This window comes from Pollicipes pollicipes, unplaced genomic scaffold (assembly GCF_011947565.3).
Source record: "Pollicipes pollicipes isolate AB1234 unplaced genomic scaffold, Ppol_2.1 Scaffold_4881;HRSCAF=5763_pilon_pilon_pilon, whole genome shotgun sequence".
Lineage (NCBI taxonomy): Eukaryota > Metazoa > Arthropoda > Thecostraca > Pollicipedomorpha > Pollicipedidae > Pollicipes > Pollicipes pollicipes.
In genome coordinates, this window is record NW_023596576.1 from 14827516 (window position 1) to 14937742 (window position 110227).

Consider the following 110227-nt stretch of genomic DNA (forward strand, 5'->3'; position numbering starts at 1 on the left):
GGACCCAAGCGCCTTTTGCGGACGCAGGCGCCCGGCGGCCTCCAGACGCTGAAAGTTGCATTGCGACGATGGACGACGTGGTAGTTGCCGCGAACTGCGCGGCCGGGATTATGAATCGCTGCGGTTTAGATGGACAAGATGGGCATGGGCCGGCGACTTAAATGGATAATGGCATGGCTGCCGGAACTCAGACGGACCCGGCTGCGAAAGACTCTCGGTTCAATTAGACGAATGAGAAGCGTCGTGCTCCTGATAGTCGGATGGACAGATTGCGCGTTGGCGGCGGGGCGTAGACTAGATTCCTGTCTAGATAGGGACATACGCGGTTATCCGTGGCTGAAATGGCAATGCGTTCGTATAATTGTAGTGGTCGCTGGATTGCTGTCGTTTGCATACAAACACTATTTTAGCTGCACCGTAGCTGACAGTTTTCCCATGTGACGTGCTCACTCACCTTACTCCTTCAACAATTCTTTCAGAAAAATCTCGAAAGCGTTTTTTCACCTTTGCTCTTTATAGAAAATCACTACTGGGCTGCCATGGTGACAATTCAGTACCGGACATGCACCTTACATCTCCCGAGCCTTTATGTCTAGCGTTATACGCAGCACTGCATTACGCACTGCTCTGCTCGAGGCTTCTTCTCCGCGATTCATTGTGTTAGTTGGCCACTTCGACCGAGGCGTCTGCTGGTTTTTGTGAGGGATCTGTTTTCGGGATTGTGTGAGCTCGATGTGATCCAACGTAGCTTTCTTTACTGGTTGGAAAGACTTTCCCACGGCCGCTCACACGCCCTATTGCATGCGTGGTGGGGATCACAGGCGGGGCGGGCTCTCCCGAGTAGCGATACTTTCCCTGACACTGTGTCATGCAGCTAACGGACTTCCCGTTGTCCCGCGAGGGACCCCTGATCTGTGTCAGTGGGTGGATTATGTCTCCAATATGGCGGTGGCACACACCATTAACATCGTGCCATAGACAGAGCTCATCTCCATTGACAGGTGTCAGACGTTCTCGCACTGTATCAGACGTGGACGACCTCCAAAAGGCGCTGACATTCCGTCGACGCTGTCCCCGCCTTCTTCCGCCGGCACTGATTGCGGCTGGCGGCGTCTGCGACATGACAGCCCTTCCGCCGGTGCGCTGATTGCTGGGTGGGCACACGGGGTACGGTGCTCCTCTCGCTGGTATGCTGATTGCGGCGCGGGCACACGGGGTGCGGTGCTCCTCGTGCCGGTATACTGATTGCGAGACGCCGTCCAGCCGTGCGCTGGCACCGTGTCAGGTCGGGCCGGCCGGCGCCGCTCGTTTGTTCCAGATGGAAATCAGTGTTGCCCCGTCCAGATCTGCTCGTCTGTAAAATGACCTGTCTGGAAGTTATTACTCTTCCGCGCTGCCGGTGATATTGATACAGGGATAACCGAGCCGGGCGGCCGCGTGGCCGCGCTGCCCAGATTGTCTGTCCCCTTTGGGCGCGTGACATTGGTCGATGGTATTAGCATAGCGGCTCGGTGGGCCCGCGAGCGGCTCCGGCGGGATCCCGCTCGTCATGGCCCGCGCGGACGGTTATATGACCAAACGGCCGCGACCGGACAGCCGTGAGCGGGCGCACAGCGAGTGGGCGGCGGGCGGCCGCTGCGCAGAGCGGTGCCGCGAACACGCCGCCGACCGCAGCCCGCGGACGGCGGCGTGAATCGTGCTAGGTCGTTTGTCACGGTGACGTTAGCTTATTACATGCACACACGTGTATGTGCGTGAGCTTGCACGTCTGTGTGCACACCAGGACAAGCGCGTGGTTCCTCCGTCTGTGGATACTCAGTGCGCGTTTTTTTGCGGCACTTAAAAAATGTTTCGGAAATCTGGCGTGGGAACTATGTCTAAGAACTAATGTCCTAATCCACCTCGATTCAAATATCCTGCTGCATTTAACATACATAATTCATTTTGGTTCGCCAATATCTGGTTAATTGCCATCGGCAATCTTGAAATATGAGGCGTTTATTTAACTATTGAAATGCTCAAGACGTTACGCCTTCGTGGAAACGCCGAAAGATATCTGTTATTGTTACATGTGAAGTGGTGGCTGAATGCGGCGTAACCGACCATGATCGGCAGGCACAGACGGCCTACACAGGTATAAACACTGCCGCTATATTAAGCCGAACTTCGGTCCTCGCCACCAGTAGCCGCGTCGGCGTGCTGAAAGTGCCCACCACTCTCGGGGGCATGCGCTTCAGCTTAAGACCGGCTATCCCCCAGGGTGACTGACCTCGCCTGAAGCTGGAGTGGTGGCCCTTAAATTGGTGGCCCTTAAATTCAAACATCACAAAAATATCAAAGGCTCTGGGTAGTTTTGTTTTAAATAGTTTTTACCAAAGTGGTCAAAATGACTGCACCCAAACATAGCGAATGGCTTTTAACCCGGACATATCTAAACGATATTTATGTTGTAACTGTGAACTTTGTCATCATTTTCGGAGGTCATGTTTTTTGAAGGCGGTAATGGCACGCATCTCGCAGTTTTGACATACCTTTCCCATGTAGCTTTCTACATTGACTTTGTGTAGTTTGACTTTGTGTAGTTGTTAGTGCAAGCTGACGCGACAGCGCAGCAGTGGCCTTCACCCCCTGACCTGGTATGACATATCACTGACCACACCCGAAGGTGTCCGCTTGTACCAACTTGATGCAGTTTTCTAACAGTTATTGAACTCCGTTTCTTCTTGTTGTCGTGATTCGCTTAGTTGTTCATAGCATAGGAGAGTTTATGAAGTGCTAATTTGGCCTCTATGCCCCGATTGTCATGCACAAAGTCACACCACTGTTTTGTTACACCTATCTGATACCGTCTGAACAGAGCTTCCAGTGCCGTTTTCCCCCTGGTCCTAGTTTGCTTATGTTAGAGCTCTGGAGTGGCCTTTAAGCGTTCACTTCCACTCTAGCGACGAGGATGAAAAAAACGCCCGTGGCGCCAGGCGCCAGAGTGCTAATCAGCTCCAATGGAAGCACAGCATGCTGGTCACGACAATTGATGAATCTCGCATCGGCATGCCAATATTCAGTTCACATGCACCGTATGTATGCTGCTCGTCAGAAGAAAGTCACTGTTGACCTACGTTCTGTCCTATCGTAATGTTTGTCGACTGTCTCTTATGCATGGTGAAGGATGTTTACCAGCGGACTCTGTTTTGACGGGCATCGAACGACATCTTCAATAGACGAGTCCGTCTTCTATGAGGAGTTCTCAGTGTGGCACTCGTTTAAGGCCCCATATTGGCTGAACATTTAATGTGGCTAGTTCACGCACGTTTGCTGACGACATTTAGGAGGACCAGACAGCCATTGATTAAAAAAAAGATTAAATACCTACTCAGGCACACCGCATAAACGTGAAGGGAATGCAAATCCAGAATTATCTTGTTGATAAACTGTTGTGTGGGGATATCGTGAGACGGAGTTTCGGCGCCTCAGCGGAAATGAAGAAACCGGCTGTGTATACGCCTGATGTTCCTTGAGCGGTGGCGAACAGAGGCGCCCACCCTGCAGTAGATCAAGGCGACTGCCAGCCAGGGGGCCCGGCGGGATGCTTTGCTGAAAAGCCGCAAGGAGTACGATGAATCATCAATCCGGTCTCCCGGCTTCTGGCAGTCGGAAAGGAGGAGGGTAATGGGGGAAACGCTCCTTCTCTATCCACACACATATAGCAGAGCCCGGGGATAGAGAAATGCAGATGAAAACGAGCAGAGCCGAGAGAGAGAAAGAGAGAGAGAGAGAGATAGAGAGCAGAGAGAAGGAGAGAGAGAGAGAGAGGAGAGAGAGAGAGAGAGAGGAGAGAGAGGAGATATCGAGATACGAGAGAGAGAGAGGAGAGAGAAGGATAGAGAGATAGAGAAGAGAGAGAGATGAGAGAGAGATGAGACAGACAGACATACAGAGAGAGGAGTGAAGAGAGAGAGGGAGGGAGAGAAGGGATAGAGAGAGGGAGGGAGAGAGAGGAGCCAAAATCAAACTCGGGGGGGGGGGGCTCAACGGGGAGAAGTGATCGCAGGAGCGACGCGAACGGCAGCGTCCCATCAGTATGTTGGGGAAGACACGCCTTAGAATGGGAATACACCATGAAGGGAAGGCACGCCTGACAATGGGAAGACACCATGAGGTGAAGACACGTCTGAGAATGGGAAGACGCCATGAGGTGAAGACACGCCTGAGAATGGGAAGACACCATAAGCTGAAGACACGCCTGAGAATGGGGCGACACCCCGAGGCAAAGACACGCCTGAGGAGGGGGACACGTTCCTGGAAACCCCCCAGAAGTGTACTTAGCAGGCAGTGCTGGGAACACCCAAAAGTGTTTGCAGGGAGACCCGCCTGAACCCCACCACCCATTTCACATAATAAGACCGATGAGCACCAGATCAAACATCATTGATAAATTTATCAAATGAATATGGCCCTTGAAGGTGAAATAAGATTAAATGTAAGGTAATCGACAATTTATGACCTTTTCTCTTATCTCTAGAACTAAGGGTGCTACCATAATGCGACCGACGGCGTGCAATAGTTGTCGGGAAAATCTATTGGGTGGAAACTAGTGAATATGCCATATGATATGCAATGTTATGTCACGTTAAAGGTCAGAATGGTGTTGTTCACATGACACTTCCGCATGTAAGAAGAACTAAACAAGCAACATCAATAACAAAAAAGCAGCCAGCAAATTCTTTCGAGGCTGACAGATATGCGCCATTAGGATTTTAATCGCATGACCTCCACAGCGCCAAGGCTTAACTCAGCTTGACCTTGGATGACCTGACGTTACCTTAGTCAGAAGAACCAAAACAATGTACTCCATAGGGATATAGACAAGAAGAACAACTTAGAATATCTCTTTGAAGTTGATTTTCATCGGGGTAAATTTGGTAATTGTCACCTATGAGCAAATATCACCAACAAGACTTAGAGAAAACCTCATAAATCACGAACCGTGAGTTCAAAAACTTTTCAAACATGTGACGAACTTTTCTCAAAAACTCGAACTTTTCAACGAAACTCAAACTTTTCAAACAAAAAGTTTTCAAACATGTGACGAAATGAGGTAAGCTCAGCACCACCCACAAGGTCCACGGACATGGTCACTGGGAAGTTAACCCTGAAGAGCTTGTGGAGGGGGGGGGGATGAGGGCCTTTGAGGCCCCGTGGCCCGAGTGTTAAAGATTCAAACACTGCGACCCCCCAACGACACACCAGTCGCCCGTGGGGCCGGTCAGGGCGCGTCACTGCGTAACATGACGTACTTTCGTGAGTTGTGGTCTTGTAATTCTCTTACGAGTGTCCCGAAGTGAACTTCGCACCTGTCTTAAGCATGCTATATGCGGCACACCGTCCGGCTGGCCGACCGATCGAGTCAAAGGAATGTCCTCGTCCCAGGGCTGGACAGGAGGCTTTTGCGCGTGCTGCACGCTGTGCATTCGTTCACTTCGCTCTCCAAAAAATCCGAAAGAAGTAGTCCAAAAAGGAAGTGCAAAGGAAAAAGCCGGACGGAAATGGTTTAATTTGATTAAAGTTGACGGCGATAAAAGTGAAATCGGAGAGGATCGAGGAGCAAACGTCAAAAGGTATACAGGTGAATCGGAAAAGGCTGAGGTCACTGCTGCCTTTCATAGGTACGACCGCCAGATCGGCGCACAGTGCTTACACTGAATGCAGAATGTTTGGATGCAAATGATGATGCCATTTCATTTATGTTTTTGATGAAGCTATCGCTGCACCCAAATGGAAAGTAACGGCGTTATTCGTCCGCTCCATTCACCTTCGGACCTGTTGTGCCTCAACCTCAATCGATGAGTCCCAGTAATCTGGGCCTTCCTGGAACCTCTGCCGTCAGATGCGCAGAGGCGACGGGCCGCGCTGAGGCCCTGCGTAAACCACGATCCCACATTCCGTTGTGTCGTCTAATAGCTCTAAATTGGACTCAGCAACACCAATGACGCTCGCGGCCGGGAGCTCGTTTCGCATCGCCATCAATGGCCAAGAGGCGATTGCGCGCGACCAGTGAGCCCAACCACCATAGCCTGTCGGCCGGAGCTCCCCAGCGATCTCGAACGGACCAATCTACCGTGCCTTGCTCAGGTCCCCTTTGCCTTCTTTGATGCTTTAGTGTTCTTTAGGTTACCCGCGCTGGGTATTACCGCATGTCGCGTTGCCACGGTAGGGCTCTTGGCTGCTCTGCAATCACATGAGGAGGGCCTGCATGGCAGTTAATAAAAAAGTAAAAGTTTTCACGGACATGAATGTAAGCAATTGTTCGGATGTGTGGATGCTCGCATTGCGGATGTTTGTGATTACCGACGTTTGTTAATGCAAATGTTTACTTTAACGTTCATTTTCTGACAATCGCAATTGGCAGCGCTTGTAACTGCTAATCTTTATGTCCATGTGTCAGATGCTCATGACCGCTAACGCTCATGCAACGCATGTTTGTAAGTGCGAATGTCGACATTTCAGATATCAGTAACTTTGCCCGAAAAATTGATATTTAAGAAGTTAAGGTACTTTACTGTTCCCTCAGTTTCCATCAAACGCTCCGACACCGACTCCACGACACTTTCAAGGCGCGCTGACACCTCCCAGTCGCAGCCAGAGCTTAAATTGCATAGTATTGCTTTTTGCCTCTATTCTAGTATACTCTGCAGCATTCGCTCTGCAATGCAAAACACCCCAGTCTCTCCTGGTTTAGGAGCAGTACTGACTTACGAAGCCTTTATCCGATGAACGTGTTCGTCGGCAGCAGTGGCCAATGGAACCTGAAAACGCGAGTGTGTCACCTTATTCGTCCGGACGTCGAATTGAGCAGCGTCAGTTACCAGGGACCCAGCGATCCAGTGCGCTTCCGAGGCGGCCATTGCAGCGGGCCGAATAATCAACTGAATTAGTCCTGGATTACCTAGGGCCGACCTTGTCCATGACAAGCCAAGCTTGCCAAGTTTGCTTGAGCTTTCCAAGAGCGCCTACCGATGAAGTAGAACTCAGGCCCTTCAAGGTACCCTGAATAAAGACACTGCATGGCCATTTTCACAGGCTTGGCTGCGTAAAACTGGATTGTAGGCTGGTTATGGCCATGTCGTTTTCATGTGATTGCTAGACAACACCACGTGCCGATGGCACTCAGGTGCCCTTTTGGCTGTGATTGGCTTGTTTTTGTATCAGGAAGCTAATCGGCAGGAGCTTACCAGCTGCGCTAAGTAAGTGATCCAGAAGCAATTGCGGCATTGGACAATACGCAGTTCTTGGTAATGCCCACCAATCAGCATTAACGTATATAATATTTGTGCGAGCAGCTTCACTGCGGGCAAAGCCGCGGGCAGCGCGCCAGTTGAGCTCGTTTCCAAAGAAATCACTATCAGGGACTCGCTTGATCATTAACTCGGGCTCACGTCTGAACAGACGTTCGCTATGTTATATCCTACTGCGAAATATGTCATTCCAACGATCGTGATGCAGCGGCTTTCCAATCGGCTGTAAAGAAGCCGATTTTGACAAATGACAGTAACACCGTGTGTTTCATGCAACTGGTCTCTGCCTTGAACGGGCATTGCTGTGGCGTTATTGCAGGTCACGTGACACACGCCGCGCGCAGGAATATGCGGGATTGGCTCAAAATGTAAAACTCAATATTTGCAGTTGCGGAAAAATGATACACTGGTCAAAGCCAGGCTCAAATATCGGCCAACCACATCCATAGCAGCGAACTCTGTCTGCTCCACCCGAACTGCATGCGTTTTTGCCAATAGTTTTTCCACACTAACTTAAGGCGTCGATAACTGCAAGCCATTGATTTCACAGACACAAAAAGTCGTGTCCGTTCGCAGTTTCCCGCTAACCAGCTTAAGATGCTGAATTTGATGCATCGTACTGATCCACGATTGATGATAACCCGCTTCTAACTTACACATCGATCATGAAATCAGAAGTCGGCAAAACCATAATGCCATGCTAGACCGACAGCTGGTCTCATAGAAGTTGTAGTCAAAATATGAGACAATGCTACACAACAGCAGCCCGTGTGCCGTGCCATTGACGAACGTCACCGCAGTGCTCCATTCATCGCTAGCTGATGCCATGGCGAAGGGGACACTGAACAGCTGCAGTCTGCGCCCAAATTGCAGCTAATCGCTACAATCTGAGGCACAGAATACAGCGAAAATTCCCTGTATTCGCTAAGGCAGTCTGTTTACTCCACACAGTCGGCTTTGCAGTTGGCGGGCAAAGCCACATAGCTGGTGTCGAAGCTCCATGCAGCCGGCAAGCGGCACAGCATGGGTTAATATTTTGCTAAGCACCGTCTGTCGTAGTGGGATGGATGTGTAGCTAACTAACAATGCTGCACTTCTGCCGTTCGTGTTGGGCCCACACGCGCCGACAGCACACCTTGGGTCTGACTGTAGGACGGGACAGACCGTCACTGTCGCCACAGTGCGATTACGACAGACCGGGCAGCTCGTGTCCGTTGCACTCACTGGTTGCGACTGAACGACTATATGTCAAATTCGGTAGAATGGGCAGACGCGGCTGCACAAGCAGTAAGCAGTGGGCCGGCGCGAGTGCAACACTGCCTTCATTGATCATTGTACCCAGAGCCAGGACCTCACTGCATGACTACAATTCTTGCTCTGTGTAGTCAGCAAGAAAGCACCGCTGTTTCAAATACGTGTGCAGTCACATGCAGAACTGCACAACGAAATTTGCGTTCATTGCAGCTAGTTTATGGCAATACGCCACCCTAATAATTGCTAAGTACTGTAGTAAGGCGAGCCTACGCCGTAAAACTGCAGTCGGTGATCATTACAGAAGACAGCTTAGTATGCAATTCCAGTGCAGTAAATGACCAGCACAGTCCGCCGGCGCCGTAACAAATGTGCGGTACGATGGTCATTTTTCGCCATTCGTCTGGTGTCTAGCCAAGGTACATTGGTGACGTGTAACTCATCGGCGAAATCGGTCATGTGGCGCTGGTGACGGCGACGTCACCAATCACGTGACATCGGTGACGCGTGACTTCATCAGTCACGTGACAGTTGTCAAGTTTACGACTTGTGGGCAAGATTGACCAGGGCTAGTTATTGCTGCTTGATGTTTTCAGACCGAGAAAACTATATCTGGAGGCACCAGGCGGCTGGCTAAAGGCCACAGAAGATGGCGCCTCAAACTGTGTGCTACCATAACTTTGCTGGAAGCATTTATTAATAACCAACTAATCGTGAGCAAATGCATGCATGCTGCTATGATTGACTGTTACAGTAACTAATTTGTTGCAATCTGTTTAAACGATCTTCGTACCGATATACTTAATCCTCGACTAAACCTTTTTAGGTTGCAATGACGGACAGCAAATTATTGTCGGCACGACCTAAATAAATAAATAATATATATATATATATATATATATATATATATATATATATATATATATATATATGTGTGTGTGTGTGTGTGTGTGTGTGTGTACGTATATATATATATATTATATATATATATATATATATATATATATATATATATATATATATATATAAAGATAGACGCATACCTACATAGATAGACACACAGATATTGTGTGTGTGTGTGTGTGTGTGTACGTATATATATATATATATATATATATATATATAAAGATAGACGCATACCTACATAGATAGACACACAGATATATGCATATATGTATATTTATATTATAGATATATGTGTATATATAGGGCGCATTCACTCACCGTTTGTATACACAAGTACTTGACTTTTACTGATATGAGACGATGAATCCGCCCAAATTTCGTCCCACACTCAGTTTCCGTCCTGATCTGGAAGTCTATGCCGGCTTCGCAGCAAACGACGGCGGAGCTGCCTGAAAGCAGGAAGATTTTAAAAGGGACATGCTGTTGTTACGCTATTTGCGCTGTGCATGCTCGTGGGTGCGTAAGTTTGTACGCATGCACGGAAATGTATGTGGGTTGTCGATGAAAGTTTTTCGTCATGAAAGATTTCACTTCTAGGCGAGCGACTCAGATCGGCAGTCTGTGACTGTGGCGTCGGGTAGCTCGGAATGACTGTGGCGTCGGGTAGCTCGGAATGACTGTGCGTCAGGTAGCTCGGAAGGCTCCGGTGACCGGGACATGGAAGCTGAGAGGCCTGGACGAGCGGCGCGAGGCGGAAAGGCCCCCGAGAGCGGCAGCCCTCCAGATAATCTCAGCTCGCGCAGACGCCGCTAAAATTGCCTCCAAGCCGTCGACACAGCCGAGGCTTTCAATGCAGAAACTGCTGAAGTGGAATTCATCCCTCAGGCCGCACTTGGGACCTACGACGGCGTGGCGGGGATTGCGGACAGCGCACTCATACAGCCATCGACTATCTGCAGAGCGGCCTGAAAGGCCTCAAGTTCTTTTGTCTTCCCGAGCGTATTACCCTCAAGGCTTCTACGAGCTATTCACCCCGAGAATATGTACGTCCGGGTGTTTTGGTAATCGACGGTGCTTCAGTTTCGGAATCATTGTGAAAGGCTCAAGCTGTGGGGTTACTTCAAATACCAAGTCAACGTGAGCAAGCCAACGACATTTGTAAAACTTGAGACCGCCTTCCAACTTGAGACGGGACGCGCAGCCGTCGACAAGATCGACCGGACGGTCAGGCGGCTACAGCAGGTCCGACTGTCGTGCTTCTGTCGGACTGCCAGAGGGCTCATCTGGAGCGTCTTCCACAGAGTCTCGACTTGACGAATGCAAAATCACCGACTACCACTGTTGCTGGACGTGTTTTGAAATTGAACTAGCACTCTGATACCACAAACGCATCGGTTGTTCGACAAAACGCTTGCGAAAAACGCGTATCAATCTTAATTGGGCCATACCGTGTCTGAATATTTTTGGTTAAAAACGCACTTCGTTTCAACTGAAATAAAAATGGGTGAACTAGAGTCATAAGTGATGGCGGTTCAGGTACATCGAAACAGCCTTAAAGCTGAGTTCATGCATCGGATTTAAGAGGCTTGCATACATCAAACCACCGGTTTCAGTGCGGCCGGCCCTCCTCTCGCGGTCTGACCTGACCCGTGGTCATGCCGCGGCTCCTCGGCCCGTTGGGTCGACAGCCAGCCGTACTCGCCCGCACCCGCCCTCTGTTTACACGCGCCAATATTGACTCGCCGTGGGCGGAGCACTGCGGTGGGCAGGCTTTGGCTCCGCTTGGGACGGGCCGCCCCGTCGGCGCGGGGCCGGCAAGGCGACACCTGGGTACGTTGGCGCGTCGGGGCTTCGACGCTCCTCTTTCGGCCGCCACCCACCACAAGGGTCCCTGTTTTTCCTGTTTGTTTTGTTTCGTTTGTCCGGAGTTAAGCGTTGCGTTGCGACTTCATTATTCTTCGTTCACTGACACCTCTGCCCCCCCCCCCCCCATCCCCGCCCCAGGCTGGCTCTCAGCACGACTGGTACGTCCGCAGCCAGGTGCCCTCCAGCTGTGAGGCGCACACCGGAACCCTTCACCCCGGTACCTGGAGCCGGGAGAGAGGACGCCCTCGGTACCTGGAGCTGGACGAGAGGACGCCCTCGGTACCTGGAGCTGGACGAGAGGACGCCCTCGGTACCTGGAGCTGGACGAGAGGACGCCCTCGGTACCTAGAGCTGGACGGGAGGACGCCCTCGGTACCTGGAGCTGGACGAGAGGACGCCCTCGGTACCTAGAGCTGGACGAGAGGACGCGGCGCCCCAGCACGGCGGCTGCGGTGTGCGGCACTACACCCACAGCTCTGGATGCATATGGAGCACACAGAAACCATTGGCGTGGAATTGCTCTCAGGAGGATAATTGACCATGGTGTCGAACGAGCTGCTATTGTTTATAGGGCGAGGTGTGATCATTACGGCCTCTAAACGATGGGCTAATCACCCCCTCAGGCGCCACAACCGGCGTATCCTCATCTGCGTTGGTCCGGGTGCCGATCGCGAAATGTTTTACCTGTTGTTGGTAAAAAAGTGGAATACGAAATTTGTCTGGCAAACAGCCGAGTGAAAAGATCCAGGCATACAGAAGCACTGCATTCCTTAAAATCGCGATGGGCTACATGCAGCCTTCCTCAAGCACCTCCCGGTTCCAAAGTTCACCAGCGGTTGATCTATTTTTCGGTCTGGTGGGTGCTTAATGACAGATGCTTCCCATCTGGAAGTTCGCGTTCACAGCATATACACTTGGTGATGAGTTGCGCGATGCTAAATTAACCACGCGCGCCGTCAACCATGAAATGAAATGCGCTCCTATTTGCCAAACTACCAGCATGGTGATTAAGTGGGATGCGGCATATTGATATTCTCGGCAGCTCGCATAAAAAGGGGATGTTGAAACGGGGTCTGACATAACTAGGCAGAGGTCAAAGATAATGCGCTATACCACAATTTAAAAAACAGCGCCAAAACAAAGCAGACGTGTTAGACCTAGCCCGACCTAGCCAAACGATGTATTTTACACCATTTTAGCTCAACGGCCCAACAGCTGCCGTTTGCAACCCATCCGCGAGGTTTGTTGCTGGCGCGCTGAATTAAAGTCGACTAGAAAAATGCCTGTCTAATCGCAAGATGCAGAGTTCGCAAATGTATCCATGCTCAGCCAGGCTTTCGCTCGCTTAGCCCCAAATGAGTAGATATATTACATAAGTGAAAAGCGTGTTATGTTTTGGGCGCGAGCTGAGTCTACATTGTTGCTCGGGTTCCCTGTTTCCTGTAAGTTTCCTGCGGAATCTACAGGGCAAGTGGCACCATTTTCGACACCAAGTGAGAGTCAACACCGAGTCGGCACGTGCAGGGTATCAAAAGAGACAGCTGGGTAAGCGATTGAACGGGGAAATGGTTAAGAAGCAATCAGAAAAATGTCGTGCCGTATAAATACTGCAATAGCAAAATATCGTGTTGCGCGTGGGTAGTATGGACCTAAGTCCCATGACAATATTTTGATGAGATAAAGCTCATACAGGATCAAGGTTGCACGTGAGGAAATCAAGATCGCATGAGATAAAGAATGAAAGGATTACATCTGTTATGCCAAAACAAAGCAAAGGATAAAGGTCACGATGGCAGAAGCTCGCACATAAAAAAGAACTCCAACGGTGGGCAACCTCGCTCTTAAGCATGACATCGCACGAATACACAGCACATATACATGCCGAGCCCCAAACAACAGAGCTTTCACCCCGACTAGGATGTAGAGCTGAACGTGTGTCTGACCGGAGCTCGGAACTGGTAGGAGCTACAGCTGCAGTGGAGCCCCAAACAACAGAGTTTTCACCCCGATTAGGATGTAGAGCTGAACGTGTGTCTGACCGGAGCTCTGAACTGGTAGGAAATACAGCTGCAGTGGAGCCTCAAACAACAGAGCTTTCACCCCGACTAGGATGTAGAGCTGAACGTGTGTCTGACCGGGGCTCGGAACTGGTAGGAAATACAGCTGCAGTGGAGCCCCAAACAACAGAGCTTTCACCCCGACTAGGATGTAGAGCTGAACGTGTGTCTGGCCGAAGCTCGGAACTGGTAGGAGCTACAGCTGCAGTGTCCCTGGCACGTGACTGCGGAGCCTAGCTGAGGAGCCTAGCACTGACTGCGGAGCCTAGCATTTCGATCTTCACGTTCGGAGCCTTCGCGATGGGAACAGCATGACAGTGGTGCTACCCTCCAAAAAAATGTGACATACGTACTGGCTGGCATCGATAGATGCGTGAGATATGCACCAGCACAACATTTTCTTGACAAGGGATAAGGGGTTGATGGAATTCGCGGTGCTCACGAATACACCGAATCGTCAGATTTTGACCTTGAATTTAGCTCGACAGAGATTGATACAATAGGATCCGTCATTCCTTGTGAGTAGTTTCGCAAAGCCAGTGCTGCGGATGCAGATTTCGGTCACTATCTTGAAAAAGGCGAGGGAGATCTTAAGCCAGTACAACTGAATACGTAACTTCATTCAGAACGGCTGCTGCATTTTCTTAACGATCCTTTGGAACGACATCGTCCTGATTTCTCAGCGATCCGTCATCATGATCCTTTGCAGAAAGTACGTGTTTGGTGATTTTTGAGCATATGTTTGAGCTGGTCATAATTTCTGATGATATATTCTCAACAAGCCATGCGCCATTCGATGTCTTGCTTAGCGTATCCCGCACGCGGCTCTCTTCTAACAATTTTCTGCAAACGACTTTTGCCAATGACGACCCATTTACAGTAACCTTTTTCCAACACGGCACTTATAACACGAATAACTTCCGAACGGTCCGGCGTAGGCGAGCCAAACTTTGTGTAGCTGTAGGCAGTTAGATTGGTGATCTTCTGAAATAAGGAATGAGACATATGTTGCAAGGCTGCTGGCCTACGGCAGGTGAAAGTCATTTCATGGCTTCAGCGAATTTAATTCCTAGGGAATCGTTCAATGTGATGTGACGACGGAGTGACGTCATAAAGGTCAGGGCAGGTCTCTGACCTAAAATGACCCTGCCAGCCCTTTTCTCTTAGGAGCAAACAGCGTAACGTAGTTCCTGACGCTGATAATAAATTCAAATATTAAAACAGCCTCGAGGACCTTTAGTTCATTACCTTCGGAGTGTCCGTGTCCTCCCAATACAAATAGCCCGTCATGTCACTAGGTCAATCAGTTACGATCAGCGAACAAAAATATTTAGGACACAACACACCCTTAAGCTGGCGACTTACGAATGCGTCAAGGGGATTCTTGTCGCCGTAATCAAGACGCCATTGGCCTTCATCTAGTCAGCACACTCTTCCCCGGGTGAACCTTTAAAAATGCTTGCACTAAACGCACATTCTTCCTATGTTTGGCTTTCGTGACAAAATCAGTATTGGTGATATAAGGCCACCGACCTTGTTTGACCTATTAAAGGCCAGTCGACCAGAATCATACAAGACTGTTTTGGTTCGTGCGTTTGAATAAATATCAAGGATTACCCTAGGTGGCATGTTCCCAAAAAACAGATTTTGGTCTGAGTCATTTTAGGTCAGTGACCTATACTGGTCTTTAAGAAGTCCATGGCAGATGCATACCACGATTTTTGTTGTCAATATATTTAAAATGAGCACCAGAAGCTACCCCATACAGTACAAAAATACAGTACAGACAACCCCATACACTACCCCATACAGTACAGCCCCAGAGCACAAAAAAACAGACTCATTGGGCCTTGCTCTGACTTTCATACCTGACCCTGGGTAAATGCCATCTTTTAATTCAATTGTTGTGTTGTCTAAGAAACCGCCTCTGAGTTGCATAGAAATGTATGATTATGTATGCTCATGAGATGTATGCATCAAGATGCATGATGGATATCTTAACCTTCGTTGTCGCACCAGATTGAACACTTTCCCAGAAATTGTCTTCGCTGAACCCATGGCCTAATTTTGACTTACTATAGATCACTGACATCACAAAGAAAATATAGATTTTTGACCATAAGATCGTTAATATACTTTTTCAATTGCCTACATCCATGCAAAATTTAGCGAGGCTGCGCCGCGCCGTTCGGAAATAATGTCGGAAACATCTTTGGACGTCATATTGACCTCCCACCCGGGCGCGAGTTAATGCTATGTGGTGGCTAGATCACTTTGAATTAACACAAGCTTTCACCTGTCAGTGAAGTGTTATTCTGTGGGCGACGAAGTAAATAAACAAAAATACATGCTCGGAGTGCCAATCGTACATAAGGGCAATCCTACCAGGGCAGCGAGATCACGGAACTGGACGAGATCTACGAAACAGAATAACTTGCTTCGCATGGCACTGTCCCAACAACTGCAAGACAAGCAACGCTTTAGACACACACGCAAACTTAGCACTCTTGATGGTTGATCGGCTGAAAGACAAACAGTGGTAAGTGGTAGCTATTGCATTCCAATAGTCTGTACAGCGCGCAGGGAGAAGGAATTTTGTTCAGCACACGTGAATCATGAAGTATGCGTGCATGAACAGGTATGAACATGAAGCAGGTGCACCCGTGCTTTTGGAACAACCACTCGTCTCTGAAATCTCTCCCTGTAAACAGCAAGAGAGTCTTCTAGATGTAAGCGTCCACGCTTTTATGCTGGCCCGGGCGGAAATGCCGGACCTTGCGCGCATGGTTCCTGACAACCATGTACTCAAGGTAATGACGTCAACAGCAATACGAACGCCGCGCCTGGATCTGCCTGCATCTCAGCGCCATGGCGAGTACGATGCGGGAAGCCGTCCAGTGTTCGCTGGTGCCATGGCAGGCCAAGTAAGAGAACATCAGCTGCAAGGTCCTCGTGCTGTGCTGGTCAGCCCTTCGGGATTTCGTCATCCCGTTCCCGGAGCGTCTGCAGTTCGGTTTTATGTTGTTTTTTTGTGCCGGGATGCCGAAACGGACAGAGATTGGCCAGTCACACACAGACGTTCCAATCAGCCCGTTTGGTTAAATGCTTCGTGATATATTCAGGAGAGGAACGTTCAGTCAGTCGATGCAAGGTGGTAAATTAACCAGCAAATATTGGGCTAAGTCACTCCAGACTGCATTTCAGTGGCACTTCTTCAAGTCATGGCACGTCTACACTCCAGTATCACGCTCAAGTCATTCATCCACCACACATCGGGGGCTCTTGACCATAGTAGGCCAGTGGAATGCCACACCTTAACGGCGTTTTGTGGATAAAAAGCTACAAACCGGTGCATGACAACGGCCTACAGCCCCCACCTCTCCACACCAGTTAAGATAGGCTTATAGCATCCTAAAATGAAAAGGAGGAAAAGGAAGAATTGTCCATGGCAAACTTGTTTGGTTTAGGAGATTCATAAATAAGATGTTTAAGCTGTATCCAACTAATGAACACACAATGAGAACACAATGCTGGGTCACAATGCCTAAAGATGGCCAGGTAGTGCAGCGGAGGGCCATATTGTTTTTTTTCTACTGCTCATAAGAATGAAAGAATGAAGTTTAACCCTGACTCAAACTCATTAGCTGATCCAATAGGAACAAACTTGTTATCAGTTGACTTTTTGGAGACCAAACTATCCGCTGTCTTTTTTTTCGTCCTCCGGGTTCTGGCTAGCTCCTGCTCAGGGATGGTTGATCATCAGCAGATGTAAAGGTTCGGATACGACGCTTTAGAAACCGACCATATTTATCCACGAGCGAGAAAAGGCGACTTCAAAAGCCTCAGTGCCCTTCAGCACGCAATGCATGATTGGATCCGTTTACAGACCACAAAGAAAAGAATTGTAATGCTTCCAGCCTTTCAGCCACTACGGTTCGTTTATTTTCACAGGAACTTCAGACTTACATCCGGGTTTTGGAACTGATGGCAAAGAACGCCACCTCAGCGTATGTGCGATAGTGTGCTTGCCGTGCTGCCACTCAATCACAGACCTGTGTAAGCAAGCTAACCTTATACGGTTGACTCAGTCCCGATATTGCGAACATAATTTCACGTGTTTATGATATCGGCATTTAACACACACCCGGGGGTGATCGTTTGAATACCCTTCGCTCGGGAGGGGGGGGGGGGCACTTTGACCCCCTGAGGTCACAAAAACTAAGAAAGCTAGGGGCACCAAATTCGCGGGGCAGGCTGGTCTCCATGTTGCTTGCATGCACTACCTTGTATCAACATTTGAGATCCATAGGTCGTGAAATTCGTGTCAAATAAGGTCAAACTCTGTCGAACTCAATATTCTTTTCCTAAGTATCCTACGATTTCCTCATGCAGCCGCCTTGAATCTTAACATCTGTTCTTAGTAAAGGTCAGTAACGTTCAGATCCGATCAGTGACCTTGTTTGACCATTATAATATTATAATGACCAAAAACCTATGAAAATGTTTTTTATGTTTAAATTTTGATTAGCGCTAAGAATTACGCTAATCGCTACGTTCCTAAAAACAAAGCGTTGATGTTGGTTATTTATGGTCAGTGACCTACTCTGACCTTTACAAAGTCCATTGAAGATGTCTATTGCGGTCCCTGTTATCAAGAAATCCGAAACATGCATCAGAAACTGTCTCCGCTGACAGTCACGGTCCGCATTAGACGTGCCATAGGTCAGCGACCTTACAAGGCACATTTGATTGTTTGTGTAAAGATGCTTGCAACTTAATTACATACCGCTGCGCAAAATTTTACGCTGCTACATCGCGCCGTTTGAAACTTATTTTGTAAAAACCATCGGGACGGGGTCAAAGTTCCCCGACCCGGTTGCTTGGTGACCTGGTAACACAACAAAGGAACAGCATTATGTGTGAATAAACAATGCATTTGTCAGCCTAACTAGCTTTGTGCCAAATCATTTGAGTCATTTCTAACCAAAACTGCGAAAATATGCCCATTTACGTATAAGCATACATTGTATGTGCTAACGTTTTTCATTTTGCATTTTTTGCGTTCTTTCCAAAAACTTTTAAGCTCATGAGAACTTTTTCCGTGAAATGCTGATTTCAAAAGCTCATGTATTCGTATCACAAGACAATGTTTATTGATATAATGTTGCCTTATGACGTCATTTGTGGAAATGTTAGCTAGGTTGGTGCGGTAGGTCCGAAGATACGACCTCTTGCGACGCGATAAACCACGATAGCAGGGTAGCTCCGTTCGTGAGTAGGCCCGCCGCACAAGCTCAGTTGGTTAGAGCGCCTGCCTTCTGGTCCGCCTACCCGCGGCGGAGTGGCTTCGTGTCGCTATAGGCGCTTGCTATTAGTCCTTGACAGGGATGTCGTGCTTTTGGTGGCAATGGCTGGGCTGAACGTTAGTTTAACGACGTCAAACGTGGTTAAACGTAGTCTAAACGAAGTCAAAGAGTGGGACAAACCATGTCAAGCAGTGCGGGGCGGCATTTTGCCACATGATTCTACCGTTGGACTGGTGTTGCACGATCGGGCGGTAGGTGTCAAGGCTCACACAACAAGCGCTTTGTCGGCTCTTCGTCGAACGACGTCCTCATTTGCTTGCAGTTCCTCTGCAGCTTTCAGCAGGGCTGGGTCCAGGGACGGTCTACAAGGTCTGCTTCTGCTCTTCCCGATACCGGCTTTAAGTTGCTCTTTGATATCGGGGCTTACTTTTTTCTTCTCCTTTGAATGAAGTGACGGTGACTTTCATCTTCCCCTGTGACTGAAGTTACTGTGACTGTTATCCTCTCCTGAGACTGAAGTGAATGTAGCTATGATCTGTTCCTGTGAGTGACTATGGCTATTATCCTCTCCTGTGATCACAAAACGTCGCCCCCCCAAACACACACACACACACACACACACACACACACACACACACACACACACACACACACACACACACACACACACACACACACACACACACACACACACACGCACACACACACACACACACGCACACACACACCACACACACACACACACACACACACACACACACACACACACACACACACACACACACACACACACACACACACACACACACACACACACACACACACACACACACACACACACACACGCACACACGCACACACACACACATAACACAAAATCCACCTGACTCGCCAAATGCTCAACAGGTGCAACGCCGCTGGCGCCTGCTGTTTCTATGCTACCCGAACCGAGGCTTTGGTGTCGCCCGATCATATGCCCTGATGCCTGCAATTCACTACATTCAGGCGCGCTTTGGGAGCATCTGCTGCTGTTGAGACGGCCGGTGTGACGATGAAGACTTCGGCGCTCCAACCGATTCATATAGTTTGGGTTTATGATTATACACCCGACATCCTATTGTTTTCATGTCCCGCAACGCCTGTACCCGACGTGCAAAAGCTTTTTTAAGGGTGAATGGCTTCTTCTGGAGGTGAGAAAAGGCCTGGAAAACGCCCTGAGGGCTTGCTGCCTCATCATCGCCGTGCTGCTGCATGTCCCCTGCTTAATGGTGTTTGTCATACCAGGAGCTGAACGACTACCTGGGGTCAGCGATAGAACACTGAACCGGGAAGATATCGACGGGCTTCTTGGTGAGGGGCGGTGCGCGGGGATAGCGCAGTAACTATTGTAACAAGTGACGCGGTCATGAGCATCCACTGAAGCGTTACTTGAGCGTGATTTACCTATGCTCAGCCGCTGTCTTACACTGTTTTGCCTGTAGTGCCTGCCTGCTTGCCTGCAACTGTGTTGGTCTAGCTGTCTTTCGGCTTACACTGTTTCCTAGACAGCAGACAGTCTCGCTTCAGATGAAGTCCCTGTAATGAGACAAGAAATTTTGGGAATCACAACATGAGCCCGCAAAAACTTTCGTGTTTTATTGTTTCCGCTCCTCGATATCTAGCTGCAGTAACATAATTTATGAGCAAAGATACCCCGTCCTGGCAGAGTTGCGTGCCACACATAGCGTTCCGCTCTGCAGCGGCGAACTTCTGAACGGACATTATAGTTCTTCCGAGAGAACATGTCTATGTATGCATCATAGTCTCCTTTAGACATACGTCGCGTATTCAACGCATTATTTTAAATCCGTCTGATTTAAAACACATCAAGCTGCTACGAGTTGTAGCCTCACAATGAATACGAGCCGAAAACAAACGGCACATATCGATCTAAAAAGCTGCAACAGCATGGTTGGTAATGCATGGTGGCGCAAGTTTGGTGGTTAATAAGCAAGCTTGAACTGTGACTTTCGATTTGACCTTGATGTCGTACATTAAAGTACATACAGTAAAAATAACTGTAGGAATTGGCTTCCTGTCATTGAAAAAGCCCATGAAACGATATGACACGATCGTCCAAGTCGTCTATGTAATACTTTTTAAACTTACCAAAATTGAAGATGACGGAAGCCGCCATTTTCAATTCTGAGAAATGTGCAAAGTTGCACAAGAAGCAGCCAACGCTCTTAGCTACGTAAAACTAATTAAATAAACAAAATCATCAAAATTTCACGATGGCGTACCTGGCATGGTCTCATATAACAAGCGTGAAAATGGCATCTCGACTGCATGTACCCATCCAAGTGAAAAGCGTCTTCTAAAGTGCATGCGTTGCGTATGTGGCACATGGTTATATCATTGCACGCATGCAATAGTATGCAAAACATGCAGCTTTTGTGAGTGGTACCCCTACAATGAATTAGGGAAGCTACCAGACACATTTGAGTATTCCAACAATAACAAGGATTCATCTGTGGGTTTGAATGGACCGGATCAGAAATTTTCACCTAGACATTGATTTTGACTGGATCGGATATTTGTATTTGCCAGTTAAGAACGGAATGACATCCAAGAGCCATAAATTGCCATGAAATGATGCCTGAAATGCCCAATAGAGATATCCACAAAGAAAAGAACATTTCAACTAATAAAATATAGCAGTTTCTGTTCAAAGCAATGCAAACCAGGCTACAACGTACCTAACTTAACCACATATTAAAGAAGAAAAATCTTCGGATGAACAGATGACATTGACAACTTAATATGCATGAGTGATAATGATATATGGTGTTCTGGAAAACTAAACTAACTTGAATGTAAGATAATCTACTAAAGAAACTTATATCATGGCTATTATTCCTCTTGTCTTGACAACAATCCCATTTAACCCAAATGAGTGGCATTGCATTTCAGAGTTGAAAAAATGGAAATGTGCATGCTTTGCTGGCAAAAAGCACACAGCAATGTTTTGGCATCCAAGCCCCCCGTCCGAGAAAATAAAAAAAAGATTAACTCCATCGCAACACCGCAGTTTTGGTGCACTAGCCAGTAAACCAATTGGATGATTTTAGCACCAGCTTCGAAAGAATCATGCTGCTTGAACCCATCCATTTCCCAGTGTCCGCTAGCACGAAATTGATTCATCCTCACAGGCTATCTTTTTATCTACTCCTTCCAGTTAATGTAAAGAGCGAGCGGTTCTTGATGAGCTTATTGATGACTATGATTACTCTCAAAGAATGGGCATGTTATCCTGTACAGCCAGGCACCAACTGTAACTTTATCACCCAGGAGTTAGCTGCTTGATGTAAGCTGGATTTTCTTTGCACCAGCAAAAAATTTCAGCATGAGGTAGGCACTTATTGGTTTGTGTTAAGTCTATTCTGCACCCACGTACCTAGCCCATACAGAAATTTGAGATCCACAATGCATTTGCATACATCGGATTATCCTGTGATGACTTAGAAGGCACAATATTTTACATAGAAATCCAGGAAATGCACGTGGGTGAACATGCCAACCAAGATCGTCCATTCATACCTCAACTAAAGATTTGGTAAGAATTGGAATAGCATGTGCAATCGTCATAGCCCTAGAAAGTGACTAGTATCTATATGAAGTGTCAAACCGCCAGCGGTGATGACAGATGTCAGATATGTCAGATAACAGGCGACATGCAACCAAGTCTTGTACCATTTTTTTGTGAATATGGGAAGACTCTATACAAGACTAATGGGATTTCTACTTATTCAGGAAAGGGTCTCAGTAACCTAAAACAGGGCCTTCTGGTGTAAAAAGGAGCCTGCTGGTCTAGAACTGGATTCTTCCGATTCAGAAATGGACTCCAAATCCAGCCAAAGGCCCCCGTTATCGCAAACCAGGGAGTCCTGCTGCGAAACCACGGCTACAGTGTCTTCTAGTGTCTGAAACTCATTTCCACTTGGATAGGGGGCGGAACGCTGATATCACTATTCAAATGGACGCGAATACAGTTACGTTGTTGCCGACAACTTTCGTGGCGTAGTTTGAACATGCACACTCGCAAATCTCAGCAACAAAAACCTTAATGTCAGGCGTTGCAGTCTCCATAGGCCGCCCGGTTAGGTTAGCGGTTCATGCTGAGCTGTGGCGAACGGGTAGACGAAAATGATGACGCATCTTAAAGAAACACATTCGCACGCTTTAGGGCATCAGATCTTACATTTAGAAGATAGTCCGAGCGTATATTTCACTTGTGCGATTAATGTATTAATAAAAAAAAAAACGGATTGGCCTTTACATCACCGCTAAGCGGTGCCGGAATCTGGTTGTGGAACTGGAAGGGTAAAGGTAGAAGCTCCATTTTTCATATTGCTGTTACTGCTTATCTGTCGAGAGGACAGCCTCAGAGTTGTAAAAGGCTATGCCCAGTCTGAGCTTTGAATGACACGAATCTATATAGAAGGACGTTCGTAACCATCATTTCAGGACGATGGTTTTCGCGCGCACGGTGTCACCTGTAGTAGCCAACACCGTTCGATTTCACGAAAGCTGCAACTCAGGCTATCGCTCTCTCTGCTCCCGAGATTGCGGGCGCGCAAACTCAAACCTTTTGATGTAATTTGCTTCACTAGTCGATTCTGCAAAAGAATGAATGTGCTCAGGCAAACATGGCATGAGCTTGTTTGTTTTTAAACTCATTTCGGCCCACTCTTTTCGATACTAATGAGACCACTTATTTCTTTCTGGGCAAGGGACCCACTTGAGTAGAGCACAAGGAGCACACAACTGCTCCCGGTAAAGGGCTGAAGTGTCAATCCGTCCAACCGCGAGGTGCTTTCCGGCTGCTATTCTGGCGACGCGGGCGGAGTCCTTTGGTCGATCCCGAGGCCCTTAGAGGGATAGATCATATCATATTGTTCCCTTTCCTGACGCGGGAGGCCTTCTGACCCTTGCAGTTGGCCTTGGATATAGGAACCCTAACTGACGCAACATCATCCCTGATTCCCGCATGTGGTCCGGTAGTTGTCACATAGACTCCAGTGCTAAAATTGGGTTGAAAGGCCCACAATTTGGCACTGTGGGCCCTGACTCACAGAACCCTTTCATGATCTTAATGTGAATACTCATCGAAGTTCTCAGGTTACCTGTCATTGTCAGAGGACCCGACCAGCGCGAGACGCCCCCTGTCATTCGGGACTCCATCCTCGTCCCTGCTGAGCAAATGTTTCCCTGACTGACTCGAGGCCCCTTGTTGACACATATGCCGTCAGCGACTGTGGGCCACTGACCGATGCAGGAGCCCCGCCTTTTGTAGGGGTCCCGAACAACATAAGTGGCAGCCCGGACGTGTCCTTATTTGGGAAATGGGTGCCCCAGGGCTCAGACCGACACGGAGCCGGCTGTTGGTGTTGGCGATCTCTGGCCGAAACAAAGAAACGTTCTGTTTCAGGTGTTCCCGATCGGAGGAAAAGGCCGTCTGGCTGGCATTTAAGATCATCGTCCTACGGCGGATATTCTTAATGTGTCCCACAGCCCTTTGGGCCCTTCAGCCATCTAATAAGGCCTTCGATCTTTGGTCCCGAGAGACACGTCGGTCCCTCTTCGGGCCCCTCCAAACACCGCTCCTGGTCGACTCGGGCCACCGGCGGCCACCAAAACCCCGTTCGGCACTGTGGCCCCAAACCGACACAGGAACTCCTCATCATTGTGTCAGGGACCCCGAACATTTCAAATCGCGGGACCCGGCCTCGTTCCTAATTGGGAAATGGGCCTCAGGGTTCAGACTGACAGGGAGGCAACTGTTTGGTGTTCGTTGTCTGACCGACCCAGATACCCACATTGTTTCAGGGTGTCTACCAGCGGTCTAAGAGAACCTCTGGCTGATATCTCAGGTTACGACCCTACGAAACTGGATTCTTTAGGTAGCCTGCAGCCAGTTTTTCGGTCCCTATGCCCTCCAAACGTCCCTCGATCGTCGGTTCCGTTAGGCCTCCCGGGCCGCTTTTCGGGCCTTTTCGAACATAGCCTTTGGTAGGCTCAGGGCCCCTTCGAGCAGGGCCCTCTGTTAGGCGCTATAAGCCCTTGAAATATGCAGAGGACCCGATTAGTGCAAAGCACTGGCCACCATTTTGTAGCTGATTGGAAAGTGGGTCCTCAGGCCCATACCGGGACGGAGCCGACTATGCGTTGCTGGTGGTACTTGACCGGCATATAGACCCATATGGTCTCAGAGTGTCCCCGATCGGCGCAAAGGGCCCTTCGGCAGGTATTTGAGGACCCGTTCCGAAAGACCGGGGTTCCCGAAAAAGACTCCGACCAGCCCTTCATGCCCTCAGACCACCCAATCGCGCCCTTGATCGTCGGACCCAGTGGAACCTCCAGGCTCTTCGGGCCTCCTCGAAAACTGCCTCCGGCCGAATCGGTGCCGTTTGCCAATAGGGGCCTGCATAATGCGCTGTGGGGCCCTGATAGACCCTGGGGGCCCGACCAATGTAAATCGCTGGCTCTGGCTCTGTCGCTGCTTGCGAAATGGGCCCTCAAGTCCATTCTGCCACCGTGCCGGCCGTGAGTTACTGCCGCTTCCTGACCAACATTTAAACCCATATCGGCTCAGGGCGGGGGGGGGGGGCTGATCAGCCTGCATGGCCCTCTGGTTGACATGAGAGCGCAGGTCCTGAGGGTCGGCGCCCCGAATACGACATTCGGCCGTCCTTTTCGGCAGTTTAAAGAATATCAAAGCGGGCCCTTAATCGTAGGCCCCGGGGGGGGGGAAGGGGGCCGGAGGGCCCCTCGGAACCTACGGCGGAGGGGAACGTGCTTCTTGTGACCCCTCCCCTCTGCCTGGGCTTCTGATTGGTGTACTAGATTCTTGGTACCCAAACACATGACTATTAATATCTTGCATATTTGCATCAAATAGTATCCTTTAGGTACCTGATGTTTCTGTCATGCTTATTCCTTCATATGTTGAACCAGTCAATTGTTTACAAGTTCTGCAAAGGATATCGCCTGGATTCGAAAAAAGAACGATTGACTGCGATACGTGGAAGCTTTTAAAAGTATAGGATGGCCGTGATAAAAGATGATGCATGTTTTCACCCAATAGTAACAAGCATGTTTGTGGCATAATCATGGCTGTGGTAGCTATGTAACATGATCAGCGACAGCGGTAGTCATCAGTGATGCCTTGCTAGGGTTTACTAATGTGTTGTTCGGTGAATGACGTCCCTCTTCTAAGCTTTTCACAAAAAGGTAACTCATGAACTTAGCAGGGAAGGTCATTTCTCCGCAGAAAAACAACTTTTTTAGCATTCATTTTAGCATTCACATAGCATAGCATTGTTTTAGCATTCAACATCGAGGAAGCTTATTCAAGAGGCCGAAATCCGGGGAGAAATGTTTTACGGGTAGGCGAGATCAATATTTTTCGGCTGGTGCCTCCTCTCCCTAGCCGATTTTAGAAAACAACACTTCTGGTTGGAGCAAACAGCATTTGGTTGCTTTCTCTTCTTAAAGCCTTGATCATTGCCCCAGTAGAACCATTTCCCACTTCCAGGCTAACTCACCGCCCTCTGTCTACTGAAGAACCATGTTCAAAGTATGATAGTCGTGATAGTTAAGGAATCTTTGTTTTGCATAGATAAGACAGAACCAATAACCTTATTCTTCGGTGAAAAGCCAGGCGAATGGAGAAAAACCAGGAGATGGGTTGATATTTCGATAACATGCCTGTATCGAAACAATAGCAGAAGACACCCTGATGCACACTTGTGCCATTGATTCGATAAAGGCATGTTGCCGAAATATCAACCCATTTGTATCTCCATTCTCCTGGTTTTTCTCCGAGGAATAACTCTTTTCATGCTGCTCTTTTACGCGAAAAATGTTCCTTGCAAATGCACAACGTTATGTTTGTTCTATCTTAATTGGATTGTATGAAAAGTGTGGAAGTAGACAATGCGCCTCAGGTACCAACTGGCCTTTAGGAGCTTCTCTCAGCCTAGCTGTAAAGAGTACACCACACACCAACGAAACCACGTTGCTACGATTTTTTATCAAGGGAACTCCCAATTCTTTTGGGGGAAAAGGGCAAAAGCATATTCTTGCCCCTTTAGTCTACGATCGGTGACAAAAGCAAACACTTTTGCGAGCCGATTGGTGACAAAATTTCGAGACTTGAAACAAATGACAACAGGCCAAACCATGTTAAAACAGATCCTCCCCAGTAAGACGAAACCCAAAATTCAGCACTGGTTTGTACCCGCTAACGCTTGCAGCGTGAGCTTGCGTAAAGCGGACGTAGAAACGTGACCTTTTGCTTTATGAGCAGCTTGAGCCACAAGATACTGCCAAACGTGATAGCTTTAATCGGGATAGCTTTTAGCGGGTGATGTAAATATCTTGCAAACTATACTTTATCAGTGCTGACGTCACAGATCAGTGGTGGCACATTGTTTTTTCCAACATTAATCAGATCAGTGCATTTCGCAGAATTTTTCAACCGATATTCACTTCACGTAGTACAGAGCGGAAAGTACCAAATAGCTAGGTGTATTACTAGTCGTAAAAGTCGTGGCGGGCCACAGCATCTTGCGACAAACGTGATCAGATTACTATGCGGCGTTTTAAAGCGGCGCGCCATCTGAGACAGATAGCCTCGAACGCTCGCCACGCGGCAATAAATTGGGCTCAGTGCAAGGTTGTGGATTGCCGTTGAGCATGATCATGTCGTGAGAAGCTGATTAGCTTGAAGAACGCAGCCAATCGTTAGGTTTTTAATGCGCTGTGCGGCTTTTCTAAGAATGTACCGTGGAGGGCGTCCCTGGTAATAGCGTTAAAAACTTAGCGTTTTGGCCGGCGGACAGGCGGAAGATGAAAGGTTTGTTTTTAACTGCCGTTTTAATGTATATAGAGCTCAATGAGTGCGCTAGAGGTGTTCAAAAATTTGCTTGCATCTGCCGACACCATTATTACGTGGGGTTTGTGCCACTTAATTGGGGTCATGTTAGGCAGCACAAGGGCTGTAGCAGTGATACTAGTGAATGCGACGATAGCGAAGGTCGCCAACGCCTCTAGCTAATGAATGAGAGGCGAGTCGGAAACTGCGTTTTTGGTCAGGGGGCATAGTCAACCCCAAAATGAATAGAGTTCCATGCCTATAGGCTGGTTATGTTAAGTATGCCTTTCTCTGATCACTTTATCAGGTAAATCTTAGCACGCGCCCGGATGGCCGGCTAGACACCCTTCGCCCCAGTGGGGGTTCAATTTGACCCCCTTCCCTGAGATCTCGGCAAATAAAAAAGCTAGAAACACCAAATTTACAGGGTGTTTTGATCTGTACGTGAACTCACTTAGGCCAAAGTTTGAGCTTCCTAGGTTATGACCTTCAGGTCAAATAAGGTCAAACAAGGTCAAATTACATGTTGGTCTCTAAAGCGCCCCCAGAAGCTAAGCAGTTGATTCTAAGCAAAAGGTTACAAGCCTTTTTTAGGTCAGTGACTTGTTTGACCTCTTGAAGGTCATGGTGACTAAAATCATACAAGACTGCTCTGAGTTTTCCATTCGAATAAGCGACAAAGATTACGTTAGGCAGTAAGTTCCTAAAAAAAAATGTCGACCTGGGTCATCTTATGTTAATGACTTGTTCCGACCTTTAAGAAGTCAATGAAAGATGTATAATGCGGTTTCTGCTGTCAATAAATTCGAAATGAGCACCACAAACTATCCCTAACAGCAAGTCCTAGAGAATTAAGTCAGGTTAGTTTGACCTTGGTCTGACCTTCATACCTGACCTTAGGTCAACGTAATTTGCTCATTCAATATTCGTGGCGCCTAAGAAAGCATATCAGAGATGTATGGCTTCGTCAAACACTCCGTTATTGTACCAGATTGGACGATTCCCTACAAATTGCCTTCGCTGAAACCATGGCCTGACTTTGACCTGTCATAGGTCAGCGACCTTACAAGTCGCACAAAATTTCTTGTGTCGGATGATTTGCTTTTCAATTGCCTACATCTATGTAAAATTTGGCGGGGCTACGCCGGGCCGTTCGGAAGCCATTCTGGAAAAACCTTCGGGCGGGTCAATTTTGACCCAAGCGCGTGTTAGCCATCATTAAGTGTTCGATCACCAGCAAATGATACTTTAATGCAAATGGGCTATCGAAGCGAAGATGTTTGATGGATTTGCCGCATTGCATTTCATTTGTAGTTGTGTGGTTTGGACGACAGTAAGACGGTTTCAAATCCCGCCGGTGCCAGAAAAAGCACTTTTTCACCGCTGGGTGATCTGGTCGTCTTATCTATTCAGGAGGCGTACAAGGTGAGCGTCGTTCTGTGCTTGTGATCTTGGACATGTATATATGTTGCGCCAGACCTGGAGTCTAAAGGCATCAGATAAAGCGCTCAGGTTTTTAGGTTTTTGCAATCAGAAGCGATGTTTGCCCCTAAGATGTGACGGTGCTTATGAATTGTCCAACATGATAGTGACGTGATTCATGATGTGATGAGCCTTCTTTGTTTTGGGCTCATGCAAAATTTATTCCAGCCGGCAACAAGCTGTTTTAAGTATCTCAGCACCCACTGGCTAGGGTAAATTACCACACACTTTTCCCCACTGAAATCAAGAACTACCAAAAACTTCAGATATTCACTTCAACGCAATCTGCCGTTGAAACTTAAAAACCTTTATATGGGAGAAGATTGGCACGGATTCGTTCCATATTTTGCTCCTAGGTCGGATTGGATCCGGTCGGACTAAGAAATTTGGGAAAAGCGGATTGGTGGGCAGACTGCATCCGGACTAGCTGGACTGGACTTCACCGGATCCTGATAAACCAATCCGTGAAGAGCCTGAGAAACCAATCTGTGAAGAGCCTGAGCAACCAATCCGTGAAGAGCTCTGTCGCTAAGTGTTGGATCTTACGGTAAACTTGGATATATGGTGCTGATGTTTCAACTACCACTCTATTTCATAGGGATAACAATGCTTGCTGAGGTTTTGAAGGCTTATTTTATTCCTTAACAACATTTTGCGATAGCTGAAAATTACGGCATACAAGGTAGAGTTTCAGTTATGTTGGAAATTACAATATCGCCATATACGCCATATCGAGTCATGCCTGCGGCTAACCATATCTAAACAATACGCACAAAAGCGGTAGGAAAGTGCGTATTTTGGGGAATAAAAAGGTCACACAAACGTGTTGGGGTATGATAGTTGCCGGTGTATGAAGTGCATCGATGTACTGGCAGTTGATTCCATTTCCACAAAAGTACCTGAGATCAGATCTTAGAGGATACGAGACCTCGGAAACAATTTCAGGTATATTTGGTCGTGTCGCCCATTGCCAAACACCGCCCCCCAGTTTGAAGCATGCCGTCGTGGAACGTCGTTAACGAACGTGACACAGGTGACCCAATAGGCCACTCATCTTATCATTCATTTAGTGGAAGTGCACATTTGACAACGTAGAACCCCGGATAGCGCGTGCATGCACCACGAACACGAGATACATCTATAGAAGTGCAATCTCCTTGTCTGCAGTCGGATATATGCGAGAGTGCTTATACTAAGTGTGTTTAGGCTGGGGTTCAAGCTTTGCGTCGAGGACTAGGCAGGAGTATGAAACGGGTGCCCGTGAGTGCAACCTGCGCAATTTGAGGGAGGGTTCTTGGTTGTTGCTGTGTGCTGCCTGTGACGTAAGATGTAAGCACGATTCAAGAGTTCCTGCGCTTTAGAGTATTTCTTTGTGTCTTACGCAGTTAATGCGATATCATATGACGAGCCTTTCTTTGCACGCTGTGACGACTCGGCAGAAATACAGATCATGCGAGGATCCGAATAAGGAAATTGGCAACTCTGGTGATGCTCATGTTTCCAGAGATAGAGAGAGAGAGAGAGAGAGAGAGAGAGAGAGAGAGAGAGAGAGAGAGAGAGAGAGAGGCGCACACATTGCACTTTGAAAACCAGCTTAGTGGCACCGGGTGACATACTTTTGATACATTATCGTTGAAAAGCATCACTTAGTGAAACCATTGTTTCATAGCAAACAAAGCCAAATTCAATATGTGCGCTGAAATCATTACATAAATCTTATTTTCCGCATTCACTGCCACCAGCGCTCACATTTTACGCGCATTGCCCAATATCAGCACAAGCGTCTACACTCCCGCTGTTCAGCGTGGTCTGGTATGGAAGTCGAGGCGATTCGTGTTTTTGAGCGGGGGACGCTGCTGATCGGAAATCTGTTGGCCATCGAAACCGACTAGCACTGGACGCTGTGGTACAAAAAAGCCTGTCGGATAGCTAAACTGACCAGAACTGGACGCTGCAGTAAGAAAAAACCTATGGGCCAGCTAAACTGACCAGCACTGGACGCTGTGGTATGAAAAAAACCTGTCGAACAGCTAAACCGAACAGCACTGGAAGCTGTGGTACAAAAGACCTGTCGGACAGCTAAGCTGACCAGCACTGGATGCTGTGGTATGAAAACCTGTGGACCGACTAAACTGACCAGCACTGAATGCTGTGGTGGGAAAAACAGTCGGGCAGCTTAACTGGCCAGCGCTGGACGCGGCTTTGTGACGACATGAACAAATGCAAAATAAAATAAAACGACAAAAATGCTCCTGATGCTTAAAGCAAGTATGAATAGCAGGAGCTAACACTTGGTATGCGGCATCCATTCAGTTCTTTTTTCATCAAAGCTGGAACTGCCTGCTTGAATAAATAGTCAATAGATTATTACAAATAACATCAGGCAGCAAGTCCCATCGATCCTCCCAAACCAAATGCACTAAGATCCTTCTGCAGCTATTTCCAGATCATTCACGTTTTACGAGAATGACCGTTTAGACTATCTTAACTAGATATGTCCGATTGGCGCAAGTATTTTGGCTCTCGTGTCACAGATTTTGTGCTTCGCTAGTCGCACAAACCAATAATTTAATAGCGTTCTATTGCAGATCGCAAAGAAACAACACCAGGTTTGTCATACAAGTAAAGTCATACGAAACGTCGTCACAGCGTGCACGCTGTCTGAGTCAAGCAGCAAATTTTAGCTCATTTTATCAATGTCTGTTCTGCCAGAGCACTCACGCTGTGCTTTGCGTTTCACTGTCTTTTGATGATGACGTATAGTTTTCTAAATGTTTCATGTTTTTGAAAGATTCATCCATGTGACTTAGTTTTGTCCGTGTGCCGAACTTTGTAGGCTTGCGGTAAAGTTCTAGCGGAATCGTAAGTTGCGGCTGGAAACACAGAAGATATAATTAACGAATTTATAAAGTAACATGAAGATTGCTCTGTATCGCAAACAAAATCTGACCAATTGGTGGCGTAAGCCATAGGTATTATTTGCTTCGTAACAGGCTTGTCTTTTACTTTCCAAAGAGATTCTTCATGTAGTTTGGCATTCAGTTGAAATTCTTCCTATATGAGATACAATGAAATCAATATACGCTCTGAGCGATGCATTTTAGGTGTGCACGCTTGTGATTGCGATTGTCTTTTTCACGCCGAGCCCCCAGCTGCATATGGACACCCCGTGTCGGGCGCAAAATGTAGCATCAAGCGCAAATCTCCGACTTTTCTCTCCGAAGCCGAGTCAATCAATACACTTGAACTGTAATCTTCGCGCGGAACTCCCGCATTGACAGGCTGCTGAAACATTCGCAGGTTGGCGCGCCGTCGTAACCGTCGGCAGGCACGCACCTGACGACTCGCCTGCGCGGGCGACTGTCGGCGGTGATGGCGGTCCCGAGGGGGCCCGTGATTGGGCGTTAATTACCTGCGCAGCGGGGAGGAACTGACCCGTCTGCCGCGGCTGGCAGCACCATGTCCGGGAGGGGAGGGGAGGCGAGGCGAGGCGAGGGGAGGGCGGATTCGTTACTCAGACTCACGCAAGCCCGGCAGCTATCGACTCCACACTCCCACGCCGTTTGTGTGAAGCTGAGGTTTGTGTTGGGGCTGAGGTCGCGCCCCTGGCACCCGCCATCCTCTCGGCGATGGGAGTGGTCACGTGGACGAGAGACGCCGTCACCCGCTGAGAAAAGGATGAGTCACGTGCGCATGCTCCTGTCCAATCACCAGCGCCACGTGTGGAGTGTATTTAATGGTTGTGGCACACGTGGCCGGGGGCGTGAGCTACTGTCGGCAACGTGATCAAGGCAGCTGAAGCGGTGCGTATGTGCTGGAGCGGACAAACGAGCTGGCTTATTAGGACAGTTTTCTCGGAGGTCAAGGATATATCCAATACCAATGAAATGGAGCTTCGAGACACTGCTTTGTTTTTCTGTTATTTTTCAGGCATATTTCCAATCAGGACCAACAAAACATTTGCATACATGACGGCTGCTTAAAAATTTTAAGAGTTAAAATTCCGCCTGCACGACACAGCGTCAAGTGTGAGGTTGTGTTTGTTGTCGAAAGTTGTTATGTTTGAATTCTGTTAACCCTTGCTTTGATTCGCAGTTTTTCATGGCGCCAACTGAGAGGAGAGGTCGATGCAAACTCCCCGGGCGTTTCAGCACTAATAGAGAGAGAGAGAGAGAGAGAGAGAGAGAGAGAGAGAGGAGAGAGAGAGAGAGAGAGAGAGAGAGAGAGAGAGAGAGAGAGAGAGGAGAGAGAGAGAGAGAAGAGAGAGAGAGAGAGAGAGAGAGAGAGATAGAAGGAGAGAGGAGAGAGAGAGAGAGAGAGAGGAGAGAGAGAGAAGGAGAGAGAGAGAGAGAGAGAGTGAGAGAGGAGAGAGAGAGAGAGAGGGAGGGGAGAAGAGGGAGAGAGAGAGAGGGAGATAGATGTAGTACAAGAGGGAGAGAGAGGGAGAGAAAGGGGGAGAGTTTAGCGGAAAACACCAGTCTATTGATCTCCAGTCTGTTCACCAGTCTATCAAAAGTTCGAATTTTTCAGAAGCCTACATTTTTTGCCTTTCGATGCCAGACCAACGAGACCATGCTTTGTGGCGACGCGAAGCTGAAAAAAAACGCATTTCTTATTCAATTTTGGGTACAGTGAAGCATACTTTTATGCGCTTCGAGCATGAATTTATTATGTATGGCTCCGTTGATAGAATGCTGCCGGCCCTCTGCGCGCCTTCCGCGACATCGTCGGTTGCCGCCCGCCATCCGCGCCGGCAGTAGATTGCAGTGCAGTGTTCCTCACAAACCGTCGCTGCTCTGCGGCCAGAAAAGATAGGAGAGCTTTTTTGGTGTCATAACCCGCGTAAGGAATAACCCATTGGCTACTGAGAATCTGGGCGTGATTGCATAATATGCCGTAGAGGTATATCCATAAAAACTTCGGGTGAGGCGCATCAACCCCTTACCAGGGTGAGGATTAACCCAAATTATTGAAAGTCTCATTTATTGGGTTGATTTGAGCCATTGCTGAAACGCAGCGTTGTTTTGAGCGCGGCGACAGTCCGAACAAATCAGATGACCAGCTGGAAATGTTACTGCTTGAGCGACCAGGCCCGGCCATGCCAGGCCGTTTGTGTCCTGATCGGCTTACATACATGCAACCGCTGATTGTACCACCATAAGGTTTTAACAGGTGGCACAGTTCCTTGAACGTTGTGCCATAATGCCTGCAGAGCACTCAAATTCCCGCTGTTTGATCAGGTGCTGTACCTCTGCAGCGCACCAATGTGCAATTTCACCATCCCATTCGATTCACAAAGAGCAATAACAAATCTCAAATTCCGAAACATAACTGAAGAGCGCAGGCCGCATTCGGGCCCATATGTCGACGATGGGATGCTACAGCAACATGAAACGGCTGATTCTGACGACGGGAAAAGCGGGCAATCACACTGTGTGTAGGGGTTGCAAAAATGTGAGATGATGTGGGCTGGCTATCATGCATCATCATCCACAGAACGCTAGATCCGCCATGTTCAGGCATTTAAACGGCTGATTTTGGATCTCGGCTGCGAGAGCAGGCAGAAATGTGAAACCGGTTGTACGGTATAAGTGAAACGCATCGTCAATAAATCACTGGGTGACCTCAGCACTGTGGTAGCACTGTCAGCACTCTCTCAGTGGTACACAGGAAAGCAAAGAATGTCCACATGCTTCAAACTCGACCTCAGCTACATCATGCTGTGGTCTAAATAGATTCAAACTAGGCGATGAGCTAGCGATATGCATAGTCCAGGATATCGTGGCCAAAAGCCATCCGAAATGATGCATTTCTTGACGCATACCTTCGTCAGCACAGTCATCAAAATGTCAATATTGCGAATTCTTCAAGCCGCCGGACCTTTCATATAGGCTCCCAAATGCGACAAACTTCATTCGATTATGGCTGGATATTTTCAGCATGGTGATAGTACTTATTGCTGCCGCTATTGCCGCTTGTTATGCCCCTCATTGTTATGCTGCTAAAGCCGTTGGACTGGTATTGATATGTTCTAATTTCTTTTAAGCTTCCGACCACTTTTAAAGCAATCTTGTGCCAAATCACCTCTGTTCCTGCAGGCAGCAAACAGCCTACGCTCCTCATGCACTGCAATAAGGATTGCTACGAAACGTCGGAGCACCAGTACATTTCGACGGTTTTTCTGTCGCTTTTTATGTCCTGTATTGATATGTGCTTTTTACGAATTTTGAATATTTGGAACCTCAGATTTGACCACAACCCAATGCGTATGAAAAATGTAGCAGGAAATACAGAGAATAAAAATCAAAACGAAACGCTTCGAATTGGTGTGGAAATCTGACGCGAAATGTAAGAAGTACATTTACAAGTACAAGTACAGAAGTACTTTACGGAAAAGTACAATAGACTTAAATATTCCTGCCATAGATATTGAGGGTGAAAACCACTTGAAAAAACGAATTTGGGGCCCATTATCAGTTTACCAGTCTCCCCTCCGCCAACAGTCATACGACCATAATCTCATGCCCCATCGGGCTACGTTCATGTCCGCTGGCATTCAACACTCCGATCGTCCTATCTTGCATAATTCAGGCGACGTTACGAACACGTTTGCACACCATGTATAGTTTTCCTCAAGCTCTGACTGTGAGCGACCACTTTGTGCAGTCACTTTCGAGGCTCAGTCAACTCCAGGGTTGGAGTTCCCGATGCGGTTCATATTCTCAGTGCCTGTCAGATGAACAATATCGTACACCTACAAAGCGGCTCTACAATGTAGTTCTTTGCAACCGGAGGATGGGAAAAACCTTATAAGCCTTGCTATTTTGATATTTATGTCACTAGGGCGCATTACTCGATACAAATTACATAAAGCTTGCAATGGCTTCAAGATTTATTGGAATCAATAAATCCTTGCAACAGGCTCCATAGAAACCCTCACAGAGCGTGTCAAAACGCAAAGATATTACGTACTCCCATTTTCGCTGTCAAATTAAGTGTTCGAGAGAAGCTCTTGTTTCTTCCAAGTCTCTCCGCTCCTTCCCTACTGCTCTATTCTCTCTTTCGATCACTTATGGTACCCACGCTGTAGCATTGCGTATACGCATGCGCGTACTGAACTGACTGTATTGCGCTGTATAAAGCGTGCGTCGCGTGAGTCAGCCGTTGTTCGCGGCGTTTCTGTTCTGTATACTGCACCGCATGACACGTGGGTGCTGCGGCACAGCTTCGCACCGTCACGCGCGAGCTGAGTAGTTGCTGATGATGCTGGCTGAGTAGGGACGAGAGCACGAGCCATCTCTCGATGCGCAGCACACTTATGCTGCTCAGCGAACAACAGTTATCACGCGCATAGCGCGCATTCTAGAATGTGCAGAATTTGCTTGGGTGCCGCGCCCAGCCAACTACCTCATCAAGACGTCTGACGTTCCGTGCTCATTCTGCCCACTCATTCTGCTTTTCCGCGCCGGGTTAAATATGAGGAACCTTGGTTCTTGAGCGAAACGATATGATTCGCTTAGCTTTATCCGGTAGTTTCATCATGCATGTTCTCTATGTTTGACTGCAGTGTATGTCGTTAAGGTAATTCGAATATGCCAATAGCAACAGAGGCTGGTCGAGATTTAAAATAGATTAATGTTGAGGTTTTCATAACAGTAATTTGCAATCACCATGTGTGCGTGAAATTTTGCGCATATATCCTTGTCTTGCGGTTTAAACCTTACTGAATACATAGCTGCCAGTGATAACAAACCGATATCTATGGCAATGGGTGGAGTTTGGATGCCAACTACGATGGTGCCCAGCCCTGTTTTGGACGTCTCATATTGTTTTGGCGAAAACAGAGCAGTCACCCAGACCCAGAGTAAGGAGAGGTCTTTCTTGCTTGCAACGGAATATGAGGAAAACAGCCAACAAAGGCAAGAGCCTGCCTCGGAAATGTCTCATTACAACCGCAAAGAAAAGAATGTAAGAAAACAGTCGTTTATTATCTAGAACACGCAACAATAACATAGCAGGTAAACATCACATAGAAGACCGGAGTCTTGATTTGTTGTCCGCCGGCCACGCCATGCTGCATTGCCGCTGGATGCTCGCCTGCGGGCATAAAGGCAGCCATAATGAGCGCTTCCATCACAATGAGTCAGACCACGCCAGATTATAATATAGAAAAAAACACATCACCAACCATGAAAGTGAAAAGATCTGCATTGCAGACTGCGTTTTTCAGACGTTTGTGCCTGCCTTACGTGTGAACCGATTTTTTAAAGATTGCGAACATGCAGCGTGACCGACTTTACGCAAAACTTTTAAACATGAATCTTTCATTCCAAATGCTGGTCATATCCTGTTATGTACGCCAAGCTTCGGATATCTAGATCGATTGGTCTGTCTTATTGCGGTTAAGGTGGCTAGGCTGCCCACTGGGCGCGTATAACCTCTATCAACCCGGCACAACGCAATAACGCCCAGCTGCAGCCCGCCAACACGCCGGGGCACGCTGAATGTCGCAACAAACAGCGACGCACTCACCACTGATCACGTGCACGTGCACGTGGGCGTGTGCCGCGCGATCTGGAGCGCACGTGTACGTGCCCGAGTCGCGTCCGCGTGCGCCACGGATCACCAGTCGCGACGTCACGTACTCGTCCGAGGTCTCGGTGACCCAACGCTCCTTGCTGAGGGGTCGGCCGTCCAGCAGCCAGGTCAGGTTCACTGCAGCGACATGTCAGTGTCACGCCCGGCCAGGCCAGATCGGCTTGAGTGAGATCGGCTTAACCAGGTCAGATCGGCTTGAGGGCATATAGGTCCAAGCGGAGTTAGGTGGAACGAAACGGGCGGGACACGGAATAGCTTGGGGCCAAAAGCCCGTTGATCAAGTTGTCTCGTTTTAAATACCTAAAATGTACTCTTTGGCTTCCAAGTGATCCCTTTCTTGATCGTAAAAATAGATAATCGACCAACTTATATGTTTATGATTCGTGTTATGTTTGGGGCTTAGGGACTTTTATTGGATAGCTCCGATAGGTTAGATGGTAAAAGCAACTGCCTTCAATTCACTCACCCTTGCCGGGGTTTTATGCGCTCACTACTTGGCCTTGACTGGGATGGTCTTTGGCTAGTAGCCTCACCCACGTTTAAGGTCATGTGACGTCAGATGGCAGAACGGACTGTACCGCACATCCTGATACTTAAAGCTTTCGCCGCCAAGTGCTGCGTTGATCAGGAATGTGATGATCAGATTGGAGCTAGAGCTGACGCAAACGCCACTGTTAAGCGTGAGCGCTGATCCCACAAATCCGGCCAATCGAGCAAGTTCGGAGTAAATCTGAAAAAACTCGATTTTTGTCCAATTGGGTACAATGATAGATACGCCAAGAAACAGCCAACAAGGAACAGCACCGCCTTCAGCATTGTCTTGCTACGTACCTTCATTATTTTTGGGCATGTTGACGACGCAGGTGAGTCTCAACACGGAGTCAAACTTTGCGTAAACTCGCCGTGGTCCTTGAATCCTCGCAAAAGATTCTGAAATGACGCATGAAGCCATCAATGCATTAGTGACACTTCGACATACATTAACTAACATTCATGGTGACTGGCAAAAATAAAGGGTGCAACTTTCGCCAGTGCTACAGACAGAGTTTATATCATACCACGCACGACGGCCGCGCAAAGCAAGGTCGATATCAACGTTCATACAAGTAAGACATGTCTCAATCTGATGTTTTGACATTATAAGCCCCTGCTCTGAACACACCCTGTCTGTAGCATGCCAGACGGCATTTTTCGACGGCATTTGATGGCATTGGTGAAATACAGGTATCGAGCAATCATAGAAACATAGAATGGTCTTTGGTACTTTCATGAAATATTCCAGTGATGGCTTTGCCTCAGTAATAACAGAACGCATATGAACAGACTGTATGTGGATCTTACCACCACCCACCAATTGATCGACCGTGCTGGCAGCTGGAGGGAGGGAGGGGGAGGGAGGGGAGGCCGAGGTTACGCGTAGTCATTAGGCCAGCCTTCATTTGCTATACCAAGTTTCCTATTGTGCGTCATGTGAGGTGAAGTTCAGTGATTAAAGCTAACGAGTGATTGCTATTCGTGGTGTTATTCGTTTACGGCGAAGTGAGGACATCCGTCTAAATCATGCTATGTCCAATACGTGATGTGAGAGCCATGTTTTGAAAATCCAATATATTGTTCTTGTTCTGCTTTTACCGGAAAAACAATTAGTGCACTCTCATCATAAATGACAATATTTTGAAAGATTTAATGTATCTCATGGGAGTCAACATGACTCCGTAAAAAGTGTCGCAAAATGCATCGAAATAAATAAATATTTGTATTAAGCCACACTGAATATGTGTACGATAAAAAACAATTGCGTCGTATTTACGAAGAAACAAGTCAAAGCGCGCAAAACTGCGAGCCTCAAGATATGTGTTCGGTGCACTATCCCATTCATTCTGCCCGGTACTGTTCGATCAACGTCGGCAAAGAGTGCGAAAACTCCCTGGCGGGGTAGCCTGGTGACTGCTCGCTTTTTCCAGTGGCACATCGCGACCGTGCGGGCTCGGCTCGCATGAACCTCGCGATCGTGCGAGTTCATATCACATGCAACCCTGCGGACCTTCGATAGCCTTTCCCGGGGATGACAGTACCAAGCGGTCCCCATCATTGCCACGGTATCGATTGCTGTCTAGGGCGGACACAGCTGCTCCCGGACACGCTCCGCTGGGCAATTGGGTGGGCCTCGAGTCCCCCGGCGAGTCCAGTTTTTGTGGGTGTGCCACGCTTTGGACTGACCGCCTTATACATGGCCTGCATCCTGCCGAACGGAGGCTATTTGTACTCGCTGCGTTGGCGGCTGGCGCTGGAAGGTGGGAGTGTGGGGGGGATGAGGCGTCCCTGCCAATCGATTTCAGCTTGCCCAAGACTCACACAGCAAAAGCCAGTTGGGAGCACGGTGTCCAAGCAGCCCAACAATGTCTTGTTTTACCCCCTGCCAAATTCACGGGTCTCGTTTTCATGGTATATATAGGTCAAGAGATAAGCAATGCCCAAATTTACTAACTGTACCCCGTTTACTAAGCATCAACCATTAATGCTCAAATCTACTGATGCTTAATGGCACTAATCTGAGGCATGTGAACGGCAGCTGTGCATCTCAGATAGCGTTTTCCACTTCTCACAACGCTACGACGTTACAACGCAACAAACAATCCATGCCAGAGATGCCCTGACATCACGACAAACCCTGACGTACATATGCCTCGCATGACGTTTGAACTTGGGAGTATACGCCAGGTCACCACCGGCGGCTGGTGCCACGGAATCAGATTAGTGGGGTAGTGTAGGGACCCGGGCTGTAGGTAATAACGTGGGTCTGCCGTTGCCCGGCAACCGGCAAGGCCAATACGGGGCTAGAAACAGTCTCACCTCGGGGCTTTTAATGAGAAACGGGCAACTTGAGATACGCACGAGGACGTTCCTTGGAAGCCTGGCTGAGGGCCTTTATTAGCTGAAAGTAGGTATTTAAGGACATTCTGGGGAATATTGGACTTAATGTCCGACGGTTAACAACGCATTTAGTGGTAGTTTTTCGATAGTAATTGGACCCACATTTTGAAACGGGCGCTCAGAATTTCAAAGCACTGAAGACAAAATTGGCTGACTTTCTCAGAAATGATACACAAATGCCAACACCGGATAAGTCAAGATAGGCTAACCAAACAGATCAGAGTATTGTCGGCTCAACAGCCGACGAGATGTTCTTATTCGGCGCACTCAGCAGCGTGGTCACATCAGGCCAGCGCTGGCGCTGGTAGAATCAGACTATCTTCCTTTTCGGTGACCTCATTTGCATTTTAAGCATGCCTCTTGGCACATGATTTGCTGCCCGTCATCAGCTTAGATGATTCTGAGAAGCGTTTGGGATATAGTGCGTGCGACCGTATAACTGTGACTGCCGAAAGTTGCTTTATGGCAGCGCTGGACTTCGAGCCACCATTTCGCGATTGGTACTTTAGCACTCCACCCACTTCACCAGCAGGAAGTACATGTAATCGAATCTATAGGATGATCTCGTCTCCAACATTCTATGGAATGTTTTCATTCTGTACTTCTGGTACAGCTCCTATGGGCTTCTGACTTCACATGTTTGTAAAGCCCAAAAAGAAGATTATTTGGTGAAACCATTGGTAATTCATTTTGGCGGAGCACGACAAGGTTACTTACCTACAACATGTAGGTTGAAAGCCAGAGATAGTTTCGGGGAGGTGTTCACCTGGCATTCGTAGATGCCATTATCTCGTACCTGTAACATCGAAAAACCATTAATAGGTAATTCAGTTCATGTGCACCTGTACCACAACTCATATGAAATGTCCAATTAGGTGTTCTTCAATTAACTGTTCCGTAATTTGCAAAGGAAAAGGCTGCTCTTGGTCAAACACTAAATAACCCGGTAGAAAAGTTCAATAACACTTCATACATTAAGCGAATATTGCTTCTACCAGACAAGAAATAGGTCTGCTCACAGAAAACGTGCCCTCTCCTAATTGTACGTACTTGCGCGTATTTCACCAGCAGCGTCCAGTTGGTGGATCCCTCCAAATGGGCCACCTGGAACCGCGCGTCCGAGGTGTACGTGAAGATGTCCGTCGTTAGGATGTGCAGGTCCCGCTTCCTGATCCAAGACACCTGCCAACAGAAACAGCTCTGGATTACCTGGGTGTGCCTTCAGCCAGACTGGACTAGCTTATGCAAATGAGACCTGCAAGGCTTCCCATAGGAGGATGTTCCATCCGTCGCTATTCCAACAGAAAGTGCATTATTTGCTCTTAACTGTACTATGCGAAGTAAGGAAACATTGCATAAGCTTCCTGAATGCGCGCTTGGGTGGGGATCAATATGGCTCCCGAAGGTTTTTTTCCGGAATGATTTTCGAACGGCGGGACGTAAGCCCGACAAATTTTGCATATCTTTAGGCAACTCAATAGCAGATTTTTTAATAAAAATCAAATGTACCTTGTAAGGTTACTGCTCTATGCAATGTCAAGATGAGGTCACACTGTCAGCAAAGTCAGTTACTAGGGAATCGTTCAATCTGATGCGATAACGAAGCCTTAAACGAAGCCCTCCATCGCTGAGATAGTTTCCGAAGCAATGGAAGCAAAGGTATGAAGGTCATACCAAGGTCAAAACCAGCCTTTTTTGCTCGTAAACTCTCGGTACTGAGTAGTTTCTGGTGCTCATTTTTAATCCTTTAGATAGCGCACCATTCAATAGGTCATACACCTAAAATGACCGAGATTAACATTTTGTTTTTAAAAACATGCCTCCTAGCGTTACCATTGGCGCTTACTCAAATGCAAGATCTACAGCGCTCTTGTGTGATTTTGTTCACCATGCCCTTCTAAAGGTCGAAAAAGGTAGCCGAACTTAATGAGCGCCATTGACCTTTTGTTTAGAACAGGTATTTAAGTTCACGGCGGTTGCATGAGAAGGCCTGGAGACATTTTGGACATCAACCTGGAGTTTGACTTGCTTCACCCAATTTGGGCTCAGGGTCATGACCTACGACTTACGGCTTTTACACAAGTAAGCTAACATAAAGACCAACGCACCACACGAATTTTGTGTCTAAAGCTCTCTTGGTTCTGTCAATCTTAGAGGCGTCAAATTGACACTGACCCGAGCGAAAGGTATTTAACCGGCCACCCGAGCACATGTCAGCACTTGCCCTGGCAATGGGGAGGGTGTTGATGCATTGAGCGATGTCGATGCAAAAAGGAGACGCTCTCGTCTCTGCATTCTGAGAGCTAGTGCGGTAATGTTGCAGCTGCCTCCAATCGGCTCGCTGGTGTGCGTCTCGCATGGCACACTCATCACTGAAAATTTTTAGTAAAGGATGCTGCGTTCAGGTCGAGCCGAGATCAACAGAGGCAGTCAGCCGCAAGGCAGACAGCAACAGCACGCCTCAGAGTCTTGTGGTGTCTGAATACGTGACCGGTGACCTCTGCACTGGCCACAGGCGTCTGATGCTGTGGTGCTGCGCTCGAGGCTTTAACCGGCTTTCGGCCTTGAGATCTCATGCCGCTTACGCTTAGGTCCAGGCAATAATTTTTTTAAATTGGGTCATTATTGCTAATAACTATCCCCGTCATTATAATTCATCTCTGCCTGCTGTGTGCTGAGACGGGTGTACAGTAATTTCAGCGACGATATGAGGGTTGTGTTGTATGGTAGAGATGCTACCAAATTCTTCCGGTCCACATGCAGGTGGTTACCATTGTCCGCCGTCAGGTATTAAAGCTGACATGACGTAGGGAAAAAGTCCATGAAGGAAAACGCGTCTATTCGTCACGCACAGTATCATGCACATCCAGTGTCACGAATCAAAAGTTATTGTTGTTTGCAGAGAGAGAGAGAGAGAGAGAGAGAGAGAGAGAGAGAGAGAGAGAGAGAGAGAGAGAGAGAGAGAGAGAGAGAGAGAGAGAGAGAGAGAGAGAGAGAGAGAGAGAGAGAGAGAGAGAGAGAGAGAGAGAGAGAGAGAGAGAGAGAGAGTAGAGAGAGAAGAGAGAGAGAGAAAAAAAATTATTCCCAACATTGTAAATAAAAGTGCTAAGTTTGATCTCGGTCTCACGCCTCGCTTGCATGCACGCGGACATACGCCACACTGGGATTGCGAGGTCTGTGGTGTGCTGTTCAATTAAGCGTGGCGCAGATAACGTGTTTTTTTGGATGAATTCCTTCACAGGATAAGCCCTGATGCTATCCTATTCCTGAAATGCATGAAAATTTAATACGCATCGTCATAGCCTCTTTACTGCCTTGGTGTTCAGTCGACACCACTCTATCAACCGTGCCGGATGTTTGCGGACGTTGCCGCCGTAAGGGGAGCCTTTTGTCAAACTTTGCCCGCGTCAGTTGCATAACTCCGCTGCAGGTACGACCTCGCTCAGTCGCGATGTCACGCGTCTACCACTCGCGGAAGCTGTCCGATCGTCCGTGGTCAGACTTGGCACCTGGTCAGGGCTGGCCGGGGTTGACCTCTCTATGGTGGCCCTACTCCAACACAGCACAAACATGAAGTGGTCACTAGTCTTTTTCTTAAGTCGGACGTGAATGACCACCCAGAACTCCTCAGCAGCTATCACGCGCGATCGTGCAGCACGGGTGAGGGCCAGGCGTCCATTTCTGCTCGCAAATTTATCAGATATTGAGCTAGATAGACAGCAGGCTGCTATGATAAGGTAAGATATGTGGAAGGTCCGGACTGTCGCTCCATAACTCTTCGAGCAAACTAGACTATAAGATTTATCGGGACCAGGCAATCGGGGGCGCTGCCTGCTCGGCGGCCGCCGCCCCCGTCAGCGGCGCAGCGGCAGTTTACAGCCGGCCCTCCCGCCTTATTTGTGGAGGCCGAGCGCAAAATCACTTTAATTCAAAATGACGAATTCGGGGAAGACTTCGTCTCATCTCTCTGACTTTAGTCAGAAGGGTGCACCGCTGACGAATTCATAAGAGGCGTTACTTAAGATTAGCGCGGGGCGGCTTCGTTCATTTCGGAGGATATATGCTTGGTCGTCAAGGAGCAACAATGCTTCTCATGAATACCATACGGCTCATATAAGAGCTGTGGTCGAATGCACAATAGCTCACATGCTCATAGCTCATAATGAGCTCATAAATGCACATAATGAGAGAACCTATTCCGTGCTGCAGCTAAGCACGCTATCGGTTATTGCAAGTCGTAAAGATGTCTCCAAGCAAATGAATAATTAAGGACCCATCTCGCAATTGCTGCTTTGCAAGTGTCAACACACGCTTGTCGGCATTCTATCATAGTCAAATGGGCAGCGTAATGCCAGAAATCAGCGTAATGTAGTAAGCCAAGGCATTAATATGTACGACAAAAAAACGAGGCAATCGGTACCAACATTCAATAAGCACGTAACCGGTACATTCGAGTTGTTAGCCAAGGCTCTTATCCTGATAAAATGTTTGCTTTCAGACTGATGAGCTACGCGTGTAAGCTCAGCCGCTTGTGCCTCGGCCCGACAGCCCAACAGGCCGCACAGACCACCAACCACGCGCGACCCAATCCTGCGAGCCACACGAACACAGGCAACGTTCCATATGCCCTGTCACGCCGTCCCTGAGCTTAATAAGATTTATTAACGCCAGCTTCATTCACAGATGCGGGCAGACCAGCTATTGGCCTTCCTTAGTATGGCTTCCATTTTCACTGCTTCACTGGGTCACAAAAGTCTTTGTCGTCTCAAACCATATCCCAAACCTGCTATCCTAAAAAGGCGTCTGTTTCCGACTTCATCAGGACTCCCGAACTGTGCCCTGTTTCCATCGGCGCTTGCTTCACACGCATAATTTGAGGTTAAGCTCGAGAACCGCGCAACTCGTCACTTCTGTATCATGTAGAAATCGTCAAAAAGAACTAATATATAAATCAAATACAACTGACACAATAGCAATCAATTGAATATATGCTCTGCGAGACCTTAGTGTAGGCAGCCGAGACAAGCTTGGGCTCTTGATATCAGACACAAGCACGTGATTTTTGTGTCTGATAGCTGATTTATGTAAATCATATCTGATTTTTGTGTTCACACATAATTATGTATATGCAATATGTGTCTTTTTCAAATATCCGTCGACACACCTCACATGTCCGATTTGCTATGACAGTACCTGTCAATGATCCGGGCGAAATCATGAACACGAATATCCTCACTCTTGCCATTCGTGCCATTTTTGAGTGAAGCCAGGGCTTTCACGTATCGAACTAGCAGCTTGGTGTGGACTGGCTCGCCGTACGCCAATGTTTGCTCTCTATCCCTCTCCTCCTAACTCCCCGGCGTGACATTACATTCGCCGATGAGCTGCATGCCGTTGTCTCGCGCCTTCTCGTAAAGCTTAGTCTCGTTTGTGCGCTACCTGTCAGGATGGCGACCAGCTGTTCATGTGTGGGAGAACGGAAACTGAGAACGCCGTCTGGTCCTTGGGCGCGCGGGCTGCGGACTCCAGGGTAGGTGCCTTCCACTCAAACGCTATGCGTGCTTGCTTTAGCACCATAAATGCTTTGCTTTGGTATTATTTCCCACAACTAGTTTGCATACTGGCGCGGTATTCAACATAATTTAAAGTGCTGGGTTCATGTTTCAAACAAACTAACAAAATTTTTAGCACGGTCAGTCAGGGGTCAACTTTTCGCCCGAAGTTGCTTAACAGAAAAATATCCAAACGGCTCGGCGTCGCCGCACCAAACTTTGCCTAACTGGACAATTGAATAGCGGACTCTTTGCATAATAATTTAGATGTTTCATGTGAGATCGTTGATCTATGACAGATCAAGGTCAGGCCATGGCTGTCGTCGGTCATTTCTATTGAATTCTTCAATCTCATACGACAACGGAGCGTGAGACAAAGCCATTCTTCTCTGAGATAGTTTATAAGTCACTACAACAATTGAATTTAGAATAGCAACAAATTCCAGTGGCCAGGGGTTAGGTATGAAGGTCACACTGGAGTCTAAGCCAACCCGCTTTTTACTGGATGCGTTTATTTGTTGCTATGGATACTGCTTCTGGCACATGGCTATTGTTGACTGCCTTGATGAGCCCTGGTAAATATAGCTTTCCATATCCGTGGCACTGAGTCATGTCGTTATAATCAGACCAGGCCTGCTGGCACATCCATCAGAAAAAAATGTTATGGATATTGGTTGTTTGAATATGTTATTGACGTATGTTTCTGGCTTCAGTGGTTTGTCTTCCAGCGGTTGTCCAACCTTTTCCCTACGAGGAGCTCCAGGGCCTTCCACCAGATGATGACTATTTCAATTCAAACCCGCATGCAAATAGTAAACACTCCGTTTCATTTTTGTTTCCCGTTTACCTACCGCAAAATTGAGGCCTTTCTTGGTATGAGCTTTTGATACGCTGACTAATTCTATGAAAAATTAAATATGTTGTGTGGTTGCTACCGCTCAAGCCAGCTGCTCTGAAGGCAGCCGCACGCTAACAGTCAATTAGGTCCCAATGTGTGCCCGTGTGTCGACTTTGTCGACTGAATAATTATATAGCATTGCGGGTCCAAAGAATACCACAAACCTTAGCCAACGACTTCTGTATTATAATGTCGTGGAAAAAGGTATTGCCCAGTTGAGTACAAGCGGATTATTTGCCGTTTTTGACCTTATGGTCAGAGAACTTGTGGATGTTAGTGATGATCGGCAATTACTTTATGGCTACTTTCGAAAGATACGTGAACGCGTAGGTGAACATAGGCCTACGTGTTCTCACTGCAGAGTTTTGCTAAGTGTATTTGTATGCGTCAGTGTATAATACGTAGTTTAGTGTGCTTCAGTGTATAGTACGTAGTGTACTTGTATGCGTCAGTGTTTGGTACGTAGTGTAGTTGTATGCGGCAGTGTATAGTACGCGATGCATTTGCATGTGTCAGTGCATAGTGCGTGAGCAAAATATTCGCTTCTATACTATAAGTAAATTTTGCATTTGTCAGTGCAGTGTTTTGCGAAGTTTTTTTGCTTGAGTACTTTCATGAAATGCAAGAAAAAAGACAGTACACTATGCAAAGAGCACACCTATGATCTCACGGCAGTTTTGTATGGCTACCGTTACGAGACCTACTTTCGCAACATAAGGAACATAAGCAGCATTGTCAGCTGTTACGTGCAGTGTCATGCATAGTTTGCGTACAAACACGGTGAATTTGGGAAGTGTTTGTAATTCTTTCCTCCGTTGGGATTCCATAACTGTCGTGGAAATAAATTTTTACTGTGGTGAGCAGCTGTGACTGCAACCCACCAGGTTAGAACAAAACATAAGCCGCATAAGCTATTTGTTTATTCAAGGCTTTGCTATTGCAGCGCAGCAAGGAAGGACAAAATTCCCGCTGCTAAAATGGCCACAATTTTTGGCGCCGCCGCCGCGGTCTTCCCGAAGGTCACACCTGCAAGTAAGCTACGCCGTCATCTGCTCCTCCCGCTTGCCTTCGAGCCCAGCAAAAAGCCGCGAGGTAGAATATCAACCGACAGGCGGTGTGTGTTTTGAAACCGTAAAGCGGCAGCCACAAGAAACGAGGCGGAAAATGTCGGGATGGATGTGCATAAACCAGTGCTTAGGACCATCCTCAGATTAGGATATCATCGCAAAACGTCATCAGATAATCTAGTCCTGGCCTCGGTAAAACAGCCGACGGCACCTAAAACAAGTGCAAAGCTAGATGACTGATGTCCGCTGGCTGCTGTCCGATGGCTGATGGGGCTGGAAAATCAATTTTGAGAAAAGCAAAGCATGCGCATGTGTCTGAGATCAAAACGCAACAAAATGTTGAGGCATATAAGTATCCCGACGACAAAGTACCATGGATTTTGTGCACAGAGCATTGATCGGGATACAAGCAAAGTCGCAATCAACATGAAGTAGCTCCATGTCAGTGATAAGCAAATATATGGGCCGTCAAAACAGCTCAAAAACTTAGCCAAGCGTAAAGGCCCGGTGGCATAAAGGGAATGCAAATAAGCGCTGGTAAGTTCAACGTTGGTAGTGGCTAGAGGTGCTCTAACGCAAGCAACGAAGAAGAGGCAGCATGTAAAAGCCAATATGAGCCTTGGTTGGCTTTGTTGCATGATAACCCGAGTTTGGTGTCGTTTACATATATTAACGCCTTTCTTTTCCCGTCGGAGGAAAGATGCAGGGAGAGTGGCGGAGCGGGGGAGAGAGAGAAAGAGAGAGAGAGAGAGAGAGAGAGAGAGAGGGAGAGAGAGAGAGAGAGAGGGAGAGAGAGAGGGGACTGAGAGAGAGAGATATATATATATATATATATATATATATATATATATATATATATATATATATATATATACAAGCACCGACATGAACCAGTTTGTCAAGCGTCAACGTTCGTAGCATTTCAGTCAATGCCAATTAATGTTAATTTGAATTACGTTTCAGCAACATAAGGCAGTATCAGTAGCTTTAATCCACGGAGTAAAACCAGGAAAATGAATATATACATATACATATATATATATATATATATATATATATATATATATATATATATATATATATATATATATATGTGTGTGTGTGTGTGTGTGTGTGTGTGTGTGTGTGTGTGTGTGTGTGTGTGTGTGTGTGTGTGTGTGTGTGTGTGTGTGTGTGTGTGTGTGTGTGTGTGTGTGTGTGTGTGTGTGTGTGTGTGTGTGTGTGTGTGTGTGTGTGTGTGTGTGTGTGTGTGTGTGTGTGTGTGTGTGTGTGTGTGTGTGTGTGTGTGTGTGTGTGTGTGTGTGTGTGTGTGTGTGTGTGTGTGTGTGTGTGTGTGTGTGTGTGTGTGTGTGTGTGTGTGTGTGTGTGTAAATGTTAATATTTCGGCAACATGCCTGTATCGAAACCAATAGCAGAAACGAATTCAAAATCCCCTGCCGATGGTCCTTCTCGATTTTTCAGGCTTTTTTGAACCAGTGAGCCACATGTTTTACAGGACACCAACATTCAGGGGATCACACACTTCTGCTATTCGTGAGCTGTTCAGGGCATTTGCGAGGAACATAATTCACGTGGGTAAGATAGCATTAATAGCAGCTGCCGAAGCATCAACTCATTGATATCTCCATTCTCCCAGTTTTTCTCCGAGGAATAAGGCTATTACTGCTGCTATCTTCTGCCATTCGTTTTGATAAAGGCATGTTGTCGAAATAACAACGCCTCTATATCTTTTTCCCCTGGTTTGTGTCTGAGGAATAAGGCTATTACTACTGTCTGATGTCCGTGCATAATGTGCATAATGCTCCACGCAAATGCACATAACAACTTACGTATGTTACAGCAAGGTATGAAAGCCTGGCAAAAATGGCGTGATTATGCACAGCGAAGCATAATAATGCACCAGTGGAAGAGTGCGTGGGTATATTCGGATGCAGTGGAATTACCAGGTTAATTAGCTTATCGTTTGGGCCAATGAAGGTTCATAATATTTTGCATAATCATTGTCTGTAGCAAGACTCAATCAAACTTGAATGGGAAGCCACGGGTCTTCGCACACCAAAGCAAACCAAGACAAATATTCCCGATCCTTCAGGGCTGACGATGGGAAGATCTTCTATTGATGTGTATAATTCCTTGATGTGATGAATTACGACATATTTCATCGTAAGCCCACAGGCACCGCTTCGATGAGATTTATCGCACACATAGTAAAGCGTGCACTGAATTTATGACAAGCTCTTGCATGATTCTCACTGTCGCTCCGATAAGATGAACCACTGGTGCTATCAGGAAAGGGCCTGACGGCCTGGGCTGGACGTAAGTTGCTAGCATCTTACGTAGCTTGTAAGAGTCACCAACCAAACACGTTATTGCTCATACTAAAGAGAGGGCCGGAACAGGTTGTACATCCGAGATATCCGGCAATATGAACCATTAGCCAATGGTCAAGTGCTACCATCTCAGGTGCTGTCCGCAGGCAACCCCATGACAAGTCAGCTCACAGCTTCAAAGAAGGCCTGAGGTCCTATTGGTTTAACCTTTCCACGGTGACGTATACCAGTTTGCTGGAAAATGGAGTTCACAAACGCTGAAACCAATCGATGACAGGAATCAATCTTACATCGACATTGTAAGGACGCTTGCTGCAATAAAAACACACGAGACGCTTTCATCGCCAAACGTAACGCTATGGACCTGCTTCTCGACCATATATTCGGCATGCTGCACTCGCTGAGCGGTTAACTCCAGTGACGGCTTGGTGGGGCGTGCCGCGCATTGTGTGCGGCCCTGCCCTGGCCCGGAGAAACGTCGACCAAATTAATTCTCACTTCTCCGCCGACGTCTGCGGGAAAACTCGCAGGCGTCCGACGCGTTTGATAAAGCACGCGTCAGCGCGAGCATCCGGCATATCCAGCAGTGACACATAGTCTCGGCCGACTCGAACGCTTCCCCGGCAAGAAGATGGCTGACTGGCCGGCCGGCTACTTCAGCCACGGGCCAGGAGATTTGATAAGTGGTTACTCCACTGGCCACTGGCCACAGCTGGCTGCTGATTCGAGGCTCGCAGGCGTAGAACGCATTGCTGGTGTCTGCGCATGTCATAGGTGCTGCTGGTTGTTTTGTTGGGGCGCTTCATGGTTCTTCTGCTGGGTTGACTCGCTCTTTTGGGCTCAGCATAATTCAAGTTTTGTCAATAATCGCAGGAGGCTCGAGATGGAAATTCGATTTAACCTCTTGCCTGTACCTGGAACCCACCAGAAGGGGAGACGGGCTTCCAGCTCGACAGATAAGCGACTTAAATCTCCATGTTGTATCCTGTCAAAGCCGCAAAACTGTTTTCTGAATTACAATGTGAGATCTGCTGCCACCGGTTCCTTCACTGGACGGGCAAGAAAAGCTCTTGCGTGGCCATGCATAGTGCGCCATGAAAATAGGCGACTATAACACGCCATGGTGTGAATCACTTAATTTCTTTTGCCTCCCATTCTAAATCTGTCGTTATCGTAGCCATCTAGCCAAACAGCTCCACGTAAAAAAACGCTACCGAGGACTTAATAGAGTTTACACATCATGCATTCGAAGAAGCATAGTGCGTCTCCAAACAGCATCGTCGATTGGTGAGACGTAAATGCACAATAATGACTGAAGTAGTGTCAGTAACACCGAAGCACGTCAAAAAAACAAAGCAAGACAACGAAGGTACCGTATTTTTCAACGAGGCACTCCGGAGTCCAGCCCCTTGTGCACTACAAAGAAGTTTTGGAGAGCGTCCCAGATTTCTTACTGGCTTCATGGACCAATTTTGTTGCCGTCAGTGCGCACTATTTGTCTTTAGAGCACTTCAGCTTATCATTCCGCTGATTCTTTTTCGGGCTTTCCGTCAGTGCCTTGGGTGCCATTTAACTTCCTTTGGAAGTCTGTCAGGATTCGGGGAGCTGTCTGACGCTCTCAGAATCATTATCAAACGAGGTGCGACCGACTGATTGGAGGACGGTGTGGAGTGGGGGTGGGGATCTTGCATGAATTAATTGACTGAATTGATCTTGCACGACTGAAATCGGACCGTACAGAAATTTGTCGCCGAACAGGTGGACGCCGACGTTATCCGTGGACAGCACCAGACCATCGTTACAGGAATGGGGCGAGACAGCGATCGCCGACGTTCCATCGTGCCTTCCAATCTATTTCCGGACGGCAGAGCAGAGCGGAAGACGAGTCACAACGCTGCTGCACATTCACCAGCATTGGTTGGCGCGAAACATCGGCAAAGTGCCGCATGGGAAACCGACGCGTTAAATTGAACCGCTAACACCAGCGTTTGATTGAAACGGTGTTGCGAGACCACAGAAGCTCCCCTTCTGGGGGTCTCGGAGGCGGGAATTCAGTGCGACAGAGATCGGCGGGGGTTGCCGCTGCCACGACCTCCGGTGGTCGAGGCATCTGCCTTCTGACAACACCTGGTGTCCGCTGCATTAGTTCAGCGAAGACCGACAGACCAGCATGCGATGCTTCACTGTACACCCAGTACAGAACACAAACAGCTACAGTGCACCCATGTCACATCCATGCCCTCATTGTGACGCCTCGACGCAATGTATCAAAAGCGGCCTGAAAGCGCACATCTTTTCGTTCGCGGCGCATCCTGGCCATCGCACAGTCAGTGGTACTGCTCCCATCAAGCACAAATCGTTAACGAGCAACGCACTGCCCGCGCCGTTGCCCAGCCCGTCGTCTTCATTGATTGCAGCGGCGGTGGCAATGGCGAGCCGCCGCGTCCTCTAGCCAACTCACGTCTCATTATAGAAGAACAATGCTTGCGCTGGACAGCCCCGCAGCCGTGAAAACGCCGCCCACACCATGCGGTGGCAGCGTCACAATGGGGCGGTCCATTGGCAGCGGGGACGACGGGATCGGGTGCGGCGCGGCGGTGATGGCGGTGCTGTGAGGCGTCGCAGCGAGGCTCAAGCGGATCGATTGTCCAGTGAACTGGGGCGTGCCCGAAGCACTCGCAGCTGGATGTATGAGTAACGCAGGCACGCAGCACCCGTCAGCCAGAGGTCAGAGCTGTCCTTCCCGGCCCCTGTCAATCGTTGCGTGGGCGGCGTCGAGTAACGTAATGGAAATCGGGAATTGTTGCCTTTTAAAATGGGCGTTATTATACGAGGGAGCATCGTATCGTTATGAGTGATCCTTTGGTAAGATTCTTCAGGATTTTTGCAATCGTGCAAATTTTGATTTTTTTGCACTCCTCATACGCAATCATGTCCGTAGCGTGCATGACCAAGCGCTATTGAACCCTCCAGCGTTCGAATACTGTATTAAGCTTGACGTGCTTGCAGTCTTAGATAAGCTATCCAGAATACATTAGCTTGTATACCTGTATAATGTACATGGCTGCAGGCTGACCCTACCCAGCCTTATTTCAGAGGCAGAGCTGTGCCAAACTACAACCGAGTCGTTCTGAAATGCACCAGATGAAATTACAAACGACATGACATTTCTCATGTAACATCTTCCTTTAAGCCGACACGTCCACGGAGATGACTAATAAAATATACATAGCCTAATCTGTCGAGCTGTCCTCCGTCCCACTACTGCATGCATAATGAGAGCTGCGTAGTGTGGGCAATGCATTTGACAGCGCGTGCGCTGCGAAGGAACTCGTCGACGGACCACGTTTCTCTCACTGCTTACCGCAACACGCATTATCCCGTGACCCCTTGGCAAAACCGGAAAATTCAGCGCACCAAGGCTGCAAGTTTGTCGCAGTCGTCCCCGTCCCGTCCCCGCCCCGACCCTGCGAGCCAGTCCCGACACGCTACCTTCCGGCAGCGTCGGACGTGGCGGCACGAGGACCGGGTATCGGTTCGGTCTTGGCGTCACGCAGCGCCACTGCACGCTCAGCCGACGTGGCGCGCCGGCCTGCCGACAGGCGTCGGGGCTGAGATCGGCTCCGCTCGATGGCGCCGGCTCCGCTGCCAACTGCCGCTCCGTCGTCACGCGCAGAGCCGCTGCCACGCCACCGCTGACCTCCCCGTGAGCTCGTGGATCTGGCGCGGTAGCTGCCACGCAACCACTCACCGCCCTGTGAACTTGTGGATCTGGCACAGCAGCTGCCATGCCACCACTGACTGCACTGTGAGCTCGTAAGCCTGACACAGCAGCTGCCGCGCCGCCACTAACCGCCCTTTGAACTTGTGGATCTGGCACAGCAGCTGCCATTTACCGCCCTGTGAGTACATGGATCTGGCGCAGCCGCTGCCACGCCACCACTGACCACCCTGTGAACACACGGATATGGCACAGCAGCTGCCACAATGCCACTCACCGCCCCTGTGTGCACATGGATCTGGCACAGCCGCTGCCACGGTGTCACTCACCGCCCTGTCGCCCAGGTCGTGGATCTGGCACAGCAGCTTGGCCGTCTGGCCGACGCTCGCTGTCACGTTGGCTGGCCCGCCGTACGTGAGCCGCAGCAGCGCGTCGCCGGATGACGGCTGACCGTAGCTGGACACCGGCTCGGCGACGCTCGCTGCAACGGGAGACGGCGCCGCGTCAGAGGAGGCCGGCAGGGCAGGTCGCACGCGATGGCTCGACCGCGGCCCCCGGCGGAGCGCCAGGAACGGCAGATGGCGTGCGCGGAGATGACACGTCGGGCGGCATAAGATCGACAGCATTCGTCCCTGCGACGTGGACGTGTCGTGCGTTGCGAAAGTGATAGCGGGCACAGGCTATCAATTGAAATAAGGTTCCGCAGTTAAACTGGAAAAAGTTACCGCGGATTCCTGACTAGCCAAACGTGAACAAACTTTATGCATTTCATTTAATAATAAAGATCGATAGCGTAGCCACGATAGCTGGTCAAAGATGAAAATCGAGCGCTTTTTATGCAGGAATGATAAGTTTAATTACGACTTGACAGTTATATCATGCATTTAGTTGCGATTCTTTTCCTTCAGTTTTGTAATTCCTTTGGATTACGTTTGCTCTCTTGCTACTTTATGCTGATGGCAATGCAATAGTCACTTGTCACCACCAGCCACCAATCAGACTGTTAAATTTTGTATGCGGTGGCCGGGGGAAAATTTCACATCTTCGTTCTGAATACAAACGCACTTTAACTGTCCCCGTTTCTGGAACGGTTACAACATCGCTCCAGGCTAAAATACGCCGATGAACCTTTCAGGAAAGTGCGTCCGACAGAGTGGAATCTCTGAAGCACTTGGGACGGCTCAGATACGGCGCAGACTATGATGAACAGCGTATATCGGTGGCGGCAGGCCGGAGCGCGGGCCGCGGCTTTATGACGCATGTCTCCGAGAGGTTCGGCACTGTAGAGCTGTCGGGGACCACAACTGCTCTCTGGGCAGGCAGTGAGACGCGCCAGGCTAGCCGAGTCCTGCCCGCTAGCTGCCGAAGAGAGGCGGACGAGCCGACGCCGGGATTCCCTGAAGTAAAGCTCGGGGAGAGGCGGGCGACGCCGACGCCGGATCTCCTGAAGTGGAGCTTGGGGAGTTGCCGGAGCGACGGAGTCTGAGTGGGTGAGCGTCTCCAAGAGTCCAGGAGTGCGAGTTGGATAGGTGCTCGTCTCCCGGAGCGGAGCACACGGGCAAGTGATGCGATAGCCTGCGGGATTACTGCGTAGCTGCACACGGCAGGCTGTTGGCAGTTGGATGTTGTTCTCACGCGACTCCTAACGTCGCTGGATGTTGTCACACGGCGCGCCCACCGGCCAACGAGGAGCGATAGCCGCTCTGCCCTGGCGTCGAATGGGTAGATTGGTTCTCTGATGCCCGTTGCCAACGGTCGAAGCCAAGTTCTCCCTGACCTTGCCGTCAAATGGTTAGTTCGCTGTAGATAAGTTTTAAAAGCTCATTTGAGCAGCCTTCTAACAGAAAATTATGCCAGCTGCCACCGCCTATCTGCCTTTTATGCAGCCAACAGTGAGAGACTCAGGTATACGGATGAAGTGGAGAGGCACCAGTGAGCGTCGCTCATCAGGACGACGGGATGCTAAAACGTGTTCTCGTTGCAATCATTATCATAATCGTCGCAAATCATGTAAGAATCCTGCGCAGGTTACGCTGGCGGTAGTACCATTTCCCGTCTGTCATCCCCGGTAAGAGTAGCGGCTCCTGTCTGTCGTCCCCTGTGAGAGAAGCCGCGCCCGTTGGTCATCCCCGGTGAGAGAAGCAGCTCCCACCGGTCGACATCCGTCGGTCGTCCCCGCTGAGAGCAGCAGCTCCCGTCGGTCGTCCCTCGGAGAGAGCAGCTGCTCCCGTCGGCCATCCCCGGTGAGAGCAGCAGCCCCACCTGTCGACCCTGATGAGAGCAGCGGCTCCCGTCGGCTATCCCCGGTGAGAACAGCAGCCCCATCGGTCGACACCGGTGAGAGCAGCAGCTCCCGTCGATTGTCCCCGGTGAGCCAGCGGCTCCCGCGGATCGTGATGATCCCGTCTGTCCGAGGCCGGCGGCGGCGCCCGGCCGACCACATCGCCGCTAGCGACGCTAGCGACGCTCCCCCAGCCGGCGGAGTGCCGCGCGTCGTTTGTCGACGATCTGCCGGCCCGGCCTGGACGCTCGGGCGGCACGTTTTTCAGCGTTGCGGCCGGTCGTCGCTGCTCGGCGCTGCGTCGGGCCCGGTTTGTCGCCGGACGAACGGGTCATTTCCGCCGCCGTCTGCAGGCGAACGGCGCAGGAGTCCCGGGCGAGCCGCCTCCTGATGGTTATCCTGCCGTACCGTACCGGAGGGCGCCGGAACGCGGCCTGACTTCCCACCAGCAGGAGTACAAGCCATTCCCCTCCCAGTTCGGCCGTCAGAAGGGTGCGAAACGAGCCTCGGTTTACTCGAGCGGCATCTTGAGCGGGTGTGCAATTGCACGGGCGGAAGCACGACGAATGGACACACGCTCGGCAGGATCATTCCCACTAATTGTGTGGGGGCAGCAAAGCCAATAGACACGCTCGCTGGTATCGTTCCCACGTCTGGCATGAAAGTGTGCGGCGTTTCGGAGTTGTTATCCGGTCGCCCGATTTCCCCGACTAGGTTCCGTTCACTCAGCCGATTTGCGCCGCCAGCACGACTCAGACGAGACCGGTGCGGCCGCTGCAGCCCGCAGGGACGCGAGCTGGCAGCAGCCGTCGGCTCAGCGTCCGACCGGCCGTCACTAGTGGCGCGGCCGAGCCCGTCACCGCTCGGGGACGCAGCCGGGCCGGCACGCGCCGGCGTGGACGTGCCGCCGGGCCGCGTGACGCGCGCGCCATGCGTGACTCGCCGGGCACGCGAGCGTGACGGCCCGGTGCGCTGTTTGCCGACGATCCGTCCGTCAGCGTGTCCGCGGCTTCCCAGACTTATGAATAATGGCGCGGCGTGGCGGTCGGGACGTCTGCGGTCGCTGATCACGGCAGCGGCGACCGGCCGCCGGCCGCATTTGCAGGTGATCAGGCTGATTATGCACCCGCTAATCACAATAATATAACATCACTCAATCTATTGCCGCCAGTATCAGATCACGCAAGCCGAAAAAAGCACAGGCTTTGCGAAAATGTCGGCCGTTTCTGATCAAAGGGCGCTGTCCGAGCAGGTTTTGCTTTGCTTTGCAAATCGTTGATTAGTCCATCATTAACGGGAAGAGGACCATAATGGGGCTAGGAGCGTGGGCTTATGAATAATTTATAATTCCAATGCACACGAATTTGCTCTAATGGAAACTGTATACGAGCAACATTGGTCTAGGTCCCTGGCTTTGTTATGAAAGGCGCAGTGCTGACGGGTAGTGCTTCCCCTTGCTCTGATCTTTGTGCCTAGTCTAGGATAGCGCATCATGTCATCATGCATATTACATCGCCGTTGACTTGATAATGCAACCATGAGACTTTCGAGCTTATTTCGCTCAACCCTTTCTCACCTGTTTCTTTCATATTCAGCCCTACCTTGGCCGCTGAAGGTCCCGCTACTGGATGAGGCTGCTCTCGTTTTCATTTTCCTCTGCTCCGATAAAGACGACTCTACACAGATAGAAGGCGTTTCAAGTGCTGCTTTTATCGCGACTCAAATGGTGGGCATGAATATCGTTTTTGTGTCACTCGGCGAAGGCGCTGGAGACGGCTCACTTTACCGAAATTTCCTGCCTCAATCTTGGCCTGAGCTGGCAGATCGGAAGGCGGTGTCGTCGGAAGGCGGCACAGCCTTGGGAAAGGCTCTCCTGCGCTAGACATTATTCCCGTTTATGATTTGCCTTGCGCGATGATATTTGGTTCAGCGGCTTTCGACTGCAGAGGTCATTTTACGCACGTTACGGTGTCAAATGATGACTTTATGTTTAGCGCGTCCGTGGCTTACGAGCTAAGTGCGCTGCTTTATTATGCCAGAGGTAGGTTCCACAAAGTCAAGGTTACACGAAGCCAGGGGGCATCACACATAAGAGAATCCAAAACCGACGTCAGTCATCAACTTTACAGCAACTTTCACGTCAATGACAGGGTCTTGGCCAATTGGCGACACTCATCATTCACGAGCGCAACTGATAACGGGTGATCACAGCGCGGCCACGTTGGCGCTTGGCCTTCGGATAGGAGAAATTAATGTGTTCCGTAAGTATGAAATATGAAGACAAAAGGGAATGACTTGTTCTCTTCTGCTGCCTGGGTGAGAGGTCGCCCATTCATCCACCTCTTCTTTTACGGCATAGAGTTTATCTCTCGCATTATCTTGCGAGTCTAAGCTCATTTGGTCCCAAGCCCCCGCGTTTTACTTTTGAATGGGCGGGCAGCAACTGCTTGAAACCAGAGAACGGTGTGCGAGCGGAACGGAGTCGACCGCCGACTGCGCCCTCTCTAGCAGCAGTATCTGCCCGATTTTACTTACATGGCATGATCAGTGGCGGGGGGGGGGGGGGGTAGCTTAAACGTTTTTGCGGTTTCATGGTAGCTTTGTATGAGACTGGTAGGAATCTGACAATTTATCAAATCTTTTGTGGTTTAATGATGGTTTTGGTAGCTTTCATAGATTTGACTTAGCTCAAGCCTTTTGCGGTTTAATGATAGCCTTGTATGAGACTGGTAAGAGCCTAACAGCTTTTATTATCAAAGCTTGCTGTCCGACTCAGGCGCAATATCTTCCACACGTACACACCGATTTATTTCATAAGGCGTTGAATGCACTTCTTTCCAGTGCGTGACCATTTTCCTGCCGTTGAACGCCGCCTTATATCAGCAGTGGGGCCGCTGCTGCTTGGCCCGTGGGGACGGCAGCGTTCGGTGCTCGTTTGTTTGCCTCTAGTGTTGCGAGCGCGTGTGCTCCATTCTTTAGTTTAATTTCTCTCAATGATTATAGTTTGAAGACGTTTGAACATCCCCAGGCGAACATGGGTGGGTCATTTTTTATAAAATGTTTAAGCAAATTTCGATGTTCAGTCTAATTTAATCCTTGGGACCGCTCATATTTTCGTAGAACCATAAAACATCGCGACAGCGCTACTGGATGTCGTCAGTTGAGAAAAGGCCCACTGAGCCAGTACAAAATGAAGAGCATCGGTGATATATTCACTGCAGTCATTCAATAACTGGTTCATTGGCTTTATTGATTTCAAGATGCAAGCAAGTCCCATGCTTCGGTAGCTTCTGGGTTCTGTGTCAATCAAAAAGGCTGAGGTGGAAATCCGGGGACAATTTTGTTTTCGGGAGGAGGTCATGAGCAAGGGACCTTCCGTCGCACCTGTACCAAATGCACTCATTACCGAGGTTCTGGCTGCGCCCCGTGAAGTGATTTGATAATTATTTGATGGTTGGATGGGTTAGTAATAAAAATGCATGTTTCATTTCAAGTTTTCGGCATGCTGCTCAGCTTTATGAAAACGATTTATGGCAGGCATTGGTGACATCAGGCAGTAAATTTGAAACTGCATACGTGGTACGCGAAGCCAAGCGGGTACAAAAGGACGTACCAATGCAAAGGAGCATAAGTCACATGACCACATGAAGTTTTGACACTGATATTTCGTTGTCTAAAAATGAAAGATTTTGTATCATGCGGGGTTGAATCACGTGAAGCCTTCGATGGCGTGAGGTTGGAATCGCGGTCGAAGCTAAGCATTTAGTGATGCACAAACCAGGCTGCGCTGTCCGATTGGCTTCATCTATGGATAAAATCTCAGCTTGTAAGCCAAACAGCGCTGGGGATATTCAGTGTCTCGGTCCGTATACGCCACCTGATAGCAAAACCTCCCATCCTCGTCGAGGAAACACGATGCTTCTGAGCGGAATCAAATATAACTGACGATGAGCCACTGAAGCGCTGTCGCTGCCACACACTGTGCACCAGAGCCTGTGCTTTAACCACTTGACCACCAATGACGGCAGCCCCGAGCCGTCTGTGCGGCGTGCCGCTGATTGCTGTGTTCACTCCACAAGATAGGCAGCAAATGCTGCTCTTCTCCTCCATGAGCGTAGGGCCCAGTGGTGGGAGTTAAATCTTCCGTAGCCGTCCATGCCACATATACGTTATTGCGGAATGCAGTGGGGAGAATATGCTATATGAGAGTTGGTTGCAGAGCCGAGTGATTCTGACTGTATATGGCTGTTAAATGCGTGCCGATGCGCTGCATACAAAGACACCATCAATTCAGACGCATGTACCATAAGCTACGGCTCCGAACAGTACAGTGAGCACGCCTGTATGATCGCTGACCCGTGGAACAGAGTCGTATTCCTGTCGCAGCCACTTGGGACCTCTGGTCAGACGGCGCCGCCGCATGTCAGACAGCCAGATCCGATTTTCCAGCAGCTGCATTTCGGTCCAGCTAAGTCCTACTTAGGCAGGCGGGCCGTCACACACTCCGGCCGCGGACGGACGCTGGAGCCGTGCGGCAGCCGCTGTTCCCGACCCCAGGCAAGGCCGTCAGGATCCGGGCGCGCGCCAGCCCGCAGGTCGGTGACGGGATCGGCAGCGACCTGCAGATCGATGGGGCAGCGCCGCCGCCGAGACTTGCGGCGGGCGCGCACCGACCAGCACTCGGGCTTGCCGCACAACCCACCCTGCCAAGGGCTCACCGTGTCAGTCCTGACCGGATATGAGGAGCTGCGCCTTCCCCGCGCTTCCGTGCCGTCGAAATAGCTGACTTTGTATTCGTTTTCACAGATATGGTTGATTTTTGCCTCGGAATGGGATTCGATCCCCTCGTCACGGTTTAATTCTGATGACCTCTTTTAAATGAAACGGAACGCAGCACACGTCTCGCCCCCTTTTTGAAGCGCCAGCGATTGCATTGCCCATGCCATCGTCCAGGGGCCATGGCGCAACCAGGATTAGAACCCTGCTCCCTGTGAGATTCCATGGCGCTTACCACTCGGCCATTGCTGCGTGCAGCCGATTTCAACACAACTGAAATCTGGTACGGCACGTTCGGAGTGTGGCGCTGCTCATCCGCGCTCACAGATGATGCACGCGGCGGATAACACATCTCCTATGTAGGCGATGGAGATCGGATGCAGGAGACCGGCTCTCCGTCTCGGAAATGGGGGCGGGCCGGGGGCGCGGCATACAAATAGCCGTGCCATTCTCGCGTCTGTTTTCTTTTCCCTTGACGAGCCATTTCGGTCAGGTTTAGGAGTCGTAAACCTTGGCGGACAAACAACGCAGCCGCCTTGCTCCGTCGTGCCCAGCTACTGTTCTCCGCGAGCGAGCGTGGCCAGCAGGCTGGCTGCACTCTGCGCCATCTTTGGCCAGAAGAGTTCGTTTTTCAGATGTTGCAAAGACCTCTACGATCCCGTGTAATGCTACTGATACCGCCAGAGCAGGCGGCAAACGCCCGCCGTGTTCCAGCCCAACTCCGATGGATCTGTGCTCCGCATTTGGCTGTTCGGCAATTGACATCAAAAGTCGAACGTTTCGCTAACTTCGGAAACCTGGAGATTCATTGGGGAAGTTCGCTATTGCAAGGACTTTCAGAACTCAGTGCGATTGGGCCGGAATTGGTTGCGGTGTGGGTGGCAAGGCATGCGCTCTAGATACCACATGCATGTGACCATGCCCGAAACACGCTCTAAGTGCCTTGGATCGGTTCAGTTCCGACGGAAATGCATGTTGTCATGCACAAAAGGCTTTGCTGGGACAATCTTATTAAAACGAACGTCAAGTTAAAGAACGAGCACAAACAAATTAGTTGCGGCTGGGAAGTACGTCGGTTGTTCACATTGACGTGATCACGGCTGTTGTACGAAGTGCTGGGCAGGAGCAGCTATCGGCGAAGTGACAACATGACTCGCTGATCATGTGCGACCATCAGTGACAGTGACTGGTAAGTGACGCGTGTCCTGGGTGTCGATCACCTCTGACTTTCTTGCTCTCAACCAACGATGTCTAAGGGAGCTGTGTAATGCAGGAATGTTGGCACGTCTCATTTTCATTTCATGCGGACAAAAGTAAATGGCTTCCGGAGGTGCGCAGCCAAGACCTCATAATAAAGACTGAAGCTCAGGACTTGCCCTGGCCTGCTAAACTCCCGCCATCACTGCACTTCTTTTGCCGAAGGGTAGTGAGGAGCCTGACGTGCACACATAAAACATATTATAACGCAGCCAAAAATGGCATGCTGTAAGATTCAACATTTAAGATGCATCTCTGAAGTATTAAGAACAATTCCGGTGCACCAAGCAGTACATTAAGGAGCGATACTAAAACGTGTCATTTGTGACCCTTTGTGACCCTTCGGCGTGACAACAATGACCCCTTGCGTGTCATTGTTGTCACGCCGAATTATGCTCATATGGTGCATTAAAAGCAGAAGAGCTAAAGTGGTGACAATTGATATGGTTGGTGCTGGCTACCCTGTACGCTGTCGGCGTCAGGAAAGTGATGACGGGTTTGACGTAGCCGATAAAACCAAACCTCGCCAATCCCCAAAAATAGTTCACCCCAACAAACGTCATGCACTTATTCGTATGTTCGGTCACTCATTCACACACTCACTGAGCTCTGTTTTTGGAGGCTTTACTCACACCAAGCACTTTTCAATGGTTCAAGGAGTGCTGCGAAATGTGGATAATCAAACTATGAGAAGAACATCAGGCCAGCCCGGCAGCAAAACTCGCGCCTAATTCCTGTAATGTTGTGAAAGAAACAAATAGGAAACATAACGACTGGCGTTGCAGTCACTCAGCTCATTGGTTTACGGCTCAATTTACCTCGCAGTACCTGTCGCAATTTTTCATGACGTGCATTAACAGCACTTGAACTGTCAAGCTTGTATAATGTATAGGTCAATAAAACAAGACTAAACACCGGTCAACTGGATTGGCAAGTAGTGCATTATAGACCGAGACAGCCGTTTCCATGACCGTTCTTTTTATCGTGCAATACACTCCTAAAAAGTATCCCATAAAAAATTCAAATGGATCCATGTTTCCTTCGGCTAACCCAGCACAAATTCGGCGTTATTCGTTATATTGGCTGTGAAGAAACAAAATCCAGTCGTGCTACAGAGCCATTACGGCGTCTCAAATTGACCTGTTTGGGGCGGTCGATGATTCCCGAGGTTTTTCAGGACGGCCGACGGCTGTCGAGAACCACTGGCGACCATCGACTCAGCCGGCGAATGAACAGGGTCCAATTTAGCTACAACCCACAGCTGCCCAGAAATCACTGCAGCTCTTCACGGTCAGCTGTGCTGGCCCAATATCAATGTCAATGTCCATGTCAATGGTCGGCTGTACCGGCCCAATGGTAGGCTATACCGGTCCAATGGCAGGCTGTGCCGGCCCAATAATCGGCTTTGCCGGCCCAGTGGTCGGTTGTACCGGTCAAGCGGTCAGCCGTACCTGCCCAGTGATCAGCTGTACCGGCCCAATGGTCGGTCGTACTAGGCCAATAATCGGCTGTGCTGGCCTACGGTCAGCTGTACCGGCCCGATCGTCAGTTGTACCAGGCCAATAATCGGCTGCGCCGGCCTGTGGTCGGCTGTACCGGCCCGATGGTCAGTTGTACCGGTCCAGTGGTCAGCCGTACCCGCCCAGTGGTTGGCTGTACCGGCCCAATGGTCGGTTGTAACAGGCCAATAATCGGCTGTGCCGGCCAATGGTCGGCTGTACCGGCCCGATGGTCAGCTGTATCGGTCCAGTGGTCAGCTGTACCCGCCCAGTGGTTGGCTGCTCCGAACGCACAGTCGATTGAACCAGTCCGATTGTCGGCTGTGCCCAGCTATGACTGCCTACAGTCGGCGCGTACCAGTCCTGCAGTCCGTCGTGTCATCCCCGCAGTCCGTGCTGCACCGGCCCACAGTCTGTGGCACTATCCCCGCAGTTTGCTGGACTGATCTCACAGTCAGTTCAATTATCTCTACAGTCCATGTTGTACCAGCCCCACAGTCGGGCACACCAACCTCAGAGTCGGACCCGTGCCGACCCCACAGGCGGTCACACCAGCTCCACAGTTGGAGCTGTGCCGCCCCCACAGTTGGTCATACCAGACCTATGGTCGGTCAAACAAGCTCCAAAGTGGGCTATACAAGCTCCACAGTTGGAGCCGTGCCGGCCCCACGGTCGGGGTCGTGCTGACCTCAGGCCACACGGTCTGTTGCCCCTGCCAGCGACGCGTGACGAGGGCCCGGCGGACCGGTCGATCCGGCCGCTCTGTCAGGGACGGAGGACCGCTCGGCGATCCGATTATTCCGCCCCTATCTGGGGGAGGACCCGTACGATCCGAGCACTTTGTCACCGCCTGCGCTCCTCCCAGCCACGGCCAGATAGGCTTACTGGCGCAGTGATTCGAGCTCGCCGTCACACCATAGCCGACTCCGGCTAGCTCAAGGCTCAGGCGGCAATTGCAGTCTATCGCGGGCGCTCTGGCTGCTATATTTTTGAAATACTGCAGTCGTTAGTTGGTTTGTTCGTTTCTACCGATTACAAGTATCTATCGTTTGTTACATGCTTGGGAGTGCAGATAAGGCTCTTCGAACAAGCAGGGTTAACTATCTACGGTGTGATCTAGTTTCTCACATACGCTCAAGCACATCTGGTCATATTTCGGCATAAAATCCCGTGCAAGCAGCATCCATCTTCAGCATATGGTTCTGACAACAGCGCCGTTCTCAGCGAACGTCTGTTGTGGCGTCTAACCAGCTCTCAGTCCCAGGAGAGCAACAATTACTGCGAGCTCCCCGCTGGAATCCAAATAGACCGTTTCAAGTGCGTGTGCTCGGAAGCGCGCCGCGCTCGGCCGTTCCAGTCACGTCTCCAAGTGCGGCCTCACCTGGAACAAAGGCCCCGCCCGCCACCAACAGATATGAATCTGTGGGGTGTGCCCCGACTGCCGAGGTGATTAGCCGGCCGCTGAGGGCCATCGCGGGACCACCTCCTCCTGTAATTACCGTCTGGGGGGGGGGGGACAGCTCTGATTGCAGCGCCCCTCCGCGACGGTCGGAAGGCACCTCTCCCCCACGCCGGCCTCTCCGGTCCCGGAAGGAGGCGCACGAGACTGGTGCGAAGCGTTTGGTGCCAGCTGGATGTTGGAGAGCATGGAAATGATAGTTCTGGAAGCATAATTTTGATCAGCTATGCATACATATTTGTTATAGCGAATATTTTAGTTTTGGTTTTTGGTTTTTGTAATCTAATGGGTGTGGCGTGCCTTATAGCTGAACGCAGAAGAATAATGTTTTGGGGCAGGCCATGCATGTAAGTGGGCAGGCGACGCACTGCAACTGGGTACTTTTCTGGGTCCGCCGAATGAAACCAAAAGCTTAACTCAAAACATGTGGCACAAACCGTTGGTAGCTACTGCGTGGTTTTAAGACATTGTCTTTAAAAAACTTGCTGTAGTCTTGGCAGTCAGCTTCAGCCAGACAAATCGGACTTCGCAATTGTTCCAGAGTGACCCTTCTCTGTCAAACAGATGTGGAGTTCAAAAGCTCTTTGCAACAGTTGTGGCGTGCTGATGGTGTAGCGTGCTGGGCGTGTACGTCTCCTCTGGTGGCCGCCTTGCTAACCGGCTCTTTTTACTTAACATTCCTCTTCCAAACATGATTTCAAAGCACCCAGAGGACGTTAAAAATGATGTAACTTAGCTTCTTCACCCACAAAACGCAAGCACAGGCTGTGCCTACAAAGCTGACACGCAAAATGATCATCACTTAAGTTAATGAAACTATTAAAGTATCATCAACCTGCATGCATGGCTTGGTTGTGATTTGTAATATCCTGTCCCATTTTGACTATAGCATCTCCAAAAGGCATCCGTGTGAACCATACTCTCAAGGTATGATTGCTCCGTGTGAACCGTACTCTCAAGGTATGATTGCTCCGTGTGAACCGTACTCTCAAGGTATGATTGCTCCGTGTGTTTCTACCAAGAGCCTCTGTCCGCAGTTTGATAGGCTTGCAGGCTTCGCCGCTTCCAAAACTTCAGGCCAAGTCATTTTGCTTTCATCTTTGGCGTAAACAAACAAATTACGCTGGGGAAATTAGGGATGCTGAGAGAAGAGCAACACGTCTGGTAATTAAGCAGCTGTTCTGCGCAATTTACCTGCCTTCCTGAGTGGCCGAATGACGGGCGAAGAATTCCGGTGGAAGACGATGCTGTTGATAAAGGTAGCATGCTGTTCTTTCACCTTTTTTCACTTGTTGCTTGGTCGGACGCGTCCGCTTTGATCGGTTACACCAGTTTTGTTCGGAGTCCCTTGCATAGCTCATAATTTTGATTTGAAGCAACCGCTCCGGCTGAAGAAATGCCAACATGTTCCCTGTTCACCACTATAAAAGTAATATTCTGCCTTTGCTCCACTTTTCCGGCATGTGTGTTGTGTACCGTATGCAATATAACGATTTGTCAAAATGCGTGTGCAATAAAAACTACAAAAGCTTGGAACACTCTATTTAGGAAAAAACATAAAAATATGACATCATTATCACGCAGCCTGGACGAAAATCCATACAATGGGTCTGACTGCCCCTTAGCAGTATGGCGTAAGCACAGACTGCTCGCGGTGTACTTTGCATTTCGAAGACAGACCTATCGTATTGTCTCGTGACGCACTGGCTCAAACTTCCACCAATACGCTGCCCTATACATGACTTACTACGCCCGCTGTGTCAATCATAAATGTTCAGTTTTACCACCTGGCATATAGCAGTAGTGGTGTCACTTTTAAGTCTGCAGGTCCGCACTGTGCAGATTTTAAGTGCCCAAAAGTGGCACTTCTGGTCCGTAACAGCTGGCGGCGGCCTGAAGCAAATTCCGTCGTCAACTGTCGCGGACGTGGTCTGCACTCCGGGACTACGATGTAAGACAAAGTCTAGTGCTGTGTCAAAACGTTCCCCGCGTAAGTTGAATTGGCAGCTACTTAAATTTAATTTGTTTATTACCTCTTGTTGGTGTCGCGGCGTCACTACCCGGCGCTATTGCTAGACATTACCGGTAATGCGGTTTCACCAGAGGCTCTTTAAGCACGTCCCACAGGCTCCCACGCTCCCTTAAAGCCTCTGAGGTATCGATGCCAATCTAAGGTTTGGGGCTCTTAGGCAGCACCCTGCGATGGGAATACATAGTGAATTTCATAACAGTGGATCATAAGTGTTCACTGTATTTTTTGCATGCTTTGCGGGCTTACGCATCTATGGAACATGGAGCTCTGGAGCATGTGCTTCGGTTATTCAATGTATGTAAGGCTTAAGGATAGACATGGACTACATTTGGACCCAGGCAGTGACCGTGCCGCAGTATCACCAATGGTGGACCTCGGACTCCCGCGAAACAGCTGGCCAGTCTCGTATTTCATCACACAATGTTACAGACGACCACGCATTCCAAGTGCATGAATGCACATCGCCAAAGGGCACAGCGAGTTGTTTATCATCATAGCTCCAATATGACATACCAGGGTTCAGCATATGTGCATTGATTGTGGTAAAGCCAGACTGCATTGGCCCAGCACGTGCCTTTGATGCGCTGCCGCGATCGAATGGCATGACAGCAACTTATCCATCATATCCCAGGACAGAGACCTGTGACAGCATTTTTCTAACATTTTTTTTCTGCCAACCTAGGTCCACTTTGGATATAGCTGAGGCACAAAGATCAGCCAGAACAGGTAATTGATCGCCCGGTGGTAGCATCTACACAACATTTCGGGCGGGCAGTTCTCTGGACGGCATCAGGTGTTATTGAGCGTGAACTGGCTGGATAATTCCGATGTCAAGCAATACAGCCATCGCAACCTGAGTGGTTTCCTGCGTCATCCTAGATATTGCATTGCATGTCTGGTGCACTGAATCGCTGAAATGTTACAATAATTATGACTTGACTCAGGCCATGCATGTTAATTCACTTTCATCAGATTTATGCTGCTTAGTGTGCTTTGGAATTTAGAAAATATTGGAAAAGGCAAAAATTGGAACTTTGGTGATCATCCTGTCCCAGTACATCTCAGATGGCAGTGCGCGTGCTAGGTTTTAAGCAGAGTAATTATAGCGAAACCTCATATCTATTTAATCAGTATAAAGGCCTCACGTTTTTGGTATAACATCCAACCGTGTTTGCAGGTGTTGTACGGTTAGCAATACGCTGATTTCATAAGCGTTTGTCATAAACGTTTAAAAACGATCAGCTTTAGAAATGCACTCATACAGTAGTTCTGCCGATAAAATTATTATTGCCACTAATAAAACGGGTGCAATAAGACCAAGGCGCAAGCAGGCTGGAATCGTAAGATTGGTCTCGTTTTCTCTGAAATCAGGCTTGTGTATAATGGCGCCAGCATTTTCAAACCTTGAGGCTTCAAAGGTCTCATAATCGATGCGCAGCGCTGACAATGCTTGCCAGACTTCTGAAATCGCGGAGGCCACTGTCAAGAATATATGACAGCCCTGACAACGGAATGTCATTTCATTTTGATGAAGAGCCACTTTTATCATTTCAGTAAAGTCACCGATGAAAAAGCTCCCTTCAGTTGTTTAGTAATGGAAAAGACTAGGCGAGCTGCGCTGCTATACTAATGAGAATTTCGGGGCTATAGATCGTAGTTACCTGTATAATTGGCAAGGCGAATTTTGCGAATGAAGCCGGCAATTACTGTAATGCACAGCATAAGGTATAGAGTCAGCAAAACGACATTGTTGGTTGGTATCAAACTATTGGAATGTTTGCACCACCCATTCACAGCGCGCAGCGCGGTATAATCGTGTATTTTGATCCGGCAAAATGAAAGGATTAGCAGCGTACCTTAAACAAAGAGTACAATAACAAAGCGTTAAAACGCCAGTCGGCATCATCGTCAAACAACTGTGCCGCTCTGTCATTTGCTCACGAGGAAACAATGCGCACCATTTCGCTCATCAAGACCGCCACAGTCTGGGGCAGCCGCCGTTCGGTGACCCACACACACCAGTGGCCGGCAAGGTTTCTCGACACTAGGCTCGACACTCGACAATAGGCTCGACACTCGACACTGGTCGTATGTACACATGGCATGTACATACGACTGACCGAACGATGGAAATCTTGTTGAGTCGCTGCTGAGACGTGACGCAACACACTTCAAACACACCCTACGACTCGAGTCATGACTACGCATGAACGGCTGCTGAAGAAGAAAACGGATGGAAAAGAATCTTGCAATTCATGTTTACTTGCGCTGCATCCATGAGTGGTTCGTCATGCCTCACGGAAACATACGTCCTTAATCATAAGTTTACGTGCCCAGGACGCACGCATGACAAAATTCCCTCGAGCAAAGCTATCTATTATGTTCATATTATATCTATATTTACAAGCTATCTACTGATACACGGTGAGTAATAAATAAGTGAATCCCTTCAGCAGGCAATGGATTTACGGTGCCGCAATGTATCACCAGGCCAATCGAAACGGCGGCGGTATTTTCACCTCGACGCCACCCGCTGAAAGGCATTGCGTCTCCAAATACACTCAAGCCAGCAGACTCCCGGATCCTCTCACCGTGGGCCGTTGGAAATTGCGATCTCACTGTCCCTTAAACGCCTTTTCCACCTCACACTTGTATCGGTAAAAATATATGTTGGCTTTCTTTTTTCAAGTAGGCAGGCGGTAAAACACAATATTTTTCGTATCGGTAAAAATATATGTTGGTGTGCGTTGTGTTCAATTACGTAAAAACTTGTGATATATATATATATATATATATATATATATATATATATATATATAGATATACGCGTTTCAATGAAGCTGTCTGAAAGTGACATTCTGCCGGCCTTAGTAAAGTCAGAGATGCTTGGCTTTCAGTGGATGTTACCAAGCTAACTATATCGCTGTCTTTTGAAACGAAAATCTCAAGATCCAATTAGGCGCTTAGATCCCATTCAGCTCCCGGTTAGCACGCAGAATGCGCACTTGCACCATTCACTTGCTTCTGATGTGGTAGGCATTTATGAGCAACTGTCCGCAAACTCCGGTCTGGACACACCAGCTGCGACCCACTGACCCTGTTCACATTTGGCAGCGTCCCGCTCGACTTATGGGGGAGGTTTCCAGCGAGTAGGTCTTACACCGCTGTGGAGCACAGGAGGATACGAGGCAAGACTGTCATTATGCGATGGTCAGAGTGCACGCTTAGCAGGGTTACGACAGAGTAAACGGTGAACAGTGTGCGCAAGGGTAAATGGTAAGATCTTTGCAATAGGGTAACGGATATATAACGTCAAAACAATGGTGAAATGCAGGTCGATAGTCAAGACACGCGAGATGTACCGGTTGAAAGCTTCGTCCCACGAACGAAGCATCCTTTTCCATCGTTTGAAAACATGATGGAGATGAGGTATGTAGGATTATTTACAGTGCCCTCTGCATACCGGACACAAAAAGAAAGACGATCGTTTTGTGTTTTGTTCTTAGACCAGACAGCCAAGTTAGAGCTGAACAAAATGTTTTATCGCTGCCACCGAAACGAAATGTTTGGCAACAGCTGGCAGAAAAGAAAATATGCTGACATCAGACGTCAGCTCTATAGATCTCTGAACCTTTTATTAGTCATACATACTTTTCTTGCATCAAATCTGATCAGAAAAGTAATATTTTTATATTCCGCTGAGACCAACTGAACAAATCCTTTTGTTCAGACCATGGTCCTGAGCAATCTGTTTGTGACAATCTCAACTCTACAGCGATTATTGATGGTGCCACCAATTCATACTGCATCATTTTTACTGATAACAAAAATCCCAGCATGATATCACTGCGAAGAAGAACTGCTAATCTGTCGAATCTGACTGTCCCTCGTGCATAACGGTCAGCGCGTCTGCCTACTCTGACCGTCCCCGGTGGTCCACCTCCTACTCAAACCGTCCCCAGTGGTCCGTCTCCCACTCTGACCGTCCCCAGCGGTCCGCCTCTTACTCTGACTGTCCCTAGTGCTCCGCCTCCTACTCGCACCGTCCCCAGTGGTTCACTTCCCACTCCGACCGTCCCCGGTGGTCCGCCTCCTACTCTGACCGTCCCCAGTGGTTCACTTCCCACTCTGACCGTCCCAAGGTGGTCCGCCTCCTACTTTGACCGTCCCCAGTGGTCCGCCTCTTACTCCGATTGTCCCCAGCAGTCCGCCTCTCACTCTGACTGTCCCCAGTGGTCCGTCTCTTACTCTGACTGTCCCCAGTGCTCCGCCTCCTACTCTGACTGTCCCCAGCGGTCCGCCTCTCACTCTGACTGTCCCCAGTGGTCCGCCTCTTACTCTGACTGTCCCCAGTGGTCCGCCTCTTACTCTGACTGTCCCCAGTGGTCCGCCTCTTATTGACTGTCCCCAGTGGTCCGCCTCCTACTCTGACTGTCCCCAGTGGTCCGCCTCTTACTCTGACTGTCCCCAGTGCTCCGCCTCCTACTCGTACCGTCCCCAGTGGTCCGCCTCCCACTCCGACTGTCCCCAGCGGTCCGCCTCTCACTCTGACTGTCCCTAGCGGTTCGCCTCTTATTGACTGTCCCCAGTGGTCCGCCTCCTACTCTGACCGTCCCCGGTGGCCCGTGGGCCCAGCTGGCGCGGTCGTGCCGCCAGAGGTGGCTAATCAGCCAAGAAATGCAGGGCGCTCACCCGCTCTGGCACGGCATCACAGCCTGTCTGACGGTAGAGACGCCACCGGTACGTGTCGCGCCGTCGCTGAACGAGACCTGAATGTGTCATCACCGGCCGAATTCAACGTCGCTGGAACGAGTTTCAATTGCTTGCAAAAGGGATGAAAATGACCTTGTCCGGAATTGTCCAGCTATTTCCGGAATTGGCTTCACCGGGAAATGACGTAATTAGACAAATACATTGGGACGCTGCGCGCGGAAAGGCGCAGAATTCACTGCCATGAATTTCAGCGCCATTGTACTGCTTGTTGGTTCCATAACATTAAAATTAACATAAAAAGTATATTGCAACTAGGAACAACACATGATTGCTCTGCATTACACACTCAGCGACCGCAAGCAGCAATTTCGTGAAGAAGATACTTTCACGCGATCCAAAATTCGCACGTAAGATAAGAAGCGATATGGCTTACCTTCCTTTTCCGCAATTTCAAGCTCGAGGGCGTGATCTTAGTTCTAAGATAATCCATTCGCGTAGCAGCCATTGCAACGTGAAAAAGCAACTATGCAATACAGTACTCGTGGCATATCATACACGTTACTGCGTTGAGCGATAATTTAAAGCAGTAATGGAACTGTCGAACTATACACCATTATCCAGGGAAAGTTTCGGCTTGGTATTCGCTCATTATTCACGCTTTCTGCGGATGCTCCAGCCGACAAAGTGGCTATTCACTCAGTGGCCTCGTGAACATAAAGCTTTGTTATTGCCTTTGGCCACGGTAGCAGGTCATGGTGGTAATTTGTGGCAAATGGGTGATAAGCGACAGCGAACGCAGGCTTCCGCTCTTCAAATACTTCCCTAAAAGCCATGAACTCGGCTTGTGGTTTTAGGAGGCCTGTGTTCCCGCCGTGGGGGGCCAATTTGCTCCAAACCCTTGCACCTGTATGCCACAACTGTCCCTGCAAAAGTCCCGTCGCTACGCGGCTAACAAACACCGGTGATAGACTGCAGCGAAACATGCGGTTAAGGGATTCACGAAGGCGGTTAACTGCCCTTGATTGGGTTGTTAAGTGACGTCGTTGTGATGAATTGTCCCCATTAATGCATGTAGGTCTGTTTTAACGATGGAAAGGCCCTGCGGCAGCGCTGTTTTATTTCTCAACTAATTGCAGTCTATGCGGACACTCATTTGAAACGTAAGACAATGGTCATTGCTGATCGTATCATGACATTAAAGAGACGTCTTATTTGGTCAATTCCTGTCGGGGGCTGTGATGCTTCGATGTCAAATATCCATGTATCTAAACATTCATATACACACATTTATACCTACATTGAATACTAATAATCAACGTCTACCGCTATCTCCACATATTTCTGAAATTCCATCAGTGCGATGGTTTATTTTCCTCACAAGATCCCCTATGTCATGCATGCGAGCAGTTCCGCGGTCTCCGCACATAAGCGGCTCACACAATTTCCGAGCGCCGAGTTTCAAAGCTCACTCGCGTCGTTCCAGCCTCCGCCGGCCGAAGCTGGAGCCGCGCTGGACGAGGCTTCCCTCTCTCAGTGGGACGGTGGGTGGGAAGGCATGCGGCACCTGCACAGCACTTCGGTTTATTCCGCGAGCCTCCCCCCCCCCCCCTCGCCCCCGATAGAGCCGCGGATGCGTCCGGCACAATAGCCGCGCAGCGCCGACATGCCTCCCAGTTTTCAATGTCCGCTATCGATCCAATAAGGCGCCATTGGAGGCCCGTTGCTGCAGCATTGACCGTGACGTAGGCGCCCGCACGCTGCCGGTCTGCGGCCGCCTCTGATATACGACCGAGAGCTCGGCCAGTCTTCTAAACCTCCGCTGCCCGGAGGGGCGGCGCGCCTTGGCTGAACTCAGCGCCGTCGTTTAATTGAAAGGCCCGCCAGTCGCGATGGATATCGATCATGTTCGCCTTTGCCGAGCTCAGCACCAATTACAGCGGCCCCGTACAGCGGGTAAACAGGCCAGGGGTGACGCGCGTTTACCCGACCGCCGAGCCGTCCTCACCACGCCGGCCCGCCTGAGCGCCAACGCCCTGCGCTGGCTCCTGGCAGGCCCCGCGCCACCGCCGCCAATTAGTGGGTTTGCCGTGCGGCGAAGCAGCTGGCGCCACGTTCCCCGGCTCCTCCGGCCTCCTCACGCACGGGGCGGTCGAGATTTCCGCGGAACATCGATCGTGAAAGGCGACGCACGGTGTCCGTTGCCTCGCGGCCACGCTGAAAGGACTCGCGCGAGACGGGCCACCCCCTGTGTAAACAACAACAGACGGTGTTGTACTCCGACCGTGGCCAGAGACACCCGGATAATGGCCGCCTGTGGACGGAGACGCCTCGGGTGTGGAGCCTGGCGCTACAGCCGCAGATCCAATACTGGCTGGCTTTCTGGGGTGAACCTTCCGCAGAGGTGCTTATCTACCAAGATCACACCATATCCACTCATTTTGAAAAGGCAACGTCCCTTCTGCTCCATTCACTGATATTTGGATGAGACAGTTCGAAAAACACATAATCTTTTTCAGGATTCCTCGGCACGTGCAGTGAATGGTTTTAACGTAACGATGTCAATCAAGTGATTTCCTGGGAAAACTACTGGCAACTGGAAAATGCTTTCTCAGAAGATCACGCCGCTAAATTGAGGGAAACGCTGCAAACATTAGCATAGCAAGAAAACGACCGAAGAAGACGAAAAGAGCATTTCAGCCGGCTCTCATATGCCACCCACACAGATGGCTACGGCTCAGTTTTCGAATAAACGAGGGAACCAACTGCATTCACTTAGAAGCGTCTTGAATCTCCCTCGCCTTTTTGTGTAAAGCAGCCGGAGTGTTCCCAATGCAGTGTCAGCGCAGTTAGCGACTACCGCTCATCTTCCCAGCGATCGTGCTCGGTAGTTTGACCTAAATGGCAGCGTGAAAGTGACAGGAATGAATTCCATTAGCATGCCAGAAGAACACGCACGGTGGAATCATTAGGTTTCCCTCACATGCGTTAAAACAGGTACAATGTTTACGAAGTTTTTGCATGTCCAGTGGGATGGTAAAATTCATAGTTGGAAGCGTACAGGCCACATACATTTATTGCGCTGTTGAGGGTGTTATTTCAATGACTGCGTTCATCTTGGTTTGTATGTAAGTGCATCCAGTGTGCACGATGTACCATGTCACCCATAGACAACGGGTACATGAGAGCACTGAGGGTGGTCGCCTTTTTGTAGATTTCGGCATCAGCGTCACAGCTCAACGGCAAATCTATTGTTTTCGTCGTTGATCGTGTTATTGTCGACATTGATCCTGATTCTCGTAGTTTCTTCATTTCTTCATCCTTAATTTGGGAGATTTGTCTTACCAATTTTGCCGATCGAATCACTGAAGCATTTCACAACCGTAACATACGACCAGAATGTGGGCTCTGTCCACTTTCCGAAACCGAGACTGGCTTATCTATTAAATAATGTTTAATGACACTGAGAACAGCTTGCAGCCAGCCCAGGCCTGTGCGGACATCCAGTCCCCGCAGACGTTACATTATCAGAGTCATGTACGTTACGTTACTAGTGCCACACCCGTTACATTGCCAGAGCCACACATGTTACTTTACCGGTGCCATACACGTTACGTTACTAGCGGCACACCCGACGTTACATTACAAGCGCCACACACGTCACACTACCTGCGCAACACTCGTTACGTTACCAGCGCCACGCACGTTGCGTTACCAGCGCCACACGCGTTACGTTACCAGCACCGCATCCGTTACGTTAGCAGCGCCACGCGCGCTACGTTACCAGCACCACATCCGTTACGTTACCAGCACCCCACCCGTTACGTTAGCAGCACCCCACCCGTTACTTTACCAGCACCCCACCCGTTACGTTACCAGCACCCCACCCGTTACGTTACCAGCCCCACACCCGTTACGTTACCAGCACCCCACCCGTTACGTTACCAGCACCACACCCGTTACGTTACCAGCACCACACCCGTTACGTTACCAGCACCCCACCCGTTACGTTACTACCGCCCCATCCGAGCAACACCAAGCCTTAGAGCTGAGCGATGCCTCGGCTTTACCTGCCTGCGCTGTAGACTGCGCCGCATGCTGGGAAAGAAGAACGGTACAGTGGGGCCACGCAGGCGTTCGCGTGCCGCGCAGCATCAGCTGTATCAAAAATGCAGTCTCCAAAATTGAAACGAGGAACGGAACCTATCGATTTACACCAGCGCTGACGAGCTGTAGCAATATCGCTATTTGTTTGGGTGCGTGGTGGATACTTAATTCATCTAGCCAAAAGTTTTTAAGATGACTTTGGTGCCATTGGTAGAGGAATGGCGAATGAAATAACAGCTAAGTGTTGGGATTCATCTACGAACATTTGCCGACTTCCCCCAGGTGCCCGAAGTCTTCTACCCAACTCCTATGGGACACCTCAGCGTTTTTGTTTCTCCGCCAGCTCCGAATGCGCGCCACGATACATCGGAAGTGACTTAGTGCAAGTTTTCACGGTGAGCCTCCTTTATCAGACCCAGCGTCGAAACGCCCAGCAAAGAAGTCGGCAAGAGTGCAGTGGTCACCGAAGCACACAAGCACACACAAGCACAAGCGCAAGCCCCGCGGCGTTGACACGCCCCTCAATATGCCGCACCGTTGGGTCTTACAACGGGGACGCCATTGACGAATGCCTGCGGCAAGCATTAAGTCATGGCATACAGCCGACACACAATGCCGGCAACGCGCTCACCGCCCGCAAGTGAAAGCTGCGGACCGCTACGCGGCAGAGACATTCGAAAATCAATGTTGCCGGTCGACGCGCAGTGCAGGGGTCTGTCCATAGCTGATTGTCAGTGCCGGCGTCTCTTTCGGACGTGTCTGTCGATGGTCGCCGTATGAGCCCGGCACGATGCTTTAACACGGTCCCAGGTGATCGGATCAGTGCCCTGCGCTCGGGTGGGGGGTTACTTTAACCCCCCCCCCCGAGGTTAAAGGAAAACTGAGAGACTTGGAGACACAAAATTCACAGTGTACGTTGGCCCTATAAAAATTAACGTCTGACAAAATCTGAGGCTCGTAGGTCACAATCTCGAGGTCAGATAGGGTCAAACAAAACTCCAGATTGGTGCACTAAGTTCTCCAGACCTCGTCATGCAATTGTCTTGAGCCCGGATACCACTACTAAGCAAAAATTCGGTGCTGTTTATTTTCAGGCAGTTATCTTTTTTGACCTTGAGAAGTTTGTTGTGACCAAAATCCTACGACCTTATTTCGAATTTGCCTTTGAATAGGCGTTAAGGATTACGCTGGGTGGAGTGATCCCAAAAACGAAATGCTTACCTTGGGAATTTAGGTCAGTGACCTACTCTGGCCTTAAAGGAGATGATGAAAGATGTCGGATGCGGTATGTGATATCAATGAATCCAAACTGAGCACCAGAAGCTACCGCGTACAGAAAAATTTCGAGTCAGAAGCGGGTTGTTTTTCAACTTAGTCTGACGTTTATACCTAACTTTACGCTAGTTCAATTGATTGTGATCTTAAATGCAATCACTTTGTACCCAAGAAACTGTCTCAGAGATGCATGACTATCTAACACTCCGTTTTCGCACCAGATTAATCGATTCCCTAGATATTGCCTTCCCTGACAGCCACGAGCTGACTTTGACCTGCCACAGATCCGCACCCTTACAAGGTACATCTAATTTGTTGTATACAAATATTTTCTACGCAATTGCTTAACAATAGGTACAATTTGGTACAGCTACGCCGCCCTGTCTGGAAATTGTTCTATCATTAAAACCTTCGATGGGCAAATTAACCCGCCGATTGCGTGTTAATGGTACGTCACAGCTGCGTGTCGCAACGACGGCACAATTTACAATGGCATGCTACACCGATCGCCATCTTGCAATGAGAGCTTTCATTGATAACTCGCAGTATAATTACACATTGCGATGTTACGATACGCCGCATTGTTGGGTCTATGGCATGTGTTTCAGTTATTCTTTCGACAATTGCACGACAAAGTTTCAGCAGCTTCCTCAATAGCAGTTTTGTAAAGTCTGGCTGGCACAAATCACTAATGATCCTTTTTACGAGGCCGGATCCTTTGTGAACATTCACTGAAAGTTCCATGTCATGGTCTGTTTTCTTCCACGCACGCTATGGTTTAAATCCTAATGGTGGAGCTGACACGGCGTCAGCGACATAGCCGGAAGCTGCTACTGAGGATTATCATGATGCATGAGGCATGTCTTGACAATCGTATGCCCTGGTAATCTGTGCACTAAATCTTGCCGCATGCTTTCCGTCTCAGGTCTTGCTAATTTGTACTGGCCAACGCGAGGGTTTGACTACTAAGCAGAACGCTGTCTTACGGGGAGCGACGAGCCGTCATTCTTGAGCCTTCATTCCCTTCACAAGCTGGCTTTCAAAGCATAAGAAGTGACATCGCTGTCAAAACGAGTCCCGCCAGCACACGCATGGAGGGCATACGCCAGTACCGAAGCTTGTCAGGAAGCCGTTCTCCGCTGACAGCACACCCGCCGCTGACAGACAGCGCGGCTGTCATAGATATGTCAGCGTGATAATATACAGGTGGCACGACGGGCGTCACGCACTCCGCTGGGAATCGATGGTCTGAGCGTGATGCGCGTCCCACTGGCCTCAATAGGCTCGAGCCGTAATAACGCAGCCATTATTCCATCTGGGTCGCGCAAGGCTTTGCGATGTGTCGTGAGATTGTGTGGCGCCGCCATGTTGACACGGAATCGGGCATGAATGAAACCTCGGAGTTGTATCGAATGGGGACAAAAGAACGTGATCGAGTTACGTAGCTGCGGGTTTGCTGCTGGTAGCGTTGCACTCACACGCAGTTCAAGCAGATTGCAGAACGTGCGCGTATCCTTTACGTGTATGCTCAGTGCTGTGCAGTTCAAAAAAATGCGTGGTATTCCCAAAACGAATTACCTACTACTTAAACAATCGTTGCGCTGTTTAACAAATACTCACGGGCCTTAAAAATACAAGTTTTTCAGCATACAGCCTCTCAGCGTGCGTTGAGCCTTGCTGCGGAGGCGGTTTTCGCCGTTGATCTCGCCCGCCGCATCTTGTTTATTTTGTTTTTTGTTTTTTTGTTTATCTATAAATCCGATCAATTTTAACATGCAGTTTTTTATCTCCTCCAGACTTGAAAATCTCCTAGGCCAGGGTCCGCGCATCGCCGTGACCACTCCACATCAACTTACCTCGCCTCACCTCGTGACCATTCCACGTGACCACTCAACCTCAACTTTTCTCCGAAGCGTTTTCGGGACGCCGCATTTCTCCTGATTTTGATGCTCAATTTTTCTAAGCTGCTCATTTTGCCCTTCATGCAAGAGTAAAGCAAAGTATATCAAGCATCTCCACATATCGGAACAGAAGCACACCCAAAGGAATATGGGGGTGGCACCGTCTGAAAGTTTAAGCCCTTTTGTTCAATCAAGTTGTCCTTGTATCAAAAAGCCAAACGATGAACACTTAGTGTGATGAGCGACATCCCCTCTCTCCGGTCAATGAAATTGGAGATGAATTTGAATGGTGCCTCTAAAACCCATGAGATGTCTTCGAATGGCTTGGGACTCCCCATGCATAAATTCGGGGGGCACGCTTGTACTGGAAAGAGATGATCTCACGCCAAATAAATGTATATATATATATATATATATATATATATATATATATATATGCGTGTGTATATATGTATGTATGTATGTATATCACTGTTATTTGTTGTTGGTGGCGTTGTATCATCACGTAGTTCAAGAGGATTACAGAACGTACGTCTATTAAATACCGGATATTCCTAAAACATATTGTTTTTTATTTAAACAGTCTTTGTGTTGTTTGCCAAATGCACACCAAGCTCAAAAACGTCGGTTCTTCAGTTTACAGTGTTGTAAGTTTGGCTCCGCGGCAGTTGCACACAAAATTTTCAGTATACGGTGTACCTCACTATCTACTACAAAAGCAAAAAGGTCACCCCACTCATCTCGAAAAATAATCTCACATCCAAACCTGGCCTCTTGGGACGAATCAACGTAGTTTACCAATTTCGTTGTGGCAAAGGAGATTGCAGGCTCCTAAAGTAATCAAACTACGTTGGCATCACTACCACCGCACTTTCAAGGCGGCTGACAACGCACTTGGCTAGAGATGCTCTAAAAGAGCACATGCAAAAAACGGCCGGAACATCACCCGAGACAAAGCCACGGTAAACACCACCATTACAACATCATCAAACAGGAGGCAGCTGTATGTTCTAAACCTGTTACGATCGAAATGTTGTTACTTACCGGAGGCAAAAAAAAGCCAACCCCTCGTGTTTTGTCGCTCGACTTATTATGCTTCTTAGAATTTTAACCATCTAGTTTAAGATCCCGTAAAATTGGACGATCGAACTGAACTTGATTTTCCCTCATTGTTATTCCCCTATAGTTATACCTAACCGTAACATACCATCATATATTCGCCTCTTGTAAGTTGTGTGAGTAACTTTAAAGATAGAACATGTGATTCTGAAGCGTCAGGCCAATCAATAGGTTCCAAACATCGGCGAAAAACTGTAAGTCCCAATGATGAACAGATAACCGTTATCAGAAAACTAGAGCAAGTGCAGAAGAAGCTTGTTAAATGCACCTACACCAAGGTCTTTAACATCACTTATATGGTGTGGTATATATATATATATATATATATATATATATATATATATATATATGCATATATATACATATATATAATATATATATACATATATATACATGTATAATATATATACACACATATATACAATTATATATATGCATACATATATATATATATATATATATATATATATATATATATATATATATCTATCTATCTATCTATCTCTATCTATATCTATATCAATATCTATATCTATATCTATATCATAATATCTATATCTATATCTATATCTATATCTATATATCTATATCTATATATATATATATATATATATATATATATATATATATATATAAATACAACTAACAAGCAATGTTATTCCTTTGCACTGTGCAATTTGGGCTGGAGTTGAAAACCGAGTAAAAATGCATTTGAAAAATAGAGACGTTCTGGGCAATGCCTGATATTGCATACTGAAACACACGTGGAAGCTGACCACAGTATTTGTGAGATACAGTAAATTCATTAACATTCTTGCTCAAGCATTTAGCATCAAAGAAACTTCGCCCCATTCATCCTCTTGAATGGGCAGCAACAAAGACGCCGTCACCCAGAACACGGGATGACGGTTTGTCCGCTTCCCGCCAGGACTCGGCGGTATTCTGGGGTTTCCGAGCGGAGTGAGGATGTCACGCTTTGGCGGTGACGGCAGGACCTGTAAGGCTTCCACAGCCAACGCCTGATTCGTCCACGGCGTGGAGCTTTCTGAAAGTCTGAATGACCCGGTTCTTTACACAAGCACGAGCTCGCAAAACAAAATGCATGCCGTTTGAAGCCCTTTCACAGAGCTACAGCAAACACGCTGCGGCGCGTGTCGATTGATCGCGCGCGGCAAACACCCCCTCCTATCGGTCACCGGCTCCATGCCATGTCTCCAGCATCACGAACCTGATCTGTCAGCTGACCGGAGGACCAAAGGAAGCCGCAGACAGCAGCCAAACAGCGGCTTCCCAGCGCTTCCTCCTTGACTGGCCGTCTCCGCACGCGGCCTGCGATCAACCTGCCGTGCTCGCCCGCGCGCCCGCCTGCCTTTCGGCCAGTCAGAGCGGCGCGGGTCTGACTGCGGCGCTGTTTACATCCCATGGACCAAAATGCACCCACTCCCACTAATGAGGCCGCATCCGCGAAACGGAGGTCCGATGGCGGAGCAGCGACCGTGCCAGAGCAGAGTTGACGTCAGGGTCGTGCCGTCCGCGCCGCTGTGCGCCGGCTGGTGAGTGGTGGCAGCTATCGCCAGACGACGCTCTCCCTCTCAGCCTGCAAGATTCTGAATACGTGGGGCATTTGGCGCACTTGGAGTGCTCTCCAAGAGTAAAAGGTTCCTGGGCCGAAACAAAGTGCGCCTACTCCATTATTAAAAGAACACGCTGTCCATTTGTAGGAGGGAATGAGCTTTGCAATCCACGTTCATGAGCTGTAAAGACACCTACCCACGTCTTCCCAAAAACAAACAAAGACACGCCCTATCACTGAGCCATTAGCGAGTCATTTCGTTACACGCCCAGCGAGCTCCGCCGCACCGTCGGCGGGCCTGTCCGCCGTCACGGCCCCAGTGTCGGCGGGCCTCCACCCGACCGCAGACCGTCCTGCAGCTGGAACGGGCCATTACGACGGCCATAAACCAATGCCCCTGCCAATCGGTGCCGGCGGCGACGGCCCGGCCTCTCAATCAATGCCTCATCCACCGACGCCCCCTGGCCCATCAGCAAAAGGTCGTGCACTACCAGCCTTGTGTCGTGCCGCCAGCCCCGAGGCGCCAGCAGTTGGACATCTGGTCCACGAGCGGTGCGCAGACCTCGCGACATCGCTCCACTGCTGCGTCGAGTCCGGCCCCGGCGCGCTGTCCACCACCGGCTTGGAATATGCGTCCGTGGGACGGGTGTAGCGCAGATCAGCGGTCCACGGTCGCGGTGTTTGCGGCGCCAAGCGAGGCATTAACTGAAGTTGGCGTTTTACGTAGATATTAGTCAAGCATGTTATCGCATTTTTCGTGCACTTCCTGGGGCCACCATGCGGTCAGAAGGATTCAGTGCGCATCATTAATTTCGGCTAACGAGCGTGAGCGTCGCTCCACTCGACCGGCACATCTGGAGCGACTTCTGCCGTCTATTACTGCCACACGCGTCACTGGGCCCCATCCTTTTACATCGGCGGCGTGCGACAGCTTGGCTCGCCTATCAGCTACCGGCACAGTACGGCCACTACCGGGGCGACGACAATGCTCGGTAGCACACTGTCAAAGCCGCTCGGGTCAAAGGGCCAAAGCCGCCGCAATCTCGCCGCAGCCGGCTCTAAGTGGTCGCTATTGACGGGCTGAGGCATCTCGTCCAGCCGGTGCCGAGCGCCAGCGAATGGTCTTGCGCAGCCTGGCCCTGATCGCTTTCTGATTGGCTCTGGTGTTCGTAGTGACAACGTCTAATTATGAAATGGCTGTTGGCCGCTTGATGTAATGGGCTGGGCACCGGGCCCGCGGCACGGTGGGCTTCCAGCCTCTTGCCGGCGGAGGGATCGCGTGGAACATGGAATCCCCAATGCTTGCTACGCACAAAAGCTTTTTCTGCTGAAAGACCACACAGACGAAAAATGCCAGCGCATGTACACAGATTATATGTATATGAGCAGTAAACCGACTGTCCCATTTCTGACCCTAACCCGCGATCACGTCGGTCACTATGCAGGCCCGAGTCGTAAGCACAGTTTTGCCGTTGTAGTTATTGGCAAAAGTTCGCAGACAGTATGGTATGTTCATGTTCTTCTGATGTCGTCACATCACGTAGCTCTTGGAAGCAGTTATCAGCTTGCTGCCGGCAATTGGCTTTAACGAGAGACTTTGTTTTTCGGCAGCGAAGCTTCCAAATAGGCTTGCCCTTGTCTCCAGTGATGGGTTCTCAATCCCTGGATAAAGGCGATAAAGGGAGAAAATGTCTTTAATTGTAGGAATGTTTGAGTGCTGGATAACCTGAACCTTGGCTACGAGACACAGTCCAACAAAAGACTCCCTGAGGAGTATTACTTGGGTTAGGGCTACTCGGGTTAGGGTTACTCAGGTTAGGGTTGATAAGGTTAGTGTCACTTAGGCCAGGGCCACGGAGGTTATATGGCTATCAAGGTTAGGATTGACTAGGCGAGGGTTACTGAGGTTAGGGTGATTTACGTTAGGGCTACTTAGGTTGGGGTTACTTATGTTAGGGTTACTCGTCAGCGAGGTGCCTGGATGAATGGTCGCAAAGGCGTAAGAACCACTAAACGTTTTGTTCAACTTCTATCGACATTTTAGTCTTAAGCATAAATTGTCACACCTCTGCTGTTATCCTTTTGAAGACGGCTAAATTATTATTGTAACTGTGACCAATTAATGCTTTATAAGACACCAACAGGCCTTAACATTTGAACTTTTGCGCAGTATGTCGCGCGCCGGTTTGTTTCAGCACAGCTCACACGGCTCAGGATTTGGAATCTTGTATTCAGGATTTTGAATCAAGATCCACTTCATGATCTGGAGCAGCTCAGGGATTTTGTGTAGCGTGCAATCTTATTGGCCTAGCTGCCTCTCGAAGTCGGTAGGCGCCCATTGGACTGGCGCAGTGCTGAACCAGACTAGAAGCGGCCCAGCACGCATTTGCTGGACCTTGTACGAAGGCTTCGCAAAAGCGCATAGAGCAAATTGCGGAATATCCATTAAACTTAATTAATAGCCTCATGGTATGAGTCAGATGCAAGCATCGCTAGCTGTCTTTTGTGACAATCCTAGTAACTGTAAAACCGTTGGGCTCAGTTCAATGTCCTAGAAAGTGATCCTTCCTGGGTCTTGTGTGGCCCATTACCTTATGAATGCCTGGAATACATTCTGTCCGTGTCATCCAGAACAATCCCAAAACAAACAGTGATAAGGTCAGGTGCATCATTCGATGGGGCGCACATTGCATGATCAGTACAGACGGGACCTGGCCGGCAATTTAATCACGCTAAATGGATTTGAATTGACTCAAACCTTCGGCGGTTTGCATTGAGCAGGTAACTATGATTGTACAGCATATTTACTCGGAAAGCATCTCGTGTGCGCAGCTCAACTCGTGTCTGTATTTCGCAAAGGCACAGAACACCAATATTGGCCTCAGTGATTTGTCCCACAGACGCGTGATAAGCCAGACCCTGGGTGCATCGGGCGACAGAGGGCAGGACCGCAGGGGAGCGAGGACGTCGATCAGACAACAGTTTCGACAGCCTCTGCACACGCTTGCACGTGCTGGATATGTTAAACCTGACGGCACCAGCCACCAGCACTATATGTAAGCATAGTTCCGTGAGGAAAATATCGCATTTCAGTGTGAGACTGATGACCTTATTTCTCTGGGGCGTACAAAAACTAGGGTCTAGAATGGACGGTGTCATGTTTAAAGATATTAAGACAAGTTTCCGGTATGTCAAAAAAGCACTTAAAACCATTGGCATGCTTTTAGCGCCCAAGACTATTTGTATAACCAAATTTAACTAAGTTGTGAATATGGCTGTTAATAAGTTATTATACGATCATGTAATGAAACTATTTGTAACGTCAGAGTCACTGTCTGAATTGCTGCGTCAGAGTTACCGTTGTAGCGGACGGCGTGACCCACTTTTGGTACCTGCGCACCCCGCAACGTGGCGTTGTTCTATGCGGGTGAATTTAACTTACCGGTGTTATGTGCGTGTGTTTTGGACTCTGCTCGTGGTGTTCTTGTTCTCTTTAGTTGCATTTAGGTTTTGGTTACGGCGCTGTTTGTTGTAAGCCATTCAATTTTCATCCTCGTGTCCGTCCTGTCTCATAGTTGCCCAAATGTCTGCGTCATTTCTGGCAAAACGCAGTTCGTGATCGAGGCATGTAATCACCAGCGCAATCTGTCAGCCAACTGTCTTTTATCGTTGGGACACTTGGTGCTGCATTACCGGAAACACGAATGGTTAACTGAAGGTATCGTTCTTGACCACGAGTACAACACATCCGATGATGTGGGGTTTTCGCGTGTGCAATGACGGAGAACTTATGCACTGTTTGTAGCTTCGAAATATAACATGGGTACACACTATTGCCGAAGTGTGTGGCAAGTGCACTCGATTTGTGTCGTGGCTATAACCGGAATCAACAACAAAAAAGGTAGTCACTTCAGATGCGTGCAATACAGCATGAATACCATTCGCTATTTACTTGTCCTAATGCTTCAAAAAAGACTGTCTCCATACTTCCTGGCTTCCCTGGCATGATGGCAACACCATTGCAAAGCGTATCTCAAACCATGATTGTACCACATTTCGAAACGTGTTCATGCAGAACAATACCGCACCGTTAGTTAAACCAACAGAAGCTCCGCTCACGACGCGACTTTGCTGATGGAAGGAAGTTCGGCCTGAAAGCAGACCAGCGGAGCTTCAGGAATACACAATTCGTTTCGCTCGCGACCTCAGAGTCTGCACTAACTTCTTCTCAGAAGTTCGTGCATCTCGCGCACCGTATAACACTACAAAACTGCCACCTTCTTGGTTTAATTTCACTTGCTGAACGCCAACAAGCCATGCAAACAGCCACGTCTGCAGTCGCGAGAACATACAGAGACTCTGGCAAGGAATGAGCAATGATGGCTAAGAATGTGAAGAGAGAAGACGAGATAGGAATCATAGTACAGGTAGTTAAAGGATCTCACGGGTAAAATTGGCATATCCCTACTTATCCTGAATACTTAAGTAATATACAAAATTCCCTTTTCAATTATGATACCCATGCCAACCTTCTACCACGACAAAGAGGTCTTCCCCACTTAATTGCTCGCCCTTTGCGTTAAGAAGGGCCTTAATGCCTTACAAGACTTTAAAAGAGCGTTAATGGATTTAGGTGTACTGATACAGCTGTCCTTAGACTTTCATTGCACATAACAACACCGGGGCAAACAGTAAGCACTGGTAACCAGCTGGCACACTGAGCCTTCATCTCTCCGAACATGGCAGGACTTAGCAGGAATAGCCGAAACTATCCACCGACAGTCGTAGCCAATTCAAAAAAGGTCGGGAAGTTGCGTATTGGTGTTCTTTGTTGCCATATTATTCTTAGATACCTTATATCAGGCGAATGAGAAGATTTTCCGCCAATCAACGAGTTCGGCCCTCAATACGAGCTCGTTTTTGGCTTTGAATTCCCAGCAGTTGTAAGAAAGAGACGCCGAAATGTCATAGAAGTATGCACCTAACACATTTGTCACATGCTGCGTTCAGACCATACTCTGACATCCTAGGCATGCGTTTCCTATGTAGCATTAGAATATGACATCATGGACACGTACGCACCTGTTGTACCTATTTGAATTAACCGATGCCTGGACAGGACGTTCACCTTCAACGTCGTTTGAAGCAAACTAAACGTATCTCGTTCCCCGAATGGCTCGTTTTTGTTACCGAAACTTGGCCGATTTCTGCCTTCCCTTCGATCACATATCGCAATACGTCGGGAAAGAGTTCACGTGTTCCGCGTGAAACTGCATACACTTGCAGTAAAAAAGAGCAAAAGATGATAAACAGACTCATATATTATAAGACGGCGAATCAATGGCTTCAAAAGCTTTCCCAGGTCACAGCATATTTGAGTTCACAGGCACCCAAAGAAGTGCGCAGCCGATGCTGCCTCTCAAGGCACGCAATGTCTTTATGAATATGGCGTCCAGCTCGGGACGCTCGACGTTTAAAACGGAAAAGATCGCCTTAACAATGAGGTGGACGAAGGAGGACGCGCACCACTGTAAAGTGACCATGATGATTTCTCAGTACGCTTACAAGTAATGAGCGGGTAGCCGAAAAAAATCATTCACAGCCATTGTCAGAATGACGTGAAAACACATGTACTGCTCATGCCCATCATTGCGGTCGAACTTTCAGGTGACATAGTAAGTATTACGACAGGAAGGCTGTGAATACTGAAGGTCACCAGCGTTTGGCATTGGGTGAAAAATGCGTAGCAAGGCCTATGTCGCGCCCGCAGCGCGAGGTAGTTATATTCTAGGATATATGCGCGCTACTCGTGAGTACACGCACTTCTTAGACGATATTCTGGTGCGAAGAAAAGACCACGCACAAGCGTGTCACGCCACGGTTATCAGTACACAACAAATAAGCCAACTTAAGCCCGTGGGTGATACAGTGTAACAGTGTGGGACAGTGACAGCGTGTGAAAATTTGGCAGTGTGTGGCAGTACAACAGTGCGTGTGTGTGTGTGTGTGTGTGCGTGTGTGTGTGTGTGTGTGTGAGGGGTAACGGTGGGACAGTGTGACGAGTGTGGCCCGACAGACAGCAGACCACGCTCCCACCCATCACTACGGTGCAGGCTGTGGAGCGCCACACAATGCACAGACTGCGGGATGCTCCCCGTCACAGACTGCGGGGTGCCTCCTGACAGCGACTGCAGGGGCACCTCTCGACACAGACATCGCAGCGCCGTCCGATGCAGGCTGCGGAACGCTCTCCGACACTGAATATGAAGCGCCCCCGACAGAGACTGCGGGACAACTCTCCACATGCGCTGCCAGACGCCTCCCGACACAGAACGCCAGGCGCCGTTCGACACGGACGGCGAGATCGCCGCCGGGCCCCTGCCGCGCCAGCGCGTGGAAACGTCCGCCCAATTACGCTGGGGATGGTCTCTAGTTGCAGTGGCGCTGGCGCCGGCCGGCCTCGCGGGCGTCGGCGGGCGACCCTCCAGTCGGCTCGGGTGCCTGATTTACGGCCTCCCACGCCGTCTGAAGAGACGGCCGCGGCGCCAGCCGGATTGTCGTGACCACGTGACCGGTCTGGCTGCGGCGGCGACACAGACACGGTGCCGGCTGCGGGGGGCGCTCGGACACTGGCGCTCGTTGTCCCGCTGTGGTATTTGCGCGCGAGACGGCGAGGGGCTTCACGCTCAGGTGACGACCCTCCCTTAAGTTTTGGAATTTGTTTGCAGTTTTATTAAGTAACTTGCAAAACGTGGATACACATTTCCTTTAGAGCATATAGCACGGTCAGATGTTTTGGTGGCGGCGACGGGTGGGGGGGGGGGGGGGGGGATTTTCACTCTCGTTATGAGGCCAAGTAGTGCGGTGGCGTGCTTGCGGGCTTTTGAGTAATGAGAGAAATGTTTAAATTGTGCCCAACGTTTAGAAGCAAATGCAAAGCCCGAAACGTCATATTTTGCTCTGCATTTCCTGCCTGAACTACTACCACAACCATAAATAGGTAAATGGTGTGTGAAAATGATCAGGAAAGTGTCAAATCATGCAATGATTCTGTCAAAATACCTGCAACTGAGAGAAACCCAGTGAAACTAGAATGTCAAGCCAGAGGCAGACTAAAACAAGGCTGGAAGGTGAAATTAACTTGAATCTCAAAACTTGGGCAGCTTAATCCCTTGTTAAGATGGGTTTAGTGCTGAAGTATGAAAACAAGGGTAATGTAAGATAATTCGGGACAATGGAAGGTTTTCTCCGCATTTAAACCAGGAACTTACGAAAACAGCTGCCTGAAACTATTGCACTTACGTCGTAATCCCATCGTCGCATTGCATCACGTGCTTGGTGCGGTTCGCCAACGATTTCCGATTTTGATCTTTCCGTCAAACGCATCCAACTACCAAAATGATAACATATTTATCTGATGTTACTTGCGGCAGGATGTAACAGTCTTCACCGCAGGAGATTTTGCCCACGCTTGTCTGGCCAGCGATCAGGTCAGGGGGCCACCCCTGATCATGCCAAGAGGGTGCATGTATGATCGCGTCTATCAAACTCAATGTGTTCAGGGGCCCGCAAGCGTCATATCCTGATTCTCCGACTTTCTCTTAACTTCCTCTGCATGCCTTGCACCCGTAAAGCAAGATGCTTGTGCTATGATGCTACTACACCGAACTTTCAACCCGAAGCACCATCACACTAGAGCTATTTTTACAACCGTCTATTTTTTATTTACATGACCTTTTTCGGGCGCCGGAAGACCTCTTGTGGGAGAAGGCAGACTCCGGCTCGAGCATGTTCAGAATATGACTCATGGGGTAATTTAAATTACGATGCAAGCGCGAAGCAAAGGATAGTGAAGGGGAGCTTGAGCCAAACGTGAAATAGTGACGAGTAGCCTGAACCAAACGAATAGTTGCAAGGAATGGTAGCGTCGTAATCTTATGCTTGCATTTATGGAAGATGATTCTGAGCATTACAGCATCTGCTACAGAACAATTAGTGTAGCACGTGCGAAATGTAGAGGATGCCAGTCAAATGCCTCACAATGAAAATTACTAGGCATCTCAAGGTTGGTGGCAACACAGTAAACAATGTGTTAACAGAGCACATCTATTAACAATGAGGTTTTAAAGGTACTAACATCAGCAAAATTCACGTGCACGTGTATGGCTATTGGACGGCAATGGTAATGGCAGTTCCTGGAATGTTACATGCTCTGTATGCATATGCACTCAGTAAGCAGGGTAATAGCATCAACAATTCTTAACGAGATTGTCCAACTGATGTCATGGGCACTGCTATGCTATGTGGCTGAAAACATGTAAACCTTAAGAATACATCAGCTATTTTCCTCATCACCCCTCAGCTTCCTAACAGATGAGTTCGCATTACTGCGGGCATTTTTAAGCACGGAAATCGGTAGTCAACTTTAGTTCGAAAGAATGTAATTTTACGTCCTATGCTGTAATTCAAGATGTATGTGTGGGGAAGAAAAGTGGCATGCCTCAAGATTCTTGTTTCCAGTCCATCTGTTGAAACGTCCCTCAAGGTTGCCAGGTTGGCTGGTGCTGTGCTTTACGGTTTCGGATGTTGTGTGGCTGCGACAAAGTGTACGACTGAGCATTGTCCAAAATATGTTGTGGGCAGCAATGTTTAAAGAAATCGTACTAAATGGCATCTCGTCAAGAGCATTTAAACTTAGCACCTTTCGATCTCTTTAACCACATCTCAGGGGAGTACAACGATCATATTCACGATCTTTTGAAAGATGTTGATCTTCAAGCAGCATAACTAAAATGTCTGCCAAGTGAGAATTTGAACGAGCCGCCATACTCAGCATGATGCCAAAGATGAAATCTCTCTCGCATTTGCTTCATGAAAGGCGACAATTGGAAGTCGTAAATACCTACAAAGATTGACATGCATAGAAATTTGTATTTTTGCATGTTTTTTTATACAGCAAGAATAATATATGAAACCCCCATCATGGTTCACTCGGTGTTTGATCAGATATGCATCTGGTGGTGTGCAGCATAAAAGAAGGCTTGTGTCGACGACACCTAAGTAAAGAATTGCAGCAATTGATTTTACCCCACAGGGATGTGACAGAGCCCCACGACCCTTGTCTTATTTTGGCAGCATTTTACTTTTGTCGACGTAGCGCGACATTTCGCGACGTAGCGTAAGAAAACAATGCCGCCATGTTTTGCGTTGTACACGTTCTACTTTGTGCGCATATTTTTAGTCAGTGGCTTTCATAGCTCTCAGCAAACTGTCATCTTACTGTTTTTTATCTCTAAGAAAACAGTACCTTTTTAGTACCATGCGCCACGCAGACACTCAAATTTCCATCAAAGACGGCAAGTTCCTTGACCTTAAAAACCATGCACTTGCCCTTGTTGCTGCGCGCTTACCTTTATGGAGAAGAACGTTTAAACACACGACGAAAAGAAGGGTCGGTCGAGGCAGACACCGGGCCATCATGGCATCGCTTGTCACGACCACAAACAGCTACACCTGTCTGCCACTGTCTTGGCTGTCTGATGCCCTCAGTCGCGGCACCCAAGCTGTCTTAAATAGCTACCGCTGCCTGACGGCACTCAGCGGAGTGCTAGTTCCCAGTGCAGTCAGCTTAGTTGTTTGACCCTATCTCGACTGTCTGCTGTGCCTTGGAAACAACCACTCCAGCCGTCTGGCGCTGTTTTAACTGTCTGCAGCACTGTTTTGTCCGTCTGCCGCTGCCCAGCGAAACACAGCTCAGCTGTCCGACGCGGCGCAGTTGTCGCAATTAAGTGAGAGTGAATATCACCGGGGTCGCGGTCAGCACTGCGGGCCAGCCCAGGGGTCGGGTCAACGATCTGCGGCGTCAGCCTGCACCGCCCCGCTGTCCACAGCTCCTCGGACAATGTCACCGGATATCTGCCGGTTGACACTGTTCCGACTGTCTGCTGTCCTGCTGTCACGAGCGTCTCACAGTCTCAGCTTTCTGCCGCCGCCCGACTGCTTGCCGCTCTGCGTTTACGGGTGCCAGCCGTCTCCGTCGCCGGGTGCCGTCCGACTGACGGACTCTGCTGACGTGACGTGACGTGACGGACGTGGACTGGCTCGGCCGTCGGCGGTCACGTGTCACTGTCTCAGTCGGCAGAAAGTCACGGCAGCGACGGGCGGCCCGCGAGCGGAGGCGGCATCCGACGCTCGCGACCCAGCTCAGCCGACCTCGGCTCGCAGCATCGCACCCACCACGGCACCCACCACGGCACCCGTCACAGCACCCGGCCGCATCAGCGTCCCCCGTGTCAGCCCCGGCGGCCGCCCGCGGCCAGAATGTCGATGCTGGCGCCGCGGTTCGCCTAGCGCCCCTAGCGGACACTTTCGGAACCTGCTGCCAAACGAGCCTCCGTTGAAATTCAGTGTCGCCGGGCGGCCGTACGCTGACGATACCCCGACAGAAGGCCGACGGATATTTTACATTTCAATGGCGAGATAATGGCGCCGGAGTTCGTGGCTGTGATTTGACGATACCACATCAAAACGTTTTGATTCTCCTGAAAATTGCATGAAAAATCTAAATTTATGTATGCTGCACCATTTGTATTAATGCCAGATGTGAATATATAGCTATGTGTGCGTGCGTACAAGGGCTTATTTGGCTCCAAAGGGGAAATTCTGCCGTTACATGATCTCATACCACGAACTCGACCGCCCGTGATATGTCTAGATCAGCAGGGACAAGAAGAGCTATTTTCGCAATAATTACAAGTTTGACGTACTTGGCCCTCGATCTCATACATCCTTACATCATCAGGACCATCTCTCTTTAGTGACAAGGCCTCTTTTCGGCAATCCACAGGATTTTCCCATCAGGAAACGGGCCTCCCTCTGTATAGCGGCTTGAAACAAATGTAACGCACTGGTCAACAATCAATAACCAGCAGTCAACAATCGAACTAGAGTGCTATTATTCTCGACACCACATTCGAGCTTTCAGAGTTTGACCTCCGCTCATTGCAACATTATCCTGTTACTCATGGTGAAACCTTCTGGTTTCATCACTACCGCCGACCATGTATACTAGGCCTACTAAGGCCTGTGATCTTCCTCTAAAAGTTTAAAAGGAATAAAAATATATTTTCACCTGCAATTTCTCTGACTGATGGCCAGTGAGCGGCAACGCACTCCCCCCCCCCCTCTCTCTCTTTCTCTTTCATATATGTTTATATATATATATATTCATATATACATATATACATATATATATATATATATATATATATATATATATTCATATACATATATATATATATATATATATTGATGTATATATATATATATATATATATATTTATATATATTTCATATCTATGTGTATATATAATCATAAAGTTTCACCTAGATGAGCGTACATTTCACGCGATTCGCCGGTAGCTTGTATTTTCTGAAGCAAGCTAATAGAGTGCTGTTGGTAGAGCTGACAGGCAGTAAGCAAGCCTAGGTGATTACTCACATACTGGAAACAACGTGCAGCGCAAAGCTCAAGGCCTTTTGGAAGTATTTTATTTTGTTTTTTTCAGTCCCACTCCCAGGGCAAGGCGATATCGAACGTGTAAAAAGACCAAGGTATCGCCCAGGGTAGGCAAAAGGTCAGGCAAGATCTGGTGACGCGCGTGGGGCAGCCTGATGGGGATACCGTTGCTTTTTTGATAAGGGCAGATACGTGAGAATCTCAGGTGAGGTGTCTGTCGTACACTACGCCAAAGGTCCACACTGCGAGGCCTTCGTGCGTTGTGCCCTCCAGAAACCGACCAGAAATAGGAGCCGTGCCACGATAATTTTGATGTAAACCACAGACAGTAGGCTCCGTTTTACTAGTATTTACTTTCAGACCGTGAAAATGGAACCAGATGCCCAAAGACTCAAGTGTCTGTTTCATTGTAACAATGGGCTGTAGGAGGGAGTCTTTTTTTGCAGATATCAAACTCACACAATCACACAATCAAACAAACAGAGACACGTCGTTGGCAATGGTCTGAAAGAGGAGTGGGCACAGAGAGGATTCTTGGAATACAAGAATGGGACTGGGCTGGACTTTGAGTGGTATCGGTTACCGTCGGCAGCATACCATACCATACCATATCGTACCATGCCACGCCAATGTCGGCATTATAATTTGGTCCGCGACCTTTACGTAACTTGACTCATTTGACAGGTGTCTGCAACTTACTTAAATCCTGGCTTACCGGCCGACTTCATTTGGCATTTACGTCATCAGTTTTGCTCACGTCATTTCGTCCATAACAGCCATTCAAAAGCAAACTTAACTTTGATTGGCGATAGAACAGAAAAACGGCGGCCAGCCCACACAACCTATGATACGCCGTCTGTTTAGCTAGTAGATCCACTTCTGATGAATGACTCATCACTCAGATTCAAAACCGGCAATGTTCTGCTTTGAAAGCAATGATGTTCCCTCCGTCGTCTTTATTTACATACAGAACTCTAACGACCTCTGCATTGTTTATTCTATGAGCCTGCGTCTGCACGCGGCATCTTTGGTAATATCAGCGTCGGTCTAGACGCGCAGCGGGATCCTCGGCTGGCGTCTCTGGAATAGACGCACTTTATCATGACGATAACAATTTAGATAAGCGAGACCTCAGCATCTGTGTCGGCTTATATTATGGAAAACCATAGCGTTGAAAGGCATGGACAGTTACGGCGAGTTCTTCACGCGGGCGATTCTTACAACTGGCAAGCAGAATGTGTGTGACATTTGATAACACGCGTTCATACATGTCAATTGCCCCGAGGAAGGTGACCCTGCACCAATGAGAGGCAAATATTCGCAGTTCCCCTTCGTTACAGAATCGGGAATGGCCTGCGCTGACCTCCACTAAGCGTGCTTGTTACAGCGACAACCAATCTGAACCCCGGTTATCGCTTAATCCACTTTGATTGGGGCGTCATAATCAGCATTATTCGTGCTGACGATGCCTGCCTGTATTAGTGCCCCTCCTCCGAATGTCAGCTCTCGCATCACCACACAACACGTGATAATGAAATACGGCAAGCGACCCTCCACTGACTAATGATGAGAGACGCCTTTCGGACTATAAAGCAAGGCTCAACCCATGGGAACCGCAAAGTCGCCACGCGCTGCAGTCTGTCCGCAGGCTGCTACATAAGGAGCTCTGAGAAGTACACGACCGCTGAACTACTTCGCGGGATGCACGCGTCATCCCATTGATAAGCATAGCTAACGAGGACAATTAGGCCGACGTTCTGAAATAGTCGAATACGCCACATCCGCCCGGTCAAGCGAGCAATCCGAATCGACAATCGCTCGCCGACCGCGTCCCTGTTTCCAATACTGCAGTCATCAGGCTGATGAAACCAGGATCACGTGATCCCGAGCATTATTCACAATTTCTTGGCACAGCGAGCCTCTGCCGTGTGTGCTGCGGCACGTGGGCTCCGAACCCGATCGTAATCTCCATCTCATCGCGCTTCTGAGACCCGTCCCGTGGCTGGTGACGGTAAGCTCGCGGTGGGATCGTCTTAGGCGCGGTCGTCTGGACGGGACGTGTAAAATGCTGCATTTCTCTGGGCAAAATCGCCGTACATTCTGAACAGAGCCCGACGCGGATTGGACCAGTCCGCGCATGGCAGATGGATTCGCGACGCGGATTGGATCGAATCAGAAAATTTTGGCAATGCACGTGTCGATCGGATTGCCAATAGATTGAATTACAAATAAAACTACGGATTTACAACCCCCATTGCAACAATCCTATGAAAAGCGCGTCAAGCCCGCAAGGATGTTATTTCGATTATTGGTAATGGCAGCAGTTTGAATGGTCCTTTTATACATATGTATATATATATATATATATATATATATATATGTTTGTATATATGTGTATATATACATAGATATGCATATATATACATATCCTGCATACATCAAATAACATTGTACTATTTACATCACGCATGAATTTTGCCCTAGTGCTGGAAAGAGTAGGCATTGGAGACCTGCATCAGATTCAGTGCGTTGTTTGTGTTCCCCTTTCCATGATGCCAGTAAACTCTGAATAATATGTTCATGCCTTTCGCTACCTTGCATTGTCTACCTGCTACGAAATTAATGAATAAATAGTGAAAATGTAAGCAGGATATCCCTTGCTTTAGAAAGTAAGTTGCTTCTAGCCTTCCAACATCTTGCCATTGCCAAATCATTTGCGAATATATGCGCTAAAGCACGGAAGTGCACGCAGCTAAGGTGTTACATTTTCCGAAGGTACGTCCCACCCATATACTTATATTTAGTCTCCGAACTGTCCCCGACACCAAACTTAATCGAGGCGGGGGCTACATTATTTTAAAAAGCAGGTAGCTCATTAAATAGTATATTAAATAGTACCACTCCTGCAGCCAATCAACACACTCCCAACTGACCTATTGATTCCTGCTTTTTGTAGTCATTCAGAATGCTGGTGATAAGGTGAGTTAATGGGAAATAATTAAAAATGGTGGTGGTGTGTTATGATAGCTTTTTTATGACGACAACAGAAAGCTGAGCCCGGATTGGGATGGATTTTTTAATTCGTTTAGCCCAAACGGGCCGAATTTGCTCGGAAAACTTGAAATGCCAGATTGTCAGGCTGATTAGGATTTAAAGAGCCGGCTGTACCGGACCGAAATCTAAAAGATTAATCGTGGTAATTTTTGATGTTAGCGTAGTATCTATGGAGCTGAACGGAAGGCATCAACATAAAATACGCCCTGCACACCTGCTTCAATTATCATCCTACGCAGCGTCCTTGATTGCTAATTGTTTTCATTGTATGCACTCGATACAAGTTAGGTGTGTTCAGGAAACCACTAGTTTCTTTTCACAATATGTACTGTCACCTGCATGGGTGACATCGCACTGTTCATTTTTGAATGTTAACAGATTTGGGTGCTCGCGCCATAGATTCTTAAGAATTTTCCCCACTAAAATTGTCGATAAAAACGGCCATTCAATGAGATTTAGGGTTCATTGACACTCATTGTAGATGCTATGGGCATGTTATAATGGCTTAATGTTTTAAAATTTCGGCAAGCTTGCATTCCTGAGTCCGAAGATCAGCCGCAAATTGCTTCTAGCATGCAAATTGCACAAGCTGCGAGCGCGAGTCCGTTGCAACTGAACCCCACACCCACACAAAGTGGGCCACGTTAGCGAAACACTTGACAGATCCGCCCGCTGCTAGTGCCGCGGTACAAAAAAAAATGGCTCAAAGAAGCGTTTAAGCACGAGGACAGAAGCACTGCATGAAATCGGAAGCCGACAGAGTTCGCTTCCCTCTCTCCCGCTCGTCTCCCTGCCTGCCTCCCATTCGCCTTCCTCTCTCCCTTCCGCTCGACTCCCGGGATCACAGCACCCTGCGTCCGCCTGGAACAGAGGAGAGTCAGCACAGACACAGACTGAGAACGTGTGACCGGACTATTGTTCTCGCACCTGTGTGGCCCACTCGCGCTAAAACGCTCGCGTGAGGAGCGTTTTCTTTTCTTCAGTTTGAGTGCTGTTTTTTGCCGTGACTTTCTTGGCACGAGCCTAGTAATCAGATAACATGTGGTAAACCTGACAAGCGTAAAATGCAAACATAAACGCGTGTTAGGAAGCTTTATAGGGAGACAAAACAGCACACAAGAGCGATACGGTGGTTCTGAGTTTAAGGGGTGGTAGTGCACTCCTTGATTCTGGAACTTCTGGTCATACGGCCATCGTTGTTTGCAAGGTCGTGAGCTGGCTAATAGTGACAGCAAACACCACACACTAAAAGACCAGAATGGCTGGAATGACGGAGGTAGCAAAACATCCTGTGTGGATGGCCAGTGATGATGCTGCTAATTATAAATTGCGGTCACTATCGTTGCGCCTGTGCCAATAGAAAATGGTTGTGTGCTACTCAAAAAGTGGACGCTTGCACCAAGTATGTACGTGGCAGGGAAAGAGTCGGCATGGTCCACATTTTTACGATTGATGCATGCGGGACAGAGATTTTTCGTGTTTTTCGTCGACAATCGTCTTGAGAGACTTTGAAGTTTATGTCTCTACCCCGCTGGCATCACCGGAAGTCATATTATGAGCAAAGCTAATTCAGGCCTTTTATGGCAATACGTTGTCGGTTGAGGCTCACATAGCTCAATTACCTCCATTCTCCATGAGATATTTAGTGCGATTGCCTGTTGACACTGTTCTCAACATTGTTTGCCAATAGTCGCGAAAATTGCCCCAGGCGAAAGCTTTGCACGTTTGGAACATATTAATCACATTTTCAGGTCAAGCGGTCCTCACATCACGCGCTCACATCTAACGCAGGGCTACACCAAAAGGCTCGCAGGGTGACGGTCGTCGCAAAGCGGCAAGTTTCAAATGGTTTGATTCAAACAAGCACCAGAATCGGCCGTCGTCAAAGCTGAATTTTTGCAGTCCGAACGGACATTCAAATAAACGCATTCGTAACAATAAGCGACGGCACAACCACAATGAAATAACCCGCTGGAGAAACGCAACACTCCCCGACAATAAAGAAATGCGACGAATTGCTTCAATGCTATTATATCACTCGGCCTCTAGCACGAACTGCGCGAAAAGATCCCAGAAAGCTGGTCCAGCACGTCCTCAGGACAATCCTCGTCTGTCCGTCCTGTCCAGCTGCCGCTAGAAGGTGCAACTCGAAGCCAAGTCCCTAGTCGCCAAGCAGGACTGTCTAACCGCTGTCACGCCAGAAAAACGCAGCGCACAATGTTTTATGCATCTTGCGAGGAGTTCGGAGCGTGGCACCACTTAGTTGATTTATTACAAGCTGTTTACTTTGGTGAATCAAAAGTGTGTGACCGGGAAAGCATTTAATGCGCACTTGAGAGACGTTAAAAATGAAACGGTTAACACTTCACTTGGAGATCATATGTCACGCATCACACCGATAGCATCGCCCTCGTCATTCAAAGCCTCTATAACTGGCGTATGTTAGAATGTAGCAGACTAAAGTGAGTGTCCCACCTTTAGGCACATTTGAGGAAAAAACAGGTCTTAATGAAACCTCAGGACAAAGTACGTATTATAACAGTACTGGGTAGTGTCACTGTACCACCGTCAAGGCACGGGAAAGACATAAGTTTTTAATTCATTTTTTAAATCATAATTACGATATGAATGTTTCGTAACAGCACCACGCTTCATCCCTGCAGTCGCGACGACCGTCGTCTTGGCAACACCACGCCAACCTCTACTGGTGCGAATAAAAGAACCACGCTCACACCACGCCCACCTCTACTAGCGCGAAAACAAGTGATTGGCCCAGCGGGCAGGGGCCTGTTTCCAAGAAACCATTGGTTGAGTTTTGAACTAGTGTGTCACATGGATCAAGTAAACTCCCATTCAAAAGCCAACGTGCGCCTCGAAAAGAGCCACTATGGTGAACGCCAGAGGGGAGAAATCAAAGCGATAGTGCAACGTTTCGTTGACTTCGCCAGATAATAGCTTCATGCTAACAAACACATTTGTCTTGTCGGATTGTTTGAAGCGTTTGCAACATTTATTATACAAATACTTGGACACATTGGTGCGTGACAAACATTACAGAACACACACGTTGGAAATGAAAAGCAAATGAAAGTTATTACTTTTATACTGGTGGCCAGGAACTCAAATGAGATTTCTCCCGCGGCTACTTTACATCAAATTTTTGAGCTATTCAGAAGGCTTTCGGGAAAACTGGCATTACTGGTCAAATCGTACGCCCCTGTTGTAACAAGTGAAAAGTACAATAAGGCAGAATTGTCCCTTTAGGACAGCACCATCGCTGAATCAATCAAAATTTGGAGCCAGCGTCCTTTCTTGCATACACGAACGTCTTGTCCTCTCATTAACCTTGCGGCTATACTTCTGCACCAGAATCATTTTGATCTTTACTGTTATTGTAAACTAATATTCATGCCGCATGCATGTGCATGCCAATATTATAGCATGCTTTATCCGAAGAATGAACGCATGTTTTCACTTTTTACGCAAGGTTGTTTAATTCTTTGCTTGTTGTCGAAATCGCTTCCGTTGGAGAACCAGGCTCGAAATATGTACATTATTCGGTCGTAATTTTACTCATACACATTGCGGATGAGCTAATAGTATTTTCTATTATGCTGAGATAACAGTTGTGAATGCTGGTGCAGATACTTATGCATGCTCGCTATAAAATGATTGGCCTGATTGCTTTTGCAATGAAACCCGGTCGGCATAACTCCCACATAGACTAATGGCCATATTTTAGCACCTCCGCTGCTCAGTCGATACCTCCCGCCCATGGGACGCTTGCGATGGACCGCTGAATGATATTGGGAAACTAGCTACTTGGTGTAAAAAGAAAGGCGTTTAGCTCTTGGTTTTTTCGGTAGTATGAGGTCAAAGTTCTTAGAATAAGTGAACAGCCTTCAATGAATCAGTGGGTGTTGGTTAAACGACGTTATAATGCTAAGCAGCGCCAAAGGTCGAAGAATGTGAAGCAATTTATTAGGTTTCCTATCAATAAATGTCAAGAATGATACATCACCCAAGCTCCCAACACTTAATATGCAGTTGTACGTTGAAGGCTGAAAAAAACATACAGCCTCGGTGTAAACAAAGAGTACACAGATTCCGTCCGCGTCATCGCGGGGCAAGAATGACGCAGGAAATGGGCATACACCACATGAACAGGCAGTAGATATATCGCATCAAACAGTTCTTTACAAATCTGATAAAGGTACGTAGTTCTAACTTAAGTGCTACACTACTTGAAGCCGACACCGTAAAGCTTCTATGTAGACAAGGGACGGAATTCTGTACTATCGTAGCACATAGATCGGAACTGTGTCGAAAGAGCAGAAACCGTAATTGAATGAAACATTTGCTGCCTGCGGTGGAGGCACCCGAGGCATGCTTATCAAGCACTTACATTTAACAGTACGCCGCCCTCGCATAGCAACATAACACAAAACTACCTTGCAACTTTGGCCGTTATTCTTGGTATTCGGGCTATCTACTTTCGAAGCTTTTAGCGCATGCAGAGACTGAATTAGGAAAACTTGACGCAAAGTTACATAAGGCATGCAAGAACCATAGCCAATCAACTAATGATAACGGCCACCAGGAAAATCCGTACCCGCACATTAAAGACAATGAAAGCCTAATCGTTATGTCATCGGACAAACGCAAAGGTTTTGTGGCTCTAAATAAAGCGGACTGCAATGGCAAAGTCACAAAAATTATTCTTTGAGTATCAGAACACGTCCAGTCGGCCTAAACCTACTATATAGTCGTCCTAACCCTGTCATACGTAAAGAAATTAATGCATCCGCTGCAATCAAAGAAATCCTAAACTCCACGCTTCCAAAAAGGACTGTCGCCTCTCTTCCTCCGCATTCATCTCGCGCGGCAGAATTGCACGGTCTTACTAAAAATCCCAAATCGGACATTCCACTTCGGGCTACCGTATGCGCTTATGGTCACCTTTTAACACACGCCCGGGCGGCCGGCTGAATGCCCTTCGCTTGGGTGGGGGTCAATTCGACCCCGCTGAGATCTGAAAAAGTAAGGGATCTAGACACAGCACATTCACAGAGTGTATTGGCCTGTGTGTCAACTCACTTGTATCAAAATTTGGGGTTCCTAGGTCATGACCTTTAGGTCAAATAAGGTCAAACAAGATCAAACTCCAGGAGGGTGTTCAAAGTGCCACAAAACCTAGATGCCTGTTCTAAACAGAGGATCAATGGTGTTCATTCAAGATCAGTGACATTGTTTACCTTTTGGAGGTCATGGGGACCAAAATCATACCAGTCTGTTTTGAGCTTTGTATATGAATAAGCGTCAAAGATTGCGCGAGGCAGTATGTTCCTAAAAACGAAATGTTGACCTGGGTCATTTTAGGTAAGTGACCTATCTTGGCCTTTAAGAAGCCTACAGAAGATGTATGATGGGTTTCTGTCATCAATAAATTCAAAAAGGGAACCAGAAATTAACCAATTCAGCAAGCTCCAGTCATGTGAATCCATGGCCAGACTTCGACCCACCGTAGGTCAGCGACATTACAAGGTGCATCTAAATCGTTTGTACCAACGACCTGCTTTTCAATTGTCTTCAGCTATGTAAAATTTTGTGCGAAAATCTAGGAAATTATTCCAGAAAACCCTTCGGGGTTCAAGCTGACCCGCCCCAGCGTGTGTCCAACAAACTTGCATGGTTTCCTAGCAAGACTTTTATTCGGATTTTGACTTTGACGCCTACTCACCCGTCTAACACAGCGTCGCACCTCAAGAGAGTGGAGGACGCATTTCTGACCGAGCTTCCCTAAATAGTTAAGTGTTTTCCATTGATGTAGGAAGTCTGTATGACAACATTGCCACAAAAGAAGGCGCAATAAGGGCAATAGATCTAATCCGGACGATGTATATGCCATATGACATTTTGGGCTCAGCGTACAGGAATAAAAAAAAAATTCTGAGTTATCTGATATGGTCGTTGATAAAAACCGACATTTTTGCGAGCCAGCTGGTGGCAAAATTGCAAAAATGAAACCAAATTACAATAGACCAGACCATATTACAACAGAACATCCAAGCTGTACGAGGTTTTAAGCTTAGTATTAGCCCGTACTCGCTAACGCTTGCAGCGTGAGCATGGGCAGAGTATGTGTCGAAACGCTGACATTCGCTGCATAAGCAAGTTAAGCGACAATATATTGCCAAACATAGTATCTGTAATCAGGATAGTTTTAAGCAGGTGAAATAAATATTCTACAAACTATACTTTACAAGTGCTGACGTCTCACATCAGCGGTGACACAGCGCTTTTTCAATGCCCCTCAGATCAGTTATTGCCAATTATTTTTCAGCCAGGATTCATTTTACATGGCAAACAGTATAAAATAACAAATAACTAGGCTTATTACTGGTCGCAAGAATCGTGTTTGGCCGCAGCATCGTGCCGCCGCTTCTAGCGACAATTTTGACCGCAGAAATTCGATCGACGACAAAAGTACACTTGTACCACTTCTGACTTTAAGATCGTTGAGCCAGTGCCTCCTGGATTGAAGGATGTTAACTTAACATAAAAATTTTGAACTCAAAGTGTCGAAAAACCAGCAGCTGAAGGCCTTTCTTTCTTATCTTAAGTGCAGTGATGAGGTGAGGCTGATTCCTTTAACCCCACCGCCACTGCGCTATAACAGGAACTAGGAAGCGGTGCAGCACTCTTCACGGGATTTTAGATCATTCGCATACGGCTGAATTACCATGACGGAATAACCCAAGCAAAAATGCGCTTTCTCCGTCTAAGCGGACGTTTTCTTCAGGCATGCATGCTTAGCAGATAAGCAGAGAGGCAAGGTGGTGATATCTTTGTTGAGGCTGCGAAAAGAAAAAGGATGACACAAACGTGTTCTAACGCGGACTGCGAGTTTGTGATGAAGCGCCTCTATTTACCACCAGCATTTTCTCGCGAAGAACACGCGCCAGGGATGTGCCATGAGCCTTGCCACAATTCACAGCGCCGCCTTGCGTTGTTTTTTGTGGTCTTATAACTGCTGCGTGTGGGTGCGTCCCCCTCTGAAAACGCAGGGGTCAGACATTTTTGGACTGTATCGGCTACATTTTGCCTTGTGAAATCAAAACATTACGGATCAATAGATGCATTGTTTCACTGTCTGAGGGTTTTTCAAACTTGTATGGGGTTTGAAGTGAAATAGCCATTTCGAAGACCACTCAGTGCAGTTCACAGCACTGTCCTTTTATGACGTAAGACCCTCTTATTTCTTAGATTGACGTCCGCGAACTTGTGCAGACTTTTCGGGCAGATTATTTCAAGGTCACCCAGGCATCCAAAACGCCACAATAACGCTCTTTTAATTCTACCATTGCACTGGTCATGTAGCGATCAAGGCCAAGAAAAATGTAATTGTCTGGTCTTTCGTAGATGACGTTCGTGGGCACGATTTTAAAACATAACGGCCGTCAATGAACTCTCAATCAGCTTTGTGCAAGTTATGCAGTATTCTAACGCGAACTACCTCTTGTGCTACATGGTACAGAAAGTTAGACGCTGGTACGAGTAATGATGAAAATAAGGCTGGCTATTGAACAATTAAGACTAGTCCCTTAACCGACAATGTAAATGCAAGTAAGCACCATAATTACGGACAAATGAACGTCAAGAACACAACGAGAAAGGAAAGAAACGCGTGCTTATAATAACATTTGGGTTCTATAAACAATGCTCTGATTGGCACGACACCTCTTGAAAGCTAAAACACTACAAGTGAGTCTCGAACGCTACGGTGGTAATTTTGCACAGCTAGTTTGGCGGTCACTCTGACGTCATATAAACGTTCCACGACGTACGCAAACAGTGACATATGAGGGAGAACATTGGTCAATAGCGAAATTGTATTGTCTATAGCAGCTTGTTGCACTTAAAAGCATATCAATAGTTGCCAGTGAGCTTATTTCATATTATCTGATGCCTGCCTCAACATCTTCAAATGTAGAACATTTCTTTTAATGACATTCATAATTTACAATGAGCAAAATGGTCCAGTACAATGCTAATATATTGATACAAATCCACAATTCAGCGAATTGGGCTCACTTCGCACTCAAAAGCAACAGCTTACGTCGATAAGACGACCAATGCAGCTACGGACTGATACCATTCCAGAAATGGATTTCACTGTTGCCACAATGTCTCGCGCCCTTACTTCGAAGTTGAGTCTCTTCCTGTTGCTAAGCTCCGCGTGGTGACATCAAGTCTGGATGTTCTTTGCAGCTGAAACTTTGGGCTCGGTACGGATACGCCAAATGTGTGTTGCATTGTCCTGAAATGGCATGCGTAAGTCAAATGTGTGTCGCACTATCTTGAGATGACATGGATAAAACACAAATCCAAGCACGCCCATAACGGACATGACGTGAGTAAATCAAACGAATGCAAGCACCTTCATAATGAGCGCCGTAGGCGTGAACTTGACACAACCACAGCGTATAATTTAGCGGCCGTATATACCAGCCACCTACGCAACTAGACAATGTCCCCCGGCACGCGACCGTACTTTATCGAAGCTTTATCGGTGCTTCAATGACGAGAGGTCACGCCAGCCGTCTGTGATGGACGATTTCGGACCTGGCCAGTCCATAGCTCCAAGGTGCACATGCTGCGGTAGATAACACGGACAGGGCTGGTGACCCATAACGTGCCCCACCACACCCCCTCCCCGAATGTCTAGAGATCAATGGATGTTCATAAGCCTCTGCAGCCCACTCATGCATGGGGTTCACAATGCCCAGACCTCCATAAGTCCCCGCTCCACGCCTCCCCGGGAACGAGAATCTCGCAGAGATCGCCGCGTCCAGGAGACCGGCGTCTCCTCGGAGACAAATCACCGGCGGCCTCTGCAGGCTCACACCGGCCGGGCCGTCACAGGTGTTTCACGGTTCATTCTCGGCGATAACCGCTCCGGCGCGCGTCACCGGCCAGAAAGTTTAAACGTTAGATTGGATGGATGTCCGAGCAGGGCCCTAGCCTGACAGTGGACAGCCGGATGTAAGCCAAGTTTGTCCACTGGTCCTCCTGTGCTCAATCAGCCGTTCACCTTTCGGCCCACGCGCCTTTCCCCTCCCCCATCCCCCACCCACCCGTCACTCTCAGCGCACCGTTGATAGATGCACTGTAATGCAACTGCTGAATTTTGTCTCAGATCATATACGAGCTTCTTTAGATCATAAGATTGGATTCTAGCCCCGCAGTGGTCGCTGTCGAGGTCTAACAAGATATTTATTGAGACACGCTGTTCTTGTGCAATTGTGCCTCGCTCTGGCGAGATAAGTGGGGCAGTACTTTCCGGGTGGTGGTACTACGAACGCCAGTACTTCGTTTTATCGAAATTATTCTTTCTCGAGTCCAATTTTAGTCGGCGGTGGTCGCTGTCATGCATTGGAATGCCTCGAGCCGCGAGTTAAATAGTGCCGCTAACTCACGCCAGCTCATATCTGCCGAATTACATCTAGTTTGGGTTCGTATTTAACAGTGGAAGCCAATTAATCGAGCTTGGTAATTCGTCGGATAGCATTGGTTAGATGACCTCAAACGAGCTATCTCACATATTCGACTATGTCCAGCGACGAAGAGTATTTTGACGAAGCACCTGATTTGGGCAGAAATCTGTGCGGAGCCGTGCATATGCCCACTATTGCCTGGATTGGACTTGATTAGGAAATGCACATGTTGCACTAGTGTTTGGCACTGCTATGAGCAATGGCTTTTAACTAGAGTCAGCCAGCGACGCAATAGATGTCACGTTAGCAACATGGGTCATAGTTCACATGGGTCTGTGGCCTTCCTGGCCAAGTCGCCAACAGGGGCCCACTAGTCGGGATCAATCAAGCAGATTGCTTGGGAGTGTGTGTGGGGGGGGGGGGGGAGCGAGTCCTTGAAAACCAAACAACAAGGGCAGGCTCTCTTAATTTGGGTCTGGCCGGAGCACCAGAAGTTTTAAAGCAGTGTTTTAACTTGAAGTTTGCTGTTGGCTTAGAATTTCTATTGGGATTCTGCGGTGTTTTTTACGATCCTCGGCGGGCAGCCCGCGCGCTCGGCCGGCCATTCCCGTTAAACATGCAAGCCGCTGCTGTGCCGCCCTCCCCAAGCCCCGTAGCGTATGTGTTGTCGGTTTCCTCCGGCGCGAAAAACAACTAAGACCCCGCTTCGAGCTCTCAGGTTCCCACCGTCTCCCACGGGCACGGCCTGCCAGGCGTCAGGCACAGAGGGGGTCGCGTGATGGCACCTCCCACGTGCTGGCAGGAACAGCACAGCAAACCCAAATTTATCAGTGGCTGTGATGGGGCGCCCGCCTTTTGGTGCACGCAATCAGGTCAATTCACAACCATTGCACCGTTCTCAGAACCTCGGCAGCTTACATGGTCGCAGCACAGGTCGCACGTGACAAAAAATGCGGCCTTCTTCCCCCTCCCGCCATCCCACCCAGGTATCGCAAACGACACACATTTGCTGAGAGGAGAGTCAAGTTTCTTCGAATTTTCTTTCGAATCCTAGTTTGACCTGACGTTTTGAGATGTCAGACAGGCTTTGAGTGATGGCTTTTTTGTTGTACTCCTGCGCCGAGCGCTACACATTTCGCCTCTTTCCGCGGTTGTTTTTCACACGTGGTAGGCTCACGGATGCTTGGCAGGATGTGACTGCCGCGTGTCTCGGATCATGTGCTCGCGGCTGTACATTAGCGCAAAGCGTAGCACGACGTTTGAACATACTTTCGTCGACCTTAGAAAATCCTGTCAGAGAAGTCAAAGACTTTCTGCAGTTTTGAGATGTTCCAACAACTTGCGTTAGCATACTATTGGACACGATGACTTACACGGGACAGAACCAGGGTACCGATGATCCTAGGAACCACGGGTGGAGGAAGAGTGTGCTTAGCATTTAAATGCCAAATGAAGTATTCAACTGTCGTAGATGATATTTTTTGTAATACCGTAGATGTACATTTCGTAACAACGTAGACTTTTATTTCGTAACAATGTAGACGTGTATTTCGTAATAACGTCAACGTCTGTTTCGTAATAACGCATAATGAAATTATCAAGGTGCCAATGCAGTTGTTTACCGCCTGATCCATGTGACAGCTGTATGACAGAGATGAATCCAATCCATGATCCCGAGATTTCCCATACTGCAAAAACCGCACACGCGCCCGACGTCCAGCACTGACTCCGATGACCGCTGCATCTCCGCTAATCTGACCCGAGGGCCTCTGATGACCAGCTGTGCGTCGTCAGCGTGCTGAACTGCTGTGACACGGGAGCCGTTTATGCGTGATGAAGTGAAGCACGCGACGTCGTTACTGAAAATGTTGTGCAGTAATGGTCCGAGAGAAGACCGTCGGAATGTGCCGATGGGGATAATTTTCAGTTCTGACAGCATCTGACCCACCCTCACACGCTGCGTGTGTCCCCCCCCCCCCCCCCCCCCCAGGTCACCTTGGATCTAGCCTGTAGACATTTGGAGCTGCTGCAGCTTTGCTGTCAACATCTAACGTCTAAACAGCGACTCATCGATCAGTGAGAATTATTACTTCTGACCTATCCATGCTTCGCAGCACCTCATCGGAGATCAATAAAAGCGCCGTGCAAGTTGAGCGATTTTCCATGACACGCAGGTCAGAACCTAAAAAATGAAGGTTTGTGAGATATGAGGTAAAGTGATGATGAGCCAGTTTCTCGACTATTTACAGTGGCTGGGATGAGAGTGACTGGCCGAAAATGTGAAGCTTTTGATGGATTACTCTTTTTGTCAAGGGAATAGCTGTGGAGCGCTTCCAGCTGGAAGGCGCTGTTTCCTCGTGAATCATCTTGGGTAAGGTTCTTCCGATCTCTCGGAAAAAAAAACATTAAAAATTTCACAGGACATCGCCCTTCGCACTCGAGTCTTTATTGGGTAGAGAATGTAATCCATCGCAGGTGTCCCCGAGTTATGGGGTGATATTCGGTGCTCCGTGTTACACGTGGAAGAAGCACTTTTAGTTCTTTCCGATTGGACCGGAGAAACTGAGTGACGACCGTACGTCTAGTCTTTGTTCTCACTAACGTGAAGTGGGAATTCAGCTGGTCTGGTGTCTGGGTGGCGTTCGCGGGCCGTGTGTCTGGTGTACACGGGCTGTGAGGGTGGCCCGCGTTAGGAAGCTACTGCCGGCTGCTGCTGGCGGTATAGCGCAGAGACGGGGCAGGCTGATCACCCGCTCAATGCTGTCACGCGTGTCCTTTCGGATGGCTCACTTCACCTGTGCATTAATCAGGTGGCATTTCAGACCCGAAAGCCAGAAGGGCATGGCTACGAATCTTCTTCCAGCCCATCCAATTGACGTAATTGAGTGGCTGTGGAGCGGCGGATTTGCCAGCCAACGCATTCACTGTTGAACCTCATTATCCGGTTTCTTCCAAGTCCCAATACAATCATTCCATACCTTCTGTGAATGGATGGGCTAAGGCACGGAGGAACCGACGGCCGCATGGTTCAGGATGCTTTTAATCTGGCCATGGCATCCGTTGCGGCTTAAAATCAGATTTTCTTGTCTACCTTGTTTTGAAGATTTAATCCAAACCTTTGAACGAACGCATTGCTACGGTTGGAGCTCACACTAAGCAGTGCTTTTTGCGTGTGCCTTGACCTCTGCTATCCGATCGCACAACTCCAGGCCAACGGCGGAAATCGGTGGCGAAGTCGGACACAATGCAATGCTCGGCACGCTCCGCTCAGCCCGACGACGTTGCTTGACCTTCAGCGCGGCTGCTGCCACCGCCCGAAGGCTATATCTGTCAGAACAAATGGCGAGCTGCCAAGACGATTCGAACCCACCGATCCCGATCCACCCGCCGATCCACGGGTGGGTGGATCGGAAGCCAGACCTCTGACCACCGGACTATCAAGACGCACCGGGCGGACGGAACGGCAGATAGGGGAGTTGTCGGAACGGAACTTCTCATCTCTTTTTTATATTCTCAAGTGTGTGGAAAACGGGAAATGGCTGCCTGCCACTGCCCCAGCTTAAGAAGACTAAGTTTTTCGGGGGGGGGACTATGGCAATGTTAAAAAATAATATTAACGACCTGGAAAGTTCTCTTGCCCTACAACTTTCAAAAAATCTCCCACGCTTCTGCACACGATGTATGGTTTTTGAACTGGGAGGAGTTGTGCCGCACGACGCTAGGTACAATCAGTCTAATGGCACCGATTTTTTGTACTCTCTTGTAAATGCTCATCCATGAGCTGATCTTTTCGATAAATTTAACCCACCGGGTGGCCTACCCAATTTGCATAGAAGAACATCTGGCCCTGACGCGGCCAGATGTTTTACTTTCGACAGTCAACAAGCACTATGCATTTCGCCCTGGCCTTTCGCTGCTGTTTTCCGCGCAGCACTTTACGTAAGTGCACGCATGCCGAGATCGTCAGCGGCCGCCCTCCCCCCCACCCCCCC

At 48.7% G+C, this 110227-nt stretch overlaps 1 protein-coding gene across 1 annotated transcript; it reads right to left on the minus strand.

Moving 5' to 3' along the window:
- Positions 1–37044: 37044 nt before the first annotated feature.
- Positions 37045–92468, minus strand: LOC119101257 (neural cell adhesion molecule L1). Its single transcript, XM_037224558.1, has 7 exons — positions 91577–92468; positions 54507–54658; positions 41660–41791; positions 41327–41405; positions 38507–38605; positions 37610–37792; positions 37045–37174 (listed from the first exon to the last, which is right to left on the minus strand). Exons 1-7 carry the CDS (start codon positions 91644–91646, stop codon positions 37065–37067), a joined length of 825 nt encoding a protein of 274 aa, XP_037080453.1. The 5' UTR covers positions 91647–92468; the 3' UTR covers positions 37045–37064.
- Between the last annotated feature and the right edge of the window lie 17759 nt (positions 92469–110227).

What these genes read in the sequence shown, in the direction of transcription:
- LOC119101257 (XM_037224558.1), bottom strand. Translation starts at nt 91,646, where the DNA reads ATGATGGCCCGGTGTCTGCCTCGACCGACCCTTCTTTTCGTCGTGTGT. An exon ending in CATGCCCAAAAATAATGAAG is followed by an intron (nt 37,793 to 38,506) that starts GTACGTAGCAAG and finishes ATGTCGCTGCAG; the next exon opens with TGAACCTGACCTGGCTGCTG. An exon ending in GCACGTGCACGTGATCAGTG is followed by an intron (nt 37,175 to 37,609) that starts GTGAGTGCGTCG and finishes TTATGCCCGCAG; the next exon opens with GCGAGCATCCAGCGGCAATG.